Source organism: Odontesthes bonariensis, chromosome 24 (assembly GCF_027942865.1).
Source record: "Odontesthes bonariensis isolate fOdoBon6 chromosome 24, fOdoBon6.hap1, whole genome shotgun sequence".
NCBI lineage: Eukaryota > Metazoa > Chordata > Actinopteri > Atheriniformes > Atherinopsidae > Odontesthes > Odontesthes bonariensis.
The window spans coordinates 25,829,616-25,971,393 of record NC_134529.1 but is presented as its reverse complement, the minus strand read 5'-3'; the positions used below and the strand labels follow the sequence as shown (position 1 = coordinate 25,971,393).

Below are 141,778 nucleotides of genomic sequence, written 5' to 3'. Positions count from 1 at the left end.
ACGTCAGCCCACCCTTTGCAGCTATAACAGCTTCAACTCTGCAAGCTTTCCACAAGGTTTAGGAGTGTGTTTATGGGAATTTTTGACCATTCTTTCAGAAGCGCATTTGTGAAGTCAGACACTGATGTTGGATGAGAAGGCCTGCAGTCTCCGCTCTAATTCATCCCAAAAGTGTTCTATCGGGTTGAGATTAGGACTCTGTGCAGGCCAGTCAAGTTCTTCCACACCAAACTCGCTCATCCATGTCTTTATGGACCTTGCTTTGTGCACTGGTGCGCCGTCATGTTGGAACAGGAAGGGGCCATCCCCAAACTGCTTCCACAAAGTTGGGAGCATGAAATGGTTCAAAATCTCTCTGAAGCATTCAGAGTTCATTTCACTGAAACTAAGGGGCCAAGCCCAGCTCCTGAAAAACTATCCCACACCATAATACCCTCTCCACCAAACTCTACACTTGGATCAATCATACAAGTACCGTTCTCCTGGCAACCGCCAAACCCAGACTCATCCATTTAATTGCCAGATGGAGAAGCGTGATTCGTCACTCCAGAGAACATGTCTCCACTGCTCTAGACTACGTGCCCACGACAACGCTCTGAAGTATAAACGCAGATGTCCGTTTTTTTCCTCCACAATTTATCTGCGTTCTCACGAGCGTCTTGGGGTGGATATCTGTCTACCCATGGGAACAGGGAAAACGTATAAAACTCGCAGTTTGCCGATGTAGTATGCACGCCCCGGAAGTAGGTGGCAGTAGCAACAATACCTTTGGTATTGTTATATGAGTTACATATATTAATAAATATGAGAAATGCCTGTTTTGTGGCTACTTCCTCCGCGTCAGTTGGAAGAAAATGGCGAAGCCCGGCGGCAACAACAGTACGCCTTCAAACTTTGTTTGGACAGATGATGAGGTCCAGTTGCTCCTGAACACGACACTGAACTACAAAGCCAGGAAGGCAGTGGATAATGTGGATTGGGAGAGTTTCCAAAATAAATATAGTGAGATATGTGAGTCGTTAATGGAGAACTACCCACTTAACGCGTGGAAAAAACGCACTTCTGCGTTTTGAACTGTTCCTACGGCGACGAGAGGTTGGATCGTTTTCAAGATCTCCACTCTGGAGGGCACTTGGTGATGTATGGCTTGGATGCAGCTGCTCAGCCATGGAAACCCTATCATGGTACCACACTGGAATTCATTGAACTCCTGAGAGCGACACATTCTTTCACAAATGTTTGTAGAAGCTGTCTGCATGCCTAGGTGCTTTATTTTATACACCTTTGGCCATGGAAGTGATTGGAACACCTGAATCATTTGGATGGGTGTGTGTATACTTTTGGCAATATAGTGTATGCACTAAATTCTTTGGTGCCATTAATTATTATGACTTTGTCAGTTTGAAGCCTTTGTAGTTGATATAATAACTAATATGAAATATTTCCTAGAGATATGAATAACATGAAAGAAAATAAGGTAAAGTCATGCTAGCGTGAGGTGCTGAGTAAAAGCCAGACTATTATGACTTTTTATTCAGTAATTTGTTGTTTGTATCCTTTGTAATTTTTTACCTAATAAGTGGCAAAAAGAGGTATGATATGCCCCTGTCTTTTTCCAAATTTATAACATTAAAAGTTCCTCTGTGCAAAAGGCCAGTAAGATAATGAAATAGTTAATCCAACACAGGGAGGGGAAGATTTTTTAGGCAGCAGAAAGCAGCTGTGAGGACAGGGATGGCAGCTAAGACTTTTTTCTAAACTCCCTCTCACCCTCTTCTACTGCCTGCATTTCTCTAGAAATGAAATATTCATGGAGGCCTGGACTGTATCAGCTTCTTATCATCTCACCAGCCTCCTGCCCTGCTACTATTGCTGGAATGCCTATGACAGCAACTGAAAGAGAGGCCTGCAATAACGAGATCAACCCCCACCTGCAATTTATTTATTTATTCAACAAGGGTGGGGGGCACTAGCAAATGCACCATTTTATATCTGTTAGTATGAAATCACTCTTCTTTCCACAGAGAGCAATCTGGAAAAATACTTTGCACTTAGAGGATACAAGTGTATCCTTAATTTTCAGAGTGTATTAATTGAATTCTATGATTTGCTACCATTCATGCTTAGTAAGATGGGGCTTTTTCCTCTGAGCCTGAGTTGCTTTTGAACATCAAGGGAAGAGCAATTGCTCCCTCTGGTGGATCCTCCTCATACTACCGTAAAATTGTTTGATCAGATTTATACAACGGATATAAGGAGTGGCAAAACAAAAATCAGGAAAAAGCAATTGTAGACTGTTGCAGAAACACTTTCTGATTATGAAGTACAAGTGATTCTGAAAGACGCACACATGTACACACCCAACATAATAAAAGCAAGTTTGAATGAGCAAAGACTTTTTTTTCCGTCACTTTTTAAGAAGCTGGGTACCTGAAAACAACCTTGTTTTTAGGATTTTTACTTATGATAGTTCTGGATTGCATGCTTATGAACTTCAATTGGCTTTGTGTAGATTGGCCACAAGAGGGCTGCATCAGTCTGTGATAGAGAGATTCTCCAAGCAGGCACAATCTTCATACATTCAAAGTCATAATATTGTGGCTTGTTGTTGGTGTTTAGGAGTTTTGAATATTGTATTTTCTATGTTAGTATTCAGGTTTCATATTCTGGAGTGGGGTGTGCGGTACATTGTTGTCAATAATGACAACAGCATCTCAGCATCTTTTTAAGGTTATCGGTAACCAACTATTACTATTATAATAGTTTTATTTCAGAGGTATTCTTAAATATTTTCTAGAAAAATAAATATTTGCTAGGTCTTTATCCGTCATCAAATGAAGTCCTTGGATTTACATTGCAAAGAGCTGCTTGGTTGTGGGACAAATTATCATTAGCACATCTTTGATCAAATATTAAATATAGAATTTATATGTTTTGTCTTCCATTGTTTCGGGATAATATTAATATCTCAGTAAAATTGCAAACATTTGTCTTGAAAACAACATATTCAATTAGGGACGTTTGAGCATTTTTTTTTTTTTTTTGTAAGCTCACTGGACCAGAGAAAATATGGAAGCTGAAGTTAGAAGGCATCAGAATAATTGACTATCTGACTGAACACACAAACATACAGAGTTTGCTTTTTACTTTCAGTCACACCACTCACTAAAACATGTTTGACAACCAAGCACACCCCCCATGCAGCTCTCCCTGATGACAGCTTCTTACCACAGAACAGCAATGCACCCCATCACACTGCAAAATATACTGACAAACAGCTTGAAGAAGACAATAATCCAAAAAGGTGATGACCAAGAGTCTAAACTACCCAGATTACAGTCAAGATGACCATCTGCAAGAGATTAGACCCAACACCAGAACCCATATGGTCCAACATCCTGATGCAAGAAATTATGAAACCATTCATGTGTTATATAGAGAACAAAATCCAGAACACAATTGGTCATGTGCACCCAGAAGACAAGCTGTTTTGGTTGCAGAAGGCATGTTTACGCAATAAAAGGTAGATTACAAAGTAGATTACATCACTCCTTATGTTTCCTTTGGCCTGAGAGCCATCCAACCTGGTAGAACAATGAGGCCAGCTTCACTTTGTAATGTTCTGTTGTCAGCTGTATTAAGGAGTATGCATTGTACCACCAGCCTCAGAAAATATAAGAGCCTGTTGGATAAATTATATTTGAGAGTATGTTCAAGCAAAAGTTAGCAAAAAATTGTGTATGTGCAGCAACCACTTTTCACCGTACTGTTTTAACAACTTTGGCCAGTTCAACATTGGAGTTGAGAAGAAAATGTGCCACAAAGAAGGCTCCAACTTCTGGTTAGCTGGCTGCAGTTCAGGAGGCGTTTCGATACTGGCTTCCCTTGATCACATGTCAAAGTGTGCATGATTAAGACAATGAACCCCACATTGCCTACAGAATGTGTCCAGATGCGTCCATCACAAGAACAGTGTCGCTTGTAAAAATTAATATGTATTATATATGTATGTGGAGACATGGCATGAAATTTTCACTTTTTAAGGTTGTTTAACTTTAATATGAACTCCTCTAGCCTGCCTGCGGTCCCCCAGTGGCTAAAAATGACGATAGACCTAAACCATGCAATGGAAATTATTCTCCGCCTTTGGAAATGTGACCATGCAGATGGCCTGATCGGGAAAGCCGTCGCTTATGATGTGGGCGCCGCTTATGACGTGGAGGTTGTTTCCTCCCAGAGCCCGTATATGGCTATGCCAAAACTGCCTTTCCCCGCCCACAGCTCTTTGGCCAGCTCATTGCGCGGTACATGGATGTAAAAAATCTGTTTAGACCTCCTGCATCAGAACCTCTAAAGAGCCAGTGGACAGATTTAGTTTTTTTCTGGGAAAGTGACGACAGAACCAAAGAGATTTGTGTGTGTGCCAAATATTTCACAGGCAAATGTTTCCAGAACTTGGGCCAATACCGAGCCCAATAAGGGAGATCCCAGACACCCTGTGGAGGAAACTCATTTGGCCGCTTGTATTCGCGATCTCATTCTCTCGGTCACTACTCACAGCTCGTGACCATAGGTGAGGGTAGGAACATAGATTGACCGGTAAATCGAGAGCTTTTCCTTCTGGCTCAGCTCCTTCTTCACCACGACGGGCCGGTGCAGAGCCCGCATCACTGCAGACGCCGCACCGATCCGCCTGTCAATCTCCTGCCTCATTCGTCTCTCACTTGGGGAAGGATCTCATTCCAGAGAGTAAGTAATTTAATGCTCTATAATTGTGTTGCTTTCCTGTATGTACAGTATAGTTACATAGCTTGTTACCACAAGAAAATGTTTGTATCGTTAGCTATGCAGCTAATAGCATCTGCAAGCTCTTATCTCTGCTAACTGGGCTGTTGGAGGTGTTTGCATGCCCATGAGATGGTTAGCTCGCTCATTTTAGACCAAAACCCCCTACTTCAAGCTTCCTGAAGAACAATGAATCTGCAAATTCAGTGCATTTCATCAGGATAATGATTCATTCATGGTTCCAGCGCTAGCGCTACGTGCATCTTTGCAAACCAGAGCAATCAGATGAGAAAGTCAAAATCCTCACTCCTGCTTTCCCCTTCACGCACGCCTTTTTTGCTGTGTCTTGTGTAGCACTTGCTTGATGTTTGACTGTGTTAGGAGAGTTGTTCAGTAACTAGTTCGTCATATTGTCAAAGTAAGCTCATTTCAACAGGTTTCGCTAGTTTTACGGCATAGGGCTGCCGTGCCATCTACGTGCCATAGCGATTCACAACTCATTCTGAGGATCCTAAGGAAAGCTAATTTTTGGGACTGGCTGTAATTCTGCACCAAGGCAGAATTTTTTTGGGAAAAAAACTCAGATACAGTATTAGGGGACCACTAAAGCCTATAAGAATATATAAAAGTCTCCATTTATTTTCATGCCATAGGACCTTTAATGGGTGAATGTGGTTTATATAGTGTAAAAGCCCTTTGAGCGGTCAACTGGATTAGAAAAGTGCTATAAGTACAGTCCATTTACCATTTAACTCTGTACCTGACGTCAGATGAGGGAAATGTAAGCATTTGAGAAATAATTCAACAGGTGTGGTTATTTTTATTTTTCGTGTAGCAGTGGGTAATAAACTTGGGTAATAAGGATGAGACACAACAACTTCTTGCTGTTACTTTAGGAAAGATTAACTTGGTCTTTACACCATTACTTTGTCAGTTAAATGCTTTCTATTTGAACTTCTATGTTCTGTAATTCAGACAGCTGACAGCTGTGTGGATAAGGTGTGTTTTCATCACACCAGTCCTTTCCTCACACTCGTTGCTACACTGAACGCCATGCACTGTTCTTGGAATGTTAACATTGCATTATTAGAATATTTTTGAAAAAGATGTAGCTTTCCAAGTAAAAATATTCAGGTGCCAATATATTCAAAATCTTTAAACACAGTATCTCATGGTACACATACATTACTACAAGTTACACTGTGTACATCACGGGTTTGGTGCATTTCTGTGTCAACAAAGCATTGTTTGCTGGCATTTGTTGCTAACTTACAGTGCAATTTCCCTCTTTCTTTAGAACTAGAATGCTTTTGGAGGAACTGCTTCATTATATTTATTACAGTTATTTACTGCATTAAATTGCTCACTGGATGCCTCGGTTTTGAGGACAGATAATATACTTAAACACACCGTATGATATGAACTTGTGTCAGTGACAACCAGCACAACAGTGTGTCTTTAGCCAATGCAGAAACATACATGAAAAGGCTTGATGCTTTCTGGAAGCTCCTTTTTATTTAGGGTTTGACGAGTTGAAACTGCTCGTTTTCTCGGTTCTGTCAGACTGTCTGTTCGCAGACTTTCTTCCTCCCTTCGCTACTCACTCATATGTTAACATGGTACAAAGAAGCCATCGTTTTTTCAAGATTAACCCCTACAAAAGATTGGTGGGGATTGAGCAGTACAGGTACAAGAATGGCCACTGTGCTTAAACCAAAACCTGTCTTAATTAGACCTCATGAAAGTGTCAACTTGTTAAAAAAAAAGCATATGTCCCTGTCACGGTTTGGAGGTGGAGGCGAAGAAGGAGGACCCAGATGCAGATAAGGGACAGGAGCCAGGAGGAAACTTAAAGTCTAAAAAATAAAAATCACAGCAACGCTGGAGTAGCAAAAAGCTAAACTAGAACAGACCAAAAGCACCAAAAACGAAACAAAATCATACAGAACATGACGAGTTGCGGGAACAAGACAGACGGGGAAAACCATGGGTATATTGACGGAGGATCTGACAAAGAATGAAGAGAACTGGGAGACTAAATACTGAGGGGAGAAGGTACAGCTAAGAATAATGAACTCAGGTGAAGGGAGTGGAGCTGACGACTGGCAGGAGGGAAATGAGGAACTGTGAGGAAATGGCAAGGCTAAACTAAGAGACTAAACGGAGACTAACCAGAAAAAACACACAAAAATGACATGGATAGTGACAGTCACCCTAAAAAGCTCTTAGACTGTCTCCGTGGAGTGCATGCAGTGTGCTTTTTGGCTATTGACCATTTGTCCTGAGATACCTAGTCTAATTATCTTTGCAGCAAATAGTAAATCACTATGCATTTCAGAATTCCTAAAACGGTTTCTGTCACATCAATAATTAACACTACTGACCTAGTGCAAGTAAAGCAATCCACACCTATGCTATCAAACTGCCTCACTGCTTCAGATCATTTTCAAAATTTCACCATGTGTTTTTTTTATCACATTAACTATGTTACAGCTCGACCCTAGTTTAGCCTGCTTTATCATAACTGGTCTGGCTTTATAAGATTTCCATTCCTTTCTATTTTTGAGGCTCATCAATGGTTTGCACCTGTGATAAACTCTACATTTTTCCTCGTGTTATAACTATTGCTGGGCAACGATTAAAATTTTTTATCTAATTAATAACATGATTTCCCTGATTAATCACAATTATTCGCATTTGTACACAAAATCCAAAAATTAATTCAAAAGTAGTGTATAGCTTTTAGCATTTAGTTTTATTTTAAATGTGCTGCCATATAAATGAAAGTGCCATAACATTTGTTGTGCAAACACACTTTTAACTCATTGGCTGCCAGCCATTTTCAGTTCAGAGCCACCCATACTGCCAAGTGTTTTTCAGTATTTTGACTGATTTTCCAAGACCCACAGAAAAGTGTGTCTTATAATAATAATAATAATAATAATGACTTGGTTTTATATAGCGCCTTTCAAGTAACCCAAGGTCACTTAAGACTATGTACACACCGAAATTACCAAAAGAAAGAGTAGACTCTCTTCTTTGATCAGGAAAAAATAGTTTGTTTCTACCATTTTCAGTCTTTTAGTAATAGACAGTAGAACATAGGTTGGTTTCACCAAAAACAGCTGTTTGACCCAAAAAATTGAGAAAACGAGCTCTTTTTTTTTTTGTGCATAGCGGCACTGCTGCCACCTAGCGGGTAATTTTGCCAGTATATTCTCTGTTTAGTGTTTACAAGCCTAAGATTTAGTGACGAACTCCGCTAGATTGTCCCCCAGCCCGCTCCGTTAAACTACGGGCTATGTAAACTGTGCGGACCGAAGTGCAGACCGAGCAGTCCCCTGCTTCCGAGCAGTAAACATCGTAACAGGTGCAGCTATCGCTAGGTGGCTGAACGCATTGATATGAAGGGAGGCAAAAATAGCACCAAGCGATTGTGAGGTCTGACCTTTTCTGAATGAACGATTTTGTGATGTGAATGTATTACTCTTTTGAACGCATATTGTTTTGAGAAGCAAAACGCTTTATTTTCGGGACCCTAGCCAACTAGCCGGACTACCTTCGTCAACGCCAAAACGAGGCTGGAACTCGGCTCACAGGACTCAGCGGGGGGTAAGTCAATGTTCATAAATGATATTGCTAATATGGGATGTCATACAGCTTCATGTCAAAAGAAGCAAACTATCCCTTTAAATAATTAACGAGTTAACACGATAATAAAGACGTAAACTTGCCCAGCCCTAGTTATAACACAAGGGAATTTATATATTTAATCTGTTGTGTTTTGTTGTCACTCACTTTTTCTGAGTGGTAGACTTGGATATCTTTTCATGCTACCAAACTCACCAATGCACTCTTATTTTCCTAGAATCTAGTAAACGGTTGATCTACAAACTCCTAATGTTTCTCCTATCGTAGTGGTGGATGTATTTTGTTTTTGAAACCTACAGATGGACCGTTTTCCTGGTTTTAAGAGCTCATTTGACCACATGTTGCTCACAGCAACAGCTTCCAAATTAAAGTGACACTATGAAAATAAACTTTAAAGCAATGATTAAAACATACTGAAGGATTAGCCCATGCCTGTCCATGAAACAGGTTTTGTGCCAATTGTGCAATTATATTTAATCTGCCATAGAAGATTCTGCATTGTTGTCATTTCTAAATATTTCATCTAATTTTGATTTGAGTACCCTCAAATTAAACCAAAGCGTCTCAGTTTTATATGATTTTCTCTAGGTCCCTAATACACACCACCATCCCTTTCCCCTCTGATAGGTGTGCTTCCATGTTGTAGAGTTGGTGAACATAAATGTTCTGAAAAATACATGATGTGTTGATTTTTTTTTTAACCCTCCATCTCTGAAAGAAACATGGAATCAATTGTCTTTGCTCTCAGAAGTAAGACACAGTTAGATATTGATTTAGTTGAAGACAACAAAGAAGTAGATGTCTCACAAAAAAGGTAAGCAAGGTATGTGTGCTGCTGTACCTCATTTTGTTTCAAAATGCAGTCACTAGTTGATAAGGCATTCAATTCTATAAGGGTTTGTCCTGATGTGACTGCAAAACATAAATTTTATACTGCGTTTGAGGAAAAGCAGAAATATTCTTATCATTGCTAATGCACTTGCCATGGTATGCAAGGCTATTTGCTCTCAGATTATGTTTCAACTAACTACATATTCTAAAAAATTGTTGCTTATTGGGTGTAATTAATATATTTGTCTCTGAATATCTGCAGTATTTTAAGGCAAAAGAGTGCTGGGTTTTTAACTGTACTCAGCTAAATATGGTTACTGCTTTGTTCAAAGAAATATCCCCAGTGCGGCTTAAACGTTGAACATGCAACCCACCTATAGGTTGCCATCCAGGCAAAAGATTTCCAAATAGGTTCTTTTTTTTTTTGTACTGATTTTTTTATTTGACATATACATAGATACATACATACAAACACAAACTTAACTAACACAGAGTATATTGTATGCAGTCATACTTGCTTAAAATTCTTTAAAAGTCATTTCTTACTTTTTTTATTTATTCTGTAATAATAAAAAAAATTAATTAACATTAACATTTGGAACTGGACTGAAAAATGCAAAATGATGGAAAAAACAAAAATATTTTAAAAAAATCAAAGTAGGCCTAATTGTCTTCTTCAGGGTGATGGTGAGCCATCAGGGAGTGAGAGGGCTCATATGAATACTTTTTAGGGTGTCAGGAAAACGCGTGCTTACTTTACAAAGCATGCTCACATTTAAATCACAAGCTTACGGTCCTGTAGCCCACTAAAGCGGACATAGCCCTACGCTCTATGCTCAGCTGTGCCCCCGTTACAAACAGCATGAACAGCCTATTTGAAGAAGAGTAATTTATTATTTGTCCGAGTAGAAGACATGTTTCAGTATGCCACCCAATCACAAAAACATGCAGTTTTTGAAAAGCCGATTTAACATTTCGCTGACACAGTTTTAAAGACGAGAGTCGAGACGACTTCATTCACTAGAACTAACTGCGGAGCAAGCGCGGGCAGGAGATGGAAATTAACGGAACGCAAGCTCCAGAAAGGCACCAACAGAAAGACCAAAATATATGGGATATTTGCAGACGTTTTGAAAACTGATTACCATAGGCTACTGGATGGCTTTCCCATTAGTAAAATTTAGTACCATTATTTCCAAATATTTTTTGTTGGGGTCTGAATAGGGGTGGATTTGAAAGCGTCAGTCGATGCAATTGGAAGCTGGCGCATCCTTTGACTATTTTAAGCAAGCCAAGCTGTTATCTTCATTGGAGCTGGTCAAAAATGACATATTGTGGGTAGCCTAGATATGTTTTGTTCTTAAAAGGCGAGCGTTACTGCATTTTTTTGTATTTTTTTTATTTATTTATTTATTTTTTTAATTCAGCATAATAAACCCTTATCAAATCTTACCGGTGCGCCGCACCGCCTCGAAATTTTTTACAGGAACGCAGCACCGCCTCGCACCGGCTTACTTTCAAGGCTGGTTTGTAGTACCTCATTAAAGATTGATTAATTTACCCATGAAATAATAATTTGCCCTCTCCGGGTGAGGAATGAGATCCTTCCCAAAGTGGAGGATTCAAGTATCTCGGTCTTCACGAGTGAGGGACAAATGCAGCGGGAGGTTGACAGGCGAATCGGTGCGCCATCAGCTGAGCCAGAAGGAGAAGCTCTCGATTTACCGGTCAATCTATGTTCCTACCCTCACCTATGGTCACGAGCTGTGGGTAGTGACCGAAAGAATGAGATCGCCAATACAAGCGGCCGAAATGAGTTTCCTCCGCAGGGTGTCTGGGCTGAGTTATACCTCTTTTAACTGCCCTTGCGCTTGCGTCTTGCGCTTGTGTTAATGGCTCGAGACGTTTATGCTTCATTTTGCTTTGCCGGCGGTTGCGTGTGCTGCGTGGCGATTCACCGCCAGGAAAGTAGGTGGATAGGGTGAGAAGCTCGGTCATCCGGGAGGGGCTGAGAGTAGAACCGCTGCTCCTCCGTATCCAGAGGAGTCAGATGAGGTGGCTCGGGCATCTGGTTAGGATGCCTCCTGGACGCCTCCCTGGTGAGACACGTCCCACTGGGAGGAGACCCCGGGGAAGACCCCGGACATGTTGGATCTCTGGCAGGGGAACGCATCGGGGTCCCCCCAGAAGAGCTGGAGGAAGTGGCCGGGGACAGGGACGTCTGGGTTTCTCTGCTTGAGCTGCTGCCCCCGTGACCCGACCCCCGGAGAAGTGGAAGATGATGGATGGAATAATAATTTAAAAACAATGTGAACATTTTTGGTTTGTCATTCATGTTTTCTTTGGGAGTGTGCTTGGTGTAATAAAGAGGGTGCTTGTGTTACTTCAGGTGCTTTAAAGTAGTTTTTGCTCAGTAGAAGGGCTCAAACGGTTTCTTTTTATTTTTTGAGTCAATTTCTCCAGCTTTGGAAAATACTCTGTCACAGGGAACAGAGGAGGCTGGTGTGACAAGGAACTGTTTGGGTTGAAATATTCCCACACTTTAGAACGCTTCCTCGATGGTTGTTCCATGACAGAATAATCCAAAACTCCGAATATCAAAAAACGAGAGCTGTTCGTAACGTATAATACGTGTAGAACGGGGACATGAACCGGGGCTTCAGCCATCTTGAATACACTGAATCGCGGCAAATGTTCAAAGCTCCGCACATCAACTCGAAGCAGTCAGCTGACTTGGTCTGAATGAAGCAGTGAAGTGGTTCAAACGTCATCAGTGACGTCACATGAAGCAAGCTCCGGCCCACTGCTTCACTATAACTACCCTGTCGAGTTTGAAGCGTGCTTCGAAGCTTGTGTTGGAGGTAACATCACTAATTCCATGCCAAGTCTTTTTGTTTGTTTTTCCACAGTTAAGTTTTTGATATCCGGCTCAGTCGCGCTTTTCGTTTGTACTTTGCTTTTTGACCCCTTGAATCCTGTGAATAAAACCAAGTTTTGCTTTTGAAGTCCGCATCTGTGTCCTCCCTCTTCACCACAACCTGACAGAAAGCACCGACCAACCATGGACCCGGTGGACGAGGAAGCATTCTGGGAGCTGGTCGGGGACCAGTTTTGCTTTTGAAGTCCGCATCCGTGTCCTCCATCCTCACCCACACTTGACACATTATGCTTGGAGGCTGTGGTTTCAACCAGGAAGCTGTTATAGTCTTCTTTGCTATCAGCAGCAGGATTCTCAGTAAATATTTAGAGCTCTTCTCTGTCATACTGTCAGGACTTATACCCAAAATGTAAAGTGGTGGTTCCAGATGGAGGTTAATGCCCATAATCTGTTTAATATCCTTTTGAATATTCTTCCAAAAATCCTCTATTTTTGGGCAATCCTAGAATATATGAGTAGAGTCACCCACTGCTCCACACTCCCTCCAACATAAATCAGTTGTATTGTTGTATTTTGATGTAATGAAAGGAGTGTAAAAGTAACGCATTTTCACTTTCCAATCGAATTCCCTCCATGTTGGACTATTAGTTCCCTCTTTAAATGTTTCCTCCCACTCTTCTTCTGATATTATGATATCCAGTTCCCATTTTTCTTTGATATCCAAGTTGTTATAATTGCATTCGTGTTGTAGTGCTTTATAGATTTTTTTATATGTAGCACCCAACCACTCTATAACCTGTCTGCCCAACTTATAAAGACCGATGGGGTGGTTTGGGTTCTTCTGGTAACAGGTAGATATAATAATATTTACCTTTACAACCAAACTATATTCAAAATAAATGACTCCAGACAACTGCTTTGAAAATAATAAGAATACTTAGTTTTAATAAACAAAAAGTTAACCCTTTCCAGTAAGAACAAAATCCCTTTTTACCTTAAACACTTTAAGTGTCAACACCAATAAAACACTTCTTTCTGCCAAAATTAATAAAGAAAAGAAACCTTATATACACTTACTATATGAACTTTTACCATGTACAGTATATCAACATCAGTACGTTATTCATGGGCCCCACTCACACACGCATTCACTCACTCACTCAGAGTTACCACGTGGCTGAAAGCGTTGCAGGCCTGTTCGTTCTCCGCAGTGCGTTGCAACAAATCCCGGTTGCTCCAAACCGAAACAATTCACTGCGCTTCAACTGAATACTTCCCGGCTGGTTATTCCTCGTTGGCTAACAGGAACACAGCTGTGCAGAAGGTCTTTAGGCGTCGTCCTCACCCACATGTAGAAGATGGCCAGGCAGCTACAGTTGCTAACCGTCTCGTTGAAGCACCTTCTGTCTTTCACTGACGTCTGCAAACTCCGGCTCACCTTCATGCGCTGAATGGTGTGACTGACTTAACTTCACAGATTACTTTACTTGGTTATTTCAGTGGTCTTCAACCTCTCGTTGCTGACTCAACCAATTCTCTTTGCTTCTCCGTCTCCTTCCCCTCGTGGTCCTTCTCTCTCTTCCCTTCTCTCCCTCTCATGTCCAACCAATTAGTACAGGTGATACTCGATGACCAAACTTTGAACCAATTAAAAACGAGTTAACAGAGAATGGAGTTTAAGGGTGTACTGTGCATTTCTCACACAGCTACTAGGAATGATCCACAAGATTGTACTTTCAGTTCACTCCATGGGTACACACAAAGCTCACATACATACATATTTCTTACACAAGATCACAACTAAACTTACTTAACCATGTTATAAGTCTGTCTTAATAAACAGACTTTTCATTCCCCCTTAATTTCCATCTCTTCTTTGCAAAAAATGAGATAATTCAACTAATTACCTTGTTACCAGGGTTACATATATAAACCCTTTTTTTTTACTTGTCCTCTGAGAACAACCATAACACTTCCTCTAATTTGGATGGTGCCTTATGTTCTCCCATTCCTGATGTTTCTGTAGGTAATCTCTTAACTGTAAGAATTTGTAAAAGTCATGAGCGGGTAAGTTAAATTCTTTTTGAAGTTGTGTGAATGATTTCATTGTTTGTCCCTGAAACATTTGGTCGATATGTATTAGTCCCTTATCAGCCCATCTGTTAAATCCTGAGTCCATGGTAGATGGTACAAAGTCTGGGTTATTTGCTATTCTAGTAGCCCTGCTTACAGAATTTGACAGTTTCAGTTTCTTTCGCACTGCTGACCAGATTTTCATTGTTCCTTTAATCCATTCGTTACCCATCCCGAGTTTCCTCCAAGCCTTTTCGTTTAAAAATGGGTGATTCTAAAGGTGTATTTTGACATGTGTTTTGCTCCATCTCCACCCACACTGAATCTTTCTCTTTAGTGATCCACATAATTAAGGCTCTGAGTTGTGCTGCCCAATAATAATTTCTTAAATTAGGTAAATTCAACCCTCCCTTTTCTTTTTTGCTGAGAAGCGTCTTGTATTTAATTCTTGCTTTTTTATTTTGCCATAAGAATTTCGATATAATTTTATCTAATTTTCTTAGAAAAGCTCCAGAAATCACAATAGGTAATGATTGGAACAAGAACAACAATCTTGGGAGAATATTCATTCTTACTGCTTCTACTGCCAACCAGAGTCAATGGTAAAATCTCCCATCTAGCCAAATCTTCCTTTATCTCAGTTATCAGTTTCCCATAGTTAGCTTCAAATAGCTGTGTTGTATCAGGAGTGATAACTATACCCAGGAATCTAAATCCTTTTTCTGTCCATTTAAAGTGAACCTTTTCTTTAAGTTCCACTGGATAGTCTCCTGAGAGCATCATAAGCCGCTTTCGGACTGTAGGAACCTTTGGCAGTTCTAATAACCTTTTAATCCGCGGGGCCGTTTTCTCCCGTGTTCGGACATACAGGAACTCGGGGCCATCGCCCTCAGTTCCTATAACCATTTCAGCTCCTTCTCCGAGGTCGGGTCTTTTCATGGTTCTATAGAACGCATCTGAAGTAGGTGTGTGGTGGTCGGTAGCTACGCCCCATGTCATGCTATCACGGCTGAAATGTTTCTTAATACCACACAGACAGAACCGGCGGGTGTTTAATAAGTTAAACTTACACTGGTCTCATTTGTCTGCAGCGCTCTGCTCTCCTTTCTTCCTTCATGAAATGAAAAGTATCGTCTCCTGACTCTCTCTGAGAGCTCTTCCAGCCTCGATGTTAGACGCCTGATGTGATCGTCCATGATTAATATCACCATCATGCAGACCATAAACACGGTGGCCTCCCCGCTCTCCATATTAGCTTCTTTGTGGTGTTTTTTCTTCTCTCCTTACTTGTTTTGTTTGGTTTTGTTTTGTTGTTGAATGTGGCGCTAAACGGCTAACGTAACACGTCACTGACGCAGGCGGCTGCACGCGGCGCATCAGTCCCGACCTGGTCCCGACTCATGTGCGAATGCAGACTGAAACAGTTCCGCTGGGGAAGGACAGTTATCAGAACGAAATTCGAGTAGGACAGTTCTGATAACTGCGTTCTTATAACTACTCTGTCCGAAAGCGGCTATAGCTATTCACTTGGCTTCATTTGTCAAATACCCTGATATTTCACCATATTCTTTCAAGTTATCTAGTAGAGCTGGTATAGACGTGGAGGGCTCCGTTACATATGTTAATAAATCATCCGCAAACAACGATGTTTTGTGTTCTATGCCCCCTTGATCTTTTATTCCTTTTCTGTTCTTATTTTGTCTTATTGACTCTGCCAACGGTTCAATACTTACAGCAAACAGCAACGGACTCAGGCAGTCTCCTTGCCTGACTCCTCTTTTGAGGTAGAAAAAGTCTGAGCAGCAGCCATTGACTCTGATCCTTGATTTGGGATTTTTATAAATAATTTTTACCCAGTTTATAAACGTTGAATGAAACCCAAAAACCTCCAATGTTCCATTTCACACGGTCAAACGCCTTTTGTGCATCTAGGCTAAGCAGCATGATAGGTTGGAGGTTGTCTTTAGCACATGATATAAGATTTAATGTTCTCCTAATATTGTTAGCCCCCTGTCTCCCCGGGATAAACCCTGTTTGATCTGGTTTGATTAATTTACTTACATGTTGTTGCATTGTGTGTGCTAGTATGCTTGTTAATAGTTTTAAATCATTACAAAGCAAGCTGACAGGTCTATATCCTTCACATGAGGTCGGATCTTTGCCCTCCATAAGTAGCACGGAAATTACGGCTTCTGACCAAGTATCTGGACGGTTTCCTGTTGACAGAGCATAGTTAAAAACCTTACATAGTACTGGTGTTATCTCTTCTACAAAATATTCATAAAATTCTCCTGAGAAGCCATCTGTACCTGGGGATTTGTTACTTTTAAGGGTTTTTATAGTGTCGGCTATTACTTGTGATGAAATTGTTTTTATCATTTCAGATACTTCTTCTGCCTTTAATGCTGGTAAACGTAGTTTTTTGAAGAATTCTTGTGTTTTGGTCTCAGTGAGATTAGACTCTGATTCACTGTATAAGTTTTTATAATATTCCGCAAAGGCCTCTGCTATCTCTTTTGGCTTAGCCATGATTAAATTTGAACTGGGGTGTCTTATTTTTGTGACTATTCTATTTGTTTGAGCTTTTCGCAGTTGGAATGCCAGTAACCGTCTTGCTCTGTTGCCCATCTCATAGTATCTTTGATTTATAAAACGAAGAGCTCCTTCTGCTTTATGCGCTAAAAGTTCATCTAACTCACGTCTGACTTTTTTTAGTTCGAGGAGAATTGAGTTGTTAGATGTTCTTTTATGTTCTAACTCCAACTCCCTGATTTTGTTTTCTAGCTTTTCTTGCTGTTCCCATCGAGCTTTTTTTCAACCTGGAAGTTATTTCTATTATTTTCCCTCTTATGACTGCTTTTCCTCCTTCACCATAAAATCGATGGTGAGACCTCACCGTTGTCATTTATTTGAAAGTATTCCTTTAAATTTTGCTTTAGTTCTTTGACAACTTTTTCATCTGTTAAGATTGACACATTGATTACTTCAAGATTGGACTACTGTAATTCTTTATTATTGGGCTGTCCCACATATTCTCTGAAAAGCCTCCAGCTGATCCAAAATGCTGCAGCCAGAGTTCTGATGAGAACTAACAGGAGAGATCATATTTCTCCAGTTTTAGCTTCTCTTCATTGGCTCCCTGTTAAATTCAGAATAGAATTTAAGATTCTTCTCCTTACATATAAAGCTCTTAATGACCGAGCTCCATCATATCTTAAAGATCTCATTATAAGATATTTTCCTAACAGAGCACTTCGTTCCCAAACTGCAGGTTTACTTGAGGTTCCCATAGTTTCTAAAAGTAGAATGGGAGGCAGAGCCTTCAGTTATCAGGCCCCTCTCTGTGGAATAAGCTGCCAGTAAATGTCCGGGAAGCAGACACCCTTTCCACTTTTAAGACCAGGCTTAAAACTTTCCTTTTTGATAAAGCTTATAGTTAGGGATGGCTCAGGTGATCCTGAAACATCCCATAGTTAAGCTGCTATAGCCCCAGACTGATGGGGGAGCTCATCTGTCACACCTTTCCTCACTTTACTCTCTTTATGTATATGTGACATTATTGTGGTCATTAACTCGTGTTTCCCTGTTCCAAGAGATATCCTTTGAATGGTGTTACAGTGCCGCTGCGGCCCTCCCCCCCTTTTCTGTCTTCTCAAACCCCAGCTGGTCGAGGCGGATGGCCACCCTTCCTGAGTCTGGTTCTGCCAGAGGTTTCTTCCTGTTAAAAGGGAGTCGTTCCTTTCCACAGTCGCCTCAGACACGCTCAGGCCGGGAGATTGGACCGAAAAAGAAAAAGTTTTCAGTGCAATCTGTTGGTTTCCTTAGCTAGGAAATTGTTTTTTAATTGGCTCTATATGAATGAATTGGATTATTTTATGAATAATTATGAATACAATTAATTGAATTCCAATTGGCTTGAATTGGACTTTATTATCTAAGTGCCTTGAGATGACATTTGTTGTATTTGGTGCTATATAAATAAAAATGAATTGAATTGAATTGAGTCTCCAGTATTTAAAGAAGGATTCCCTGTAGTATGACAGGAGCGTGGTCACTTATAGTTATGGACTCTATTCTGCAGTCCCTGACTTTATGTATCTCTTGTTTTGACACGCAAAAAAAAGTCTATTCTCGAATAACTACCATGTGGGTTAGAATAGAAGGTAAAGTCTTTTCTTTTAGGATTATTATGTCTCCATGGATAAACAAGGCCTAGTTCTTTTATAACATTATTTAATACTCTGGATTTTTTTGTGTATGGTCCCCTCTCTGATGGCAACCTGTCTAATTTACCATTCTGTATGGTATTGAAATCCCCCCCCAAAAAAAATTATCATCCCTCGTCCGTTACTGGTGAGTATATTCGCTATATTTTTAAAGAATGTTTCATTTTCTTCATTTGGGGCATAGATATCGAAATAGTCATATTTACACCATGATATATCTTCTCATATCATCTTTAATCACTTTCTCTGCAGAAAATGGTAGGGATTTATTAATTAGTATGGCCACCCCCCTTTTCTTGCCATATGAAGCATGAAATACTTGGTTTGGTCCAAATAGGTTCTTATTTTAGAGAGCTTCAGTCTGCAGAGAGGTACCAGACAGGGTTGCCCACTTTCACCCTCACTTTTTGCAATCTTCATCGAACCTTTAGCAGCTGCTATCAGACAAGATGGAAATATTAAAGGCATCCATCCCAAAAATATTGAACATAAAATAAGTCTTTATGCTGATGATGTATTACTTTTCCTTCAGAACTCAGAGACATCTCTCACTCACACGATCACACTCATAAACAAATTCTCATCACTTTCTGACTACTCTATCAACTGGTCTAAGACCACCGTTCTGCCCATCAACTGTAGTTTCAAGAATATACCTGCTATCACTTTACAGTCAGGAAATATTAGATACTTAGGCATAAACATTTCCTCCAGGCTGTCAGAGCTAACAAAGCTAAATTATGTTAAACTCTTAAAGACAGTAGAGGATGATCTCACTCGTTGGAAGTCATTACCCATATCACTTATGGGGAGAGTCGCTACCATTAAAATGATGGTATTACCAAAAGTTAACTATTTGTTTTCAATGATCCCCATAAAACCATCCCCTACTTGGTTTAAAGCAATACTATGTAACATTTCTACCTTAAAATAACAGCTTGAAAAAATGTGTGCGGCTAGAATGAGTTTTAATATTACGATTGGCCTGTCTCCTATGCCCTTCGGGGGTCAGAGTTGAAAAAACTGCGCTATGTAACTTTGCTGGAGCGGCCCGGGAGCTGAGCGGAAGTACTTCGACTTGCTTTCTGGCACACCTACCGCAAAAACAAATAGACCCCTCTCACGCTCCCAGGTACATTTGATTACTCTTACCTTCTCGGTCGACATAGCTTGCACCTTCTGACTCCACGCCGGTTCGTCAACAAATGTGAAAAGTGAAAGTGAAAGGGTGTTGTATTTACTACAGTATAACCGTACATTACCTCCAAGCCTGTAGGGGGAGCTCCAGAGTGGGCTTTTTGAGAAGTTACATTGTATCGCTTTAAGTCATTAGATTCATGCATCTCCAAATTTTTGTGGAAAAACAAACCACCACGTATTAGTTTAAAAACTCTACAGAAGACCAAGGACAGTGGTGGATTAGATTTACCTAATTTTCAGCACTATTTCTTAGCCAATAGGTTACAATATATATCAAAATGGTTTAAATCTAGCCCACTAGATGAACAATGGATAAATATAGAACAAGCTTTATGTGATAATATGGAAATCTTGGACCTGCCACTTATTAGTCCAAATGTAAAACATCACAAATGCTTCAAAAGCATTAACATCAGCACCTCTCTGACAGCCTGGTGGGAATTTCTTAAAATTACAAAGTCGTCACTTCTCCCGTGTAAACTTACATCCATCTGGAACAATCCTGACATCCTGCAAAACAAAAAAAATGCTAAACTTTATTCTATGGAAGAACAAAGGAATAAAACATCTGGAACATGTTGTCCAAAATAGAAATTTTATTTCATTCGATGCGCTCATATCACAACATGGGTTAGGAAGCAATAAATTTCTAGAATACCAACAACTTAAATCTATAATAACTAAGAAATATATCCTCCAACAACCAGACTTACAGTCCCCTCCAAAAGTATTGGAACAGCAAGGCAAATTCCCTTGTTTTTGTTGTTCACTGAAGACATTTGGGTTTAAGATCAAAAGGTGAGTAAGAGACAAGAGTTCAGAATGTCAGCTTTTATTTCCTGGTATTTACATCTAGATGTGTTAAACAGCTCAGGACATACCACCCTTTGTTTGAACCCACTCATTTTTCAAGTGAGCAAAACTATTGTTACCATGGAGACGGCGCCGCGGATGGCTGCCTCGGTACTTCGCTCTCTCGTGTTTTTTACGTTTTTGTGCATTTGTCGTGTTTTCTGTGCTCCTTCTCTGGTCACTTACTCCAGAGAAGAACTCCTAAACATTGGTATAACCACCAGCAAAGTTTTTTCTTCGGTTCTCATCGATCCGGAAAACTTAACAGAACTACTCATTGGAGGAGCAGCAGCTCTCTGTGGTCTCCGCTGGAGACGCCGGACACATCGGGGGAAGCGAGCCGGCGCACTTGTCAGATTGCGGCAGCGGGGGTTTCGCACTGCGCTCCCGTCTATTCACCTGGCCAACGTCCGCTCTCTGGCGAACAAGGTGGACGAACTGCAGCTCCTCAATACAACCAACACGGACTTCAACAGATCTGCTGCCTTGTGCTTCACCGAAACCTGGCTCGATGAGCACATCCCGGACACTGCTCTCTACCTGCCTGGATTTCACCTGCACCGAGCGGACCGGATAACGGAGCTTACGGGGAAAACGAGGGGAGGCGGAGTCTGCTTTTACATTAAATAAGGTTGGTGTACTGATGTCACGGTCCTAAACAAATCATGCAGTCCTCAACTAGAAACACTCTTCATCAACTGTAAACCGTTCTATTCGCCGCGGGAGTTTTCCTCGTTTGTTCTGGTCGGAGTCTACATCCCTCCTCAGGCCTGTGTTACTGAGGCGTTACAACAGCTGGCCGACCAGATTAATAACGTGGAGAAAAAACACCCGGACTCTCTGCTCATTGTTTTGGGGGACTTTAACAGAGCAAACCTCAGCCACGAACTGCCACCAGGGACACAAACACTCTGGACCACTGTTACACTGTTTTTAAGAACTCATATAACTCTGTCCCCTGTGCAGCCCTGGGACTCTCTGACCACTGCATGGTTCATCTTATCCCAACCTACAGGCAGAAGCTGAAATCTGCTAAGCCTGTGGTCAAGACGGTGAGGAGATGGACCAACAACGCCAAAGTGGAATAACAAGCCTGCTTTGACTGCACTGATTGGAGTGTTTTTGAGACTGCAGCCTCAGACCTGCATGAACTGACTGATACCGTGACATCTTACATCAGCTTTTGTGAGGACATGTGTGTGCCCACCAAAACCTTCCGCACATACAGCAACAACAAACCCTGGTTCACTGCAAAACTCAGGCAACTTCGTCAGGCCAAGCAGGAGGCCTACAGAAGTGGGGACAGAGTCCTGTACAACCAGGCCAGAAACACGCTGACAATGGAGGTGAAAGCAGCCAAGAGGAGCTACGCTGAAAAGATTAAAAACAGCCTTTCAGCCAACGATCCAGCGTCAGTGTGGAGAGGCCTGCAGTCCATCACCAACTACAGGAGACCATCCCCAAACACTGCAGCGAATCATCAACTGGCTGACGAGCTGAATGTGTTCTACTGCAGGTTTGACACATTCACACCTCTCCACCTCCCCCCCCCCATTGACATCACCTGCCACTCTGCCACCTCTCCCCTCTGACCCTCCACCAGCACTCACGATCTGTGAAGAGGATGTTCTGTCAGTCTTTCACAGACAAAAGATCAGGAAGGCACCCGGCCCAGACGGTGTGTCACCTTCCTGCCTGAAGGTCTGCGCTGACCAACTGGCCCCCATCTTCACCCGGATCTTCAACAGATCCCTGGAGCTGTGCGAAGTCCCCTCATGCTTCAAACTCTCCACAATAATCCCGGTCCCCAAGAAACCCACCATCACAGGACTGAACGACTACAGGCCTGTTGCCCTCACATCTATAGTCATGAAGTCCTTCGAGAGACTGGTGTTGGGGTACCTGAAGGACATTACAGACCCCCTGCTGGACCCCCTGCAGTTCGCCTACCGAGCGAACAGGTCAGCGGATGATGCCGTTAACATGGGACTGCACTACATCCTGCAACACCTCGACTCTGCAGGGACGTACGCTAGGATCCTGTTTGTCGACTTCAGTTCGGCGTTCAACACCATCGTCCCAGCCATCCTCCGCAACAAACTCACCCAGCTCAATGTGCCCTCCTCCACCTGTTAGTGGATTACAAACTTCCTGACTGACAGGAAGCAGCAGGTGAGGCTGAGGAGCATCACATCCAGCACCCGGACCATCAGCACAGGTGCCCCCCAGGGGTGTGTACTCTCCCCACTGCTCTTCTCCCTTTACACCAACGACTGCACCTCAAGAGACCCGTCTGTTAAACTCCTGAAGTTTGCAGATGACACAACAGTCATCGGCCTCATCCGGGACGGTGATGAGTCTGCATACAGACGGGAGGTTGAACGGCTGGTCTGCTGGTGTGGTCAGAACAATCTGGAGCTGAACACGCTAAAAACAGTGGAGATGACAGTGGACTTTAGGAGAAGCCCCCCCACTCTGCCACCCATCACCAACAACGCAGTGTCTGCTGTGGAATCCTTCAGGTTTCTGGGCCCCACAATCTCTCAGGACCTGAAGTGGGAGACCAACACAGTCACTACCATCAAAAAGGCACAGCAGAGGTTGTACTTCCTGCGGCAGCTCAGGAAGCTCAACCTACCTAAGGAGCTGCTGATCCAGTTTTACACCGCCATTGTTCAGTCTGTTCTCTGTTCATCCATCACCGTTTGGTTCGGATCAACCACCAAACAGGAAAAAAACAGACTGCAACGGACAATAAGGTCTGCAGAGAAGATTATTGGTGTCAGCCTGCCCTCCATCCAGGATCTGTACCTGTCCAGAGTCAGGAAACGGGCAGGTTACATCTCTGCAGACCCATCACACCCTGGACACAAACTGTTTAAACTCCTCCCTTCTGCAAGGCGCTACAGAACTCTGTACGCCAAAACAACAAGACACAGGAACAGTTTCTTCCCTCAGGCTGTCTCTGTGTTAAACAGCTAAAACCGGACTTCAGTGTTTCATCCTTGCACCATGCACCAATTTGCACTTCTGATTTAATCTTGTTCTATGTCTATTTTTTTATCTATTTTTTTGTAATTGTTGCACTAAAGAGAGTGAGGTGTAACCGGAGTCAAATTCCTCGTGTGTGTCCACATACCTGGCAATAAAAAGCGATTCTGATTCTGATTCTGATTCTATTGGAACATGTGACTGACAGGTGTTTCTTGTTGACCTGGTGTTGCCTTTAAGGTTGATTATTCAAACCATAAATAGCTCTGCATGTTTAAACCTATAAAGACTGAATTTTGCCCTGCTTAGCCTGTCTGTGTCTGTGTCTTTTGAGCATCTTTTTTACATATCAGACGAAGCCAAATAACATGGATTTGGTCAGCTGGGGTCTTAATGCTATTGATCAAATTTTTTCAACCGCGAGGATGACGAAAGGACAAGCGTCTTGCCCTGACGGGACTTTCTTCGCTGGATACACGGAGGATGCATGGGGGACGTGGCGCACCGTGTGTTTGGCGATGCTGGCTGTCGAGGACGCGGAAGACGTCTACATATTTGGATTTATGATACTCGGGTTCCTGCTGTTTGGAGTTGGAGGATACCTGGTATTTGGTGAAATTAAGAGATCGTGGAAAGCGTTTGATGGGGTCACAAGGGCAATCAACGCTCAGACTGAAATGCTACGGGAGCAGAATCGGAAACTAGATGCAACCCTGGCGCAGGTTCGCAGGCTGGCGGAGATTCCTGGACTCAGAAGAGAAGTGGATTGACCTGGGAGAATGGTTGATTGATCGCTTGGACCGGGTGGAAAGGGTCCACATCCCACAATTCGGCTAAATTCGGGACTTCGCCATGAGATTCCAGCAATGGACAGAAAGACAGAGAGCGCAATCAGTTGTCTGTCTGACCTAAATTAATTGTTATTTCAATCTGGTGCCCCATACTGGCCTTGTAGCCAGCTGCATAATCACTTGTCCACGTTTGTTATGATAACATGATGCTCACTCCCATGTGCTCCCCCTCCCTTCCTGCACTCCTGTGAGATTTGTTGTGGAACTGGCTGACATTTTCCAACTTGTCAAGGACAATTGCCTGATCCAACTTTCTGTGCAGACTTATTGAACAAACACACACGCATACACATACATGCTCACTTATAACACATGCAACTCCTCACCTCTTCACTGTCCCATTGCTTATGGTGTTGTCTTGTGTATATGTTGCTTTTTATGTGCTGAGGTTTTTTTTGAGATCTCAGACCGTATCCTGATGAGGGTACAGTGTGAAGTATGATTTTTTTTCCCTCCCCTCACCCAATGTTGTCCCCCTTCCTTCTTATCTGGCGGCGCCTGCGTGGCCGTGAGCCCGCGGGCTGCGATGCCTGGTCACACTCTCTCTCCCATGTCTGTTTTTCTGTTTTGTCTGTCCTGACCGAAATTGGAATTTCCCCTCGGGGATTAATAAAGTATAATTGATTGATTGATTGATTGATTGTTAAAGAGGAAAAACCAACATGAAGACCAGAGAGCTGTCTATGGGAGAAAAGCAAGCCATTTTGAAGCTGAGAAAATAAGGAAAATCAATCAGAGCCATTGGACAAACAGTGGGCATAGCAAGCACAACAATTTGGAATGTCCTGAAAAAGAAAGAAACTACTGGTGTACTGAGCAACAGACGTCGAACAGGTTGGCCAAGGAAACAACAGTAGTTGATGACAGAAATATTGTGAGAGCTGTAAAGAAAAACCCCAAAACATCAGTAAGTGACATCACCAACGACCTCCACAGTGCAGGGGTGAAGGTATCACAATCCACTGTTCGAAGAAGACTCCGAGAGCAGAAATATAGAGGCCATACCACAAGATGCAAACCACTCATCAGCAGTAAGAAGTCGGAAGGCCAGATTGAAATTTGCAAAGAAGTACAGAGATGAGCAGCAAAAGTTCTGGAACACAATCTTATGGACTGATGAGACCAAGATTAATCTCTACAAAAGTGATGGAAAGGCCAAAGTGTGGAGAAAGAAAGGAACTGCTTATGATCCTGAAGCATGGTGGAGGTAATGTCATGGCTTGGGCATGCATGGCTGGTTCTGGAACAAGCTCATTAATATTTATTGATGATGTAACTGATGATGGTAGCAGCAGAATGAATTCCGAAGTGTATAGAAACATTTTGTCTGCCAATTTATGGAGAAATGCATCCAAACTAATCGGGAGGAATTTTATCATGCAGTAGGACAATGACCCAAAGCACACTGCCAATAAAACAAAGAACTTTATCAGGGGGAAAAACTGGAAGGTTTTAGACTGGCCAAGTCAATCACCTGACCGTAACCCGATAGAGCATGCATTTCACCTCCTGAAGAGGAGACTGAAGGGGGAAACCCCCCGAAACAAACAAGAACTGAAAGAAGCTGTGGTAAAAGCCTGGAATAGCATCACAAAGGAAGAATGTAACAGTTTGATGATGTCGATGGGTCGCAGGCTTGAGTCAGTTATTGCAATCAAGGGTTATGCCACCAAATATTAAATGTTATTTACTTTAAGATTATTTGTTCCTTTACTTTTGCTCACCTAAAAATGCTGTGGTGTAATACAAATGGTGATATATCCTAAGTTGTTTAACGCATCTAGATGTAAATACCAGGAAATAAAAGCTGACATTCTGAACTCTTGTCTCATACTCATCATTTGATCTTAAACCCAAATGTCTTCAGTGAACAACAAAAACAAGGGAATTTGCCTTGCTGTTCCAATACTTTTGGAGGGGACTGTACAACTCCCCATTAGGGTAGCAGAATTTTTAAGCTTCTGCACACCAAAACTGCTATCAAAAATATATAAATTACTGTCTAAGATGGATGATACAATTTCTTTACCATCCTCAAAATGGGAGGCAGATCTATCCCTCAGTTCTAATTCTAACCATAACTTCTGGCCACAAATGTTTGAACACCTTCAGAATGACTCGAAATCCTAATTTGCAGCTCATACAATACAAAATCCTTCACAGAACACATTATACAGGACAAAGGATGTTCAGGATGGGTCTAACACACTCAAATATCTGCTCACATTGCACAGATAACACACCTGATAATTATGCACACGCTTTATGGTTTTGTGCGCCTGTCCAGAAGTTCTGGCTTGAGGTCTGTGAGGACCTATCAACATGGCTAAAGTGTAGTATTCCTGCTGCCCCACACTGTGCATACTGGGTGACTTGGACAACATCAACATGGAAATTAACTCCGCACACATGGTCCTCACAGTGCTATGTATCGCAAAGAAAACTATTCTCATGAACTGGAAAGCAAAGAGGAATCTGTGTATTAACCAGTTTAGAAATTTTCTTTTAGATTATATTAGCATGGAAACAATGTCTGCCTCCTCAAAAGATCAACTGGCTGAATTTCATTCTCTCTGGTCCCCGCTGATATACTTTATCACATAGGGGGGGTGGTGGGTTGCTGTCCCGCCGCTCTGGGCGGTCGGTTGTGTGCTGGGGGGGGCTGTGTGGCTTCAGGTTTCTGGTGGTCTCTCGGGTCGTGGGGGCCGGGTTGATCATTGCTGGGGGGGACTGTGTGTCTGGCCTGGTTGACAGTTTGTTGTACTTGGGTACTTGTGGGTGGAGCTGTCTTGCGGTGTTGGGCGTGGTCTCTTGGTGGGCATGGGGGGTGGTCGCTGGCTCTGGGTCGGGTGGTCACGCCGCTCTGGCGTGGGGTGTAGTGCTGGGCCTGGGCCCTGGTGTCTGGCCGCTGCCTTGCGCCCCGGGGAGTGCCCTGCCTGTGCCCGGGGGGTCTGGTTGCCCTGGGCACGCCGCCGTGAAGGTGGGTCGGTGCGGGTCCTGGTGTCGGGCTGGTTGCTCTGGGGTCTCTGATGTGCCTGCAGGCTGTTCTTTGTTAGGGTGGCGTGCGGTGGCGTGCGGTGGCGTGCGGTGGCGTGCGGTGGCGTGCGGTGGCGTGCGGTGGCGTGCGGTGGGGTGTGGCGGTGCTTCTCCCCTGTTGGGGGCGGCTTGGGTGGGCCTGGGTGATGGTGGGTCTCAGGCCCGGGCTGTTATGACTGGAGTGATTGTGTGGTTTGTTTGTTGTTTATTTGTTTTTGTTTGTTGTGTTGTGTTTTGTTCTTTTCTTTATTTGTAGGGGCCGTCTGGGGTGGGGCGGGTGGGTGCCTTCGGGTTGCCAAGTGGCTCCCCGAATACGCTGCGGGCCCCGGACCTGGTGAACATCGAGCCCTCTCCAGGGGAGCCTCTCTCCCCCGGTCTTCTAGATCCCCATACCCCTCTCCCTTCTGGCTCCTGTACACAGCACACATTCACACACGTAGGGTTTGAGGGCGGGTGTGTTCTGTGGGGGGCAGCGGATGGGTCCACGTAGGTGGTCCCCTTTGCTGCACTCTGCAGCCCCCCGCCCTTGTTTTAATTACACCTTAGACATTACTAATCATGAGACACACACAAACACACACACATTAGGTCTTGGGGGGCGATAGCACTGAGTGGTATCTGGTGGGCAGGGCTCTTTGGGTATGTAGGCTGCCCGGAGGGCCACGCTCCCAGTTCCACAAGGTTGCTTGCCCCTCAATTTTAAATGCTCACTATTAGAAAATATCAAAGAGCCAGAGGGGAGAGGGGAGGGGTCTTCCCGCACCCCTGTTGCCTGGTTGCTGCCTGGGACGGGGGGGCCAGGAGGAGGAGTTGTCCTGCTGGTTCAGGGTCTGTGGCTGGGGGGCTGCTGGCCCCCAGATGTGCCCGCTACGCCACACTCCAGCGGAGGTGGGGGATGTATGCATGGGCTGTGCGAGTGTTTGTGGATGTGTGTTTGTTTTTTGTTTTTTTTTTCTTTATGTATGTATTTATTTATTTATTATTATTATTATTATTATTATTATTATTATTATTATTATTAATTTTTTTTCTCTTATATGATTTATGGGGTGTCTGGGTCTGGGTCCTGCTGTCCTCTGGCCTGCTTATGCTGTTCCTGATGGGGGGGGGGGGGGGGGGGGGGGGCATTGCTTCTCCCCGCTGCTCGCGGCCTCACCCACCTGTGGGCACGTCTTGACTCCCGGGGAGCTTGCCCAGGGGCACTGGGGCAGGCGCTGGTCCACTGCGGCTGGCTGTCTGGGGCGCCTGGCCCTCTCGGGTGTTGGGCGGGGCCCCTGCCGGGGGGTTTTGGTGGCGCGGGAGCCGGTTTTGGTGGCGCGGGAGCCGGTTCCGGCGCGCGGCCCATTTCTGGGTTGCGGGGACCTGGCGGGGCTAGTAGGCTGCCGCCTCTGGTCCCCGGGGGGGCTCTGCCCGATGCTTGTGGGGGCTCTGTCTGGGAGCTTCCTCTGCTGTTTTCTGGGGGGATGCGTGGTTGTCCCTATGGTGGGCTTCCCGGGTTCTGTGCTCCTTGGGGGCTGTTGGTGGCCTGGGTCTGGGGGCCCTCTCGGCCTGCTTCTGATTGCTGGGGGGGGGATTGTGACACATACACTGATATTTAAGCATGGTTATTATGTGGGACCATCTATGTGTATTGCATGTTCATGCACACACACACACTCACACTCACACACATTCATTAGCCCAGTAGCATGCTCACTAAGCAGTTGTTGTACTGTCCTGTGGTTTAAGGTCACCTGTGTATTATATGAGATTGCTGCTGCTTGTGTTTTTTTGTTTTTTTTGTTTGTGTGTTTGTTCTCTGCTTGTCTGCTTACAGGTGCTCCTGGTGCTTCTAAGGTTGGATTCCCCACAAAAGCCGTGAATCGTCTTCAGTTTTGTTTTTACAGGTGTAGCAGCTGGTTGTCGGATTTTTCCTTGTTTTTTATGTTTGTCTCTTCATGTTTCTGTTCTTTTTTTTCTCTTCTTCGCTTTCCCTCTCTCTCTGTCCCCCAGTCCGGTTCGGCACTATTATCCTATCATGTTAAATATTGTAACAAAAATAAATAAATAAAAATGAGGACTTGATGGGCGTCAAGGGGAGCTTTACATTCATAAAGCTTCCCTTGGCATAGCAAATGTGTTTAGCATAAACGGTATTCAGATTACAATTCTGCTGCCATAATGCTGGACAGGACAAGGGAAAAAAAAAAAAAAAAAAAAAAAGAATTAGAAGGTATACTTAGAAATGCATAAGACAATACAGCCTCATTCCTTCCTTTTTAGGAAAGCAAAATTCAAAGCATGCCAGGAGTGTTGCTTCAACACACTCAGCAGAGCACAAGGCTGCAGCCCATTAGTTTCACATTCAAGAACAGTGAATCTTTTTTATGTGCAGGAAATATGGGATAAATCAAACAATAGTATAGTTCTTACTATCTGCAGGTTCTATTAGCAGGTAGCAGGCCTTTTTTAAGTTGAAATGTGCTATACTGTTTCACTACAGTCAAAACAGTGTGCCAGTTTCTACAGCTTTATTTATTAGTGTCATTGTCAGCGGATATTGAGGATTTCTTTTTCAGCACACTTTAGCACAGATGCCTCTAAATTTCCCTGAGCAGGTGAGTTATTGATTAAACAGCTTTCAAATATAATTTAGCTTTCCATAATACTGTTGCAGTGCAGCACAGTTAATTTATTCATGTGAAACGAAAGAATAAAAGGGATTAAATTGGGCTCTCATATTCTGGTTTTTCTTCATTTGAATCTGCAATGTAAACATCTGAAGCCTCTGAACCTTTCATGTAGAATACACATATGCACCCTTTGAAACTCGGCTCCTCCCTCTTCTGCTCCTGTACAATTAGCACCGGCTGTCCTCAGGGTTGTGTGGTGAGCCCCCTCCTCTACTCACTCTACACACACGGCTGTACACACGACTGTACACACACGCTAGCTGCACTGAAACAGGAAGAGGCTGCAGAGCGTGGTCAACACTGCACAGAGGACCATCGGCCGCCCTCTCCCCTCCCTGGACTCCATCTACAACTCCCGCTGCTCAAACAGAGCTAGAAACAGAACTCAGGACAGTTTGCACCCAGGCCATCATCTGCTCAACTTACTACTGGGAGGCACTACAGGTGCATCAAGACCAGGACAAATAGACTAAAAAACAGCTTTTATCCCAGAGCCATTACCCTGCTGAACGTAAACATGCACTAACTGCCAAAAGACATATTAATGTATTTATCTTGCTGTGCATTCGCACTTTACATTCTCAGCTCAGGCAATAACCGTTGAATGCTGAATGATGGCATAGATTTTTAGTTGTTTATTGTTTAATGTCTGTTTGTTAAATGATCTGCACTTTAAAGGCTTTTAATTTTGTTGTGCTCCTGTACAATGACGATAAAAATTCTCAATCTGTGTGCATGTTAAACTGTAGTAAGTTCGATTCACACGTACTGTTTAAACTAGTATGCTTCCTGTCCTCTCAGCAGCTAGCCCTCATGATTGACTTCAGTTTCATCATCTTTCTCAGCAGAGAACTGGATTATTTGCAGTTCAACGGACCACAGAGGAGCATTTAATAACAAAATTACTGCACATGCAGCTCAGGCTTGATATTTTTCGAAATTCTTTAATATTTTCTCCTCAAAAGACATGTAAAGAACCTTCGGTATCAGGTGATTTAGTATTTGTCTTGGCAACACGCTGATAATTGACTTTCCACAGTAATTCCCATCATCAGCTATTTCCTAACTGGAAGTAACCATTACTGTGCTCATTTGTTCTCTTGGTAAATATTTGTTTGTTCCACAAATTATACTGCTTCATATGGGAGCCAAGAGCAGTCATGCTTGACTTTTTTTTCTTTCTATAATCATCTAAAGATCACAAACTAATTACCTGATTAAATCAAGAATAACAGGGCTAATTTTATTTTAGCAATAAGGGCTTCTTTTTCATTTAATAAAGGGGTTAAAATATTTGCTAGTTGAGGCAGCCACTCAACCGTTATCTATGTCCCCAGATGCCACTGGCTGTGTTCAAGAGCAAGTTGTCACCGAACTAAGTGCAGTAAAACAGAATTAAACATGCATTCCTAAACACCTTGTGATTTTGAGAAAACAAAAGGCTTGTTTCTCGAGAGAACGAGATAAACTAACTTGTTATCATGCAAAATTAAGCTTTGTTTGTCCTGACATAACAGAATAAAAAACAAACTGCAGCCAAGGCGGTTATTTGCTCCAGTAGCCACTGTGTGAGCTTTTCAAACCTCCATATTCTCACTTTAATAATGTTATTAATTGCTGTATCATGGATGAGAATAAGGAAGACAAATTCACTGTCGGTGTCCTGCTTCAACCACTTTTAAAACGAGAAGCGAGAAGAGAGAAGGCAAGAGTTGTAGGAAGTAAACCTTGTACACATTGAGCAGTAAGTGATATAATGATGGTTATAGTAGCCTTCATTTATGTAATCTGTTTTTTTGTGGTTGTTTGTTTTTTTCCTAGAACACTATATAAGTGGGAATGCTGTGGGAGCTCTCAATTAGCTTTATTGGCTATTACATAGCAGCTGATCTAGACAGATCCAAAGGGGAAATGTAATTGAACATTAAAAAAATGTCTGCCTTGTATATTCAACACATAGATCTGCTATGACCAAACAACTTTTCATCAGATCCTTCTGCACTTGAACTAACCCATACAAGCTTAACTAAACCGTTTTCCTCAGTGCTGGATTATACTGATCTAATTGCTACTACATGCTATACATTATGTACAAACATTGTTATTGGATTGTTATAAATTGGACTGAAATTGGATTTAATGTGACTTTATCATAAAATTATCTCTTTAAAGTGTGTTGAATGACATGTTGTGAATTTGCACAATATAAATAGACTGAATTTAACTGATTTGAATTAAAAGGAAAACAGCAACTTTGTAACTCCTGATTCAGTTACTTATTTTTTAACTTCATCTTCTGCCTTTTTGTCATTCCCTAAAAATAAATAAATAGTAAACATAGTAATCTTTTGTTTCTTCATTAAAAGGACAAATGTATCACTAAATTTTACACATTTGTCTTTTTAATGAAGAAACAAAAGATTACTATGTTTACAAATTTCATATCACAAGATGGAGTAACTTATGGAAGATTGAAAATACACCTATCAGTATTTTCATGTGATTCTACACTAATGACAACATAGCTTCAGTTATTCTATTTCATAATTGCCAGTAGATCCACCAAAATGTTACACACTGAAACTTCAAGTGAAGTACATCATTTGATGTTCATATAGAAGCAATACAGCAAACCTGGATATAGCTGGTATTCAGCTAACAGTATATTTAATTGCATAGTGCTTGTACATTATCATTCTAAATTGGCAATAGGAGTAAGTGCATGGTTGTTTGTCTTGTTTGTCTTGTTTGTCTTTTTGTGGCCCTGTGATAGACTGGCGACCCATCCAGTTGTCCATTATCATTCACTCCTCCTTCAGCTGCACTTATAACACAAGCATAGTAAAACACACAAATCATTCCTAAAGAATCAATGAGCAGCCCACTTGCACCAGAAATCATGTTGTATAAATGTTTGTCAACATATAAAAACAACGTATAGTTTTAACAATGCAGTGTTATCAATTGTAAGATGACAACATTTTGGTTACATGTATTTTGCAACATGTAAACCTAATCATGGACATAATTTCTAACCCTAATAATGTACTATTAATCTCTGACCCTAATTATTTATGGATGGGAGCAAAGTAGAAATGTAAATAATGCCCAAGTAGAAAAGGGAAAGAACTTTTTAAAATGTAGTACACAGGATTTGAATGTGCAACCTTTCCCTTTAGAGTCAGGGGTTTAACACTATCTGCCAAGCCCCACAATCTGTCATGAGATGATTTTGGAGCTAGCCAAAGCTGCAGCTATTGATGGTGGTCATAAATCATAGAGGCCTATCAGGTGGAGTTACACCGAGCTGCTCTCATGTACAAGGCAGCACCGCCATGGAAGAGGAGAGAAAATAGTGGTAACGTTAAAAACATGAAAAGGGGCCACACTCAGTGTAAAGGAATGAAAGACAAAGATGTATTTATAGCCATTACAAGAGGCATCCGTGTGTTTAAAAAGTTGTGCAGTTACTGTACCACAGCAGCACCACAGAGTGATGTGGATGCACAAATGCAACCATTACGCAGCAGTTCAGCACAGCACACACAAAGCCCACGCTGCATTCTCGATGTAAAGCCGGTCTTAGGTAGTGGTCAGCTTTACACTCTCAACCGAACAGAGTTACATGGCAGAGCAGAAGCAGTGTTTTAACACACTACTGTGACCACAGGGCAGGTCAATTATTGAAATAGTTGTGAATTTGTTCAAATTAAGATATCATCACAATCACACAAATTAGATTAGAGAGGAGGAGGAAACTTGTAAATCCAACATCCAGACATTGATCAAAGAAGCAGTAGGACAACATAGCAATCCTCTTTCAGAGCAGCCTTGAGACATAAATCAACAAGCCTTGTGTGTCCCTGAAATGAAAAAAACGTCATCCAAACTCTCAAAGCCTGTGACTACCAGCTCTTTTTTTAGTATTGATGTTTCAGTAAACAAAAAATTCAATTTGCCCCCCATTTAGTATTATTACCATGTTTCAATACATAAAAGCCTGTGGTGTGTTAAGCATTTGCACTTCTGAAAAAATAACTCAACTTATTTCTTTTCCAGATGGGGTAACTTGTAAGCATGAGGACCCAAAAGGAAAGTATTATGAAATGCCGTATTGCCCCTTATAATCTGATGCCTTGTTCAATAGATAGAGGAATGAGGAATTCATTCTCACATTCAAGAAAAGGAAACTTACCTAGTTGATCTCTTTCATGGAGCTGGTCCAGGTGTCAGAGAAACAAATGATGAGCATAAGTCGCACAAAGTTCCACAGCAGACTTTTTTCTTGCAAGAAAGTGGCAAGGAAACATGAGACTGAAGAAGGCCCATCCTCAGTATAAATACAAATTCACTAAGAATACAAGCAGCCTTTTAGTTACTCATTAAACACAATGTGCATTTGACTATTGTGCTGAAAGGTAAAGTAAGTCAGCATTTGTGATTTTAATAAAATTACAAAAGAAGAAAAAAAAGAAATGAATGTAATTTGCTAAGTAGTTATTTGAAAATATATCATTCTGGAGCTGCTTGCAAGCATTTTTCTGCTCCAAAATCAACACCAACACAGCATCAACATGAGTAGTGTTGCTGTTGCTTTTTGCTCCATTGTTGAGTTTCACGGTCAGATCCCGCTGAAAATTGGAAAAAAGCTAATCCAAGTACACTGTGTATGCAGAGCTTGTCATTGTGAATAACTTTTCTTGCCTATCACATTCACTGTTCAACCCTCTGCCACCAGGTAACAGATTCAGAAACATTTTGCTAAATGTTCTTTTCTTAAACTGTCAGAGCTCTGAATAACCTGCTGCTTGTTAACACATTACGATCATAACAACCAACTCTCAAAACACACATCAAACAAATAATTGACAATTGCCTCTCCAAACAGAAACAGACAACAACAAAAGCACATCTCAAACTAACATCTATCAGTCTGAGCACTGTCTCTTTATAGGAGACCGTGGACATTCAATACACAAATTGCGCAGTGTACTGACACTTTTCCTGTGCTCTCCACCTCATCACAACGGCTCCCAGTATGTTGTTGTTTTATTGCACAATTTTGATTTTTTTTTTCTATTTCAAATTTAGCACATTCATATATAATGTATATTTATTGTTACTATGTTCATGTGAAATGTCCATAGAAATTAGATTTTGTTTCTATGTATGGCATGTATGGAGAAAATATGAGACTAAAAGTGAGATGAACTGAGTTTTCTGCAATATGTTAACAATGATGAGGGAAAAACAAGTTTCAGATACAGTTTTTCAGGATGTGATACCTCATTCTATCAGTATATGTGAAACCTGTGGGAGTGCTTTGCAAAACAACATTACGATGGAAACCTCTAGTAACTATCAGTGTGTATCTGAGTGGATGATATTCACCAACCAAATGATCTAAAGTGCTTCCTGCTCCAAGTGAATGTTGCAATATTAAATTCAGTCTGTTAAGAATCAATGGTCTCATTGACATGGAAACTCCAAACTGCCAAAACAAGGCCCCATTGGCCCAAATGAGAAAAAAAATAATAATAGTGCTCTGTATAAACTTGCGTGACCTCCACATGCATTGGAAATTAAACAAATGGAACTTTGTGGGAAGACTGCATGGAAATTTTTCACTGTATGATGTGACCAATATGTTGAGAAACACTGAGCACTGCCTAAAAGGTTACTTGGTTCTCAACACATATGAATAAGTAGTATTTTAATGAAATTGCTTTCTATCAAATAAATAGCCATGCACTCTGTAACCCAGACCTCACATGGTCACAGTGTGCCTCCTCTTCAACTTAACCAAGGAAACAGTCATGTGAGAAAAAAAAAAAAAAATGGTTTCATGGATTGGGACATAAGAAATGCTGAAAGAATATTTCTATTATGTCCTGATATGTAAAACCTTATAATCGAAAGATGGTGTTTCTTTTTCACATGATTGTAGACAAATGAGCCACATTAACTGCTACATAAAAACAGAAAGCAATGACTTGCAGTTTGATACCGATGGTTGCCCTTCCTGAGACTGGTTCAGCTTATCAGATGATGAGATGTAGATACATTGAATCAAACAATTTTGAAGTGCCTTGAGATTACTTGTTGTGAATTGGCAGTTAAGTTGTCACAAACAGTGATTCCAGCCAAAAATCTATTGCATTAAGATCACTGTCTATGATTGACATACACCTATTTTTGTTCTGCAAATAACCCTCAGAATTGGGATAATATAATATAACACAATACAATACAATTTAATATAATACGTCCCTTACCTCCTACCAGCAAGAGGAATCAAGGATACGTCTTGACAACGTAGCAGAAACTGCCAAATAAGAAATTTTTGGATCCTATTTGACACGACCCGCATCAAAAAGGAGGAAGCACACAGTTTAAAGGCTTACAAAATAAGTATTTAATTTATTAAAGTAATCCAAAAACTAAACTGAATAGCAACAAAAGAATAAATGTGAGGAGTGACAGTAGTGCAGTGACGTTGTAAGTGGAAAATGTGCTGCAAGTGTGTTGAATGGTGCGAAACTTAAGAACCAAAAGGTAATGTCAACAGAACCCAAAATACGCTGCTGTCCTCAAGGAGCAAGAAGGACCAAAGGAAAAGAGACAGAGTTCTAATCACCACCTCACAGAACATTGGCCAGGTACCGAGTTGCACTTATCAGAGCCCATTGCTCCAGTCAGCTCAGGATCAACAGGGCCCTGAAAAACACCTAAAGGGCTGTCACATTTGCATCTTTCTAAAGTTCAAAATGTTTAATTCATACATCTAATAACTCTATGGGCCTCCTTTCTCTCCACATTTCTTCCTGGGTCGCATGAAGACAAAACATGCAAAGGAAGCATAATAAGTCAGCATAGTGAAAAGTGTCAACACACACACACACACACACCTTTAACAGCTGTTTGACATAGACAGAGAAATTAAGTAGAGATGAGACAGCTGTGTAACCTAATTGCAAAGTTTTGATAGACTTCAGCTCCCACATACCCACAAGGTGTCCTGCACCCAAAACTATCCTACACACATCAAAGCAACAATTGAGAAAAATAAGCCTAGAAATATAGTCCCACATAAGACATCCAATCTGCTCATGAGACAGGATTTTAATGGCTTATTTTTATGAGTCAATATAGTTCTTTATGTCTTCAAGTAATGCAAACATAAATCGCAGAAATAAGGAATTTTCAAGACAGAAAATTAGAGATCTTTGACAAGTAAACACCACTTACCCCTATTCCAGAGTCCTACATTTGATTTAAGATTAAATAAAGAGATAACTGTCATTATCCTTCTGTTATCAAACAGCAGACATGAAATAAGAGATAGGACCTCATGAACAGCAGATTTTACATAAGCAGTGACACTTAATATAGTATGTTAAATAGCACTTCCTGCCATTTAATAATCTTGAGGTGGAGGTTGCCATGGCTTTGGTATTACATGACCCACTTATTTTCGGGAAACAATACGAGTTCAAATTCAAAACAAAAAAGCTGACTATAGCAACTAAAAGCAGTGAGAATAGTTACACATGTGGTCTTTAAGCTTTTATTACTTTAGTTAATATTAATTTTACCTCGTGTGACTTCATAAACGTAGTGCTTAATTGAATTTACAACATAACAGCCTGGGGGTGAGGGAGTGCCACAAAATGGTCAGAATATGATCCAAATGTAGTGATTGAGACTGCTTTTTTGTAATTAGTTTTTGGGGTTTTTATGCATTTAATGGGTAGGACAGTGGGACTCAAACCAGGGCCTATAGAGGACTAGAGCCACTGGGCACCTGCTGTACCCACTACGCCACCGTACAGGTAATCCACAGGTAAGCACACGAATTGGCACTGACTAGAGAGCGGGCTTGAAAGCAGGAGGCAGTCAGTCCCGACACAGGTGAGTCAGGTGATTTATCAGTCACGCTGTAGGAGAAGAGGTGATGAAAAAATAAAAGAGAGAAAGAAAGAAAAACCTACAGATCCTAAGACTTTACTTTTTCAAACAGAAAAAAATAATATTCCATTTTTTATGGTTTAGTTTGTTTTTTTTCTTGTCCAAACGGGATCCTTTCATTCCTCTTTTATTTCAAATTGTGGTAAACAAAAGGCTTGGAACTCGCTCCTAACTGTCCTCTGTGCATTTTAACTGCAGTGTGTGATTAAGGTTTTTGGAATCTGGATCCAGGGGGTGGGTGGTTTGTGTTTGGGACAGTAATTTTTATTCCTTCATTTGTTTATTTTATTTTAATTTTTTTCTTTGATCTTATATTCCAATATTCTTATATTTATTCCTATATATACAATTCATTGCATACAAATAGTTCTAAACCCAAGCCATAACTACAATAACCCCAACATCACAGGACTACCACTGTATCTATAAATACCAAACATTTTAATTTTTTTTTTCATATCTAATAGTCTACAGACATGATGAAGTAGTCTGATTTTTGTGGCAATGCACCAATACACTTAAATTACAGTGCCCTCTTTAGACTTGGTCCTGGTTTTATTAACTCTTCTGCAAAACCTAATCATTGCTGAGCATATTATCAGTCAGCCACTAGGTGCTGCATCAGGACAAGATTGAGATTGACTAGAATCTCTCCCAGCCAAATTGACCTCAATGTCATTTAATTCTGTGCAACGTGAGGAAACCCCAGAACTCACTGTCCCAAGTGATTCAAACTGGTTTGGCCTGGTTTGTTTTCTTTATTTTGATAGTAGTTTTCATTCAGGGTTACAACAGGACACTTTAAAATGTGTATCAAATGCCTTAACTACATTTTGGAGTCCTAATGATATTTTCATATGTTATATGGTGCTGATTAGGATGGTGGTAAAGACTTCCCTTTACTATGTGGTCAACGTTTGATCTAGTATTGCCTGATCAATTACCTCACCAGTAAGCCTGGTTTTAGGTTGATTAATCACTAACTCCCAGATTTGATTGTGTTTACAGAGAACACTCATTGTTCTCTTTGATGTCCCAGGAGGATGAAATTTGTTATGAATTCTGTTTTAAGCTAAGGCAGTCCTTAAAGTCAAGTGCACACACTTTTTCTCAAATTCAAAATAGTGTAAAATTGCATGCATTGCAACACCTGGGCATTACAAATGACTGAAGCACATCTCATCTGAATTGTATAGCCTTTTATGTAAGGTTTAAAAAGCCACCATTATTATGGTTTACAGGGATTTACTTACAAGAGCATTTCTGAGATTGGCTACAAGGTTCTACCCACTGTTCCATTTCATCGTTGAAGTGTTGGATGGTGTTGTTGTCGAACCTTACTATTATTTCATGCCAGAGTAGGAAAACAATTTGTTATGGAGCTGCCTTTGTGCATGAAGGCTGCAAGGAATACATAATAGACTCTCAAATGAAAGCCACTCTTATCTGTAAATTGTAGAAATGATAGTGTTCACATTTTCCTTTAAAAAAGTGAAGAATCTTTAACAGACTAAGGAAAAATTTCCTTTTATCAAATATACACACTTGAAAGCAGCAGTGTGAAATACTTACATATATGTATTCAATTACTGTCACTCCTCAGGACAGAAAATTTTGGCAAATACATATAGTTATGGTCTTTCAATCTCATTTGTTTTGAAATACACATATGCAGGTAGGACTGTACAGCTTATTTGCATGTGTTCTGAGAAACCAAATAAATGAAAAGGTAACAAGCTAAGAGGAGAAGTTGGTGTTTTGTTCTAGTCCAAAGATAGCAGACCTAACTCATACTCTTTATGACTGTGGAATGATAGCATGAAATTGGGTTCCTTAAGCCAGAACACAGGAGTGATTTACATTTATTTGGAGATAATGTAGTGTCTCTCTAAAATACCAGAAAGGAAAGACAGACTTGTGTCTGCAACCTTTATTTTAAGTTTTTTAATCTATTTATCTTTATCAGCTATGCTAATTGAAAAGCTGCTGTGAGTCCTTTACAGAGTGAGAGTTAGCAGTCTTGATCATTGTTTTCTTGCTATATGGTCTAGATATCAGTGTAGCACAGACAGTTTTCAGAGGGAAATGTGGGCAAGTCTCCACTAACATATCCATTGATCTCTATTCAGTGATTGAGGAAAACTTGCAGATTCATAGGGCAAACAATATTAAGCTATGAGGATTTTTTTTGTTGCAAAAAATTCAAAATGTACAACTACAAAAACACAGATGAGTTTTTAAGGCATAGTAACTTCCGTGGCACTTTAATAATGGTCTGCCAGCAAAATGTTGGTCGTACAACAGAGATTGTTTGAGTTATATATTTTCTATTTGTGTTACGATTTTATAACAACTGAGAGGTTATGGCCAATATAAAGGAATGTTTATTGATGTTTTTGAATATGGCCTGGTCAACAGGTCAGGTTTTTTTTTATCATATTACGATTTGATGAGGATTTGAGGATAAGAGAAAAGACGTGACCAAGGCCGACATAACCGGAGGACCGAGTTGGAGTGAGCAACACCGCTGCTTCTTGAGGATCACCCGTGGAAAAGATAATTTCCAATTTATCGGATGGCGAGCCAGGTTGAGAGAGGCAGAGAACATACCTTTCTTACCTGTGGAGTGGTAGGATACATGGATACTCACACAAAATAAAGGGCCCATAAATAAATACATACTCACCACAAAGTTTTTTATGTGGACAGTTTATTATTTTTCCTTTGTTATTTTTTCATGTATTGTTCTGCATTGAATACTTATAGCCATATTTATAATTTGGAAGAAAATATAAAAAAACATGTTATTTGCAAATTAAACCACGTGTGTGTCTCAACATTGGCATTCACTCCCGAAATCCTAGATATCCTAAAGGGGGGGTGTTGTAATGTAACCCCCCCATGCAAAAAATCCTGTATGTAACTGATAATAATTTGAGTTCATGAGCTGCCTCGCCTTGCCTTGTGTCTTTGCCCTCAGTGATTGTACATATTCCAGATCTTTTGGGCCTATCTGAACACGTTCAGCTGATACCAGGTGACCCAACATTTCACAACATTTCGTCCTTATTCCTTTGGAATGCTGTGGGTGTGTTGGAAAGACCAAATTATATTCTTACCCACTCATACAACCCCCAAGGAGTTACAAAGGCAGTGAGAAGTCTTGAGCCTTCTACCATAAACCCTTGGTGTACATGTTACCTTAATCAAGGACGCTGAGCCAGGAATGAACCCCAAGGTGTCAATTAAATCCTGTATCTGAGGCAGCGGGTGTCTATCAGGGATGGTTTTCCAGTTCAGCAGCCTATAATCAATACAAAGACATCACAAGCCATGCTTTTTACAGACACATATAACAGGGGTTACATAAGGAGAGTTTGATTTGACGATCAACCCTTTTGCCAGATGATTTTGGATGCAGTCTTTTATCAAATCAAACCAAATTTATTTGTATAGCACATTTCATGTACAAAACAATTGAAAGTGCTTCACATAAAATAAAAGCATTGCAGCAGGGAGTGTAAGAAGCATTAAAAATGCATAAAAAAATAAAGAAAAACAAATGAAATAATTTAATATAATTTTACTTCTGCGAATAAAGGTTTTAGATCGTAGGAGCAGGCTTTCTGCACAGGAATGTCAACCAATATCATTAGCACCTCTTTCAAAAAGCTAATGACTTTTCAGACAGTATTTTTCCACACAATGTCTTGTTGTCCCTCAGTAAGCTGACTTAAGTCCACTGATTGGTGCCAATGTGACAGTAAATATTCAGAGACAGCTGGGGAAGTGGTGGCAGTCTGAATCCTCACATCTCTGTTTACAAGCAAATCTGTTCCTATTATTCTTTTTATTGTGTATGTGTGAGTTTCTCACTTCACTTCACTTCACTTTTTATTTTCTCACGACCACATACGTGGTATGGAGCACAAACACATATCAAACAGCATTAACAAGCAAACGCAGCAAGCTCAACAGGATGTCATGTTTTGTTTGCTTTCCTATAGACACAATGACCTGGGATGTTTTAAAAAAAAATTTTCTTCAAAAAGTCCCCCACCCATATCCAACTGCTGTAGCTGTACACTACTTCCTTCTCAGGATTATTGAGAATCACTACTTCAACCACATTAAATCTTGTCAGTGTCATCTCAAAATTCAATGGTCTCACATTGAAAGCTCTGGGTCCTGATTACCTGGTTAATTGGCCGTAATGCGCCAGCAATGGTTGGGGTCAACACAGCACCACAAACAGGCATAGTGCACAAGTTGATGGAGAAAATTCGAAGCAGTCAATGCAAAGAAAGAGACCATGCAAATTAAAACTAAAAAAGATACATTACAGAAAGATTTGATAAACTCGCAAAGATACTCACTTGCACAGACAGCAGAAGACAAAAAATATTACTGCACAGTTGCCAAACCCCAAGAAACCAAAATAAAACATCTGTATGGTTATCCAAAGTGTGGAAACGTATGCAGTTAACGTGTGATGGCTGGGTTTAACACAGGGCTAATCAGTGGAAATCAGCTTCTGTGATAGCTCAGTCTGAAGGACTTTGCATGATGTCAATCTCTATGGAAAATGTCAAGAAAAACATCGACTGCTCTGGCACAAAACTAAAAAATTGCACTTTTGCAAAGAAACATGTCAATGTTAAAAATAGAGAGCATGTACTTTGGGGTCAATCATATTTAGTGTGAAACTTTCCAAGACAGTCAGACTAATTCTCATTGTAGACTGAAAATGATGATGGATAGAGCTGTTGTGTCACCACTTATTGGTTTGTAAAAAACTGACCAATTTTGGTCAAGAAGGTGGAGCTACAGACTGATATTTGAAAGCCGGATGGACAAGAGTTTATATGTTTGAGTATAAATATTTACAGAAGGTCCAGGTCAAGATCAAGTTTATTTACATAGGACATTTACAATAACTACACTTGACCAAAGTACAGTACATTCTGAAAAAAAAAATTACAAAAATACAATACAAAAATTAATAAAAACCTCAACTGTCTTTAAAAGCCAGTGAAAAGAAATTAGTTTTAAGAGGGGACATAAAACCTGACAGTGTGTGCAGACTGTTCACTATATTAGGATCAGCTTGAGAAACAACTCAAATTTTTGAGCGTGCGATATGGAACGTCTAGCAGGAATATGACCTCAATGTTCTAACTGGAGTATTTTTGTGTAGCAGCTCGGACAAACACAATTGAGCCATGCCATATACAGTTTTAAAAACAATTAATAACATTTTAAATAAACTAGATCGTGAAACCAAAAGGAAGCCGGTGAAGGGAAGCAGGAACAAGTGCTCTCCGTCCAGTCCACATGTGAGCAGCTGCATTTACTTACCAAAGTAAAAGCAATGTACAGAGATTGCTGTAGTCTAACCTTAGCTAGACCAATAACAGAAACCCCATTTGAACCACAGAGCTGATCTGCTGATCAAGTCTGAAAGACATTTCAATAATCACTCCATGATTTGCATAAGGCCAGCTCTTAGATATTACCAAACCAAGGAACGCTATCAACACCATTCAGTAGACCAGGTTTGCCAAACAAAATAATATGAATTGTCTTTTCACTGAGATTCTGTAGACATGAAAAACATCAACAAAGACATTATCTTTAAAAGGACCCTGAGCACAGTGGTTAGATGGGACAAATCTAGCTAATAAAAAATAAAAAAAAGATTTTATCCTTTCCTGAGAAAAGTTAGCACTTTTTGATCAGCGTATTTGGAGCCAGTGATGTTTTGAAGCCATTGTCTGGTGGTAATCAGTTATGCTGCACAATCACTACCCTTTCATGTCTGATAGCAGACATCTTTGTCTATTGTTGTTTTTAGGGTTTTTTTGCCTCACTTTCACTGTCTCTGGCTTAAAGTAAATCCCAGTGATCAAATTGTGGTGATGAGGTGTTGGGGAGATGCCATTTAGAGACTGCACCAGAAACTCTCCAGGAATAATTGCAGAGCATCTTTTTAAAATTCTGTTATACAGGTATCCTCCTATAGCAGTATTCAAAACAATGCAACATAGCCTTACAATATCCCACCTGCCACGATATCTCTCAGTATTGTTGTCAAGGAACACCAACAACAGCAAAAAGATTATATTGATTTCCTTTCTTGATCAATTACTTTCGAAAAACAAGGCAGAAGACAGAATATCAACATTTATATATTTTTTTTTTAATAAATAATGTGGCAGAACTTGCCTAACTATATATCTGTATATACAGCATTTACCATACACTTGGCATTTACCATACACTTGGCTTCAGGTTTATTTAAATTTCTATGACTCTGATTAAAGTAAAGGTGTAAAAATGTCATAATGTGATGTAATGATTTATTTAGGTTAAGGGCTGTTTCATCGAGACCGTGGACGTGTGATGTGATTAAAGTTTGAAAGACTAATTGGCTGAAAAGTATGTGATAGTAACTCGTTCTAAATGAAACCTGTCACTTTAAATTCCTTAGAGAAGACAAGATAAAAAAAAAAACTAAATCAGAAATAAAACAAAACTTTTGAATATTTTGTGATATCCACAAACCAAGAGTAAAACAATCGATTTTCTCAAAAGTAGAGAATTGTTTCAGTAATGAAGTGGAGATAATTTATTCATATTTTTTATTTTTATTTATTTTTTTATTTTTTTACTCAAGGTGGGAAGCTGGAAGATTTGCAGCAAAGAAAAAGCGTCATAATTTCATGGACACAAGTGTGCTTTGTTGCACCTTTATTTGCATATTCATTTGAAATTACAGAGCATAACATATTTGAATGCAGTGTTGTACTGTATGCTTTAGGTGACAACAAAATAGAAAGAGTGTACTTAATCTTCAAAAATACAACAGAAAGTCACTGTAATGGTACAGACCAGTCAACACATATTTTGTTGCACAGTTTCATGTTTGAAACTTTTGGAGAAAATAAATAGTAACTTATGGAAGTTAGAATTTTTATGTGATTTTTCTATTCCTTGAGTTGGAAATTTTGTGACATGTAGTTTAAAAACTAAAAACATTCTAACGCTTGAGAGTGGAATTGTGTTTATGCATCCCTTGAACCTCAACCCACCCAACTCTTGACAACTGCTGAGGTTTATAATCTAATGACTACCGAGCAAGAAGTATACATCCTTTATGAAATAAAAGACAGAGACAATGCTTTTAATACATTTAGTTGCTCGTTCTTTCAATTTCACCTATAAAATGAAGACTTAAGAATTGACACAACAGCTCAAAATTGTCAAGATAAAAAAAAGGTATAGTTTATGTATAGTTTACACAAGGCTTGACATACTATTTATGTCAGGACAGCAAAATTAGAATTTTTGTGATCACTGAACTAGAGTCTGTGCTAATGATGAGAAATGGACTTTTCTCACTGAGCATTAATGTGTGTTACTCAAATGAACACGTGATGAATCACCACACTGAAGGAAATCATGAAGAAACATTGGATTATTCTGTGTTTGAGTAGGCTGAATTCTGTCAAAGAGATGTTTCTGCTTTAGAAGTACACCAAACCATGTGTTATAATTCTAAATTGTCCACACGTTACACTCATTGAACTTACTCAACAAGATCTTAAGTCGTGCAAAACACAGAAAAATATGATATATTATACTAACAAAATGTTACTGGCATTGAGATTGGCATAGATGAAACTAAAAGCTGTGAAAAAGCAGAGACAGGTGACAAACTCAATATGTCTCTGGTGGAGGCGGATGGCCACCCTTCCTGAGTCTGGTTCTGCCAGAGGTTTCTTCCTTAGCTAGGAAATTGTTTTTGATTTGGCTCTAAATTGGATTATTTTGAAATTAATTATGATTACAATTAATTGAACTCCAATTGGCTTGAATTGGACTATATTATTTAAGTGCCTTGAGATGACATTTGTTGTAATTTTGCATTATATAAATTAACTGAATTGAATATATAGTGTGTCATTTGTAATAAAAAAATACCTTGATAAATGTATACTGTTTTATGATTGCTGTTTTTCATCCTTTTATTAGTTTATTCTTTATCCTCTTGCATCATTTTTGTGGCTTTGCTTATGACATCTCTTCCAAATTTAAAACCGTATCCCAACAGAACCACAGTATTCCATCTTCCTGCAGTCTATATTGTAACTGAGAGAATGCTATACACAAGCGACAAGGTGATGTGACAAATAGTGTTTTTTCTATCATTCTTTAGTTTATTTCAACTTAAGCAACTGCCATTAAAATATCAAATACCCTGATCTTTTTTAATCCCTTCGCGGATGACATAAAATTACAAATAAGAATAAAAACTTGAGTAAATCCTGTCTTTGTTTGGGATTCTTTTCAGCATATATAGATATTTAAATATATTGAGCCTATTGTTCAATTATGAAGTTTGGGAGAGCAAACAGGTCTTGTCAGTGTGTAAGTGTTTAATAGTAAAGTCATAAGCACACTGTGTCCATCGTAAAAAAAATAATAAAGACTGCTGTTTTTATGTTGCCTTCATGATAATGTATGTATAACTAAATACAGAGGTCATAGAATTCAGATCAAACAGAAGTAATATACAAAGTGATAAATGTTAAGATCAATTCATTTGCAAACAAAGATGAAAAACATATATTTACATAATTAACTCCAAAAACTGTGTTTATGTGCAAGACATTTTTGAGACAAACATGAGCCTATACATCTTCACAGGACAAGAAAGAAATTGAAACAACTAACATCCAATACCTGAGAATCAGTTTGATGCCAAACAAGACATCTTTGCAGTTGCCGTTAGCAGCGTCACAGCGGGCCAGGCTCCCACTTTAGTAGTTAGCATATCCAAGATTAATTTACTAATATCTGTCATTTCTTATGTTAGAATACTTTTCTGTGTGCATAAATTTGACTTATATTTGTCCTGAATTCATTATGTGCTTTCTGGAAAACTTAACAAATTAGTTTCAAATTGACCTCATGCAGACATAACAGAAATCACACATCATTTGGCCAAAATGAGAGACAACGAGCAACAAGCTTTTCTATGAAATATAAATAAATCTATGTAAATACAGTTATTCATTTATGAGCTAAACAGCACATTGATAATTATTAACAAAACATTTTGACAGAAGCAGGGAATTACAAGGGTTTCAGCAGAAAAAAATGCAGGACAATGCAGAGAAAGGAACAATGTAGTCTAATACAACAATCCTGCAATAGAGACACTACCTTTCTATCTTTTTAAGATAATTTTGTAACAATACGAATAATAAAGTGCAGCTGATCTAGGATTATGAAAAATACAAAAATACATAACAATAAAAAAATATTATGCAGTCCTCAACATCATTTGTACAAAAATTACCATTTGAACTGTGGTACTCTTTCCCATTGGATTATATCAGATTGCAAAAATGGATGTCATCAGGCACCTAAGAGACCCCTAATGTTTCCATGATTATTTAGTTACTGTGTTGTGATGTTTAAATTGGGAAATTACTTAAAAAGAAACAAACATTTACATCCCAAGTATTGATGTGTGTCTTGAATATTTTTTTAAATAATTGGGCTTTGATCGATCGGTCTTTGTACAGAGTCATGGTTAAACTAAATTTAGATTCTACAAAGACCTGAAAAAAAAACAGTTACATGTTAATGTCAGTAACAACAAAATAACCAGTCACTTTTGAAGCAAAATCAAAATAACTTCTCCAATGCTTGGACAAAAGCTCAAACTACATGGCAGGATTTGCACAATTTGTAAAACTGCTATAAATTTAACAAAATGGAAACGTGAAATTAGATTAATACATTGGAGAACTTCTTAAAGTACCATAATTCAGCAAAGGTGACCAACATGTAAGCTATGGAAATAACTGCATGTGGAGAAAACTTTGATCATAAACAGAACATTGGTGTATAACAGTTACTCCATAATATTTCTGACCACAAATTATAGAAGTATTCATCAATGCGATGTCAACAAACTTTCACTAAATTATAAAAGTTGACTACATTTTCTGAGATGAGGAAATTTAAATTTGATCTGTTCAAGAAGTATGGAGAAACTAAGAAGGAAGTACATCTGTTTGTAACAGTGAAAGTTGCACAACACAAGCAATCATTGCTAAAAGTCATGGTGTAAATTTGGTATATGAGTTATGACTGTAACAATAAGTGGCAGAAAAATGGTTACAAGGGGATACACAAGGAATCTTGCTGACATGGGTTGCCAACATAATCTAGGTAAATCAGATAGTCCATGCATTCAGACATGTTAAAACCCCTCTGAGCTTAGAGCTTCAGCACTGGACTTCCTGCTAACGAGGAGGAAAACAAAATAGGCTCAATTTGGCATGTATCCAAAAAATTAAGCACAACAAAGGCATTCAGTGTTCATAGTTGAGTCTTGATAAAAGGCTTATCTGCATTATGAATCTGAAAACTGCATTTAGGCACAACCTGTGATAAATTGTGATTGAAATTACGTTTTGCCATTCACTGCTATGACTTTGACCTAATGCAATGACATTGTTTCATAACTTGTTCAAAGTAGGTTAAAATGCACTGATGAAAATTAAGTTAATTCTCTTTTTTGGTAATATATTTCACTACAACAGGCATCTTTTCACGCCGTCTCTGCTAATATCTCTTTATATTAGTGTCTGATGCACGATATCCCAGTTCTGGAAACATCTGTCTCCAAGATATATGCCAGAATCAACATCAAAATAGCCAAATGGATATGTTGGTATTTGTCCACTAAAGATTCCTGCATGGGCCTCTTGTGAAGCATGTGAATGTGCATCTGATTGATAACAGATATTCTGTGCATTCAGTTTTTGAATGAAGATAATGAAGATTTTTAAAAACACAAAAAAGCCCCAAAGCTATCATACAATATTTGATTGTTGAACTCTGCAAACAATATTTAGCTTCACATAAAACTAAAGAACATTATTCAGTTCTGCCCAGGTTGACAAAAAGAAGCTGGAGAGCCTCCCGAGCCAAAATCGTGTCCTTTCTGATTCTGATTATTTAGTATATTTCTATTTAATACAAATTATTATCTGACAAATGTTTAAATGTAATACCCTCAACATCAAGGTTATATCCTTCCTTCTGTTCAATTCAATCCATGTTTTCTGCAAATAAATTCTGCTGTCTCATGCAGTTAAGCTCTCTTGCTCGTGCATTGGCAACATTTTCCGGGAGAGATACAGCACAAGATCTTAGCACAAAAATGTCTATGGCTGACAGATTTGTACAGCATGTGACATATGACCCAGTCCCTTCACTATTTGACATGTTGCAAGTTAAAATTAAAATACATTTAAAAAAAGAAAGAAGGAAAGAAAGAAAGAAAGAAAAATAAAAGAGAAAGAAAAAGAATTATTGAGCAGATGTCATTTAACTGACATATTATTGATTGATGCCACCTTGTTATTTTGTCCAATATCAATATCAAATACCTTTGCACAAGTGTGCAAATACATTTTTTCCAAGTGTTCATTCTAACGCTTGAGAGTGGAATTGTGTTTATGCATCCCTTGAACCTCAACCCACCCAACTCTTGACAACTGCTGAGGTTTATAATCTAATGACTACCGAGCAAGAAGTATACATGCTTTATGAAGCAAGATGAATCATAAAGACATCGATTCTCATACTATGATTTTTTTTGCCACTGATTGAAGATTACCAAACAACTAAAATTTGTTCAAACTATTATCAATATATTTACTAAGCCTTCACAAAGCAGTTTTGGTTAAGTTTGGTTTATTTGCTGCAACGGATAATATCCCTAAACTTGTTCACTTCACAAGTATTGCAAATGGTTGCAGCCAATTTAAGTTAAGCTTAGGTTTTTCACAGGCATGCATTTGTTAAATGTCATTTAGGGAAACATGTAAGGGTTTTTCCACATATGTCCAATAGTTAAATAGGTAACAAAAAAATGTGATGTCCTTTCTGGGCTATGAATGAGTTCAGAGATGCATTTTGGATTTAGTGATGTTCTGATCTGAGGGTTTGATGAGTTTTGCACAATCAGGCTGCAAGTACAGAAACTTATATCGAGTACTTCATGTGGACATAATCCCAGCCCTTCACTTTACACATGAAATTTACATACTTGACTATTTTCAGATATAATTGTTACAACTAACAATTGTGTTCACTCTTTGTAAACACAATTAACAATATTATAATTCAGAACTTTGAATGATGTCATTTATCAAGGCCTTCATCCCTGTTTGCCTCATTGTGTGATTAGGCATCTTTTTGTCTGAATCTACTCATCCCATCTACTTAGCTCTGCATAACCCTGTATTTCAACCATTTGCCCTTCTCTTTGTGCCAGCAGGGATTCAGTCCATTGATGCGACCAATGTCCTTTCTTCCAGCTACCTGATAATGGTGAAAAGCTTGATAGATTAGTTCAAAATCAGTGTGGAGTGAAAGTGCGCGGACAGATATGCACACAGATACGTGAAGCATATATTTGAATATTGGGTATTTTCATTCCAGAAATGTGCATACATGAACATTAAACAAGAATTACAGAACATTTTCAAAAAATTAGAAACCAGGTATATGGAGAAAGAAATATACTCAACCAAGTAAATGTTGACCTCTTTTTGAAACATGTTTGTCTACTTGCCAAGAGTAAGGTTTATTCAGGCACGAAAAGGACCTTAGCCAATGTTAGTGTCATTCATTACACCCAGCTTTCCATGTGATAAAAAGTGAAAAAACAGCTGTGTGAAAGGTTGATCTAAATGCCATATCTTTTCTAATCGAGACACGATTGGAAATACATTATTTTCTGTATAAGATAGTCAAGGTTACAGCATCAAACCTTTGATGAAATCACAGTTTTTAATGTTTTGTTACATCTCAGTTTGTATATACATGAAATAGTAACCTCCAGGGCTGTAAACCTAAGCTGGTGCAGATGTGCCAAAAACTGCTGTACCTTGAACATGTTTTCAGCAAGCCTGGTACAAAATACAGTTTTGGTTTTCTAACTTATGACCTCATTAATGACCATCTCACAGGGGAATGAAGACTGATATTACTCGTTTAACTAGAAAAAAATCTTAACGTGTACATTTGTGTTAATGTGGCCCCTTTGGTTATACACCAACCAGCTGTAACATCATGACCAGCAAAATGGAGTAGGTCCTACTCGTGCCCACAAATAAGCTATGATCAGTCAGAGCATTGAGGGAGAACATCTGAGGATATCATAGAGTGTGGGGTGGGGTCTTCGCAGATTTGACTTGCTTCTCAATGATGCCATCAGTTCTTATCAGATTAGTATCTGTAGAACTTGGAGGTCAAGTGACCCCAAGGTGAGCCCTTTCTAAGGATTTTGGTTGATTGCTCTGCACGAATGTTAAGTAAAGTGGCAAGTGTCAAAGTAACATCTATCTAAATGTAAGGATGCAGTTTTTCCCAGCAGAAAATTCTGTTGTAACAAGATGAGCAGTGTTTAGTTGTGACTTGGGTTATTTAGATATCCCTTTGGCATCATTTGTGTGTCCATAAATCGAAAGAAGTGGATAATCAAAAGACAGTTTTAGGGTATCAAACTAATGGGTCATAATGGTGTTAATGTCCATTTATCATATGTAGTATATGGAACTCTTGCTAATCATGGCACATTCTGTAATATTGATTAAACCCTCAAGATTTAAACTGTGATCTTAAAAACTTGTGCTATGTCTATAATTCACGGCTAGCTTACTGATTCCCTGTGCTTTATTTGCCTTGTGTCTTTGTACTAAGCTAAGCAATAAATCTTTCTGCTTTAACATCATTTTTCAACTTTTTCATATACCAGCATTTGTTTCATTAAAATTATGTTGATGTTTTTTGTTCAGTTCTTTTCTAACTCTCGCCAAAAAGAAAAACTAAATCAAAATGATAGCAAACAATAAATATATTTAAAAACAGTCCCTGAAGTTACCATAGTTATTCCTGTGCCCATTTCAAGCTGTCATCAGTGCATGATTTTGAAAGATTCTGAAAGTTTTTAAAGTAAAGTGCACTCGTTCTGTCTGTTTGTTTTCTTGTAAAGTGCTAATTATTGAACTGTTTTGCGCCACCGTCTTTTAATAAATTTAGCTAAAAGACAATTTCCTGAAAGGTCGTAGCCTGGTTTTCACTGACTGAACTAGTGTAATTGCACCCTTTCCGCCATTTATCAGCTGATGAGAAGATAAGCTAATGTGATCCAGTGCCTTTAGATATTGATACATTTTACTCTATACAAGCTACAGGTGAAAGAGTATAAAAGACAATACACTATACAAACAGCAAAAATACAACTTTCAGTTTGACATTTACTTCCAAACCTGAAGTGACTGGTTCTTGTGTGTGTCTGTTTTTCTTTTTTTAAGCTCAGCTAAAGAAACATTTGAAAATATATTTGCCCTTACATTTGACCTTTTTTTAGTATTTTTACATTTTTTCAAAAATTATATTAAAAAAAATAGCTCAAAATGTAACTTGACTTTGGTTGCAAACCTCCTCAGTTTTCAAATCAAAGTGATGCCATCATCCATAGATGACGTGTGCTTCTTCCTCCAGTCAGCTTTTCTTTAACAGAGTCTCACACTTTTTTATGCTCACACCACATATCACATGCATGTTGTAACCAATGTATGTACCAATGTACGGACAGTGCAGCTCCACAGATCAAGGAAAACCTCAGGGGTAAAATAAGTGTCCATCAATAAAGAGATAGGAAGCTGCAGGAAACACATGGACATCCAGTGTGAGGGTAACACCAAGCTGCAAGACTCGGGAACTGGTGACAAGGGTGAGCAGTTGATGATGTTACAGGAAGCAGTTTATGATTGGTTAAGTGTAGGGTACAGAGGGCAGGGGGCAAGGCAAATTGTCCAAAGTAGAAGAGGTAAGTCACACAGTCTCAAATGTCTCACATCTCAGCGTGAGCTTCTTTGGCTGGTGCTGTATCCTTTATTGAGCCAGAGATGGTGTAGAACCTACAGGAACATGGACGGAATAGGAAACAACGTCAAAAAAGGATCTTTCACACATTGAACCATAAAAAATAAAATGAAATATTGTAACTGTAATTGTAAAATTTTAAGTATAGCTCACAAAGACTTAAATAGGTGGAACACTCATGACATCATCTATGTTTCATATCGCTCCCTTGTTTGCTCAGTGACCATCATTCATTGCATAATAGACTTTCAACAATCTAATCAACAGTCATCAGTGTAATCAGTAAGTGTAGTGTCTAACAACTCCAATTTATATCTCTATCACATCTGCTGTAAAAGAAAATTAGCTTAAAATGTTTTTTTTGTACAGAATTGAAATTCACAATTCAAACAGCAATGCAGTAGATATGTTCCCTGTCTAATATGCTATAGTGCTTCCTGCTTTACACCTACGAACCTTTGATCGACGTGCTTAACCAACGCTACTTTATTTCCATCCCCTATGAAGAATGCAAAAAGAGGAGGTGCTCAAGGAACTACCTGGTGCCTGATCCCCCATGGCCTGTTTGATGGTCACGTCTGGCCCATGTATTTGAAACAAAATCTGTGAGTGTATCCAGTGGTAAAATTGGTAAAATCCCTTGAGCCATATCTGTTGAGTTGAATTGACTATGGATCATGCTTGCTCCCATAACATCCTGGTTTATGGTTGGCTCCAGGGAGCATGCCACAAACCTAGCTGTTCCAGAGATACTACAGTCCCATTGTGTGACCAGATTTACCCGGTATTTGACAGACAGATCATATTTCCTCAACCTTGACATTCATCATTCTTACAACATTAACAACTTCATTAGTTTCACTAATAAGTGTATTGTGACAAGATCATATTGTGCTAATTTTTTATGAAATACCATGATTTCAGTGAATGTGTTATCTCCTACCACCACTGTAATGGCCCTGTAATGAGACCAGTGTCCTTGTTCTAAAAACACCTGGCCCCATTGGTTTAATATCTGTTGGACTTTTCGATAATGCTTTAAATAAAGTATTTTCATGTCGGGTCAGTTTGGCACACAGGAACAGGTGTGCCTTCCAAGGCTGTGAAAGCGGACTACGATCGTTACATATTCTTCCCCCGGAAAGCAATGTTCGCGATCAATGGCTTTTATTTATTTTTAACAGAAGCTGATCGGCTGCAGCCTCCCATCTATCCATGACCTGCACGTCTCCAGGACTATGGGGCGAGCAGGTCGGATCACAGCTGACCCTTCTCTATTCGCACCACTCCCCTTGGGCAGGAGGCTTCGGTCCATTCGGACCAGAACCTCCCGTCACAAAAACATTTTTTTCCCCCTTGCAGTTGGACTTACGAACACTTCATAATCACCTCATAACCTGCCCCAGTCACTTTACCATCATTAAAATTGCACTAATGAAGCTGCACTGTTGTTGCTCTGTATATTGGATACTGTGTATTGTTGTACACACCTTGTACATTTTATATTCATATATTTTTATTCTTTATTTTTTATTATTATATCCTATGTTACAAGTTTGCACCTTACGCCGCAGCAAATTCCTAGTTAGTGAACACTGTTCACTAACAATGGCAATAAAACGAATTCTGATTCTGAACAAAATCAACCCCAGCAATCAGTACAGCCTGTAAGTATCACATTTTATTTTGTTTTAAATGTGTGTTGTGCCATATTCCTGTTGTAAGAATTGCACGTTAGCTTGTTCATCTAAAGGGAATGAGCTTTCTTTTCAGTCAGTGTATTACTCTATAGCTCTGTTTTCAGTGAGAGCAAGGGCAGCCAATCAAGCAACGGCAACCGAATAGCGTCAACACCTACCTGCATTTCATAATGAGGTTGCCAGATAAGCTCTGAAACGACGCCAATAAGGGCAAACGACGCATTCTAAACCCAGCATAGTAACATAGCTGTTTCAGAGAGCCTTTTAGGGAGGTTCTGAGCCATTACAGACCCAACCAATTTTTTTTGGTCTACATGTCACATCACAGAACAAGGATTAATGCCCCATTCAACCGTTCTCTATCACCTTTAAGTCTGGTACGAGGAACGGAAAGTAGGTCCTTGTCTGAGGAGTGCAGAAGCCGCGACTCGGAGTAGGGGTGGAGGAGATCAGAGATGTACTTAGGTGCAAGTGAGTGGAGAGATTTGTAGGTCAAGAGAAGGATTTTATAGGCGATGCGTGCTTTGACTGGGAGCCAGTGAAGTTGCTTTAGGATGGGGGTGATGTGCTGCCAGGACTTGGTGTGAGTTAGCACCCAGGCAGCTGAGTTTTGGACATACTGAAACCTGTCAAGGGACTTACTGGGTAGCCCAGACAGGGCACCATTGCAGTAGTCCATACGGGAGGAGATAAATGAGTGGATGAGGGTCTCTGTTACTGAGTCGGATAATGAGGGCCGGAGTCTTGAAATGTTTCTGAGGTGAAAAAATGCAGATTTAGTGATACTCTTGATGTGAGACCAAAATGAGAGAGTGGAGTCCAGGATGACACCCAGGTTCCGTACCTCTGGTGATGGAGAGATGGAACAGCCATCTATGACCAGGGCCAGATCACCAACCTTCTTCAGCAGGGGTGCCGGGGCCACCACCATGAGCTCCGTTTTGCTGCTGTTGAGTTTGAGAAGGTTAGAGGTCAACCAAGCTTTTATTTGCTGCAGGCAGTTGTTGAGTTGCGTGGGTGGGAGCTGAGAGGAGGGGTTTGTGCTGATGTACATCTGAGTGTCATCAGCATAGCAGTGAAAACTGAGTCCATGGTTTCGGATAATTTGTCCTAGGGGGAGCATGTAAATAGTGAAACGAAGGGGACCCAGGACAGACCCCTGGGGGATGCCATGGCTAACTGATGCAGTGATGGAGTTGGAGCCTTTCAGAGTGATGCATTGTTTCCTGCTTGAGAGGTAAGACTGGAACCAAGAGAGTGCTGTGCCAGTGAGGCCAATTAGTTTAGAGAGACGGGTGAGGAGGATGGTGTGGGAGACAGTATCAAAGGCTGCGGACAGGTCTAGGAGGATGAGGATGGTGATAAGACCATTATCTGCAGCAACCAGGAGGTCATTGGTGATTTTGATGAGGGCGGTTTCAGTACTGTGGTGGATTCTGAAACCGGACTGGAGAGGTTCGAAGAGCTCATGGTGGGACATGTGGTGTTGGAGCTGGGCAGCCACTGCTCTTTCCAAGATCTTACTCAGGAAGGGAAGTTTGGAGATCGGGCGATAGTTGTTAGGGTCATCTGGGTCCAGTCCAGGCTTTTTGAGGGTTGGAATCACAGCTGCCATTTTGAAGCTGAGTGGTACCACGCCAGAGCTGAGTGATGCATTAATGATGGTCACCACTAAGGGGCAGAGGGTGGAGAGACAGGCCTTCACCAGGGTCACACACAGACATCAGGAGCTGCTGATCCACTTTTTCTTGGAAAAAATCCAGGAATCTGGAGCAGAGGTCAGCAGCATCAGAAGGTTGGGGGGCATCGGGAGGGTCAAGAAGACGGTTAATGGTAGAGAAAAGCATTTTGGGATTGTTTTGTTGATGAGTGTGGAGTAGTATTGTGTTTTTGTCCGGGAGAGAGCCTCTTTATAGCTCTGAACATGGTCCCTGTAGGCTTCAAGATGGACAGTGAGACCAGATCTTTTAAAGAGCCTCTCGAGCCGGCGCCCAGTAGCCTTGGCTACTTGGCTACTCAAGCCATCTAGCGATAGCCACACCTGTTACGGTGTTTGCTGCTCAGAAGCAGAGGAGTGCTTGGTCTGCACTTCGGTCTGCACAGTTTACATTGGACGCATTGATATCAAGGGAGGCAAAAATAGCGCCAAGCGATGTGAGGTCTGACTTTTTCATCGAGAACGATTTTGTGATGCAAATGTATTACTCTTTTGAATGCATATTGTTTTGAGAAGCAAGACGCTTTATTTTTCTAGCCCCAGCCAACTAGCCAGACTACCTTTGTGGACGCCAAAACTCGCCTGGAACTCGGCTCACAGTTATCCCGAATAGCTTAGTACAAGCGCTAATGGAACCTGGCAGTATCTCCAAAATTACCACACTAAAATCACATGCCATGACACCAAACTTCTACAGTAGTACAAATTAGTGCTGGGCGGTATGACCAAAAATACATAACACGGTATTTTTTCATGGTATCACGGTTTCACGGTATATCACGGTATTTTTTTTTCATGCACAATTAGGTGTTCACAGCATTTTTTACAGATTGAGAACAGAATTAAAAATTAAAATAAAAATTCTTCAAAATAATTCCTTCGTTAATAATTGGTCACACAGAACTTTATTGTATTAATATTCACATCTTTATTGTAAACAAATTAATAACATAGCTAATTACACTGATACCTCCGGTTCAGGCTGGTCCTCATCCTCAACACGTCTCTTTTTCAATCGTGGAAAATATTTTTCTGGATTGAAGCAGCAAACATTCAGTGTAAGAGTTTAAAAAAACTACTTTATTTGATTCACAGCTGCTAGTGTTTAGACCTCGACAACCCAACTACCTTTTTTTTTTTTTTTTACGGCAAACTTGTGACTAGTTAACTTTATAAAGAAGGCGTAATCGCTTGTTTGCTATGGGTCGGGACAGGACAACATTGTATTAAAAATATAAAATATTTTTATAGGACTTTTTAATGGGAGCTAATCTAACGCGGCGCTGAAGCTAGCAAGCTTCCATGCTTCCCAGGCATGATCTCGCTGCTAAACCTGCGTTGACGTCACTTCCTTGATCTGGGAGCTTCAAAGTAAGATGAGGGTTGATCTACTACTGTAGACAACAAAGCAAGGCTGCTCAATTTCTCCATTGATGAAATAAATTCACAACTCTACAACATAAAATTCATAAAAAATCATGTAGAATATTGCATATACTTTGTTGTCTACAATCTGCCATCTCAGGACCATCTGCAGGACCTGTACGCCTCCAGGACGCTGAGGCGTGCAGATTGTGATTGTGGCCGACCCCTCCCACCCCGGACACAAACTTTTTGAGGCACTCCCCTCTGGCAGGAGGCTGTGGTCCATCAGGACCAAAATCTTCCGCCACAAGAACAGCTTCGTCCCCTCTGCAGTTGGCCTCACCAACAAGGCCCACTGAACCCCACTGACATGACCCCTTATTCCCACTGACACTTATATATTAACGTTATATTAACGTTCTGTCTCGCTGTCAGTACAGAGTGCGTTACATTAACGCACTCTTCTTACAAATACTTTGCACATATTTTTAAATTTTTTTACATTTATTATTACTTTATTCTATTATTATTATATTTTTTGTCTTGTTCTTATGGCACCAAACAGACCAGGCCAAATTCCTCGTGATGTACAAATTACTTGGCAATAAAACCTTTTCTGATTCTGATTCTGATAGCTGGCACCGTATGACTGCAACATTAGAATTTGAACATTGCCTGCACATTGATCACCCTGTATACATGGATTAACACAACACTACTAAAGAATTATTTTACCTTGACTTTCGAAAATGCTTTCGTTTCTTGATTACTTTCCGGCAACAGGATGAGCATGAGTTTTTTAGGTCCACAAGCTGATAGATGATGGGGTTGTACATTGCTGAGGACTTGGCCAGCAAAGTAGGAATGACAGACACAGGGATGGGGACCGAGTCCGGCTCGCCGAACGCTGACCACACCGAGACCACTGCATAAGGAATCCAGGCTATCAAGAATCCTGCACAGATTAGCATTGCAACCTGGAAGGTAATACAAAACATTATTCAGGTCACAGATTCTGCCGTGGTTTCTGAATGAGCAGTGCTAAATCTAGCTTCTTAGCGTTCGTTATTTCTTTAGTAATTTCACTTCACCCTGCTTTTTTTAATGTTTAACTCACCTTTGTAAGTTTGATCTCAAGATTGTGGTTGTTTTTGATGCGGGCATCAAAGTTTGAAATCTCCTTAGAAGAGGACTTGACCTTGAAGATGATCATTACGTAGGAGAAGAAAATTATGCCAGCAGGAAGGACAAGACAGAAGAATAGGATGGCCATGACAAAGCTCTGGCCTGACACTGAGGCTTGTGCAAGCCACCAGTCCAGAGTGCAGGAGGTCCCAAAAGGCTCTGGAGCATAGCTCCCCCAGCCGACCAGGGGCATCGTAGCCCAGAAGGCGGCATACACCCATACAAAGGCCAGGCATACGAAGGTGTGGTGGCGTTTCAGCCATGGGCCTATAATTGAGGAAAAGTAACATCATGTATGAAGGACTAATGGTTAGAGAGATAATAAAAAACACATTTCAAAACTTTAACTCTATCCAAACTCTCAAACTCCAATTTTTTTAGGCGTTCATCTTGACTTCAGTATATTTCTCATCCAAATCTTGACAGCAAACCAATTAATATCTAAAAAGAAGCTGTTGCTTTTGGCATTTGTATACTGAGTAGGAGTGTTTTCCACTTATAACAACATGCCTGCCTTAAACAGATGCAATTTGTTTTCTTCAATTCAAGCAGTGTCACTAAAAGAAAAAAAAAAGACAAACACAAAGGCAATTAACCTTAGAAAGATGTTTGTGTACCTTCTTTTTGCTGCATTCTAGCTAATTGCTGTAGTTAGAGTTAAGGGGAGCCAATATTGTGATTCTTAGGTCAAACTAAAATTGAACTGCTATTCCACACAAAATAGTAAGAGGAAAAAGTAAGAAATTGGCATTTATGTTGCAATAACGCTCCTAATACAAGTGTTTTCTTTCATATTCTTTGTTAGCTGTTGCCAAATTTTATTTCTCACTTGAACATTACAAAAAAAGAAAAAGAAAAAACATTCAACAAAGACAATAAGTACTGAGGTTCTGACATGACTGAGTTCTGTCAGACTTTGCAATCAACACAACTAAAACTAGGAGGAAAGACTGCTATTGCTAACTACAGCTGTACTAACTTCTTTTTTATGTTGCTCGATGACGAATATGTTTTGCAGGAGCTTTATATTGGCCTGCTGTACATTCCCTTGGGTTCAATGCAAAGGTTAGCAAGCTAAGCGTACTAGCCTCACTTTCACTTTTATATAAAGTCATAGCTTTGGATCCTCGTAGTATACAGGTCTGTATTCTTTTTTATAAGAAGCCCTCATACAGCACACGTTACATCAGGCTTAAGACAGTAATTCAATACAGGTACAGCTGCACATCAGAGGTTACATGCTAAATTCTTCCATAATGCTCAAACAGTGTGTGTGGTAATATGTATCTGTGAAAGTGTATGTGGAATTTAAATGTATAGGAAAGTTTGTGCGGGGAGTTTCTGACGTACCATATTGGAGATGACAGATCTTGAGATACCGATCCAGGCTCACCACTGTCATTGTGGTGAGGCTACCGCAGCCAAAGAAGAAGCCTGCCCAGCCGTAGAATCGACAGCCCTCCCAGCCAAACAACCAGCGGTGGGAGAAACTAGATACAACAAAAAATGGCTTCCCTGTCACTGGAAAGAGTGACACAGAAATGAGAAATGAAAGATGAGGAGGACAAAACAGAAGGCATGACATGGAAAGAGAGATGAGGAAAACAAAGATTGGAAAAAGGAAAAAAAAAAGTAAAGAGTTAAAAGTGTTAGAGAGATGAAGGGGTATCTTATTATCCATATCTCAAAATATTTCAAAAGGTTTGTAGGGCTCTTTCATGGAAAATTGATTAAATTTAATTATCTACAAATCTGTCTTATCTTAATCTTAAATTACTCCACTCAAAACAAAAGTAATTCCAGCCAACCTATACATATAGAATATTGCTGTGCTTAAGCGTTATGTAATATACAATTCCAGCCTATAGTTGAAGTCAGAATCATAATGCAAATATTATGCTGTACTTGAAATTTTTCTCATAGAATATTAATTAATTAACGATATATTACAAATCTTTCAATTCTGAGTTTGCATCAATTAAAGAAAACTGCATTCTTTTTTTTAACAATATGTTTATTAATATTTGAAAATATTTGGAATCTCCCCCCCCCCCTCCCCCCCCAACATACAATCGGTATAAACAACAAGAAATAAAAGGATAAGTTATGCAGTAGCCTGTACATAATGAAATACTTTAAGTGGCTAGGTCTAAACATGGCCATCACAATTAAGAGAAGTGCTATTTTGCAAAAAGGTCACAAAGTTTCCCCAGCATTTATCAAAAAGCAGGATCTCAATTGTTCAAAGGATTTCAAATTATTGTGCTCATACAGATGTCCAAATGTACATATGTACGTAGAAATCTGTTTATCCAAGTTTTTAAAGAAGGTTTTGGGGATTGGTGTTGGCAATCATTTTTATACAATTTATTCTGCCAATTAGGGAGAGAGGTAGAGACTTCCACCTGTCCAAGCCTGCTTCCACTTTATTAAACCTGGGGCCATAGTTGAGGGAGAAAATGTGGTCTAGTTGGTTGGGTACTTGCAGACCAAGATAACAAACCTTGAGGTTCCCAACGAAAGGGGATATTTTCCTTTGACAATTCCTGGGCAGTTGAATTGAGAGGCATTATCACACTCTTACTTGTGTTTATTTTGTATCCAGAGATGCAACTATATTCATCTAGTAGGGTGCAAAGAGCGGGGAGCGATGACGCTATGTTGGTCAAGTATAACATTATATCATCAGCATATAACGAAATTACATGTTTTTCCTTTTCAGCCATAACTCCTTCTATAACAGGATGCGCTCTTATAGCAAGTGCAAGAGGCTCAATTGCCAGTGATAAGAGAAGCGGGGACAGGGGACAACCCTGACGTGTACCACGTGACAAGGGGAAACGAGAGGAGATGTTAGCATTTAGCATATAGTATCTGTATTATCCGTATCAGATTCGGACCAAAATTAATTTTTTGTAGAACTGCAAAAAGAATGGGCCATTCTACACGATCAAACGCCTTTTCGGCGTCTAGTGAAAGGGCAACTACAGGGGTATTGATTTTTTTTTTTCGGCACAATGAATTATGTTGAGACACCTGTTGAGGGAAAGCAATTTTGATCCTTAATCTGATCCTTAATTATAAGGCTATGTATCACATTCTGCAGTCTAGTGGCTATAACCTTGGTAAAGATCTTATATTCTGATGAGAGGAGGGCAATAGGCCAATAAGATCCACAGAGTCCTGGGTCTTTGCCTGGCTTTAACAGAACTGTAATCAGGGCTTGTTCTAAAGTTTTAGGTAACTGATCAATTTCAATTGCATGCTTATACACATCCACATATCCACACATTACCCCCACACTGAAACACCTTCACTGGCTCCCAGTGAAGTCACGCATCACCTACAAAATCCTACTCCTCACATACAAATCCCTCCACACTCTTGCTCCCCAGTACCTCTCCGATCTCATCCAGCAACACTCCCAACCAAGGTCCCTGAGGTCCTCTGGCGAGAACCAGCTCGTCACTCCCCGCTCCAGACTACGGACTTTTGGAGACCGAGCCTTCTGTGTTGCTGCCCCCACCCTTTGGAACAGTCTAACTTTCCATATCCGCCAAGCTCCCACACTGGAAACGTTCAAAAAGCACATCAAATCCCACTTATTCACTGAGGCCTATGGTCCTTCATCACCTTGGCCCCATCCCCATTTCTACTCCCTCCCCTCTTCTTTCCTCTATTCCCTAGCCCCATCTCCTTTATGTAAAGCGACCTTGGGTTACTTGAAAGGCGCTATATAAAACCAAGTCATTATTATTATTATTATTATTATTATTATTATTAGCGGTGTAATCAGACTAGATGTAAAAGCTTTATAGAAGTCCATAGGGAACTCTTCCGGCCCTGGTGATTTTCCACCTGAAAGCTTTCCTATTGCTTCTAAGACTTCCCTGTTTGGTGATGTCAGAATCTAGATTATCCCCTGTCTCCGCAGTCAGTCCCGGTACGGCCTGTCCCTTCAAAAAGTCATTAATTTTACTAGTATCTACATCCTGAGAGGAATATAAGTCCAGATAAAAGTCCTTGAAGGTCTCATTAATAAGTTTAGGATCATGGACTACAGTGGTACCATCTTTAATCTTAACTGCTGGGATACATTTTGAGCTATCTTCTTTTTGGATCTGCCAGGCTCATAGTTTACCGCTTTTATCCCCATGTTCATACAAAACTGCATTCTTAACCAGTTTAAGTGTGTAATAATTGTCAACAAGCAGTGTCAATTAAGCTTTTTGGTGTTGCCATCTTGAAAATCAGCTGTGTGGTGTGAATGCGAGACCTGAACCAAACCAAGAGCTTGAATTTCAGAACAGATGAAATAGATCCTAAATGGCAACAAAACTTTCATAGTAATCCAATGATCAGACACAGATAAAGTAAGTGCTGCACATGTAAATAGCGAATTAAAGTACGATGGGTTTTCCACATTGTCACATTGGGAGTGGTGAAGGAGGACCCACGGATATACCGAAAAAAACAAACAAACAAACAAACAAAAAAACTTTAAATCCAGACAAACAAATGGTGCAGCTGAGCCACTATACAAAAACCGAACTAAAACTTTTAAATATAAATAATTTAAATAAAATTGTTTTAAAACACGACTAGGACTGTTAAAACCTGAAAAAGATGGACAAACCTGATAACATGAGCGACGATGGCATGGATGAGGATCTGGCAATGAACATGAAAAAAAAAAAACTGGAGACTAAATACTAGATAGCCCCAAATAACAACAACACAGCAAATCTCGCTTAACGGTTAAGCATTAAGCGAGACAGTGGCAGCACCAAGTTCCTGGGTGTGCACATCTCTGAAGATCTAGCATGGAGCACCAACACTGCATCACTGGCCAGGAAAGCCCAACATCGCCTGTGCCTCCTCTGGAAACTAAGGCTACCTTTACACGGAAACGATCTGAAACCAAAACGCAAAAGTGGCGTTTCGTTTTCACTTTTAAATCTGCATTTAGACGAGCGTTTTAGGGTGAAAATCTGCGTGCATACGGAAACGCAAAAGTGTGTGACGTTTCATATTTATTGATGCAGTAAACATGCCAGATGGCTAGGTCGCCTGCTCTCTCTATGAACTTCAAGAATTTCGAGGACGTAGTTCATATTTTTGGTCTGTTCTTTACTACTCTCGCTCATCATTGCTGTTATCTGATGAAATGACTCTTGAGCGTCAATTACCACGCCTAAGGCGAGTTGAAAGTCCGCAGGGACGGACATGTTGATAGCCTACTGATGTGTTTCCCATGGTTTTCTGGCGCTTTATTATGCTTGTCACGTCATTTCTATGTGACGAGAAACTCAGTTTTGCGTTTTCATCCTTTACACGGTGGCGCGAAAGTGGAGCGTTTTTAAGAATTCCACTCTGGAGGGCGGTTTCACTTTTTTGCGTTTTCATGCCCCCAAAACTCAGTTTCCATCTAAACAATATAGTGCATTCGCAAAAAGGTTTTGCGTTTTTAACCCGTTTTCGTTTCCGTGTAAAGTGCCCCTAAGAAGAGCAAAAGCCCTGGCCCCCATCATGACGGTCGGCAAACTTCACACAGAGTTTGCTACTGCTAGTTTGGTGCAACATGGCAGGATATTTATCAGATTTTGACAAAACTGGATGACAACTTTGAGTACGATGGACCGGAGTAAGTGAATCGTGCTGCAGAAGCGTGCGTTGATGACATCATCCCACTAGACGCGTGTGTAGAAAGCCCCCGATAGCCCCCAATAACAACAACACGGCAGCTCTGAACTAACAGTGCAATAGTACGCGTTCGTTCATTCATTCATTCGTCTTAAGTCTGGAACAAGTAAGTAACTCAGAGTAATGCAGAAAAACTAGTCCATGCATTTGTTACTTCAAGATTGGACTACTGTAATTCTTTATTATTGGGCTGTCTCACATATTCTCTGAAAAGCCTTCAGTTGATCCAATATGCTGCAGCCAGAGTTCTGATGAGATCTAACAGGAGAGATCATATTTCTCTAGTTTTAGCTTCTCTTCATTGGCTCCCTGTTAAATTCAGAATAGAATTTAAGATTCTTCTGAATACACATAAAAAGGTCTTAATGACCGAGCTCCATCATATCTTAAAGATCTCATTGTAAGATATTTTCCTAACAGAGCACTTTGCTCCCAAACTACAGGTTTACTTGAGGTTCCCAGAGTTTCTAAAAGTAGAATGGGAGGCAGAGCCTTCAGTTATCAGGCCCCTCTATTGTGGAATAAGCTGCCAGTAAATGTTGGGGAAAGCAGACACCCTTTCCACTTTTAAGACTAGGCTTAAAACTTTCTTTTTTGATAAAGCTTATAGTTAGGGATGGCTCAGGTGATCCTGAAACATCCCATAGTTAAGCTGCTATAGGCCTAGACTGCTGGGGGGCCTCATCTGTCACACCTTTCCTCACTTTACTCTCTTTTTCCCCTGTTTAATTTCTCAAATGATATTATGTACAGGTGACATTATTGTTGTCATTATCTCGTGTTTCCCTCTTCCAACAGGTATCCTTTTAATGGTGTTGATGTTTGTTGTCCCCTCTTTTCTGTCTTCTCAAACCCCAGCTGGTCGAGGCGGATGGCCACCCTTCCTGAGTCTGGTTCTGCCAGAGGTTTCTTCCTGTTAAAAGGGAGTGGTTCCTTTCCACAGTCGCCTCAGGCACGCTCAGGACGGTTTCAGTGCAATCTGTTGGTTTCCTTAGCTTGGAAATTGTTTTTGAACTAGCTCTATAAGAATTAATTGGATTATTTTGAAATCAAGATTACAATTAATTGAACTCCAATTGGCTTGAATTGGACTATATTATTTTAAGTGCCTTGAGATGACATTTGTTGTAATTTGGCGCTACATAAATAAACTGAATTGAATTTAATTGAATTAAATGTTATAACTGTTTGTTGATGGGTTAAAGGTCTTTTATATTGGGAATACCCTTCACATGCAACTACGCTTAAAGAATTCAGGACCAAGCTCAAGTTTATTTCTCACAACTTAGTACCCCCAAAACTGTGGTGTTGTGTATCGGATGTGGGCTCTATTCCTGGAGAGTTGGACAGGGCAAGAGCCATGTGGTGTGCCAAACCATCTCTCGGGTGAGACCAGAGAGATGATGAGCCAAAGGTTTTCTTGGAATCACTGAAAACCCAGCGGGTAATTTGTAGACACACACACACACACACACACATGATCGCTCACATGTTCAGAGGCTTAACAGCGTTTACAGTACATACACTTGTTTGCAGCGATGCCCTCCAGCTGTACAAACAAGGGCAGTGTTTTGTTTACCCTATGGCTTGTGTTGTCTGTTACTGTTAGTGTTAAAAGCTTCCCAACTCTTGTGGAAAGTATTAAGAATATATATATATATATAGAAAATTAAATATACAGAGAGTTATCAGCCAGGTTGTGGCTATGTCACTCCAAATAATAGCTGGTGGCAAAACAATGAGCCGTTTGGTGGCTGGTCCAACTTTTCATTGAGGAAAAGTATACTGGCTACACAACAACAACAAAAAAATGCTTTACATACATCCACAACAAATTTCTCTGAAATGAAACCATCAGCTGACCAACAGACTTGGTCTCATGACGGTCTAACCCCAGCTCACGTACCCTATTAGTGGGTGAATAGTCCAACACTTGGTGAATTCTGCTTCAATAATAAGATAAGCCAACATTAAAAAGATAAAAAAAAGTACAGTCAGTCAGTTCTTCTTGTAAAAATTTTTAACAGTAATTACTCCAGTGGCTTTCTAAACAACTTACTGTGGACCGATGTATAACCTCATAATATTTGGTATTAATGTGCTAAATCTCATTTCATAATGCAGAATATTCATAATGTTAATGTATCAGGTTTCTCATCATCCAGAGAGTCTGTTCCGGCTTTTCCACACAAAATAAGCAGTAGATGACTACTACTTTTAGCTATGATTTGTTTAGTTTTTTTCAGTATATTCACAAAGCCCACAAAAGGGCTTAATGGATGAAGAGGTCAGCTGAGGAGGATTAGTAAGGATTAAATAAATGAGTGTAGTGGTTAGTATTATGAAGGAGATAAAATATGTAACTACCTTTCACTTTTTTAAATATCAGCAAATGGATGACTGAAAATGTATTTCTTAACTTCTTATATGCATATCTGTCAAAAAAGAAAGTACACCCTTTTTTAATTTCAAGATTTTGTCTGTCAAGACATAAAAAAATAATCTGGTGCATAAATATTAGATGTCATTAGATGAACACAACCTCAGGGGAGGTCAAAATTCAGATTCAGAATGTGAAACTCCACCCTTCATGCTTTTCATAAAAATTAAGAGAGTAAGTAGCCGTAGTGCTTCTAATCAAATACACTTGCATTAATAAAAGTGTGAGTAGTTAACTCATCTGGTGTTAGGAGGGAAGACATCAGCAATGATCTGAGAAAGAAAATTGTTGTTGCCCCATCGATCAAGAAAAGGGTTATCCAAACAATTTAAAGTCCATAATTCTACGGTGAGAAAGATTCTTTACACGTGGAAAACAAATTAGTATGCATGTAAACCCAAAGCTCACACAGTGGAATGCTCAGGGAAATAAAAACACACACACACACACACAAAAAAAAAAAAAAACAAGAGCTACACTTCAGATTTTACAGGCTGCTGTTAAAGTTTATAATAGTAGGAAAATACTGACTTATTGGATGGGTCATTTAGTCAGCCATGAATTCATCAGTGTACCAAAGTATTCAGAAGTCAAATGAGAGGCCATCTGTTGGCCCCTGCTGGGTGATGACTTAGGAAAATGATTCCAAGAACACTGACAAATCTCCAACAGAATTGCTGAAAGTTCAGACCTAAACCAGATTAAAAAGCTTTGTGGTGACTTGAACAGATCTGTACCGAAATGAATTCCCATATTTAAACCTCAATGAACTGAAGCAACGGCATACAGAAAAGCAGGCCAAAATTCCTCAAAATTAATGTGAGAGACTGATGATTACTTCATTACTTCAAGTTATCTCTAAAGATGGTTGTACTAGTTGCTGAATCATTGAGTGTACAAACTTTCTCATGACACACAACTGCATTTTGGCTTAGCTTTTGTTAAATAAATAACGACTGTGTGTAATGTGTTGCTTTTCATTTGAAGTGGAAAGGATTTTTTTTCTGTCCCTGTGACTTGAATTGAAAGAAGTGTTTCCTTTTTTGTTATTGTATTCGATTTTGTCGACTCTCAGTGGACATCTTTGTATGGAGCCTTAAATGTATGTGTTCAAATAAGTATCTAAAGTCTAAGTGGCTTTATGTTGTTCAAAAGTGTGCTGTGGCCTTGTATAGTACATGCCAAGTTCATGACACAGAATGTTTTATTTTGTTTTACCAAAAGCCAGTGTATTCCAACCCTAGATATCTGAAGTAATTCTGACTATAACAGAGTTATAAATCTGCCCAGTTAGAGGGCCTGTGAAGGAATGTCAACTGTATCTATATTCTACAGTAAGGAGCTAGGTTTAATTATGTTTGGAATAGAAGTCTACATACTTAAGGTGATTTAACCTTTTTCATTGTGTTAATGATGAGTTGAGTAGACATGAAAAGTATATGTTTAAGCGAGGTAACTATCTAGGCTTATAGCACTCTCAAGTTCAATCAGATATCTTACAACCACCTCACCCTGCATTCAACAAGGGCAGCTGTGTAGTTAATGTTCTTTTCTGGTAGGAAATGCTCAAACATCCAGTCATGTGACTTGAATGGCTTGGGTACACAAAACTGCAGTAAACAAACTTCAATTAATTGAAGCAATGTTGTAAAAATGAGTGAGCCAAAATTCCTACCCAAACAACGTGACAGCATGATAACTTTATGCAGAAAATGATAACTTCAAGTCATTGCAGCAAAAGAATATTCTACAATCTATTTAGGGTGTAGGGGAGCGTGTGTGTAAGATGAGCCATTTCTTATTGATGTAGTCTATAAGACAAGGACAAATAATACAGAAGAACAATAATAGCATTTAACACATTTCTGGATGTTTAACTATCATTGTAAATGATCAGAATTCATCTATGAAAAAAGGTTCTAAAAATAAGGCTTCTTAAAAAAAATTGAAAGAAAGAATTTAATTCCACGGATCAATTTGAACCAGGTTTTGTGATAAGCACCATCTGGGCTAAACTGAACATCTGATTAAATCTGAATAATTTCTTAAACAAATTGTTGAAGTTGTAACTGTCCTAAAAGTTTTCTCTCCCTTCGTATCACTCCGTGATTGCCACCTGCCGATAGCCGCACCTGTTACGGAGTTTACTGCTCGGAAGCAGGGGACTGCTCGGTCTGCACTTCGGTCTGCACGGTCTACATAGCCTGTAGTGATACAAATGTAGAGAAAATAGCGCCAAGCGATGGTGAGGTCTGACTTTTTCCTGGAGAACGATTTTGTGATGCAAATGTATTACTCTTTGAACGCATATTGTTTTGAGAAGCAAAACGCTTTATTTTTGTGGCCCCAGCCAACTAGCTGGATGTACCTTCATCAACGCCAAAACGAGGCCGGAACTCGGCTCACAGGACGCAGCAGGGGGTAAGAAAATGTTCATAAATGATATTGTTAATATGGGATGTCATGAAAGCAGTTCATTTAAGTAAAAAGTTTTTTTTAATAATTAAAAAAAAAATAGCTTAATATTTTCAACAGCTAAACAAGCACTGTAACTACTCACATTTTCTAAAAAAAAAATATTTTTATGAGTATTTAGAAGTTAGCTCTGACATAACTAAGTGTTCTTGCGGGATGGCCATGGTACAGAGGTGGTACCAGTGGTCGTATTGGAATCAGATGGTGAGTAGTTTGATCCCCAGCCTCTCCAAACTCAAAGTTTCCTTGGGCACAACATCATCACATCGTCCCCTTGTATGCTCGTTGGTGTATAATTGTAGACAAACAAATATTGATAAAAAAGATAATGGTAAGATGGACTAGCGGCCCGTCCTTGGTGTACCCTGCCTCTCGCCCATTGACTGCTGGGATAAGCTCCAGCCCCCTCGCGACCTGACCGACAGATTCAGCGGGTATAGACAATGGATGGATGGATGGAGGGAAGACAGCTTCATGTCAAAAGAGACAAACTATCCCTTTGATGTGGCTTTACAGAAAACTTCAGGTATTCAATTATTAAAATTTGTACTAAATTATTGTTAAGGAATTGAAAGTCTCGGTATACTTTCTATAAAACTACTGTTCTACTAACAAAGATATCTTTCCACAACTGCAGTCTCTTTACCATTACATGCTTCTTATTTTCAGGTGTGCCTAGAGTGGAAATTGCTATTCAGTGGTGCAACAGCCTTTAAATTGTCTCTCCACCTCTTTTGAATTATTCCGCAAATAAATTGACAGAGAATCTTTGGATACAGCTGAATAATCTTTTCTGCTGAGGAAGGTGAAATGACCTGGAAGAGGCAGCTATGAAAAGAGCTGATCAAACTCTCACACTGCTGGGTAAAGTGAATGTCAATCTTCCTTTAAAGTCAGTTAGCAAAGGAAAAACTGGATCAATTTTTGTCAATCTCCCGCAAAACAAATCATAGGGGAAAGTTGAAAATTTAAAATATGTACGGAAGTATCATCACCCAGTCAAGTTGTATAATCAAGTCTTTACATCCCCTGTAATTCATTACAGTATGATTTTGTCTACCCTGGTTAATATCAAGACATTCATTTTTGAATAGAACTATGCAGTTGCAATGTTGCAATGTCATTGTTAACATCACAAGGCATGAAAAGACAGCATACTGGTTTCAAAACATTTATTGTGAGTCAGGAATGGTAGCTGCAGGGGAAACACATGGGCTGATTACCCAGCTTTGCTCACTTTTAGGACACACACGTTCTTTGTTGACTTAACTTTGACTGTGTCTGCATCTAATGGGGCATACACAGGTCAGTATCCCTTACTGCTGTACCCAAACTTCAGCTTCCATACTGACCAGGCAGATAAAGTTTTAAAAAAATCATTTAATAATGACAGTGTGTGGTATTTTACCAATAAAAATGATCTCAAGGTGAAAATGTAGATGTATAACCACCTCTCAGCTGTTCTGGGGATTGCTGTTTCTCAAACTTCAAACTCCCGAGAGAATATTTTGGTTTATTTTTGCATTTAATAAAATTTGCAGACAAAAATTATTTTCATGTGGAGAATTATTTAACCTTACCCTTTCTGGTTTATGCAGCTGCATTCATATTGGGTTTAATTAATGTGGTGACTTAACACTTCAGCTACTAACTCAGCTATATTAACTTTTTTGACTGGCGAAATCCAGAGGGTAACTGGGCAAAAAAAAAAAACACACACTGATCACGAGTACACTAAAACAAATTTTAGCACAGGGGATTTCTATGATAACATCTCTAATTACTTTTACTTTTACAGTGTCTGCAAGTGGAGTTTTTACATTTAAAAAAACATCCTAACACAACAATGTATAGCTCTGTAAAGTATGTTAGTAATCAGGTTCCAGTAGTATTTCTAGCCGAGTATGGGGGGTTATGATTAAATGAAAATCCTTATGAGCTTCATCTTACAAGAGAAAGTTTTTATACGAATAGTGAACTTACGTATTTTGTTTGTGTAACCCATTAAGACCTGGGGCAGCCTCTAAATATGGGCACATACAAACATATATGTTAAATCTGTCATTCATGAGTAAATCACCACTTTTTTAGAGAAAATCTATAAAACATCTGACTGCTTAAAAAATCTCAACAACCTAAAAAAAGATCAGGTGATGTTATCAATGACAATTTTACTCATCAATCTCAAACCACATTAAAATGATTTCTAAAAGTAGTAGGTGTTTTCATTCTTTTTAAGCATATGAAATTGTTTACCTAGAGTCTACCTTTCAATGAAAGCTACATATTCTGATGATCAGGAATGATATTCCAAAAAGTTAGAGATAGGATAAGCCCTGTGATGGACTGGGGACCTGTCCAAGATGTACCCTGCCTCTTGCCCCTATGACAGCTGGGATAGGCTCCAGCCGCCCAACAACCCTGTGTTGGATTAAGCGGGTATAGAAAATGGATGGTTGGGATGGATAGTGATAGGATAAGAAATAAATTTGCTTATAATCAAGAAATTTGGAGCATTTATGTTCGGGAAACAGCATTCATGTAAACAGATTTGATTGATTGATTGATTGATTGATTGATTGATTGACAGATTCTGTCAATAAACTAATTGATTCAGCCCAAATATCTACACATGTGGCTATATGTTGTACATTTAGTGGGCTTTATATCAACTGATTTGCATAAAGGGATGCTAAATGCTGGACCATCTTGATATGTGTTGTACATGTCTGGAAAGTTATTGAGTGGGAGGCAGGATGTTCAGCAGCTGAAGAGGGAAGAGTATTTGAAAATATCTGTAAAAGTCGACTTCATGATTAACCTGGGGGTTTCTGATTTTCTATCAATTTAAACCACTTTATTGAGAAAGAAATTAAAATGTCACGTAACGTTTTTTAACTGAAATTATCTAATCAAATTGGCCAAATCTATTGAAAAACAACCAAGGCTTCGATGTGGTGAAAAAAGGAATTCCAGATTAAAATTTACACAGAACATAATTATGTGCATCCTTTATATGGCTGTATGATGTTTGTGACCAATAATTGTGCAGAAATCCATGCCTGTCCACTCACGATTACCACTAGCATTAATCAAAGTCCCAAAATGCAATATTTTAAAATTTGTACAGCAGCAGACAAACTATTCACAATGTAAAGATACAGCAGTATATTGATGTTTTTTCCATAGCACACAGCCCTCTCTCCCTCTTGTGGCTTGTATTTCCAGCTAGGTGTTTAGTTCTCACAAGATGAACCAGAAGGCATACATGAACACAGACTTGCTTATTTTAACTAGTAATATGTAAGTGAATATAACTAGCATCCGACTATAACAACTGCCTTTTGATCCTAAAAGACACAGAAAGAGATTTTATTTTTTCATTTATTTTCTTGCATACCTTCAGAGTGAGCAAAGCAGTAGTAGGTATATATATATATATATATATATATATATATATATATATATATATATATATATATATATATATATATATGTACTATAGGTATACTATAACTATAGGTTTTCCTTCACTGACTAAAACACTTTCTTTGGTTAAAAAGATTCCAACAAAGGGGAGGGATACGATCTGACACAATATTTTGGGATGAGACTATGTAAGGGGTAAGTAATCTACTGCTCATTGTGGCATTTTTAACTGTTAAAAAACGTATGTCTTGAAATTTGCATTTGACATGACTGTGACAGCTGTCGTAAGGAGGAGGTGCTGCTGGGCACAGAGACCATGTAATGCAGTGAAGTGAATATTTTCACAAATGGGAATGTGCTTTCATTTTCTGGAATAGCAGCCTTTTTCAGAAAGAGTGTCTAAACTATTGGTTCAAAAATATGAATATTAAAGCTTCACAATTTAGGAAAAAGATAAATTGCGATTTATAAGGTTAATATTGTGATATGATACATGGCATATAATGTAGATTATTTGGGTATCAAGAAAGAGTCAAAGTAATGAGTGTTGCTGAAATGTGTAATTCAAAATTGAAGTTTACACAATACCATAAACAACTGAAATGCACAGGGCTATGAAAATAAAATTACAAAACAATCACAAAATTAAATAACTGCCAATACAAATCTTTACACCACTGGGCATTTGTTAATAAATAGAAAAATAAAGAAAATAAACTTTTTGAAATAATCATGTCTTTTGCAAAACACTGTGTTATTGACTCAGTGATTTCTTTATGTATTTGAGAAGACGGGTCATACACGTGACATTTATAAAAGCACCAGTAACTGTATTCTGCTTTCTTCGTCTAACAGGTTGTGTTCATTGGGTTCATCCCTCGCATATATCTCTGCAGCGCACTGGGAAGTCATTTCACCAAATAGACCACAGGCACTACTGAATTAAGTGAAACTGACCGGACGATTGCACCACAGACTGACAAAATCTTTTTTTTTTTTCAATTAAATGGGAGATTGAATGAATTGTCACTTTGGTACTTACACTTATTTAACAATACTGCATTTTTAACTTCATGTAATCGAGCAGACTGACATCGCAATTGCAATTTGATTAATTGTGCAGCTCTAATTAATATAACATATTAGGTTTTAATGACTTTCACCAAGTTTTAGTGTATTTTGGATGAATATTGAAGCCTTATGACATTTTCATGAAAGCAGTTCATTTAAGTAAAAAGTTTTTTTTTTTAAATAATTTTTAAAAAACTAGCTTAATATTTTCAACAGCTAAACAAGTGGTAAGCACTGTAACTACTCACATTTTCTAAAAAAAAAAAAATGTTTTTATGAGTATTTAGAAGTTAGCTCTGACATAACTAAGTGTTCTTGCGGGATGGCCATGGTACAGAGGTGGTACCAGTGGTTGTATTGGAATCAGATGGTGAGTAGTTTGACCCCCAGCCTCTCCAAACTCAAACTTTTCTTGAGCACAACATCATCACATCGCCCCCTTGTATGCTTGTTGGTGTATAATTGTAGACAAACAAATATTGATAAAAAAGATAATGGTAAGATGGACTCGCGGCCCGTCCAGGGTGTACCGCGCCTCTCGTCCATTGACTGCTGGGATAAGCTCCAGCCCCCCCCACGCGACCCGACCGACAGATTCAGCGGGTATAGAAAATGGATGGATGGATGGAAGATAATGGTAAACTCAAGTTGATTATAGGTTATAAAACTGCAGAATTTTCTTAATCCTGTATGACATCAATGTGCAATTTGATCATTAGAGAATGAAGTTTTGAGCTACTAGTCAAAACAACCTCTGAAAACTCAATAGTAATCAGGTCATCTTTAAGCTAAAGGGAAAGTTTCAGCAAACGTTTGCAGAAATTCCCTTTAGGCGTTCTGAGATTCTGCACTCACAAGAACAGAATGAGCCAAAAAACATAATGCCCGTGGCCACAACTCTTGCTGGTGCAGATGCATCGTAAAATAATTTGGTAATGCACTGCAACAGACCTTTTTGGGTTAAGTACTTTTGTAAATCCTCTTTGGATTTATATTTCTTTTTCAATCTGACTTTGTCCGTCTTTCGTGTGATTAAAAAAACTAACTTTAGACCAGCTTCCCCCAGTCATTACATACAGTTTCATCTTCTGCAGCTGTCAGTCTTCAGTTAATACTGTAAATCATAGTTCGATCTATTGATATTTTGCATGTCTGAACATTAACACAGTGGATGAAAACAACCACATAATTGTAAACTAATTAAAAGTTAATGTATCCAAGTAGCACGGAAGTTTATTGAACTCACATTTTTGTCATGGGCTCTCTCTATCTGCCTGGTAACAACCTCTGTTGATTACCTCCACCTGTCCCTGCTCTGCTCCACTCTTGTTAACCTGCCAGCTGCACTTCATTCCAGCTCATCATGCTCTGTATTTAAAGCCCTGTTTTTCAGCCACATCTTGTCAGATCGTCTGCAAAGCTCACACCCGGAACCAGTTGCTTGTGACTCTCTCTGACTCCTGTTCTGTCATCTCGGACCCGCCTGCTTCCTGACAACTCTCCTGCCCCGGAAAACCAGACCTGCCTTCTGCCTTGACAACTGCTGACTACTCTTCTGCCCCGGTAATTCTGACCAGCCATCTGCCTTTGCACTACGATTTCGGATTCTCCTTGAACTTCACTTCTGCCTTTTCATCTGCCCTGTTGTCTGTGTGTCCCCCCCCCCCCCCAGGACTTCCGGACCATCCACCACCAGCTCCATAGGACGCATCACTGCCACTGGGGGGAACACACATACGGCACCTTGGACGGATCACCATAACCCCGGTACCCCTGTAACCCTCGGAGCCCCTGAGACTTTCTCCTCAACTCACTCCCAACTTCCCTTTCCCCTGAAGTTTAATAAACCTTCTTGTGTGACGCAATTGTGGTCCTCTGGTCGTCTGTCTGAGCCGTGACACATTTTAAACCCTTAAATTGGGCTGCTAATAGGTTTGGACTTCAACTCTAATAATTAATGCAAATCTGTGAAATTAATGGAATTTTTAAATTTTTTACTCAGCTTTGCACCTTGCACAACAGTCAAATTCTACTGCTGACATATGCTGCTCAAATTCCTCTTTTCTAAACTTAAGAAAGAGATGGACAAGGAGCAAAGACCATTTCAGGATAAGGAGGCCTTTACCTGTCTCAGCCGTATTGAGAAAACCCTGTTAAGCCACATCTTGCAGTAGGCATGAGAGGGAAGATAGAACAGTATGAGTTGTAATGACTAGGTGAGCTATTGACCCCAGGACAGTTTACAAGCGACTGAATGTATCAACCTGGCCAAGGAAAGCAGCTTAATTAAATGTCAGCATGTCTGCAAACACAGTAGGGGAGTGAAATACTTTTACCTAATATATGACATGCGTGATGAGCCCTCAACAAATACCGAGTACTTGCGCCTATCCTGCTGACTTGATGAAAGCATTGATATGATTCAGTGTTTACTGCTATTTTCCAAAGAGGCTTCAAAAATCAATTTAAAGTAATTAAGGGACCTGTCAATATTTAAATACAATGCAAAATTATGCGCAAATGATGTATTTCAGTGTCTTTGTGACACTGTGAAGTTTGTCATTTAGGAAAGTAGATGGAATAATAACAGACTGTATGTGATTTTGAATGTTAAGAGTCCTGTTGTTACCGTGTACTGTATTCTTTGCTTGCAGACACTACATAGTAAGTATATGAAAGTTATATCAGTGGTTGAGAAACAAAAATTACATCATATCCAGGGTCTTTCAGTGACAGGAAATGAAGTGGTGTATGGGGATGTCCTGGAGTTCAGAGTGAGCTGAGCAGGGGCAGTGAGATCCTTTGACTTGAGAGAGAAAATAAAATCTTTCACGCAGAAGCAAAGACTATGCATTAATGAGCTTGATGGTTCAAAATGTGTAAAAATTCTAACTTTTATTCAACATCACAAAGAGGCCAATCATATTTAGTTTTAAGCTGAAAGGCCTCAGCCACTGGCAGGGGCGTCGAGAGACCTGGTCATCCGGGGCTTCAGCCCCGAATCTCTCTGGACTGACATAAATAAAATATGTATAATAATAAGAAGAAAAAGAAGAGCTCCGTGGCAGGGGCGGATCTACCGGGGTGGCATAGGGTGGCAAATGCCACCCTAAACGATAGCCTTGCTACCCCTAATGCCACCCCAGTTGGGAGCAACAAATTAAAAGAAAAGTTATGGCCGATTTGATATTTACGAGCGCGAATCTCCAATGTCCGACTGTCGTGAATGCAGCACGTGATGACGCCAGTGCGGCAAGAGACTGCTTCTGCTTTGTTTGGAAAACTGAGTGGCGCGAAGCGAGAGAACACAGGGAGTCGCGAGGAAAGGAGACACGGAAGGAAAGAGGTACTGATTATTAATTATCTAACTATCTATCTATCAAGAAGTTAAATTATAATGAAAGCACAGTGCTAGTATAGTTGCGATTCTGATTTTGAGATGATAAAAATCCGGTGAAGGACGTTATTTCGCTAACTATACATGTAATATTAGCTAGCTGACCTAGCCTAGGTCTGAGCCTAGCCTAGGTAAAGTACAACAGCTAATATTCATTCAACATCTGTCAAGGGAAACATTGTAAATTTACATCTTACAGAAATGAAGAGGAAAGGGAGCATATGCAGTTTTTTCTCACCAAAGAAAAAGGCGAGAGAAGTAGAAAATGAACAACTTGGAGGTGATGAGGTAGAAGGAGAGCGAGAAAACGAAGAAGAGGTAGAAGGAGAGAGAGAAAATGAAGAAGAGGTGGAAGGAGAGGGAGAAGGGCAACAGAAACGTGACAGAGATAGAATACAAGGCCAAGGCGACCAGAGACAGGAGGAGGTGGGAGAACATCACAGCAGTGAAGATATGGAGGAGGGAGAGCATCACCAAGATGAGGGAGAAAGCAAGGGACAATATAACGTGCAGGGTTCAGACTGTGAAAGGGAAAGGAGAGTGCCTGAGCCATCACCAACCATCTCCACTCGAGCTGGTCCACATGGTATGGAAATTGTTGCTGCATTGTATACTAAGTTACATATGACTAAGACAACAAATAACAAAAACGGATATTTTGCTATAAGGTATATTGAAGAGACAATGCTTAGACTTCTTCAGATAAATATGAACATTCATGTTTGCTTAAATATGAATAATTGGGGAAACTTAAAAACTTGATGAGATGGGGACAGAACTAGTGGCCAAAGCTGAACTCTTAATTGTGTAGCAGCAGTTACATTAACACAGAAACCCTTTTTACATAAGTCAAAAACAAACATAAACACTGTCACCTGTTAACATCTAGCTTTTAAGTGAGACTTGGAAAGTGTTTTATCTACATTCCATCCTGTGTCAGGTCTTTGCGTTTTTTCACCCATGTCTTTAGGACATTACTTTCAGATACTTTTCTCCTGCTCAGGATAGTTTTTAGGGCTGACACTTCTCCTGTCCTCCTCTAATCCCGTTTCCCTTAAAGCTGCAGTCTGCAACTCTTTTTCAAGCATAATGCCTGGAACTGTCCGGGGATTCTGAAAGTAGTACATTAAATACCCCAATGCAAAAAAAAAAAAAAAAAAAAGAGTTCTCTAGGTCCCCTTATTGTCCCGCTAGGTCCCTCCAAAGCCAGCAGGTTTGTTTACAAAATTGCAGACCGGACCGGTAAAAGGTAACCAATCAGGTTACGAGCTGGGCTCTGCTGCCTGTCAATCACCGATTGTGCACGCGCGATACAAGGTAGGTTCGTCCCCACGCTTATTTATCTAGACTATTGAACTTCATTACGGGCTAGTCTACTTACTGTGTCTTCCATGATCGCAAATGACAGGTGAGTTGATGAATGAGGAGTCGTGTAAGCGCATCTGGCGTGCACGTCTACGTGGACGAGTTTTCATGTGTTTTGATGGGGCGGGACAGGAAGTTGAATAACTTTTTATTTTTCGGTTAAAAAATAAGCATTTCTTGCATTTTGCGACTACGGAGGTCACCGTTTTCAACTTCAAGCGTTCTGATAGATCATGTAAACTCTTAAAATGCCAAAAAGTAGGACTTTATGTATGACAACAACAAATCCTGCAGACTGCAGCTTTAATTTCTTTATGGACACACTGCACACCCTACTAATACACACACACACACACACACATACATACTGTATGTATATGTATATATTCATATGTATAAATATGTCAATTTTTTGGCAAATAGCTCTTGGGGTATCACCTTCTCGTCTGTGTTATCTTTGCCATTTTGCCGCACATAACTAAAAAAATGGGAACAAGTTATGCATCTTTGTAACATACTGCCACTGCCCAAAGATACAGTTTTAAAAAGATTCTTTACTAAATTGTCTGTTATGTTTGAATACAAAAAAAAAAGCAGAGACCCGATTCTGAGGTCGCCAAAACGGACCCCCTCAACGCCCTGGCTGCGCCTAGAAATTCTGTCCATAAAAATTATGAACAGAATCGGTGACAAAGGGCAGCCCTGACGGAGTCCAACCCTCACAGGAAACATGTCCGACTTACTGCCGGCAATGCGGACCAAACTCTGACACCGGTCATACAGAGACCGAACAGCCCATTTCAAGGAGTACGGCACTCCATACTCCCAGAGCACCCCCCACAAGAGTCCCAGAGGGACACGGTCGAACGCCTTCTCCAAGTCCACAAAACGCATGTAGACCGGTTGGGCGAACTCCCATGCACCCTCCAGGATCCTGCGGAGGGTATAGAGCTGGTCCACTGTTCCACGGCCAGGACGAAAACCACACTGCACCTCCTGAATCCGAGATTCGACTATCCGGCGGATCCTCCTCTCCAGTACCCCCGAATAGACCTTACCGGGGAGGCTGAGAAGTGTGATTCCCCCTATAGTTGGAACACACCCTCCGGTTCTGTTGGCGTCGTCGGGCTCACTGCATGAAAAGAGGGATTTGTGGATGTATGTGGCCCCTTACATGTCCGCATACGTTAAGCCCCTGCATTTGCGGTGGTAAAAGTGAAAACTTGGCCCAAGTTGTCGCAAATTGACCTGGCAACTGCTCCCCCATGCCCCCCTCCCCTCCCCTACTTAGGAGAGCCTTTAATATGTAAATGCCAGTGATCAGGTCAGGAGCTGCCACAGTCATTTTCAAGTGGGTTGGGGTGAGGTGAGGTGGGGGTTGGGCATGCCTGTTTCTACACGTTCCTGACCATCACCTCCAACTCCAGCCAAGTTTGTTGCTGTGTTGTCTTGAAAAAGAAGAGGTGCACGCTGTCTGCTGGTGACAGGTGATGCATATCTGTTTTTTTTTTCTCCCAAACACCTCTTTTGTAATACCGCATTTTGTGGGCAAAATTCAAGGATTCAAGGATTCAAAGGTTTATTGTCATGTGTGCAGTTAGAAACGTGTTTCCTTGAACAATGAAATTATTTTCTTTGTTGCCCGCACTGGATGTCCAAATGTATAATAATAAAGATAAGATAAAGATAAAATAAGCATGGAACAGCAATATTCTAAAAGGTTTCTTAAATAAAATAGAAATATAGAAATAAAAATATAGAAATCTGGCCAGTATAATGTGCAGTAGTGCGCTCAGTGTTTTATTGTGTATGGCTTAATTTGGTGTCACAATGGTCACAATATCGCCGAGGTCTTTTCTTTGTCCTTGCAGAGTCCATTTTTGTGTCAAAACAGTGCAAATTGCCAGCTGTGGTCAGACAGCATTAAATAGCAAAAGGACGGGAGATTGTCTCGCGAGTATTCCGTGTAATGACGTATACGCATATGATTGGTGGAGCTTAACGGCTCGCATAAGCTCTCGTTCAATCACGTATGAGAAACATTGTGTCGTGCAGTGTAAACAAAAAGTTTAAAGAGCAGATCTGGCGGTAGAAAGGCAGACAGAAATCGCTGAGGTCCCGTGCTGGGAAAACTGCCCTGGTTTGCGGAATACAATGGCTGGAAGACGACTTGCTTTCAACTCCCCAGCAACTCTCTGCGGGTCTACAGGTTTGTGTGTTTTTTTTCTACTTGCACATGACCATTTGATTGTTTAATTTTAGTCTTGTTGACACTGTACAGCACTTGGGACAGTTCTCGCTGATTTTAAATGTGCTGTATATTAAACTTACTCACTCACTTGCTTACAGGCAGATAAAATGAAAGTCCTGTTGAATGCTATGACCAGAATGTCTCGTATGGTGGCCAGCACTGTGGATACGGTCGTGGAGAGGGTTCTGGAGGGAATGGACCAGAGATTCGCTAGGTTGGAGGCAAGATGGCCGTCGAGAACGGACTGGAGTTACATTCCAGAGAAGTTGAAGAGCGCAAGAGAAGGCGGATACAGAATCCGAAAATCGCGGTAAGAGTAGGTTATTGACTGTGGCTTTAGGCTAAACTCAACTTAATTGTGTCCATCACGTGAAAACCAGTGTGAGTTGCTTTATTTAAAAAAATGAATTTCATGTTTTCAATTTATAGGAAGCAGTTCGCTGCCTGCATAACTCACCGTGGCATTATAATCCAGGTCAAGGGTAAGAATAAGTGAATGTTCTCCCAATATCTAGTTGAGTTGGACCCGATGTTACGTTACGTCAATGCAGTTTTTTTTTATTAACCATAGGCCTATTGTTTTTACAGGCTACTGTCACCTCACAATATGGATGTAACGAGTCGCTTGAAGGAGGCGGTGTCAAACAGTCCGAACTTCAGAGAGGTAGACGGCGACACTATCGAGGGTGAGCGGCGCTGACTTTTACCACGGCTGGCACTGATACTTTTAAGCACTGGTCATTTTATTCATTCCTCTTGTTTGTTTTTTTTTAGCTGCGTGACGGACCTGTGTGCTGTGCTACAGGCGCGTCTTGAAGCCAACCCGAAATACTCACAGTCTCACCACAGAAGAGTGAAGGAGAGTAAGAACATATACGCTGTCAATATGACTTTTGTTACTTTATAGACAAGTTGTCAATATGCTGTGCATGGATAGACTATGTTTTGATTATTTATTGGTTATTCCAACAGCTCCCAGAAGCCAGCTTCTGATCCAGGATGAGGACGTCTGACAACTCCCGCAGACCCTGCAGGGACCGGAGTAATGCGAAGAATGCGGATTCCAAATTGTAGGCTACAGCAGTGTGTGTATATAGTTTTCAATTCTTTATTATCAACATGGTTCTTATTACAATGTTAGCTATGTGCATTGTGTGGTGTGGCAATAAAAGCGCTTTAAAAAAAAAAAAGTTTCCTTTTTAATTTCCTCAATAGATTCACGTCATTCATGCCTGCATTAGCCTATTCATAGTGCAGCTTATAAGAATGACGTGAATATATGAAGTACACAAACATCCCAGGAATATTAGTAATCATAATCAAAATTATTAATCATAATTGCTGAATGATATGCCCATATAAAGTATGTATATATTAACCTTATTGGCCAATGGGCGGTCAGCTTTAAAGGAGCTTTTTTATGTAATCACGTGCCTTTTTCGTCCAATACCAGCGAGGCCAGTGAGAGGTCCAGGCACTCTCACAGCGGGGTGCTAATCGCTGGGCCATTAGCACCCCGCTGTGAGAGCCCGCCGCGAGTCGGATTCGTTTCCGACGATTTTCTCGCTCAACAAACTTAAAGTTTGTCTGCCTGCAAGCGCCCAGGTGCGTCCGAAAACTAGGCAAATTCGCGGATGTTCACTGCCGTCCACAGTGACACAAATCCCTCTTTTCGTGCAGTGGCTGTGACCTTCAGCTCTCACTGGAGCGGTTCGCAGCCGAGTGTGAAGCGGCTGGGATGAGAATCAGCACCTCCAAATCCCCAGGACAAGCGGCAGAATGGATGGATGGATGTTTGAATACAACACTGGTTCATCCCTTGAGTTAGGTGCCCTTTTATGCTTGAATGAATCATAGATCAGGGTCAAGTGGTTTGGCAAATACAAAACACATTACTCTGAAAATGGTACAAAGACTGAACAGAAAATGAATAAAAAAAGCAGGCAGCGTCCAAAGAAAAACATTGGAAGATCAATATGATACCCAAAGCTATCATATTATCTATTAAAGTCAGATTGCTATAAGTATTGGTTGGCCAAATGGAGTGTGCTGTCCTCATCCTGCCAAAAGAGCTCTGACCAGTCATGGTATGGTCAAAGAGTCATCTGAAGGTGTCCTAGAGTGTCTTGTACCAGGACCTTAGCAAAGGATCCTTTGGGCCCTGTGGGTCGTGTATTGGGCTTGCTACCTACATATTTTATCAAATCCCATCAGAATTGTTTCTGGAGAGTTTAGAGGTCAGGGGAACACATCAAGCTTTTTGACATGCTTTTTAGCCCTTCCTATGCTGTTTTTGCATGACTCAGTGCTGTCCCTCTGCAGAAAAGGTCCTCATTAGGACTGATAAAGGTCTGTTTAGTCTCTCAAATATGGATTTATTTTCTTCTTTAGAACATGATAAATAAAAAGATGGTGAAGGTAATTAGGAGATGGCCAATCCCAGCTGCCACTGGGCGAGAGGCAGAGTACACCCTGGATGGGTTGCCGTTCCATCACAGGGCCACACTGAGACAAACAACCCTGTATTCTCACACTCACTCCTAGGGTAAATTTAGAATCACTCATTTTAATTTTTGGAAAATTTACCCTTTAAAAACTTTAATGTTAACAATCCAATAACAATTGGGCTCTATTATCCTTATTATTTGTTTCGTTTTAGTGTTGTTATTCATTAACATATATGTATAAATAATCCTAATTGTGCTTATAAAATGTATCACATTACCTGATATGCCAAAATCAAAGATGGCTAGATTAACAGTCATGAGCTCAGGAGGCTTCAACTTGGTCTTGCGTTTGATGGTCATATAAATGACGTAGCCATTCCCTGTTGCAGACATGATTCCTGTCAAAGAGAGAGAGAAAAAACATTGAATGACAGTGACAATGATACAGATAGGTTACAGTCACATGCGTCTTGTGTGATGAGACATCAGGTGTCTCATCACAAAAAAAACCAACCTGCTTGTCAATTCTGATAGCAAATCTAATACATATTTTTTGAAAGGCACACTGTGATATTCAGTGAAAATCAGCAGGGAAACCAGTAAAGTTAAAGCATTTCCTTAAAACAAAAATCCTGAACAAATAAAGGGAGAGAGGGAACAGGTAAAAAAAGAAATGTGAAAGATGAATTTCTTTGACACAGTTACATAAGTATGAATGTAGATATCTCAGACAATGCAAAAGTTGTCTTGAAACGAGTGAATAATGCAAAATAACACCAAAAGGGAATTTTGCCACTTTCTAATTATACTAATAAGAGCACCTTCCAGCAACTCTCATTCCTAGAAGCTACAACCAAGATGCTCAAACCAGTAAAAAAAAAATAAAATAAAATAAATCAGACAGCGTTGAGTATACTCGCTGAATAATTTTTCAATTCTAATAAGTGAAGAATTAAAGTAAGGAAGTGCTGAGGTCAGAGACACAGAATCACAGAAGGCACCTCCCACAGAGTGCTCTTTTGTTGTAAAGGGCTTTTCTCCTGTAGATGTACTAAAGCAGACATTACTGATACTGATGAGTACAAAACCCTTTAATCACACTGCAATAATTCCTAAAGTGCAGCAGCTGTTTGATTGTTTCTAAAGTCTAACGCATTGTGAGATTAAGCTGTTGTCACACTATTAAAATAAGTAACAAGCTTTTTTCCCCCTTTTTTTGTTCCAAGTATACAGGAAGCAACTTTCCAATATCCTTCCATTATTGTTTTCAGTAGAGTTGAAGTGATTCTATTCGGCATCAAAGCAAAATAGTTTAAATAAACAAGTTTCTGCATGGCTACTGGGTATACTCTTGCTATTTCTGTCTCCTTTTTTCACATAAAAGGCCGTGGCTCACAAATGTGTGATAGTAAAATGAAAGAGGGCAATTTAAAACAAACAAATAACTATACCATGGCACAAAAAAGAAATGGCCCCTTTTAGGAATGTCAGACATGTTGGAGATACCATGCTATGATTAAATCCAAATAGATGCCTACCATCCACTTTATTTCTTATTAGAAACACATGTGCATCTGCTGTGAAGCAACCCAATAAAACAGCCATATGTTCAAAAAAAAAAAGGGGGTCAAAGGTGCACACAATATATAGGTATTATAGTGTTTATATAATGAACTGCACTACCATTTGGAATGTTCCTAATATTTTGCTCCTTTGGCTTATGTTCAATTTAATTAGATTAAATTCAGTTTAATTCAAGTACTTTATTAATCATTGTTCAATCACGACTCAGACTTAATGAAGTATTATATCTGAGAACTTTAAAAAAAAAAAAAAAAAAAAACACGAGCTGGAAAGCTGCAGTAACCTGAGCAATAATTGACTGGGGAATATCATTCCCCAAAAAACAAAATAAACAACACTTTTCATGTTATACTGCAGGCACTCGATTTATTAATAGAATAAGAATCGTGAAACTAAGTTATCTTTGATTTTTTTTTTCTCAATACAGTTTGGTACTATATCAATGTAGTAGTAGCCTGCCTAGCACTATTAATAACTATACACAGTTCAAGGGGTAATTTGGCTGAGCAACATAAAGGACAGAATGTTGTATTTATTTAATTTCTGACTCAGACATGTCATTACATGCTTACGGACTAAAGTTGTACAAAATATTTTTCAACTAATACACAGTATTACTAATAACAGTATTTTCTTCAATTTTTACAGAAAACATAAAACATGTGATGTTTGAACTAAATACTGTTATTTGCTTGACAAATTTGTGTCGTATTAGCCAAATATACTTCCAGAAACATAACCACATTAACACAACCTGTAACATCCCCAAACTTCTATTGCTGACTGTAAATGTGAAAACTGAAGACCCCTGCTGATTTCCCTGATTCATAACCTTCCATTTCAGCTAATTGCTGACTAAACTCCTTGGCTGGAGGTCAAATCTCATCATGGAACACTGTGTGGACAGTTATAAGCCAAATTGTACTCCTAAAATGAAGGCTAGCCGCAAATTCAACATGGCAGACTCACCAGGTGTTGGCAATCGCTCATCAACCATTCAGATCCACATATAAGGCGCTCCTGCATGGGGCTTTACCGGTTCATCGGCAAGCTGCATGATCGGCAAGCTGCATGCATTAGCTCTCGCTTGTTGGTCAACCCCACAGGATTATCATGTCTGACTCGGATTCTGACGCCGCTCAGAGGCCTCCGAGCAGTCTTTCTGGCATTTCCAAACCTGCTTTACCCGCTCCCTTTCGTCGGAGCGCCCGGCTCGCTCCTCTCTCTGCTGCCGGCTCTTCAGCATCTGTTCTCCGGTCCAAGAGCATCCGCCCAGCCGATGGCCTCGGCTCCGATCAGCTCGCTTCTTTGGCAGAGCTTCTCCAAACCGGCGATTCATCCACTCCTTCCCCACCCACAGCTGGTAAGGTCCAAGAAGCGATCCCCGCCTCCGGCTAAGCGAAGCCGAGGCCGAGAACCGCCCTGCGGTTCCTCCGCTCCAGCTGCTGGGCCCACCTCAGCCGCGAGCCGCTCGGATTATTCCGCCCCGGTTGGTTCTCCGCTGGCTTCGACTTCGGCCCCCCCCTGCTTCCCGATCTGTCTTCAGCTCTGCCTCCCCTGGACGCCCAGCAGCTCACGGCAGCTCTCATCTCCTCCATGGAAATATTGCAACAATCCATCGCAGCTCTCTCCACACACCTCCTGCCCGCCGCAGCAGCTATCCGCACAGCCCCCTCCGACTTCTTCGGTGCAGCCGAATCAACAGGCTTCTCAACTTCTCCAGGCTGCGTTTTCCCTCGCCGAAGCTCGCCCCGGCTCATCACAGGGTAAGATGCGGGACTCTGTCTCCGTTGTTTTAACATGCCTCACCTGGTCTCCCTGTTTGCTTCCTCATACTAGGCCGTCGCCTAGCAGTAGCGCCCTCTGTCCCTCCATTCCGTTAAGCCGGCCCCCTCCGCTCCCCCAGCTGATCACCGTACAGGTAACAGCCCGGCTAGCTCAGTCGGTAGAGCACGAGACTGGTAATCTCAGGGTCGTGGTTTCGAGCCCTACGTTGAGCGTAGCAGTATAATCAACAGATGTTTGCACTAAAGTCAAAGTTCAGCTCTGTTACCACCATCACAGCATCCGCAGTGGTGCCTCTTTGAATGATCACAAAAAATGATGTCTTGCTAACAAGGACCATTTATTTCTTAGTCTAACGAAATGATGTTGCAGCCAAAGCCAGCAAGAAATGACCAAACTGTTGGGTAAGGCGTTAACACATGATCAGCATGTAAAGATGTTGGTGACGCCATGTTTCATAAGTGTTGCAGCTCAACTATGATAGATATTAACTTGTAATGATATTGACTAAATCAGACCAGGAAGAGAGAAGATGACCGGAATATCGATAACGATGGAACTGACTATGATGTTGACTCTGATGTGAAACAGTTGTGTGCGTATTAAGTGAGAAATACAGGCGTATTTTCTCTTGCTGTCTGGAAGGCAGAACTTTACAATTGGAGGAAATGTTCTTATTACCTCAAACGGTCTTCACATTGCATTTCCCACAAGGGAAGTCAGGGCTGTGCGTGACACAATACGTTTGGTATGCGGATATGTTGCAGACCACATAAAGAGTCCTTCAGCGTGGCAACATGTACACAGCTACACCACTGCATTCAAATGTATAGAGGAGCTCCTCGAACAGCTAGCTGCGATTGTGAGTGCAGCCTCGAGATGAAATGGCTGTCACTGGGGCCGCTGTTGGCGCTGTTAGGATTATGGCGGCAGCACATTTGTTTTAGTGTTCATGACATGCAACAGCTCGATGCAAAGCGACGGCTGCTGCAATGCAGCATTACAGCTGCCGTGTTCTGGAGCAGCATAAACTGTTACAGCTGGACATAACCACAGCAGTAGTCATCACAGCGAGAGACTGCGCTCACATACCTGCCCTCCTCTGCTGTACCCTGCTCTGCTGTGCTCTGCTCTGGTCTCCAGTGCTCTGCTCTGCTGTGCTCTGCTGTGCCCTGCTCGGCTGTGCTCTGCTGTGCCGGTTCTGCGCTGTGTGCTCTGCTGAGCCCTGCTCTGCCCTGCTGTGCTCTGCTGTACCCTGCTCTGTCCGGCTCTGCTCTGCTGTGCCCGGCTCTGGTCTGTTCTCCCGTGCTCTGCTGTGCTCGGTTCTGCGCTGTGTGCCCAGCTCTGCTCTGCAGTGCCCTGCGGTGCCCTGCTCTGCAGTGCCCTGCTGTAGCCGGCTCTGCTCTGTTCTCCCGTGCCCTGCTCTGCGTGCCCGGTTCTGCGCTGTGCTGTGCCCGGTTCTGCGCTGTGTGTGCTCTGCTCTGCAGTGCCCTGCTCTGCAGTGCCCTGCTGTAGCCGGCTCTGCTCTGTTCTCCCGTGCCCTGCTCTGCTGTGCCCGGTTCTGCGCTGTGTGCTCTGCAGTGCTCTGCTCAGCTATGCTCCTTGGCACTGCCTCACGCCCTGCTGCTGCCCCGTTAGACAGGGCTTTAAACTTTACTGCTGGCAGCTGCTCGAATGTTGTGACGCTTCTGCCTCTTGCACAAGGCCACACTGATCTGCGGGACATTTGCAGACAATCGTGCCGCATGATAGATTTTGTTATTAGTTGTTTTTAATCCGACGCCACCGTATTCTCAATCAGCCGCTCCCAAGGCAGTGTGACAGCAGTCATCTCTCATTGTGTCTGGGCGCACCTCACACAGCTACTTTCGTCCCGGATCAATGAAATATTGTTTTTAAAAGATTTTAGCCACTCGGAGCTACTCCGGACATTAGTTTCGGATTGGGGCAGCTACCTCCGCAGCCGTCCAGGGTGTGCCTGAGGCATCTCTCCAACAGCTCGGTCGCTGGTCTTCGGCAGCCTACTCCTCCTGCATCCGTCCAGACCTTCAATCCGTGCTCGCTGCTCAGCGCTCGCTCAGCTTATAGGTAAGCTCTCGCAACTACTGGTGGTGGAGTCCTTCAGCTCTAATTGTCGCTTCTCTCTGGCAGCACTATCTCTTTGGAAGAAAAAGGGGGCTTTCGATCTCTATGGCAAATCAAGTGAGCTCACTCTCCCCGTTCTCGCACTTCCCCTGCAGCCCAGGCGGGCTCAGTGTTCCTGCCGCAGCCCAGGCGGGCTCAGTGTTCCTGCCGCAGCCCAGGCGGGCTCAGTGTTCCTGCCGCAGCCCAGGCGGGCTCAGTGTTCCTGCCGCAGCCCAGGCGGGCTCAGTGTTCCTGCCGCAGCCCAGGCGGGCTCAGTGTTCCTGCCGCAGCCCAGGCGGGCTCAGTGTTCCTGCCGCAGCCCAGGCGGGCTCAGTGTTCCTGCCGCAGCCCAGGCGGGCTCACTGTTCCTGCCGCAGCCCAGGAGGGCTCACTGTTCCTGCCGCAGCCCAGGAGGGCTCACTGTTCCTGCCGCAGCCCAGGAGGGCTCACTGTTCCTGCCGCAGCCCAGGAGGGCTCACTCTCTCTTTCTCTCTGTCCACAGGCAGCCCAGGTGGGTTCTATCCACGGCAGCCAGGCGGGCTCACTCTCACGTTCTCTCTCCTCAGGCAGCCCAGGCGGGCTCAATCTGCTGCAGCCCAGGCGGGCTCAATCTGCTGCAGCCCAGGCGGGCTCAATCTGCTGCAGCCCAGGCGGGCTCAATCTGCTGCAGCCCAGGCGGGCTCAATCTGCTGCAGCCCCATCGGGCTCAATCTGCTGCAGCCAGGCAGGCTCACTCTTACATTCTCTCTCCGCAGGCAGCCCAGGCGGGCTCAATCTACTGCAGCCCAGGCGGGCTCAATCTACTGCAGCCCAGGCGGGCTCAATCTACTGCAGCCAGGCGGGCTAACTCTTACGTTCGCTCTCTCCGCAGGCAGCCCAGGTGGGCTCAATCCACGGCAGCCAGGCGGGCTCACTCCTACGTTCTCCCTCTCCTCAGGCAGCCCAGGCGGGCTCAGTCTGCTGCAGCCCAGGCGGGCTCACTCTCACGTTCGCTCTCTCCGCAGGCAGCCCAGGTGGGCTCAATCCACGGCAGCCAGGCGGGCTCACTCCTACGTTCTCCCTCTCCTCAGGCAGCCCAGGCGGGCTCAGTCTGCTGCAGCCCAGGCGGGTTTAATCTCCCTTTCTCTTTCTCCTCAGGCGGGCTCAAATCTACTGCAGCCCTGGCGGGCTCAATCTACTGCAGCCAGGCGGGCTCACTCTTACATTCTCTCTCTCCGCAGGCAGCCCAGGCGGGCTCAATCTGCTGCAGCCCAGGCGGGCTCAATCTGCTGCAGCCCAGGCGGGCTCAATCTGCTGCAGCCCAGGCGGGCTCAATCTGCTGCAGCCCAGGCGGGCTCACTCTCACGTTCGCTCTCTCCGCAGGCAGCCCAGGTGGGCTCAATCCACGGCAGCCAGGCGGGCTCACTCTTACGTTCTCTCTCTCTCTCCTCAGGCAGCCCAGGTGGGTTTAATCTCCCTTTCTCTTTCTCCTCAGGCGGGCTCAATCTACTGCAGCCCTGGCGGGCTCAATCTACTGCAGCCAGGCGGGCTCACTCTTACATTCTCTCTCTCCGCAGGCAGCCCAGGCGGGCTCAATCTGCTGCAGCCCAGGCGGGCTCAATCGGCTGCAGCCAGGCGGGCTCACTCTCACGTTCTCTCTCCTCAGGCAGCCCAGGCGGGCTCAATCTCACATTCTCTCTCTCCTCAGGCAGCCCAGACGGGCTCAGTCTGCTGCAGCCCAGGCGGGTTTAATCTCCCTTTCTCTTTCTCCTCAGGCAGCCCAGGCGGGCTCAATCTGCTGCAGCCCAGGCGGGCTCAATCTCACGTTCTCGCTCCTCAGGCAGCCCAGGCGGGCTCAATCTCACGTTCTCTCTCCGCAGGCAGCCCTGGCGGGCTCACTCTTACATTCTCTCTCTCTCCGCAGGCAGCCCAGGCGGGCTCAATCTGCTGCAGCCCAGGCGGGCTCACTCTCACGTTCTCTCTCTCTCCTCAGGCAGCCCAGGCGGGCTCAATCTGCTGCAGCCCAGGCGGGCTCACTCTTACGTTCTCTCTCCTCAGGCAGCCCAGGCGGGCTCAGAATACCGCAGCCCAGACGGGCTCAGAATACCGCAGCCAGGCGGGCTCACTCTCTCGTTCTTTCTCTCCTCAGGCAGCCCAGGCAGTCTCAGTCTACCGCAGCCTAGGCGGGATCACTCTCCCGTTCTCTCTCCTCAGGCAGCCCAGGCGGGCTCTCTTCTTTTTTGGAGGGAGGGCAACTCTTCTCACAGGCTCCTTCCTCACCTTGCAGCCAGTCCCTCACCAGCTCGGCCCCGGCTCAGTTTTTGGGGGGAAGATATTCAGCATCTATCTCCCTATGCCGGACTTGCAAGCTCACAGCGGTTCAGCTTGCATGTCCTCCGCCGGGGCCCGAGCGCCAAAGAAATATTGACAATAAACCTTGCAATTGTCTCCTATCTCTCCGTCTGAGTCTCTCCAGGTTGAAATGAAGGCTAGCCGCAAATTCAACATGGCAGACTCACCAGGTGTTGGCAATCGCTCATCAACCATTCAGATCCACATATAAGGCGCTCCTGCATGGGGCTTTACCGGTTCATCGGCAAGCTGCATCCCACCACCTCCCCATCTCCACCCGCTGTCTCGAGATCTCCTTCCTTTGTATGACTCCGCCACCAGGTTCGGGTCCCAAGGGGGAAGATATTCAGCATCTATCTCCCTATGCCGGACTTGCAAGCTCACAGCGGTTCAGCTTGCATGTCCTCCGCCGGGGCCCGAGCGCCAAAGAAATATTGACAATAAACCTTGCAATTGTCTCCTATCTCTCCGTCTGAGTCTCTCCAGGTTGAAATTTAATTTAATTCATACCATGCTTCACTTAATCCATATCGTAACTGCATCTAAAACGTGAATATTTAAAGAAAGGAAAGGGAGTTTCATCTTTCACTATGACATAAGGAGTGTGCAAAACATCAAACAGCTAAATAAGTACACATCCAGTTAATTAGTTTCTTTCAATATCTACACAATTTTCTGGTTGTTGATTATATACATGTTTTGTGCTACCAGTGAAATTACCCCTGTGCAACTGACTGCACCACAAAAGCATGATCGATCTCCACTGTGCTTAACAGTTGATGAGGTGCTCCACTCTTGAAATTCTGCCCCCGTCTTAGATGTGGGCTGAAAACATACTTCTGCTTTTTGTTGTGAAAGACCTGAACTTCATCAGTCCATAATGAGTCAAGTTTGTTGTAAATTTGCAAACTTTTGATGATGGAGTTTGTAAGGAAACAGGCAAGGTTTTCTTTTAATGAAGGCAATATTTGAGGTGTTACTGCACAGTAGAATAGTGTATACATCTCCAGAGTCTGCTTTCAGGGTTTTTTATTTTCCTTTATAGCTATTCTGCAAGAAGTACTCTTGGAAAGTTTTTTTTTTTTTAGACAATAAGTTGACCTCCACAATGCACACTGGTGCACCCTGATAAACAAGCTGAAACTGGAAACTTGAAACAAGAGAGAAAAAACAAAGGATTTTACTATTAGGACTTTACTATACTTAAAAACTATAAAAATGATGAGCTTTCATTGTATCAGACTTGAAAGGTAAAAGCACACATATATGAATCAGGGGAAAAACCTGCTGTCAAATGGAACCCCTGTCAATTAATGCAGACGCTGAATGGTTGGAAATTTTAGAAACACTTCATTTTTAGTGACACTTCAAGACTGATTGACAGACGGCAAGAAAACAAAATCCAAAGAGGAAAGACAACTAAACATCAGAGTGGACGAACACCATCTACAGAAAAAATAAAAACAAAGAGAGATTAGGTAGTATCATGAAAATCTATATTTATACTATCAGCTGGACAGGGGATATCAACAGCCCTAAGCCTGAGTGCATCATCTGTTGGGAGAAGCTGTCTAATGCTAACATGGTGCAAGGCAAGCGGACACACAGCAGCTTCTGACAGGAAAAGAAGTATTTCATGAGCAATCATGACTCTAAAACAAATTATTATGAAATGGTTTCCTGTACTTTTATGGAAAAGAGAAAACACTCCTCCACTCATTATCGGTTTTGTGACAGCTTAAATCAACTGTGTTAGCATGCAGGGCCTTTTGATGTAGTCGTATTGTTTTAACTTTTTTATTTCCAGCTAATTCTGTTGAATAATAAAATATGTATGATTTTTCTTCAATATTTTTGGTACTGGATGTTCATCATTAGCTACAATGTCTGGGTGAAGTTCTAGATAATAGTATGAAAAAAAATCGTCATTTTTAAAAGTCAAACAATTGAAGAAATAGAACACTTTTCTTGATCAGTGACTTGACTGGCTGTGAATGCAGTATGACAACTGAAAGCTTCAGGCCATCACCACCCAATGGCAGCAGCATTATTAGGTTATTAAATTGTCACTGATGTCACCATCTAAAGGCCTGGCACTCAACAAAACTGAATGAATTTCCGTCGCCTGCTGTGTATATTCCTTGAAATTGAAAAAAACAGACCATTTTACAGTGAGTTACAAAATAAATTGCAGCAGTCTAAAGTTGTTGACTTAATTTATTTTAAATTTTCTCTTATATTTAGTACGTCGAATACATTCTATCAAATATGGAATGTAAAATTAAATAGTTAACTATACTCTTGATTTAATTGTAGAAGAACAAACAGCAGTAGAATAAGCAAGCTGCTACTGAATAAAGAAGCTCCAATGTCTTCTTCAATGAATCATTTGAATAAATATAGCTTTTTCTTTACACAATTAGAATAAGAGGCCTGAGACCTGCAGAGGCAGAATGGAATTTGGCAGTTTGTCTTTTACCCGTGCTCTCATACATAAATACTGTCTTAAGTTGCCTGACACAATAGCACTTCTCTTTTATTACAAGATATTGACATACATTTTTTACTAAAGAGTAAAACTAAACATACACATTGCTACTGTATTACATTAAACATTGAAACCTGTCTCACATCCACTGTTAATGTCAATAATGATTAAAAGGAGAGATCATATTTCTCAAGTTTTAGCTTCTCTTCATTGTCTCCCTGTTACATTCAGAATAGAATTTAAAATTCTTCTTGTCACATATATTAATGACCGAGTTCCATCATATCTGAACAATCTCATTGTTAGGTATTTTCCTCACAAAGCACTTCACTCTCACACTGCAGGTTTACTTGTGTTTCCCAGAGTTTCTAAAAGTAGAATGGGAGGCAGAGCCTTCAGTTATCAGGCCCCTCTCTTTTAGAACCAGCTGCCGGTATACGTCCGGGAAGCATTCACCCTCTCTTACTGTAAGATTAGGCCTAAAACTTTCCTTTTTGATAAAGCTTAAAGTTAGGGATGGCTCAAGTGATCCTGAAACATCCCATAGTTAAGCTGCTATAGGCCTAGACTGCTGGGGAGCTCATTTGTCACACCTTTCCTCACTTTACTCTCTTTTTCCCCTGTTTAATTTCTCAAACAATATCATGCACATGTGACATTATTGTGGTCATTAACTCGTGTTTCCCTGTTCCAACAGATATCCTTTGAATGGTGTTACAGTGTCCCGCCCCCCCCCCCCCCCCCCTTTTCTGTCTTCTCAAACCCCAGCTGGTCGAGGCAGATGGCCACCCTTCCTGAGTCTGGTTCTGCCAGAGGTTTCTTCCTGTTAAAAGGGAGTCGTTCCTTTCCACAGTCGCCGCAGGCACGCTCAGGACGGGAGATTGAACTGAAGACAAGTTTCGGTGCAATCTGTTGGTTTCCTTAGCTAGGAAATTGTTTTTGAATTGGTTCTATATGAATTAATTGGATCATTTTATAAATAATTATGATTACAATGAATTGAATTCCAATTGGCTTGAATTTGACTTTATTATTTATCCATCCATCCATCCATCATCTTCCGCTTCTCCGGGGATCGGGTTGCAGGGGCAGCAGCTTGAGCAGAGAAACCCAGACGTCCCTGTCCCCGGCCACTTCCTCCAGCTCTTCTGGGGGGACCCCGAGGCGTTCCCAGGCCAGCCGAGAAACATAGTCTCTCCAACGTGTCCTGGGTCTTCCCCGGGGCCTCTTCCCAGTGGGACGGGCCCGGAACACCTCACCATGTCAGGGTCTGTTTTATCTGTTCATGGTTTATTCTGATAGTCTTGTCTGCTTCCTGTTATTTTTTCCCTCACTTCCTGTTGTGCGTCATTTTAGGTTTCTTGACTCCCGTTGTGTGTGATTGCCCATTGTTTTCACCTGTGTTCTGTTTATTTATACCTTTGCTCCCCAGTGTGTCTTTGTCAGATTGTCTGCGCATTTTTGGTAGCTTTCCGGCGATTTATTCCTTGTGATTGATTACACTCCTGGTTATTTCGACTCCTTGCTTCTTTTCTGGATCCTGCCGAGGGTATAGAGCTGGTCCTCTGTTCTACGGCCAGGACGAAAACCACACTGCACCTCCTGAATCCAAGATTCGACTATCCGGCGGATCCTCCTCTCCAGTACCCCCGAATAGACCTTACCAGGGAGGCTGAGGAGTGTGATCCCCCTATAGTTGAAACACACCCTCCGGTCCCCCTTTTTAAAGAGGGGGACCACCCCCCCCGATCTGCCAGTCCAGAGGCACTGCCCCCGATGTCCATGCGATGCGGCAGAGGCGTGTCAAGACAGCCCCACAACATCCAGAGCCTTGAGGAACTCAGGACGGACCTCATCCACACCCTCGAAGTATTCCCCCCACCGACTCACGACATCCCTAGTTGAGGTCAGCAGAGCCCCGCCCTCATCATAAACGGTGTTGACGGTGCACCGCTTCCCCCCCCTGAGCCGCCCGATGGTGGACCAGAAACTCCTCGAGGCCGTCCGGAAATCATTCTCCATGGCCTCCCCGAACTCCTCCCAAGCCCGAGATTTTGCCTCAGCAACCGCCGAGGCCACGTTCCGCTTGGCCTGTCGGTACCCATCAGCTGCTTCCAGAGTCCCACTGGCCAAATAGGCCCGATAGGACTCCTTCTTCAGCTTGACGGCTTCCCTCACTACTGGTGTCCACCAGCGGGTTCGGGGGTTGCCGCCACGACAGGCACCGACCACCTTACGGCCACAGCTCCGGTCGGCCGCCTCAACAATGGAGGCACGGAACATGGCCCATTCGGGCTCAATGTCCCCCACCTCCCCCGGGACATGGTTGAAGTTCTGCCGGAGGTGGGAGTTGAAACTCCTCCTTACAGGGGATTCTGCCAGCCGTTCCCAACAGACCCTCACAACACGTTTGGGCCTGCCAGGTCTGACCGGCTTCCTATCCACCAGCGGAGCCAACTCACCACCAGGTGGTGATCAGTTGACAGCTCCGCCCCTCTCTTCACCCGAGTGTCCAGGACATACGGCCGCAAGTCCGACGATATGACCACAAAGTCGATCATCGAGCTGTGGCCTAGGGTGTCCTGGTGCCAAGTACACATATGGACACCCTTATGCCTGAACATGGTGTTCGTTATGGACAGTCCGTGATGAGCACAGAAGTCCAATAACAAAACACCACTCTGATTCAGATCAGGGGGGCCGTTCCTCCCAATCACGCCCCTCCAGGTCTCACTGTCATTGCCCACGTGAGCATTGAAGTCCCCCAGCAGGACGAGGGAGTCTCCCGGAGGAGCACTCTCCAGTGCCTCCTCCAGGGACTCCAAAAAGGGTGGGTACTCTGAACTGCTGTTCGGTGCATAAGCACAAACAACAGTCAGGACCCGTCCCCCCACCCTAAGGCGGAGGGAGGCTACCCTCTCATCTACCGGGGTGAACCCCAATGTACAGGCGCACAGCCGGGGAGCAATAAGTATGCCCACACCTGCTCTACGCCTCTCACCGCGGGCAACTCCAAAGTGGAAGAGAGTCCAACCCCTCTCGAGGAGGCTGGTTCCGGAGCCCAAGCCATGCGTCGAGGTGAGTCCGACTATATCTAGCCGGAACCGCTCAGCCTCACGCACCAGCTCAGGCTCCTTCCCCAGCAGAGAGTTGACGTTCCACGTCCCAAGAGCCAGCTTCAGTAGCCGAGGATCAGACCGCCAAGGTCTCTGCCTTCGGCTGCCGCCCAGCTCACATTGCACCCGACCCCCTTGGTCCCGCCCACGGGTGGTGAGCCTGTCAGAAGGGGGACCCATGTAGTTTCTTCGGGCTGTGCCCGACCGAGCCCCACGGGCACAGACCCCGCCACCAGGCGCTCGCCGGCGGGCCCCACCCCTGGGCCTGGCTCCAGGGGGAGGCCCCTGTAACCCACGTCCGGGCGAAGGTACACGTTCTCCAAAAATATTATTCATCATAGGGGTTTTATGAGCTGTTCTTTGTCTGGTCCCTCATCTAGGATCTGTTTGCCATGGGGGACCCTACCAGGGGCTTAAAGCCCCAGACAACATAGCTCCCAGACTCATTGGGGCACGCAAACCCCCCCACCACGGTAAGGTGACAGCTCATGGGGGAGCTTTATTTATTGTCATTTCAACGCACTTTATTATCTAAGTGCCTTGAAATGACATTTGTTGTATTTGGCGCTATATGAATAAAAATGAATTGAATTGAATTAAATTGACACTCCATCAGTTAAAAGGAGGTTTGGTGATGATGAGGTCGTTTGCAGCTATGTGGATTACCATGCTAACGGTGACATCGAGAAGAGAAAATCTGATAGAACTTATGTGAAAGGTGAGGTTCAAAATGGTCTCTGTTGTTATCAGAACATCACAGACTGTGAAGATTTCAGGGGCAACATCTGTCTCCATTCAGGAGAAAACAGTCCTAGGAAACCTTTAGGCCAGAGGAATCAAGCATAAGTAAGACGTCCAACATGCTCATGGAAAGTGAAAGTATTCTTCTCATTATTATTATCATTATCATTATTATGAATTCATTAAACTCTGACAAAACGTTTTAATCATAACAGGGAAAACTTAAGAATGTTAAAAAAAAAGGTATAGTATTGGTATGTATGGGCTCACTTGTGTAGAATTTAACTCTCCCATTTCACTTTCGTCCATTCTTTTGTCAGAGATTAATTGGTACTTAACAATCTACAAACTAGCCACTACTTCAGCCAACTTCTATTTGTGTGAAAGTGTGTTTGGTTGTTGTCAACTTAATAACTTAAGTTGTCTGAGAGCATGTAATTACTAATCAATTATTTACCCGCCAACAAACTGCCTGCCAGACCCAGATAATGCGCAACATGTAAAGTGGATTTACAACCACAGGAATACTGAACACTCAACACACTGCTCAAAGCTAGTGAAAAAAGAACCGTATGGCACACTGTGTCCCTGACAAAAAAAAAAGACACATCAAATCAAATCAAATCAAATCAAATCAAATTTATTTGTATAGCACATTTCATGTACAAACAGTTCGAAGTGCTTTTCATAAAATAAAAGCATTGCAGCAGGGAGTGCAAGAAGCATTAAAAATACATAAAATAATATAAAGAGAAACAAATAAAATCATTTAAATGAATTTAAAATCAGGCAACAGTCTAGATAAGTTAAAAGATATTTCATGCATAGACACATGAGAAAAGAAATGTTTTTAACCTGGATTTAAAAATGTCTACATTTGGTGAAAGTTTAATCTCCACTGGCAGTTTGTTCCACTTATTTGCAGCATAACAGCTAAATGCTGCTTCTCCATGTTTAGTTTGGACTCTGGACTGGACCAGCTGACCTGAGTCCTTGGATCTAAGAGCTCTGCTGGGTTTATATTCTCTGAACATATCACAGATGTATTTTGGGCCTAAACCATTCTGGGATTTGTAAACCATCAGCAGGCTTTTAAAATCTATTCTGTGACTGACTGGAAGCCAGTGTAAAGATTTTAAAACTGGTGTGATGTGTTCAGATCTCTTAGTCCGGGTTAAAACTCTAGCAGCAGCGTTCTGGATGAGCTGCAGATGTTTAATGCTCTTTTTGGGAAGTCCAGTTAAAAGAGCATTACAGTAATGGAGTCTACTGGAGATGAATGCATGGATGAGTTTCTCCTTGTCTTTTTGGGAGAGGAAACCTTTAATTCTGTTGATGTTTCTGAGATGGTAAAAAGCTGCCTTGGTGACAGCTTTGATGTGGCTGCTGAAAGTCAGATCTGAGTCTATCAACACTCCGAGGTTACAAACTTGGTCAGTGATTATAAGGTCCCGAGTCTCAAGATATGTACCAACGCTGACCCTCTTCTCTTTGCTACCAAACAGAATGATCTCAGTTTTGTCTTCATTTAATTATAGAAAATTCTCTCTCATCCAGGTGTTTAGTTCCTCCAGACACTGACGCAGTACGTCTGCTGGGCTGCAGTCGTCCGGTGACAGAGACACATAAAGTTGTGTATCGTCTGCATAACTGTGATAATTGATGTTAAAATTCTGCAATATCTGACCCAAAGGGAGCATATACAAGTTAAACAGAAGAGGTCCAAGAATTGACCCCTGGGGGACTCCACAAGTCATGGCCACTCGCTCAGATTCATAGCTGCCAATAGTAACAAAATAACTCCGGCCTTCAAAGTAGATGCTGACTCTTTCAGCATCTACTCTGCTGTTTTTCTGTTTTTACTTAAGGCAGACAGTGACAAGCTGGCAGTCAGACAATGACAATGTTCCTGACAGGTCTAATTACTCTAGTTTCAGACAGACAAAAATGGAAGAAAAGATCGAGTTGACAACAAATACACACCAAAATGAAAAAACACAATCAAATACAGAGAAAAGTTGCCAGATTATAGTCGTAACACAAGCTGCACAGATCACAAATAAAATTGATGATGACGTATGATGCAATCACAGCATTTTTACAGAAAGCATTTTTTTTACCATCTTTACAGAAAGTTTTACATTTAGGGATGTTTTCTGCACATGCAAAATCTTTAAATCTTTTTTTTGTTTTGTTTTTTCTTTGGAGTTCCTTTGTGTTTCTGCAGTGGATTCCTGCACTTGGTTACATTGTGTGATTACAGCATTTCCTCTTCTAAAAGCTCTGCTTGCGTAGTGAGATTGGTTAAGGCCTCCAGGTCCCATGAGACATTTAACAGATGTTATCAGAACACATTTTATTTGTCCGTTTTTTTTTTGTTTGTTTGTTTTTTAGGAGTATCGAGCCTTCCAAGTGGAACAAGTTTGTGTTGTTCTGTTTCCAAACTACTGTTTTAGCAGCTGTTGTCTTCATCACCCTAAACATTTAAAGAAATCTTCTGCAAAGTCTGTCTATTTTTTACCATCATTAACCATAATTCATACCTGTTTTAAAAGCACAACAAGTGTACATACACAGCACACAGAATTTCTGCGCTTTGTGTAGATCTAATGCCAAAATTTACAAGGAAAAATTTGAGGAACTCAGTGTGAAATGACAATTAAGCTAAAATTCTCCTAAAATATTCCTGTCATAACTCCATGAGCATTGTAACACTTGTTTTTGCGCTAACTGTCTTAGATGTGGGCTGTTGTTTAATTTGACTTCACAGTCAAATGACCCTCTTGGATTTAAATTAGATGAATGACTAACACCAGTTTTTTTTCAAGCTTCAAGCTGTTATTGTGCAGTAAAACATTTCACAAAGACACCTAAATTAATGTTAAAACTATTTAAAAAAAAACATGTTGTCATTAGCAAATCATTGTTAATTCACATTACATTATTTTCTAACTCGTGGTTGGTTGGACACAGAAAAGCTCTGACTTCACCTTCAAATGCAGCAGCAGCTCTCAACAGATGAAACTTGTATTCCTTTTCTTCACCAAGTGTTCTCCTGAATGCATTTCATGTGGAAAACTCTCATGCTGCTCTCATCAGATTTGCTCTTGTACATTTCAGGCCAGACAAAACTTTTCTATCGAGTTATGATGAACAGAGTTGGGCAGGCACATTGAACAATATTTTGCAGTGTTTTGTACCCGCTCAGTTACAACGGAGATTGCAAATTAGAAGCTTTATGAAGGGAGGATTTATTGCAGGACTGCTGAATCCCTTTTATGTTGTTGTTGTACTAAATTAATTGCCAGCTGACTACATTTAGATTTCTAACATGTTATGATAGGAAAGCTGTATATTATACTTTATGTTTGTAATTTGATAACACAATTTAGTTTTTTTCAGACAGACTGGAACAAAGATCTTCATTAAATAGAGGAAATAGAGTCGATAACAGCCCTTTTATACCCTGGGAAAGGAAGATACACTTAAGCATATGATTGTCCAAATTCATCGCATTCACATTCCAGTGCCAATAAGAGCATGTCAGCAGACCTTCTTTGAGGCCACTGACAGATAAAATAATTTAGATGCATCTGGTTTGTGCAGAATCTGTGTTTACACAGACCAGTACACTCGTTAAAATGTTCCTTTTATGCCTTTGATTCAAAGAGAGCTCCTCAGGATAATCCCTTTGCTTCAAGGTGCTTGATGTGTGATCTGTGTTTGAGCATGTGACGGTGGGGCAGAGGAAAATCGTGCTTAAAATAATACCCGTTACACTCAGGCACAACAGCAGCACTGACTGAAGCTGCTCCAGTGAGAGTGACCTGCAATTCTGGGGAAAAGACTTGAGTTAACAGTGACAATCTATTAATAAAACTACTAATTCCACTCTATTCTTTTTTAGAAACTTAAAATGGATAATCCTTGAAGAATGCCTAAAATATACTACAGTATATTATAACTGCATTGTGTCCAATTTCTTTATCAGAGATGGGGGGCTATGAATGTTATGTGGATCCAACTAATTAGAGGATGAGTGATTCAGTCCCCAGCTTCTCTGCTCCATGTGTTTAAGGGAAGAAACTGGGGTTTTAAGTATCTAAGTGTGTTTATGAAAGGGTGTTCACTTGAATAAAAAAGCACTGTATTGGTTTGGTAGAATTTGGCGTGTACTGTAGAGCATCGTAAGAGGTCGAAAAGGGAAGAAAAGCACTATGTTCTGTTCTGTGACTGTGATAATAAAGTCAATTTATTGTATGTTGTTATTCAAACTATCTTCTTAACAGATGTCTCACTCTGTGTCATACTGTGTATCACAATGTGTCTCTCCTGTGTAATAAGAAAGGGCAACTGAAGCCTACAGTTTAACTTAGACCTGGTTGTTGGTGACAGAAGCTGTCATACCTACAGTGGCGTCCCATTTATAAATTGGTGCATGGACAATGCAATGTAGGGTTTTTTACACACTTTTAATAGACCGAGCAGCCTAGCCCCACAGAGATTTAATATTTGAGTTGAAAGAAAAGGGGTTCAAAGATATCACTATGTCAAACAAAGTTTGCCATTGGTCATAGTCATATAAATTATAGGGTAGACAAAGATATTTAGTTATAAAGTAGTGTGCCATTCAGGTTCTTTCTCAAGCCATTCAAAGTTATTTTTTTCAGGAATAACCAGGATGTAAAGAGAATGTGTGACATGTTTTATTAGGTTGAGTAAACCCATTGTTTTTTTTTTACTTATGAAAAGGATTCTGTTTCAATTTACCATGAAATGGCGTGACAAATCCCTGAATGAAGAGCTTCTGCAGTCTGTTGATGTGTTTGATGCCTTAACTCAGTGAAATTAGAACGCATAGTGATGGTACAGATATTCTTAGATTCACCATGACATGATGGACTCAGGGGGGGAAAGCGGTGCACCGTCAACACCGTGTATGGTGAGGGCGGGGCTCTGCTGACTTCAACTAGGGACGTCGTGAGTCGGTGGGGGGAATACTTCGAGGGCCTTCTCAATCCTACCGACACGCCTTCCGATGAGGAAGCAGAGTTGGGGAGCTTGGATGTGGGGCCTCCAATTTCTGGGGCTGAGGTTGCCGAGGTGGTCAAGAAACTCCTCGGTGGCAAGGCCGCGGGGTGGATGAGGTCCGTCCTGAGTTCCTCAAGGCTCTGGATGTTGTGGGGCTGTCTTGGTTGACACGCCTCTGCAGCATCGCGTGGACATCGGGGGCAGTGCCTCTGGACTGGCAGATCGGGGTGGTGGTCCCCTTCTTTAAAAAGGGGGACCAGAGGGTGTGTTCCAACTATAGGGGGATCACACTCCTCAGCCTCCCTGGTAAGGTCTATTCAGGGGTACTGGAGAGGAGGATCCGCCGGATAGTCGAATCTTGGATTCAGGAGGTGCAGTGTGGTTTTCGTCCTGGCCGTGGAACAGTGGACCAGCTCTATACCCTCGGCAGGATCCTGGAGGGAGCATGGGAGTTCGCCCAACCGGTCTACATGCGTTTTGTGGACTTGGAGAAGGTGTTGGACCGTGTCCCTCGGGGACTCTTGTGGGGGGTGCTCCGGGAGTATGGAGTGCCGGACTGCTTGATATGGGCTGTTCGGTCTCTGTATGACCGGTGTCAGAGTTTGGTCCGCATTGCCGGCAGTAAGTCGGACATGTTTCCTGTGAGGGTTGGACTCCGTCAGGGCTGCCCTTTGTCACCGATTCTGTTCATAATTTATATGGACAGAATTTCTAGGCGCAGCCAGGGCGTTGAGGGGGTCCGGTTTGGCGACCTCAGAATCGGGTCTCTGCTTTTTGCGGACGATGTGGTTCTGTTAGCGTCGTCGGGCCGGTTCGCAGCCGAGTGTGAAGTGGATGGGATGAGAATCAGCACCTCCAAATCCGAGACCATGGTCTTCGGCCGGAAAAGGGTGGAATGCGATCCTTCCCCATATATATATATATATATGTATATATATATACATATATATATCTGTGATAGGTCTGTTAGCGCATTAGGTCCAACCCCCCTATGGGTGGTGTTGAAGGGTGGGAACTAGCGCTTGTAGTCTCAACAGAAATCCACCCCTCTTACACTTCCTCCTACAATGACGCAAAATGACGATTTTTGCGTCATTGTAGGAGGAAGTGTAAAGAGGTGAATACGGATTTCTCCCATCTCAGGGGGAAATGAGAGAGTGTTGCATGACCATTCAAAAGTATGACTGGGTTTCTAACAATGCAAAGCCTAATGCAAATGGGTGGAGTGTCCCTTTAACCATTCTAACCTTGATAGGAGCAATGATATCCAAAACATTTAAGAGACTTGTGCAAGAGACATGTGTAAGAGTTCAACAGATCATCAACATTAGAACATGGGGTGTTCTCAAACCTAATCATTTGCATAAACTGTGTCCCTGTTCTGTCATTTATGAGTCTTCCCTGAACAACTGCAGACCCAGCTGTTGGTTTGGGTTTAACTGTAACTTAGTTACACTAATTCTTAGTTTGTATTTATTTTTATTTCATGTCACTTCACTAACTCTCCTGTCATTTCAGATCATGCCATGCAATTTACTCATTTCCCTCAACTAGGTTTCCTGCTCATCTCCTCCTCACCTGCAGTCTATTTGCTCATTACAGTTTTTCTCTATTGCCAAAACACAAAACCCAGTACTCTAAACCAAATTACCAGTTGCTTAAACACATTTAGTAAAACTACCCCCCATTTGCCACAACCACAAACACAATTCACCTGTAGACACTGTTCACAAAACCCATCCCCTTTTTCTCAAAACTCTAAACACATTTTGCCTTGCTAAAACACATTTTGCATATATCTCTGCTCCAATATGCATTGTGAAGCTCATGTGATGCAAAATACCACCCACAGTCAGGAAAACTTGAACACAATGAACATACCTGGTGTCATTCAGTAAACTAAACGACTCATAATTGAAAACACTTATTGCAAATGATGTGACCACACCTATGTAAGTCAGTTTGCTGAAGGTTCCAAACAAAAATGGATGATCAAGGTAGAAGAAGAGGAGTTTGTGTCAGAGGAGGGAGAGGAGCAGGTCAAGGAGGGAGAGGAGTTTGTGCCAGAGGAGGGAGAGGAGCAGGTCAAGGAGGGAGAGGAGCGGGCCGAGGAGTGGGCCAAAGAGGGCGAGAAGCAGTCCAAAGAGGAGCAGGCCAAGGAGGGAGAGGAGAAGGAGGGCGAGCAAGACGACGCATTTTCATTACAGATGAAATGAGAGCAACAGTCATTGACCACGTCATTGACCACGTCATTGACCACGTCATTGTCCACGGCATGACAATGACCGAAGCGGGACAACGAGTCCAACCAAACCTCAGCAGATTCTCAGTGGCCACCATTATTTGGGCCTTTAGAGAACACAACAGGTACTGTATGTACTAGGTTTTTAGTCACTACACTAGATGTTTACAGTATACAGTAGTATAGTGGAGTGCACCTACATACAGACAAGTGCAATCATGGTTATAGTAAAAGTGTGTACTGCAAGGACCATTTCTGACCAAATGACTGTATGTTTGTTTCTCCAGAGTTGAAAGATTGCCATTTGCAGGTGGGAGGGCTTCCATATTCACACCAGCCCAAGAGGTCCTCATTGTGGATATGGTTCGGGAGAACAATGTGATGAGACTACGGGAGATACGGGAGAGGATCATTGGTGACAATTTGAACTTTCTGAACACTGACAATGTCAGCCTGACAACCATAGACAGAGTCCTCAAGCGCCAGAGAGTACGCATGAAGCAGGCTTATAGGGTACCCTTTGAGCGCAACTCTGACAGAATAAAACACCTCCGTCACCAGTATGTGCAAGTAAGTACAGTACAATCCATGTACACGGTGGCCTACAGTACTTTACATGCAATACTATACTATCGTACAGTAATGTGCTGTGTTGACTGTCTTTCTGAACACCTGAAAACGCTATTTGTTTCCACAGAGCATCTTCAAGTTGGAGTCCATGGCCAGACCCCATGAATTTGTATTTGTGGATGAGGCTGGCTTCAACCTCACAAAAAGGAGGAGGAGAGGCCGTAACATCATAGGACGGAGAGCTATCGTTGATGTGCCTGGCCAACGTGGAGGAAACATCACTCTCTGTGCTGCCATGAGTTATAGAGGGCTTCTCCATCGAACTTGGTGCCTACAACACTGAGCGTCTCCTCACCATCCTAGGAGAGCTCAGAGATGTTTTGCATGACAATGACCACCCGAATGCTGGGCCAGCTGATCACCACGACCAGCAGAATCCTGGGCCGGCTGCTCTTCCCATATATGTCATCCTCTGGGACAATGTTAGTTTCCATCGCAGCATCCAGGTCAGAGAGTGGTTTAACATCAACCAGCAATTTATTACAGTTTTTTTCAATCGCTAACAAGCCCTTACCCATGCTTCAGATACTTTTTCTAAACTCTTAACACAATTAGCACAGCATCGGTATTTTGTGGTCGTACCATTCACACATTTCATGTCGTTTCACACAATATGCAGTCAAACACATTTTCTTAACAGACAAGCAATACCCCCCAACAAAATTATGGATTGTTTTTGTATTATTTACGAATGTTAACACACAACATCCCACAATAGCAAAAACAATATTCAAAACCTTAGATACAGTATAAAAACCTCTGCTTCTGCAGTGATATCAGTTCAAAAACAATATATCTCAGCTGATAATTAACAAACAATTGAATAATTGACACACAGCTGATTTACGTTAATTTATGTTTATAAATTGGGCCAACCACAGCTGACTCCAGTCTGGCTTAGGCTCAGTGGCTTTGAAGAGTGATATTTTTGGAAACAGAAACAGAAAAAGACAAACACTGTAATGTCTGGACGGGGAAGAGTAAGAGCAAGGGGCCCAGGGAGAAGAGCAGGCCCAGTGAGAGGTGCAGTGAGAGGTGCAGGAGCAGTGCAGGAGCAGTGAGAGGAGCAGTGAGAGGAGCAGGGCCAGGGAGAAGAGCAGGCCCAGTGAGAGGTGCAGTGAGAGGAGCAGGGCCAGGGAGAAGAGCAGGCCCAGTGAGAGGTGCAGTGAGAGGAGCAGGTGCAGTGAGAGGAGCAGGGCCAGGGAGAAGAGCAGGCCCAAGGAGAGGGCAAGGTAGAGGTGTAAGAATGCGTGGTGGTGGCATCCCAAGGGCTGCAAGAACAGTAGTCAGTGATGAAATTTGTGCCACTATCATTGACCATGTAATCAACCACGGTGTAGCGTTATTGGTTATCAAATATAAGGATTTATCTTAAACCTCGAATTAAGGGCACCACCTACCGGTATCTTAACTTTAGTTACAGTCAGGTAGGAAAACTGTTACAATCTTACGATCCTGGTATGTTAAATTAATAATCAGTTAATAATCAATTAATAATCAGTCTCATATCTCGCTACTTTCGTGAAGTTCTCGTTTGGTTGGACAGACATTGCGTAAAGAAAGCATACGACACAATCTGTGATTATAATATATATATAGATATATGAACTATTTATTAAAATGATATGACCAAAACATGAACCTTTAAAACAAACAGGAGATGCATTGAATATATAATATATATAATATAATATTATATAAAACACTTAGTGAATGGAAAATAAAATATGGGGAATGGGGAGATACTGGATGTATTCAAATAGTTTGGGTTGGCTGACTATTTGACGCTAAATACTGACATTTCGGATTAATGTATCATTCTGTGAAAGCCTCGAGACATCCATCAAACCCACTTTAAGGTGAAAACGGGTCGGTCTTACTGTGCTGAAGTTCTGCTTAGTCGGTTCGGAACACGGCAGCGGCCACGCGGGGTCCGAGGGGGTTTCTCTTCCGCTCTCTGGGCCTTCCTGGTTTTGGTGGCTGACTTTAGCGGACTTCTCAGTTGCTTCTTTTCACCGGGAAACGGGAACGATGGTGCCGAGGGCTGTGGTTAGATGATCAAATCTTCTGAGTGTCAGTTGGTCCGTTGCTTCTCTGATGAAGTGAACTTAAGTTCACAGAAGATTAATAAAAGGTTGCTTGGAGTTGGCTTTCTGGGTAGGAAAACTTCATTCTGTTCTTATCTTTGTTCGGGTCTTTCTTTCTCGTCTCCGGGGTCTCACTGGGTTCTGGAGGGCTTCCTCCGGTCGTCCTCTGTATCGCTCATCCTCTGTCTTTCCGCTCTCTCCTGAGATTATGGGAAAACTCCCAAACTCTGGTGAGCTCTTCTCTTCTGCTCAAACCATCTCCAAATCTCTCTGAGCAACTGTTCTCTGCTCAAATCTCCTTCTGAAACTCTGGGTTGGAACTCTTCTGGAACAAAAACTAGAAGCAAGAAGCAAGAGAACGAGAGGCTGTGTTTTTCGCGGGCTCCGGGTTTTGACTCGGGGCGTGACGTAAGCTTACACTACTCTTTCAGCCAATGATATGCCTGAACTGTGTAAGATGATCTGTTTTGCGGGGGGATTTCTGGATGAGACAAAGAAACTCTTATTTCTCCATTACTCTGTCTCATAGAACATTTGTCTCGGTGATTCTGAAAACACCAGATCTTGTTAAGATATGCAGATTAAAGATATAACATAGACTTGCAATATAAAAACATCAAAATAACACACAACGTAATTGATGATTTTGACTTTCAAAATTCAGATGAATATCTATGAAATCGTGACATATGAATAGTGAACCACACAATGTTAATTTTCTGTGTTAACAATGGGGATACCAAACAAATACCAAATAGATACCGAAGGGACATCGTTAGAAGTTAATAGTTGCATATATCTTGTCCATTTTACTGAGTCCTCTGGGATTTAAATGTTCAACTAATCAACACTGCAGACCACTAGGGGGCAATGTGGTTCCATCAGGCAGGTTGGGCATTTTCAACCAAGATCAGTTCTTTGTCAATATTTAAGCCAGAATCGTAAAAATTGTCTCTATATGCGTCTTGTGATCAAGCTGGAAACCTGAAAGAAATTGTATACGGTTATCAAACACATTTAATATAGTTTTAAGATTCGACTAAAAGTGAGTCTTAGTGAAGTCTTCTCAGTTCGTATGTAGCCATCTGGTCTCTTTCTCTGGTGGGAGAGGGTGTTAAAATGTCAATTCGATTCATGGTGAAGATAAGATAGTAAGTCTCCCACATTTCCAACAGAGAGATCCTTTGTTCATTCGAGTTTATCCCAATTTATGGAGAGCGTCTGTTGCGAGTTCGACTCCCCAAAAACTCTCAAAAGGGTAGAAGGTTAACGTAAATTAGGCAGTTTCTGTCTCTTTTTCCTTTGTGGAAAGAAAATGAAGATCTGGTTTATATCCACATACGTAAACATCCCCCACAGGAATGTTGGTTTTGTCAAAGTTTGAAAAACTCTTAATCCACACGGCACTGTGACTGCTACAACGGTCTTTCACTAAGAGAGACTGGTGAAAGAGTGCAGCCCAATTTGAGGCGGTCAACGGTTGCCTACATTATATACATCTTTCAACAAACCAACGGATAAGTATTGCATTTTACATGGATTGTTTCTATTCCCACTTGACATGTCAATAAGGGCATACAGTAATGCATATGTTGATTTTTTTTTTTTTTTTGTCCCTCTAAAGAATACAACGTCTTCCTGCCTCTGGGGGAAGAGGAAAGCTCCTCAATAATGATCAAGAGCTTTCCATTGTAGAAATGGTTGTTACAAATAATGCAATAAAGCTACGTGAAATTCAAACCAGAATTGTGGAGGACCATGAGATATTTGACAATATCGACAGCATCAGCCTCACAACCATTACACGGACATTGTCCAAACACAGGGTGCGGATGAAGCAGCTCTACACTGTTCCCTTTGAGAGGAACAGTGAGAGAGTCAAGGCACTACGACGACAATATATCCAGGTATAGTACTGTATATTCAATTCAATGTCCAGTTCTATAAGCTTTGCACATTGCAAGTAGGTAACCTACACAGTAATAGTTTACAGTACAGTATGGTATACAGTAATGAGATTTACATAAACTTTGTTTCAGAGAGTTATGGAATTGGAGGCCAACCAGGCCCCTCATGAATTCATATACAGAGATGAGGCAGGATTCAATCTGGCCAAAAGGCGTCGACGTGGACAAAATATAATAGGAAAAAGGGCCACAGTTGATGTGTCAGGTCAGAGAGGGGCAAACATTACCATGTGTGCAGCAATTGCAAATGCAGGATTACTCCTTCACAGATGTCAGGTTGGACCCTACAATACCGAGCGCCTCCTTGCCTTTCTCGATGATCTCCACCAGCGCCTGGTTCCAGAGCAGGATCAGCAGGGTGAAAACATGAGGACCTTTGTGATCACCTGGGACAATGTGGCTTTCCACCATTCACAAGCCATAACTACATGGTTTGAAGTCCACCCAAGATTGGTACGTCTCTTCCTTCCACCCTATTCACATTTCCTCAACCCCATAGAGGAGTTCTTTTCTGCATGGAGGTGGAAGGTTTATGACCATCAGCCACATGACCAGATGTCCCTCCTTGAAGCCATGGATGCTGGCTGCAGGGACATCACAGTTGATGATTGCCAAGGGTGGATCCGACATACCAAGCGGTTTTATCCCAGGTGCCTCGCCTTGGATAATATCAGATGCGATGTTGATGAGAACATGTGGCCTAATCCTGAAGATCGCAGAGATCAGTAATCAGTAATTTTGTGCTTTTTTTTTTAGTTCCCCCCCTTTTTATCTGGGCTTTTTGCTGTTGTTTTTTTGTTCAGAATGCTCTTGTGTATTTCATGGATTTTTTGTTCACTGTAAGTGAACTGTTTTCTGTTCGATCATATTGTAAACAGTATTTCTACTGTACCTCCTGTAGTAAACAGTAAAAGAAAATAAAAACGTATTTGCTTTTTACTGGAATGCCTTTGAATGTGAACATTACATGTGGACATACAGTTCCCAACCAAGAAATTTAGTGAAAAAACGGTGGATTTCATGGTTTGCATGCAAATACCTGTAAAACTGAAACATAAAAGTCTATGCAGTTTTTTTAATGTCAACAATAGCCAGTATTTTGAAACCTGGTGTACTCCTTTTGACTGCATGTACCTTGTGAAGTGTACACAAGTGTTATTCTTTGACAGAATAATTTCATTTTGAGTCAGATTTCCAGTGTTTTGGTAAAAAATGTGTGCAGAGAAAGATGTGTTCTATTTTGAAATGAAGAGTTACAGTTTTTTACGATTGAATAAACACTCAAATCAAAAGTATTATACAATTATCAAAAGCTTACACTCAACGAGCAAAACTCGGCCCAGATTTAAACCACTGTAAGCACAAAGTCAGTTCACACTTTTTGCAAAACAATACACACAGTGATTTGCAAAACACTAAACACACTTGTATGCATTCGACACAGAAGTATATCAAGATGTCACTTCCTTGCAATTCTAAAGCACTGACTGTCAAAATGACCACACCTATGTGCCAATTGGTTAAACACAGCCATCAGGTGTGCAAACACAAGATTGCTTAATTGTAGACACACCAATCAGGTTTAAGCACTATAAATATGCAGCAAGTGAGTTCACCTATCTTTTACCAAAATGGAAGGAAGAGGAAGAGTGAGGGTGAGAGGAGGAATTGCAGGAGGAGAAGGAGGCAGAGGCCGTGCCAGAGGCCGCGCCAGAGGTACAGGTAGAGGTAGAGGCGGAGGTGGAGGTGAAGTGGAAAGAAGAAGAGGACCAAATTTAACCAATGAAATTCGGGCAACTCTTGAGGACCATGTTGTGAACCATGGTTTGATGATGAGGGAGGCTGGACTGAGAGTCCAGCCAAATCTCAGTAGATACACCGTGGCATCTGTCATAAGGGCTTTCAGACAAGAAAACAGGTAAGAAATAACCGGTTTACAGCAGTTATTGTATGCACCATATCACTACTTTTGATATGTTTGGTGTGACATTTTACAGTAGGTTACATGTATTTTGCTCTACATAGGATTGAGGGGCAAGTGCAACAAGGAGGAAGGGCTCCCATTTTTACACGACTGCAGGAGAGAGTGAGATTGTGAGCATGGTTTTGGCAAATAATGCCATCAGGCTTCGTGAAATCCAGGCCAACATTCTTGGAGACCAAACCATCTTTCAGAACGTGAATCAGGTCTCTCTGTCCACTATAGCACGCATCCTTAAAGGATAAGACCGGTTTTTTGACATTGGGCCCTTGATTTCACATTATAACATGATGTTCTACTCACCCCTGCGTGTTGTTGAACATTTGGAGCTGTTCCGAAGATATTCGCGAGGCGTCTGGCTGCTCTCTTGAGATATTCGGCCATGAAACGGTTTCCTATGGGCAAGCTTATACAGGTACAAACTATGCTGTTTATAATTTATTAATTACTGTACACTAGCACTGATAACGTGGAGGTGCGTCGCTTACTTAAAAAAATCCGGGTTACTAATTTTGAATTTTAGCCGAATGAATAAACAGGCAGCAGGTCTGTGGGCTGTCTGTGGCAGTAGCACGACGATGACGTCAGTAACACCCACTTTACGACAAAAAAATCAAAATTACAATAACCCGGATTTTTTTAAGTAAGCGACGCACCTCCACGTTATCAGTTCTAGTGTAGAGTAATTAATAAATTATAAACAGCATAGTTTGTGCCTGTATGAGCTTGCCCATAGGAAACCGTTTCATGGCCGAATATCTCAAGAGAGCAGGCAGACGCCTCGCGAATATCTTCGGAACAGCTCCAAATGACAAACAACAAGCAGGGGTGAGTAGAACATCATGCTATAATGTGAAATCAAGGGCCCAATGTCAAAAAACCGGTCTTATCCTTTAAGACCCATCAGGTTCAAATGAAGCAGATCTATCGAGTGCCTTTTGAAAGGAACTCGGAGAGGGTTAAACAGCTTCGGCATGAGTATGTGGAGGTATGTATTGTTCACTTTAGCACTCTGATGTTACATACTGCACACATAACCTTTTTACATGTAAATGTACCGTACACTAAATCTATGCTGAACTACACAATCTTGTCTTTCACTGTATTTTAGAGAGTTTTACAAATGGATGCTCAGTCAATTCCACATGAGTTCATCTATATTGATGAGGCAGGGTTCAACCTCTCAAAGGTGAGGAGGAGAGGAAGAAATATAATTGGCCAGAGGGCAATTATCAGTGTGCCGGGGCAACATCACCCTGTGCGCTGCAATTACCCAGAATGGGGTCCTCCACCGTCATACCAACATGGGTCCCTACAAAACACCCCACATCCTCAAATTTCTGGACAGATTACACAACCTCATAGCCGCACAACCGCAACCGATGCAATGCATTGTCACCTGGGACAATGTTTCATTCCGCCGCTCTGCTCTGGTTCAGAACTGGTTTCAGCAACATCAACAGTTCACAGTCCTATTCCTGCCACCGTATTCTCCTTTTTTGAACCCAATTGAGGAGTTTTTCTCGGCATGGCGGTGGAGGGTTTATGATCTGCACCCCCAGCCTCGCATACCCCTCATTCAGGCCATGGACGAGGCCTGTGACCTGATTGACGCCACAGCCATACAGGGATGGATTCTGCATTCAAGACGATTCTTTCCACGCTGTCTTGGAAATGATAATGTTGCATGCGACTTTGATGAAATTCTCTGGCCGGATCCAGCGAAGAGATGACCAGTAGTGATTTCTGTACTGTGTTTTCTTTTTTTTTTTTTTTTTTTTTTTTTTTTTTGTACAGGATACAATTTTATGTTTGTCAGAAGCATGGAAAATGGGGCATGTTTTTTTTGTTTGTTTTTTATGTCTCTGTTGACTAAATTCAGTATATGGAGAAATAAATTACATTTTCATCAGTCTGCAGCATTGGTCTTGTGTCGTGTCTAATGCACACAAGTGTGTTTAGTGTTCACTGTGTGTATTGTTTTGCAAAAATTGTGAGCTGACATTGTGTTTATAGTTGTGCAAATCTGGGCGAGGTTTTGCAAATTCACTGTGTACTTCACCTATACTACTCTATTCACTCAGAAGCAGAATTAGCCAAAAGTGTTTAAGGTTTTCAACAGCAGTGTGTAACTTTTGCAAACAGAGTTAAGTCATATGCAACGTGTGTGTTTCATATGGTAACAAAATATGGTTTTGATAAATGAGCGTATAGTTTTTACAAGAGTGTTTCATTTTGCAAAGGATCCAAGGTGTTTTGCTGATTGGGTTTGTGGTTGTGATAATTGTGTGTAGGTTTTGCAAAACAAAACACAACGCTCGAAATTGTGTTAAAGCAATCGAGAAAAACTGTATTATATATAACTATCCATTTGGCCAATTGTGTTTTGTAGGTATGAGTCTGTGTTAAGAGTTTAGAAAAGTATCTGAAGTATGGGTAATTGATTGTTAGCGATTGAAAAAAAAAACTGTAATGTGTGTCTCCCACCCTACCCATTCCTAAACCCAATAGAAGATTTCTTCTCCTCATGGCGGTGGAAGGTCTATGACCAGCAACCTTTCACCAGAGAGAACCTTCTCAGGGCTATGGACCTGGCCTGTGATGATGTGGCTGTGGAGGCGTTCCAAGGCTGGGTGCGGCATGCCTGGGCATTCTTCTCACGTTGTTTGGCTATGGACAATATTGCCTGTGACGTTGATGAGGTCCTGTGGCCCGACCCAGCCCGACGACGTGATGCCGCCCAATGATTTCAGTGTCAACATACCGTGTCAATTTACATGTACAACGTACTGTAATAAAATAAATCACACCCTGAACATTGTGTTTTCAATTGTTACTGTACTCTATCTATTGTGTGTAATGGATCCTCCATGGAGTTTACAGTACTCATTTCTGCATTGAGTTGTGATATTACTGCATTTTCTGCATTATTCATTATTCCTATGAAATGCACAAATCTATAGTAAATGCCCAATACATATTTGAGAATAAATAAGGGTTGCTCAAATGCATCCTGGCAGTTGTGAAACTGTAAAAAGAACAGTCTCACACTCTGAAAATTGCGTTTTCAATATTTTTGGTAATGTGGTTAATGATGCTCAGTAGTGTTTACATTTTTGCAGGCCTTGAGCAGTATTGTGATGTCAAAGTTTGCTTTTGAGCATATGAGCAACTGTTTTGGTGTGATGGGTTGGTTTTGAGCATATGATTAACTGTTTTGGTGTGATGGGTTGGTTTTGAGCATATGAGCAACTGTTTTGGTGTGATGGGTTGGTTTTGAGCATATGATTAACTGTTTTGGTGTGATGGGTTGGTTTTGAGCATATGAGCAACTGTTTTGGTGTGATGGGTTGGTTTTGAGCATATGATTAACTGTTTTGGTGTGATGGGTTGGTTTTGAAAAGAGACTGTGAGGTTGTGTGTACGTACCTTTAGAAAAGTGTTTTGTGTTTAGAGTTTTGTGAAAAGTGAGGGCAGTATCGTGAAATGTGTTTAAGCAATAGAGAAAAACTGTAGTTCCTCAGTGTATATATAAATATATATATTAGGCACTTTCACTTGTTTCCTGCCAGATTGTCTTGTGTTTGTACTTTGTCAAGCTCTCCAGCATTTCCAGTCCTGCCTTCCTGTTCTGACTCTGTTTTGCCTCTTGGATTCCGGATACCTGCCTGCCCCTTGTCGGATTTGTTTGCCTTTTTCTGATCGCCTGGTTTTGACCATGACTGTTTTTTGGACTAAGTAAACTGATCTTCCCTTGCTAATCGCCTGCCTCATTGTCGTGCTTCTGGGTTCGCCTTTGCCAGCATCAGTGATCGTGACGGTAACAGACAGGTCAAAGAAAACACAAAAAATAATCAGTAAAAGCAACATCGACAACATCCACATTTGAAATAACAACACCTTAGCACATCTAGAAAATGCCCTCTGCTGTGGGTGGGCTCAGTCACATGCTGAGTTAGACCAAACATTTCAAGGACAGCAGTGAGCTCTTTAGCTTGCTTGTTATGGGCTACATCCACGTGCACATTCAAGTCCCCTGTTATGACTAAACAGTCAAAAGCAGTGCACACAATTGAAAGTAGTTCAGTAAAATCATCAATAAAACAATTCTGTGGTGGTTTGTAAATTTTTATTTAGCAGTCTGTCCACTGCTAAATCTAAAAGTACAAGTCAGGTACAGTGGAATAATCTATGATATTATTTACTGGATAAAAGTGTTTTAAGAGTGGTCAGTTACCAAGTCATCAACTGTTTAAAAATGTAGAAATATAATAATAAATAATAAATAATAATAAAGCCCCTAATCTTCACATGTCACTCAATGATGGAGCTCAACTTGTTTGTATCAATTCTCAAATTTGGATAAGTTGATTATTTACCGCAACACTGCTCCTTTATGAACTAAAATGCTCACTTCTGCTAGATTGCAGATACTTTTCAGAGTGTAGGTTAGTTCTGTGCTCACACAGTCACGACAATGACCTCTCTTTGTATTTCTGTCTGCCTGAAGCATCTCTAAAAGGACTTTATGACTAGGAAAGGTCACTCATTTCATTTGGCTGCTGAATGTTAAATAATTGCAGTCAGTTATCCTCACAGTAAGGATGATTGTTCTTTGGGAAGACACTGATTTAAAGCCCAATAGGCATTACAGGCAAATATGATACAATTCACTTTAATCTGTAAATGTTACCATGACAAAGGAAGATCCTCCGAAGAGTTTAATGGGGTGCTGACTAAAAACATTAAAACATTAGGTATTTTCCATACATGTGCATCAGTTTGTCATATCACACTCTATTTTTTCAAAATCATTCCTTAGAGCAATATTGAAGCTTTAGTGTAAGCACTAAGTGCTATTTATCTCCTTAAAGGACAGAGCAAAGTCATAAAAGTAAGAGCTAGGCTTGTTTGTGTGTTAGAGGTGTTAAAAGAAGAAGTGTTCTTGGAAGAGATGAGTGTTCATTAGATTCTTAAAGGCATAGAGACACCCCTGCTCTGAAAACATCTGACAGCTCGTTCCATCTTCCTGGAACCACAAATGAGAACAGTCGAGATTGACACTGCCTTGTCCGTATAGTAGGGATGGCAGTGTGAGACTATGGGCCTCATGCAAGAACATTTTCGGATTCTTATTCTAAATTTCTCTCACTTTTTTCATAAGAAGGTCTCGTACGAACACGCCACATTAGATACAAGAAACGCTCTAAACTTCGAAAAAAGTGTGTAAACGACCTGCGTAAATGATGGATGCCACCTGCGCGTATTTAAGTGCACGTACACAAGGATAGTAAATTTGCACACTCCACGCCCAAGATAATACCATATAAGGCTACGCTTCCTGTCTCCTGTTCCAGGAAGTGTTGAGTGTTGAGTGTTGCATTAAGGCGCAAAAATAACAACTTTACGGGCTCTGAGATTGAAGTTCTGCTTTCAGAGATCCAAAAGGGAAAATCTGTCATTTTTAGCAGTGTCAGCTGTGGAATTACGGCACCTGCTAAAGCGAAGAAATAGGAAGCAATTAGGATTACTGTTAATTCCATTTCACCTATAGTTCGTAATGTCACCGAAATAAAGAAGAAGTGGTTTAACATGAAAATGGCTTAAAAATAAATAAATAAATAAATGTCTCGCCATGGCCAGGCGCTCGATGACTGCAACTAAATCCGTGCAATCATTTGTTGCCTCATCATGATAGCACTTTGATGGGGCGGTTAATGGGGGGGGGGGGGGGGGGGGGGGGGGGGGGGTCTTCTGGCACTACACCTTCTGGTCTTCCTGCGCTGGTTCAGGTAGTGCGAGACCCTTGTTAATGGCAATATTGTGCAAAACGCAGCATGCCAAAATAATCTGGCATGGCTTCTCTGGGCTATAGAGCAGCCCCAGCTGTATCGCGACACACCCACCTGGCCCTCAGCTCACTAGTACACTTTGATGCGTATATGTGTACAGTCTATGCTATGTTTGGCAGTCCAGCCATGAAATGAAAGTGCCTCTTAATTTGTACTTGTTCGACAGCGATGTATGGGAATTTGATGTACCATGGGTGATAAACTGATGAGAGTTTTGATGACCAAGGGGAGCACATGATTCACGGAGGACTGGGACACACCCGATCTGTCTCCAATCTCCATCTGAAATGTTCCCTTGGCCAAAAATCCAAGGCTGGTGAGGACCTGGACGTGTGGTGGAATTGGGTTGGATTTCTTTCTGGAGTTGTGGCTCTAACTGCATATTTGTAGCAGCACAGTCATGGCAATCTAAATCACGATGTCAGCCAATCGTCCGTCTCCGCAAGGATATCTACATGGTCTCGGAGCACACGCTCTGTTCCAAGAACCTGACACGCTAAGGCATCCAAAAGTAGCAAGTCAGCCGCTGGTTACACTTCCCATTGACCTTGTTATATACAGAGTCAAATTAACCTTCAATTAGTGCATAATTTAAGTCAAACAGAATAATGTCAGCATCATTATGGGGTATATGTATATATTTATTTATGTTTGCTTCAAAGTAATTAAGTATATAATCCATTAGTCAAGCAAACTTGATTAGAATAACAGCGGACTATTTTACGAAACTCCTAAGACAGGTCTGGATCACTCGTAATTTCTGTTCGTATCTGAAAGAAAACTTAAAATACGAAAAAATTGGTGAATGCGCAAATTCTCTTAAATCACTCGTACACACAACTTAAGAACAAATCTGTTCGTACAAACGGTTGTTGCATGAGGCCCATTGTTCCCATGAGGAATGAGTGGTCGAGAAGGGACATAAATCCATATGACTTGGATAGCTGGTGGCTGAACCTGAGGTTCCTCAAGAATTTGATTTGTGCAACCAGTGGAATCCAATAAGTCACTCTGGAGTCTTTGATCAGGTCTGGATAGTATAGCTTCTTCTCGCCTGTCATTAGCCGCTTTCGGACTATAGGAACCTTTGGCAGTTCTAATAACCTTTTAATCCGCGGGGCCGTTTTCTCCCGTGTTCGGACATACAGGAACTCGGGGCTTTCTCCCTTAGTTCCTATAACTATTTAGCTCCTTCTCCGAGGTCGGGTCTTTCCATGGTTCTATAGAACGATCTGACGGAGGTGTTTGGTGGTCGGTAGCTACGCCCCATGTCATGCTATCACGGCTGAAATGTTTACTCATACACGGACACAACCGGCGGGTGTTTAATAAGTTAAACTTACACTGGTTTCATTTGTCTGCAGCGCTGCTCTCCTTTCTTCCTTCATGAAATGAAAAAGTATCTCCTGACTCTCTCTGTGAGCTTTTCCAGCCTCGATATTAGACGCCTGATGTGATTGTCCATGATTAATATCAGACCATTTATGCAGACCATAAACACAGTGGCCTCCCCACTCTCCATATTAGCTTCTTGGTGGTGTTTTTTCTACTCTCATTACTTTTACCGTTTTGTTTTGTGTTTGAATGTAGCGCTAAACGGCTAACGGCTAACACGTCACTGAAGCAGACGGCTGCGCGCGGCGCATCAGTCCCTATCAGGTCCCGACTCATGTGCGAATGCAGACTGAAACAGTTCCGCTGGGGAAGGATAGTTATCAGAACGAAATTTGAGGAGGGTAGTTCTGATAACTACTTTCTTAGAACGGTCTGTCCGAAAGCGGCTATTGATACAGGGCTTTGTCTTGTTTGGTTACTTGTGAGGCACTTTAAAGAAAACAACTATGCAAATACATTACCTGATCAAGCTCGTGAATCACTTTGTCTTTTCCATTGCATTACATTTTTGCAGAATTTGAATCAAATGAGCTCATTTATACACATTTATACACGTTGTAAGCTTGCTAAATTGCATGTACACTTTCCAATTGTTTGTTGTGAAAGTAATGTGTACAGTTTTGAGTTTGAAAAGACAACTATGTTCTGCAACATTCTTGAGCCACCCATCATAGATATTGCAAGGAAATGTGGGTCTTTTCATAGTTATCTTTTAGATCTAGATACACAATTGGTTCACTGCTTGAGTTAAGAGGTCTTTCTATGTTTGAATGAGTTGTGGGGCAGTGTCAGATGGCTTAACAAACAAAAACATAATCCTCTGTAAATGATCAGATACTATGACTGGAGTGAAAATTAGTTTTAAAAAAAATGCCACTGTATGAACAACAACTTTCAGGAAATCTAGATAATTACTCTTGCACAAAAACAAGGGGCTGTTCAACACTTTTGGCACAGTAATGTATGAGGATACACTTCCAGAATGGTGGGCCCATGTGTTGCTACTGATAAACACAAAAAGCACGAGCTGAGGAAGCAGAGCAGAGCTAATGGCTGACTAAGCGTCTGCTAAAAAAAGTTAATTACTGTCCCCATATTTTATTGCGTTGTTTCTCCCAAGTTGAAAATGTACTTGTGGTTGTTTGTATACTGGAGTACTGTAAGTGCGTACAAAACTCAAATATGCACCAATACATGTACCTAAATATACTTAATAACAAGACTGTAGTTTGACTTTGTGAGCATGACTTAACTCTCTTATAGAGAAATCCATGTCAAGAGGATGCCATCTCATATTTGTTAAAATTTAGTAACAAAGGGCAAAAGCCTAAACATTTGGCTCACTGGAAATGTTTCTTTTTTTTAATCAATGAACATCTTGAAGGTCCAACATAACACCTTATATAATTACCATGTGATGCACAATTATTCATTTAATTATTCATAAAATATTTTATGAATATTTTATGAATAATTATGATTACAGTTAATTTAATTACAATTGGCTTGAATTGGACTTTATTATCTAAGTGCCTTGAGATGACATTTGTTGTATTTGGCACTATATAAATAAAAATGAATTGAATTGAAGAGCAGCAGAAGCATTCGAGCTGCTCATAAAACTAAAAAAAAATAGCAGAGATTAGTTCTTCAGTGGAGTAATACTTGCTCCTTACTGCACCATATGGACTTAATGCACCTGCTGCCACAGCATAGAGCAAATGAGCTAGGATTATTAGACAAGCACAGGGACTGCACTTTCAAGTAGGAACATCATTACACCACAATATCCTCACATAGGAAAGCAAAGAGTAATTAGCTACTGTGTCAAGGTTTGAAATTTTGTGCACAAAACCTTTAATATAAACATGCACCACAACATTGAAACATGACAAAAAAATACGGAAAAACATATTGTAGCCCTCCAAATAAAAACTCAGCTGTAGCTTGTTCATTCTTGTGCAGCTTTGTGGTGCTTTATCATTTTTTTTTTGGGCTAAATCTACAACAGAGCATATTATGTTTAATCACATGCACAACAATGACTGTGTTCAAAGGTGTTTTGATATTTCTCATATGCCTAAGAACCACTGCACGCTTCCTTTACTGTCAGCCAAAGTAAACCCAAACCTTAAAGACTTCTTCCTGTGCTCTGTACTCTAGCATCTGGAAAGTTGAACTGATCTTCCTCTTAAGAGTCAGAGCAAACTGTGCAACTTTTCTGATTTTAAAAAAACATGTTGAAGCAGCCCAAAGCAAAAAAAACAATGTTTTATATTGCAGAACATTGGCATTAAGTGTGATTGCAACACAACATGCATGTATTCAGAAAAAGGAAAGGGTCCTTCTTAATAAGACTGACCTATGATGCATATGTAAAAGGCTGCAACGATGTCCGCCTCTTTGGAAAGTTTTGAAGCAAAGGGGTCACCATGAAGAAGATAATGGGGGACGTACGAGGGATGTGGCCAAGTTGTGTTCTCCATCACTGCCAACAGAGGGCTATATCCTGTGAAATGAAGGAAAAAGGCTGAAACAATGGAGCTGCTTCCTCAAATTGAAAACAGTTCACAAACACATTTGAAGGCATAAGGTAAACAGGACACAATAGCGACATGCTGTGTAAGCAATACATAAAATAAGTAAGTCCACAGCCTGCTGCATGCTTTACATCTTCTCAAGCCAACTTTTAGAAAAACAGTTGTCACAGGTAGAGAAGGATAATTTGTCTCAAGCTAAGTGTAAGCTTATTTACTAGAATGACACAGAGCCTAGAATGGAGCCTATGTAAGTGACCCACACTAGTGCAGTGTACAGCTGATGGTAGAACAGGAAATAGATCTAACACAGTTGTTGCAGTCTGTTAGATTTAATTACATTTCTCGGCAGGTGCATTTCAGACTACGAAGAATCCACGGAGTAGGCTTTGATTAATGGTGCATAGCTATGGTAAAAACTGAGTGGACTGATGTATAGCATTAATTGGGCTGCCTTTAAGTTGTGGAAGCTCAACTAATAAATTAGTCTTTAAGAGATTATTTATACAATTTACAATGCTGATCAAATTTCAAATTTGTCCCAAATTAAGTCAGTTTCAATTCTATTATCTTTATAAATGAAAATATTTCTCAATGAAATTTGTAAAAACTCATGCCAGCATTAACATCTCCATCCATCCATCCATTTTCTAGACCCACTTAATCCATTTTAGGGTCACAGGGGGGCTGGAGACTATTCCAGCTGTCACTGGACAAGAGGCAGGGTTCACTCTGAACAGGTTGCCAGTCCATCACAGGGACACACAGAGTCAAAAAACCACGCATACACTCACTCCTAGGTACTATTTAGAGTCACCAATTCATCTAAAATGCATGTTTTTGGAAGGAGTATCTGGAAAGAACTCACACATACAGGGGGGAGAACATGAAAACTCCACACAAAAAGGCCCCCCACCAGGATTTGAACCTGAAACCCTCTTACCATGAGGCAACCATGCTAACCACCACACCACTCTGCAACTAGCTTAACATGTGCTTTTACCTTATCATTCAAACTCATCTTAATATTACAAGAATAACCTCAAAGCCTACCCTCTTTGGTCGCCAATATGAAAAACTGTGTGCAACATTATCAGGAAAACCACAATGAACTCTGTCAGTTTCTTGATCTCGGCAAGATAAATTTTTTCTGAAACAGCAGCTAGTCTCCCACCTGCAGTCAAAAGAGCTTTACTGTCCTCCCTCTCTGTAAATATCCCATTTGAGAAGGAGGCTTGGACACATGTGATGCACTGTCCTGAATAAATAACACAGATTTAGTTTAACTTTTTCTAATGCCACTATTTGCAGAACACATCTTCCAAAACGTGGCAGCAGGTTTGGGAGTTTACTTTTAGCCCACCTTCATCTTGAAAAGATCCAACTAGCTAAGCCTTCATAAAAGCAGCCCCTTGTCCACCCAATGTCAGGACCATCCATCTGCTCCAATGAGGAACCACTTTCGTAGCCTACTGTCTTTCAAATAAATTACATGGGTTATATAGTCTGCTTGACCCTATCTTGATACTTCAACTTGTGAATCTAATCCAAAGGTAGTGTTTAAGCCTTCTCAACCACAAGGTATTAAATGTTCTTCTCTGAACTGCTTTTAACTATGTAGGTTGAAGTTAATGAATGTGCTGACAATGGAGGCTTCACATTTATTTATGCAATACATCTTAACATTTCCTTCCCCTTGGAGAAACATTACAATAGCTTTGCATTGGAAAAGCCTTTAGCAGTTTTGGACTTGTCAGTGTTAGCTAAATCTCATATTGGCTCATTTGACCTGAGGAAATAAAATTGCCTATCGATTATGCGTACTTTGAATATATGTTAATCACTTTAGGCCACATCTTCAAAACCAAAAACATATTTTTAGGAAAATTAGGAAAAAATTTGCCTGGTAGTTAGTGAACTAAAAAATATCTGCCATGACGTGTAGCTTTTTTTCATATCAGCTCAAACAAGTCAGAGAGAAAAGACTCATTTTTCCCACCACTGACAACTAGCCTTTGCCTCCATGTTTGTCTTCTGTTATATCAGATCTGTTTTGCACTTTTCTTTTTTCTGCCTCCTGCATTTATCAAACGCTTGTTCATGAGACAGAAGAGATGGTGATTATTTCTTACAATTTAGCACATGAGCTATACAAACCACAGATCGGTGGACTTACATTCCCAGAGACACTGACTGGTCCTTAAAGAAATCTATTGGGAACAATTGATGTAATCCATTTGGATTGATTATGTGCCGCATGACCCAACTGTGCCCATAAGTACAGTACAATTAATGGTTAAGGATTTGGATACTGGTTTAAACATTATTTACTGTTTGGGAATTACTGCAAGAGGGAATCTTGTGTCTCCAATGTTGAAGTCACATGCACTCCACTCTCCTCCAACAACCTGACCTCCACCTCTCTCCTTGTTTATATTTCACTCCATGAAGGTCACACTTCTTTCTCTGTGGCCCTGAATGTTAACCCTTAAATTTTGTGCTACAGCACAAGACGTGTTTCAAGACACCAGCATTCTTGTGCTGTTAAGTTGCAAAATGTACCAAACCTGAACAGTTTACTCTGGATGAAATGTGTGTGTTAGACCAAAGATAGCTGAAATCAGAGGATGCAGATGGAATAAGCCCTTCCTTCCTATTTAATGTACAGGTTAGAATAGCATACACTGTACATCAGATGTGATATAATAGTGGAATTAGGAGTACTGATGGAACTAACTAAACTGTGAATAATGTGGACTTTGAAGTTACTCACCCTATCCGTCTTCGTTATACAAAGATGACTGAAGTTAAAGGTTAAGATATACACTTTATTTTTAGATAATCACAGTTGAAACAGCATAAAGGAAAATCAATAATCAGACTGTCTCAGACTAGTGAATTGATTGGTAGTACTGCAAACAAACCATTGTCTCAAAGGATCACAGTATTGATTGTTTTAAATGCTGTTTTTTCCCTAAATGTTTTAAGCCACAGTCCACTAATGCAGCTGCATTAGTGAGGGAATATATCATTCAATTCAATCCAGTAACACTTCATTAATCCCTGAAAGGATATTATAAGCTGCAGTATTAATTATTATTAAAGAGATGTTTTTTTCATAGATAGATAACAAAACAAAATATAAATCAGCTGACAAGCAGTCAACCAATTGCAGAAGTTTAAAATGTTTCACAGCTGGTGGACATAATAAAACAATAATCAGGTTAAGAACACAATGCTCTTAATGCTAATTTATAGCAATCAATAGCTGCGAGACAAGAGATTACTGGATTTAAATCCACCAGGTGCAGAGAGATATGATAAATTAATGCTCATGTTGTCCCATGCAAATAGAACACTAGGTAGTCAACTTTAAAGTCTGTGTATTTTACTGTCTATTTTCCCCAGTGCCTCTCATTGGAAACATTTTTTTAGTACTATACAACCACCAGTCTTATCTCATTTACAGTATGACCAGCACATAAAATGTAAGGAAATATAAACATTTCATACTGCAATGTTAAAAACAATGGTAAATGAACGCCATAACACCTTTCTGCTATAACAGACAAAATGTACAATTTGTGGATCAAACTGAAAAACCCTGCATTTAGCAGTTAGCACACACTACTCTTTAAGGAATGGAAATATTTGCCCTTTAGCTGAAATATTTTGCTTAATCTTTGCATTTAGCCACAGTGGGACAAGACCTTGTGAATTTGATTTGGGAATATATACATATACATCCATAGAACTAGAGCAGCTCAGAAATATACTTAGTATGTATACTTTCAGACTCTTTTCTCACATTTTTATGTTTTAGATGCATCTTAAAATACATTAAGTCTTTTTCTCATCAATCCACATAAGATTCTACATTTTAACTAAGCTTTAAATGTGTTTCGTTATTTCACTATAACAAAGAAGACTCAAACATTTAATTTACACGCATATTCATGCCCTTTGTCACGACTGGAGAGAAGCAGAACTGAATTTATCTGACACGATTATAAAGGTCCACATCTGTTAGTATTGGGTGTAAACATTGATTATGTATATCAAAGTGATAACCCTACATTTGAGAGAACTCTTCTTGGACTTCAGAGAAGGATTGAGTCAAATTACAGGAAAGACAAGTTCTGTAGCACTAATATAGCTCAATAGCACCGCAGCCTCCATCATTTCAAAATGGTAGAACTGCTGAAAGTCTTCCTGAATCTGGTTTCCCAGCGAAATTGACTAATCATGAACAAAGGGGTTATGTCTGACAGATAACCAACCAGTCAATGGTCACTATGAATAAGATCCAGTGTTCTTTTGTGGTCTGTGGCGTAGTGGGTTGAGCAGGTACCCCATGTACAAGAGGCTATAGTCCTTGCTGCAGCTGGCCCAGGTTCGAGTCCCGCATTGGATGGCCCTTTGCTACATGCCGTCCCCCTCTCTCTGCACCCTGCTTCCTGTCCCTCTTAACTGTCCTATCTATTAAAGGTGTAAAAAAAACCTCCAAAAATAAAATAGTTCTCCTTAAACCACATAACATCCCACTAAGAGTTTACCAAATGGCATTTGAATGACTCCTAAACCATGATATCCCTGATCAAATGAAACAAAGACTGAAAAGGTTAGCAGCAATATCAAAAAGTGTCCTAAAAACACAGTGAAGGCAACCTTTTTCATTTAAACTTAGCAGGGTTTGCAGGCTTTTAATATAAACAGAATGAGCCTTAATAGTTTAAAAACATAAACACTCTGACACTATTTTAACTCGTGTTTCCCTGTTCCAACAGATATCCTTTGAATGGTGTTACAGTGTTTTTTTACCCCTCTTTTCTGTCTTCTCAAACCCCAGCTGGTCGAGGCGGATGGCCACCCTTCCTGAGTGTGATTCTGCCAGAGGTTTCTGCCTGTTAAAAGGGAGTCGTTCCTTTCCACAGTCGCCTCAGGCACGCTCAGGACGGGAGATTGAACTGAAGACAAGTTTCGGTACAATCTGTTGGTTTCCTTAGCTAGGAAATTGTTTTTGAATTGGCTCTATATGAATGAATTGGATTATTTTGTAAATAATTATGATGACAATGAATTGAATTCCAATTGGCTTGAATTGAACTATATTATTTAAGTGCCTTGAGATGACATTTGTTGTATTTGGTGCTATATAAATAAAACTGAATTGAATTGAATTGGAGACATGTTACACTGTTTTGAAGCTCTAAATGCATTTTAAAAACGGATTAGTGTATTGACTCCAGCTGTGTTAACTCTGCTTAAGGGTATTGATTAATGCCAGCATCAGTTATTATTTTCAGCTATTGGGAAGCATGTCATACTGTATATCTCAAGCATTTAGGATGACAACAGCTGAACTACCCATCATCCTTCTGGACAGAATTAAATGCTTGTTGATCAAGGGTTATGTAGAATCTGTGAAATCCTGTGCATCTATGACTAAACTGGGAGATTAAGAAGACTAAGAAACATAATTATTTCAGGTAATTTAATCTGAGTGCTTGATGTAAGGACAGTAAAACCACTCATCAACACACTTTTGGACAATACCCATCTTCAGCCATCTGACCTCTTCCATTACGTTAATCCATGTTCTTTAGTCTTCCCTAAATCAAGTGATTTACACATTTGCTTTATGAATTAATGTTTGTTGAGCTATTTTGTCTTTCCTTTTGAGCAGATCTAAACCTATTTCTTTCCATTTTCACTTGATAACCTTCATAACCACATGGCACTCTTTAAAAATCTTTTCACATTATTAAACTCAACCATCTTTTTTATCAATGGTTAATTTGGGTACACTGTATGTTTAGTCTACTTCCTATCAGAAATCAGAATCAGAAACCCTTTTATTGCAAGGTAGATTTACACATACAGGAAATTTGCTGTGGTGTGCTGGTGCTTTGTTTTCCGGTTTAAAACACAAAAAAAAAAAGCGTACCGACACACCGAGGCTGCAATCCGTGACGCAATCTTAAAGGATAAGATCGGTTTTTTGACATTGGGCCCTTGATTTCACATTATAACATGATGTTCTACTCACCCCTGCTTGTTGTTGAACATTTGGAGCTGTTCCGAAGATATTCGCGAGGCGTCTGGCTGCTCTCTTGAGATATTCGGCCATGAAACGGTTTCCTATGGGCAAGCTTATACAGGCACAAACTATGCTGTTTATAATTTATTAATTACTGTACACTAGCACTGATAACGTGGAGGTGCGTCGCTTACTTAAAAAAAACCGGGTTACTGTAATTTTGATTTTTTTGTCGTAAAGTGGGTGTTACTGACGTCCTCGTCGTGCTACTGCCACAGACAGCCCACAGACCTGCTGCCTATTTATTCATTCGGCTAAAATTCAAAATTACAGTAACCCGGATTTTTTTAAGTAAGCGACGCACCTCCACGTTATCAGTGCTAGTGTAGAGTAATTAATAAATTATAAATAGCATAGTTTGTGCCTGTATAAGCTTGCCCATAGGAAACCGTTTCATGGCCGAATATCTCAAGAGAGCAGCCAGACGCCTCTCGAATATCTTCGGAACAGCTCCAAATGTTCAACAACAAGCAGGGGTGAGTAGAACATCATGTTATAATGTGAAATCAAGGGCCCAATGTCAAAAAAACGGTCTTATCCTTTAATGATCTCCATCTTGAAAGCAGTACCTAAGGTACATGTTTCTTTAGTTGCCCGTGCAGAGCAAAGAGTACCCCACTGTGCACTTGTGTTCAGCTCATTTTGTCTGAAATCCAGTAACAACAGCAGAATAATGAAATAGAGGAGTCTGCTCGGACCAAAGTGTGAACTGATTTTTTAATGTTGTTGTGAAAATAATTCTCAAAGTGTTGCTCAAACATAAAGATAAAGCTATGATGATGAAAAATGAGAGTTGATGCAGGATTTCTTCTTCAGTGTTACAATAATCTGAAGATTGCAAAATAGAAGAAAAAAAAGACAGGTGGAAGCACTTAAACGACTGACAGAACAAGGGAACTGTACGTTGTGAACTGAAAATAAGCTCTTGACCAATGGAGATAAGTTATCAAGCTTATCGCATTTATTTACTGGCTCATGTCGTCACTTACACTCTGTCTTAGTGTTATCTGACAGCCGTTATCAAGCTCCAGTTAAAAAGATAAATCTGGAGATATTCTATGTTTATTATCTATAAGAAGTCCCATGAGACTATCAAATCTATCAATTATGTGATTCAGCTTAACAATATCATAAATTCCCTTGTTACACAAAAGTGTTTAGAAAACACAATAGACTTGTTCCAAACAAAAGTACTTTAGTTTAAATATATAGGTTATAACTGTTTTAAAAATCTTTTACAAACAGAATAATACATTATGTACATGTGTAAATATTTCAAATTAGATTATCCACATGCATGCAAGTCAATTAAGTACAGCTTTTACAACCAAGATGGTCCTAATTCTGCCAGAATATGTTTATTTAATACACACGTCACTGTGCCTGCCAGAGACTCACAGTCGTTAGATTTTCTAAATACAAAACCATTACTACCTCACACAAAAACAGACATTTTAGCCTGCAAAAGAATACAAACCCTTCCCTCTGCCTACCACTTAAATTCAAATGACATTTTAAATGAGACTGGAGTTCACACAATCATTTGCATGAGACCAGCAACACGTTTTCAGCCTCTCTGAAGGACTTGCGACTTACAAAATATTTCAAAAGTTCAGACTCTCTAACTATTTAAAGTCAGAATTAGAACACAGGAAATCATCCTCAGGGGGGAAGAGCTGGGACTAAGTCAGGCCAGGGTCATTGCACAGTAGGGAGCACTAATAAAATATGTTTAGACAAGTAGTGTGCTTCAGTTACATTTTTGGGCCTTTTAGTTCACATGATTATATGAATTACAAATAAATATATACATTGCACTTTCTGTGGGTGGTGATAAATAGTTTAGTTTTGTAAACAAAATATCTTATCAATATATGAAAAAAACAATTGTTTTCTCAGTACACAATTATGCTTCCTATAGGGTAAAAATATCTAAGCACCATTTTCTATGCAAGCCTCCCTAATTCAAGTATTTCTGAAACAGTTTCACTTCTCATAAATTGTAGCGCAGCAAATTGCCTCACTCTTTTTTAATTATTCAGACTCTCTTTTTCTGAGGCCAGACACTGATTTCTAATGAAATGCTGTCTTATTCGTGCTCTTACTGGTCTGACAGATTTCTTCCCTTCTTCGAGGAAGGTAATGCGAGCAGGACATAATTATATGTGAAAATGCTTTCTATACTTTCTCTCTATTCTGTCTGTACTTCAAACTCAATGGACTTTTGGATGTAGTACTGTGACTTGTAACTGAGCATTTTTACGTTTTAGTATTGCAACTCGTACATGAGAGAAAAGTGTGCTTCCTGCACAAACATATCACACTTTTTTACAGTCAAACCTTTCACAAACCTTAAGGAGTATTTCATCAAGCATATTTCACGTGGAAACTTTAAACTGCAGACGGAGCTCCTACAAAAATGGTTTTGGAAATTTGCTTCTGCCAGCTCTAGTAGAGACCAGTTGCAGATCATGTAATGAATTTTCTACTTGCAACTGTTATGCACCACCTCTTCCAATTCCCAAAAGTGAATGTTAGTGGAGTTGTGTAACAGCATGTTTATAAAATACTTAATGTCAGAGAGGTCCACCTCTCTGGGGTCCAAATCTGACCTTAAACATAGTTAACAGTGACTGACTTTAATCTGTATATATGAAAAAAAAATAATAATAATCCATTCCAGCAATAAAAAAAATTACATAATCTTCCTATTTCATTATGATGCTCCATAGATGGCTCTGCATTTTACACTGTTAAGTTCTACAAAATCAGAAAAAAAGGCAGACTTTAAGGCAGACAGTGGAGGTAATAGCAAAAAATATTCACACCTCTGTCTAAACATCTGATTCCATTTGAAAACCTGCAAGAAATTGTTGACAGTACTATTCTCAAGTTTTGCACTTAGGCTATAGGTACCTGAAAGGGAAATCTGGGGGGGTAAATGTTATAGGCCGGTTTGAAAAGTCCAGCTCTCCAAATTTAATATGTGATTGATTCATGTAGGCTATTTGAGCTGTTCAGAATTGTTGTGATCAATCTAAATGCATAGTAGAAAGCACGGATAGGAGCAACACTTTGAAAATTGCGGAAAAATCGTATCCATATAACACTCAATGAACAGTTTTCAGACTGGAGATTTAATCTTTACATAACTATTTGTAAATGTATTATAGCGTGGATATCTTGTCTGCAGCTGGAACTAATGTCACCACTTTTGGTTGTAACTGTCTCGTTTCTTGTTAACAAAAAACAGGCCATAGTCATAAAAATAATTTTAAAAAAATTAGTGTTTCCAGTATGCCAAAAATCCTACTCTCGAAGTATGAGTTCCAAGAAAAAATGAATAAATAGACCTTAAATGAAGGTTTCCTTTGTCACTTACCTTTTGATCATCGCTCAACTGCCATTCCAAGGCAAGTTTAATTCCAACATGCAAGCGTTCCACTGTTAAACTGGGGAAAAAAAGCTGTCAGTTCAGGTGCTGAATGTGACAGAAAGATTCGCGTGAAGCGTCAGAAACAACTTCTCTGAGCCGCGGAGACGCATCGGTGCTCCACAAGTTATCAGCAGCAACGAGTCAGTGAGCCCGGGTTTAGTAATCTCATGCCCTGAACTGAAAAAAAAAATAAAAAATACCGCATGGTAACTTCCGGACAGAGATTTCAAAATAAAGTCCACCAAACTTGGATGGATTTCACCTATCTGAAACTCAGCGTGTCCCCAGTGGCTGAATCCATAGTATCTTTCGGTGGGTTCAGTTACATCATCGCTGCAGTTCTGAATTTTCCAAAGTTTATGCTGCATCTGGATCCTTGGCAACATTTCTTACTGCATTCATAGTGAAATGAACAGGAACAAACCTGACCGCAGATATAAATTGGAACAAGTTGCTGCTGATGCAACAATTTCAGCTAATCGCCTTGAGTCTTTTTTTTTTTTTTTTTTTTTGTGCAGGTAATGTGGGGTATGTAATCAACCTTATTTCTAAACCTCCTCTTATGTGCATTACATTAACTAGTGTGCTGCAACTCCATTTTCATTTTCAGAGGAAAGAAATGGACATGGCGTGCCTGTCTCCCTCTCACTGGCTAATTGCCTTCATTGAATGAGTTGGTTGGTTTTATGCATAATATATAAAGGCCACTAATCCCTGATGTCAAGCACTAAAAGATATATTTTAGGCTGACTAAATATGACAAAGTTATCTTTATATTTAACTGTTTAAACACTGGGTGTTTATCCATTGTTATATGGGTTGCTAACATAGATTGTTAAAAAATGAAGAGTATACTCTTTTCTCCAGGCACTGCTAGACTGAATACAAGGGAGGGAGTCTGGCAGTCCTGACCACATTCTTTCTTGGGTTTTTTAAGGGTTTTCATGAATAACCAGGGTCTCCGTTATGTGGCATTTTTAACATATCTATATGTGAGGTGCTCTGTGTATTAAGGGATCTACACAGAGCACTGTGGAAATTGTGTTCTCTAGACCATATGGTCTAGAGAACACAATTTCCACAATTGCTCAATCACTGCTCCGCTTAACAGCATACAGATCTACTGGCTGAATTAGATCCAGCTGTGCTTTTGATGCCATAAAGAACTGACAACTGCTTTCCTGATTTATTATCAGGGCTGGGCAACGATTCAAATTTTTAATCTAATTAATCACATGATTTCCCTAAATAATCACGATTAATCGCATTTGGACGCAAAACAAATCCCAAAATGAATTCAAAAGTAGTGTATAGCCTTTAGCATTTAGTTTTTATTTTAAATGTGCTGCCACATGAAAGTGCCATAACATTTGTGCAAACACACTTTTAACATCAGCATCTTTCTGTAGTTTTTATGTTGAAGCCTCGCTCCACTGTCTGTTTCCTTGAATGACTTGCTGCTATCAGTTGTGTGTTTTGCCTTTAAGTGATATTTTAGACTGGAACTACTACGCTGAGAAGACAATTCAACTTGGCAGTGTTTACAGATGACTTTGGTTCTGTCGACTCCGCCGTCTGGAAGAACTTTAACATGAAAATGGCCGCGTAAAAGTTCCGTACCCTTCTCCATGTTTGGTGGATCCGCCGATTACTTTCTTTTCCGGTTCCGCAGCAGACAGCAACAGACTTTTACAAAATAAAAGCCTGTGAGCAACAGACTTTTACAATAATAAAATAAATAATAAAACCTGCGTTAATGCACTATAAAATATTTATCGGCGTTAAATAATTAACGCGTTAATGCGATAATAATGAGTTAACTCGCCCGGCACTATTTATTATAAATGCCCATTACCATGTTGATCTTTGTTGTTTGCAGAAAAGCCTGTATTCATGTCTGCTTCCCTTTGTTATTGCTGTGATATAAGTTACTTACAATGAGACAGCGATATTTAGATCCACGTAGAAGTTCACTCCCGTTATATGGATACACGAGGATCTAAATAGCTGACTTTCTGTTATCGTTGAGTAGATGAACGTATTTTATGCCAGAAATAAGGTCCAGGTTTAAAAAAAACTATCGTCTCCTTCAAGGTTTCTACTATGTCTGACTCAGAGAACCCAAGATTTTGTGGCTGAATGGGGACAGAAGTTTGAACTGTCAATTGATGGAAGACTGTGAACATGAAAGTGAGTGAAAGGGCAAGATTACCCTGTTATTAGTTTTCAGTTATATGCACAGCTTAGAAATCATCTGATTTGTGTTGGGATACCCACAGGAAAGACATGGTCAAGTCATGAGAAGTTTGTGAACCTTAAAACTATATGCTTCAGACTGGTTTTGACCTGAAACTGTCCTGGAGCTGAGACACTGCTCACAACTTTAGTTTCCAGCACCACATCAGACATTTTGCTTTACATTTGACATTTGGTGACATCTTTCTGCCCTCAACAATTTCATGTGTATTGCTGTACACTTGCAGGGATCTGATTTTTGATTTCATGAGAGTTTAATAAATCAAGTGTTAAGTTTAGGTGTATGCTCTTTTTCATGGTTCTTATTTATTTTTATGATGATGAGTCATTCCAGGAGTCACAGTTTAAAATGGTGTTATTTCACACTGCTTTATCCTTTTTTTGTCAAACATACTTACCAGACTTCATGGGTGATTTATAAACATTCCATAAGATAGTTCTAATCTTACATTTATTTTGCTTTTGAATATATCATTAATAAAGATATAAGTCAAGTTAAGATAAAAAAATAAATCAATGAAAAAATCCACTAACTCAAATGTTTTCATTATTCTTGTTAGGGATACCGGAAAAACCGAGTAAAAATTGTTGCATTTTTACTGGGTTTTGACCACTTATTTGGATTACTGTGGTATTGTTTGGTAAAAAAAAAAAAAGATGAATCTTTACTTTATGACATGCAGCTCAATCAGTCCAGAAAATGTAAGACTTTTCAAATGTTTCTTCAAAAGTAATAACTAGCCATCAGAAACTGATTTCAGGCTCTCACGAGAGTCACCCCTGGAAAAGAATACCTTACTCAACTGCTGAGTTAAACGCTTCATAAATGAATGATTTACTGATTCTCAGATTAGTTCTTGTTAAGGAGCAGATACATCTTCACATTAACTTATGGAAGGAGACAGTGTGAATTACAACTTTGTGATGGAAACTGTACTAAGAAAGCTTAACTGACAGAAACCAAATATAAAAATAGGAACTGATTGTGCCAAAAAACAGAAGTGATCTACATTTAAATCAGTGGAGATCTGGACTTTGTGCAGATATTGCTTCTACCATGAAGCTGCCAGCCAACATGATCTCATGAAGGAAAAAAAAAATAACATACCATGCCATGTCGTATGCCGTTACTACAGATTTTGTTATTGGCATGTAATGTGAAGGGATGACACCCTCCCTTATAATTCTAAACTAACCTTAATCACTTAGTATTTTAAAAGTATAGATAGCATGCACAAAGCTTCAAGTTCCTATAAATGCTATATAAAATGTGCCAGATATTCTATGTTGTTTGAACACAATGCTTTGAAGAGCAGCTGGAGTATTTCCTGCCTGACCTGTGTCTCTGCATGTCTAACTTGACCGGTGGTCAGACTGAGTTGCTGTGGCTGCAGGAGCTTAACAGAGACTGAAATGAGTGAATGAAAATGCAGGGTTGGATGGCTCAATCGGGGTAAATGAAAATACCAAACCACTTACATGTTTCTGACCACCTCTTTAGCCATAATGACATTTTCCTTCATCCTCGTATATGGCAAAAACAACAAAGATAAAAAAAATATCTATACAGATAAGGTGAATTCAGTTTGCAGAAAACAATATTCAAATGAATAGATATCATGATATTTGCTGGTGTTGTCCTCCACCAAGGTTTTAGAGTTGGAACACAGGCAACTGAAGGGCCTACTAAATTTTGTGCAGCTTCTTTGTGAAATACATCACTTGACTCTGTGCACACATACGATGAGTGTGCCCGTAAAAAGCACATCCACACTTTCTGAGCATGTGGAATGATACGTGCCATTGCCATGAGTTTGGGTTGGCAACTCATTTAATTGTCACAAAACATATATATTTGTGGTCTTTGTGTACACACAAAGACACGCACATACAAATATAAATAAATAAATAAATGGGGGGGGGCAATTCATTTTCATTGAAAAAGTCCGTTAAAACATTAAGCGTTCATAAAGTATTTTCTTTGAACCTCATCAAGTTGTTTAGGTAACTAAACATAACATAAAATGAAGTAGTAGTAAACCTCTTCAGATATAGTGAAAACAAATATGTAGTGTAAATTGAACAAAGTTAAAAATAGTTGATGTTTATTGCTGTTTGGTGTCATTCCTTGCTTTATGATCATCACAAACCAGAGAAAGAGATTTTTCTGAGATGTTTAAGTATTCTCTTATACTTGTGAAGAATGGTCAAAGTAAAGCATAAGGAAAAATACCCTTTATTGTACAGAGGGCATGAAAACATGTTATAAAAGATACTGTAGAGTTTGGAAGTTAGCATGAGACTCTTTACACCACATATCACAGCCTAAACTAACATGAACCCACAAAACGTTTACTAAACTAGATTTTGACAAGTCACAATGCTTCTGGGAAAAGGCCTTTTAGACAGATAGAACTTAACAAGGGCTTATATACCAGCTCGATGTTCAAAGAAGTGAAAATGAATCTTTCAAAGATAAGAACAACCTCCCCACTGTGAAACACAGAGTTGTGTACCAAGGCTGTTGAGCTCAATCTGTGCACAGAACAATGAATTCAGAAGATTTTAGTGTCCAATGGAGCTCAGCATCAGTTTCAGGTCACGGCATCTTTCAGGACACATCCATTAGCTGTACATGCTTCATCCTGTTGTGTAGGGGGTCAAGAGGGTTATTGAGCTTTTTGTAGCTGACATCAAGAACACTTGGGACTTGGGAAGAGGGCAGTTTTAATGAGTAATGCACCAAAAAAAAAAAAAATATTCCAAATCAGACTGTCTCTATTCAAAGTTACTTTTAAAGCATATGAAGTGTTATTTACAGATTTTGTTTCCTTAAAGAAATCTTTAAAAATCCATGCCCATATTAGCTTTTGTATTTATAACTTCTGTTGTAGCTTTTGTACTGTAATTTAGTAAACATGATACAGTTCACTCAGGTTTAACTTAGTTTAACAACCAATTACTTCCGTTTCCCAGGAGGATGGTCAGTGGGTCAACTTAAATGGAATAGTAAAACCCTGCTTCTGCGATGCAAAAGAAAAGATGAAACAGTTATTGTCTTTGTCATCCTCATCTGACTTTGCCTGAATTCCCCTCTCATTTCCCTCCCCTTCCATGTTTGTGACTCAGCCCAAAAGAAAATCTCATTTGCTGCTCCAATAACAACTGGTTTCTAGTCGGATTTTCTCTGCTTCCTTTACTTGCTTTCATCTTTGAAAGACAGTTCTGGCGTGTGGACTCACGCAAGCAATTGATTATTTGCCCCAAAGCCCAAGGTTTGGCGGGGCATCTGATGTACCCTTTGCTTTTATGTCAATTTTTGCTTTTGTTATCAGGTGCAGTGTTCTGTCCTTTCGGAGCCTCTCCCAGCTGCCGCTGGTTGAGAGGCAGGTACACCCTGAACAGTTCATCAATCCATCACAGACAAAAATAGGACAAAGCACTCTCACAGTCACACTCCTTTGGTCGATTTAAAATCACCAACAAACTAACATGCATGCTGTAAAGTGAGAAGACTTTCGTTGTGAAATGGTAAAAGTCAAAAGCCCAGGCATCATCCAGCTCTGAAAGCCTCTTCACAATGCTACACTATTTTGCTGGTATTCTTTGCCTTAGTTCAGCTCCTGTTGTACATTTGATTTGTATCTGTTTACACTGTTTTATTCTGTGGAGCCTTATTTCTATTGTATTCTGTTCATATTCTTGGTTTCAGTCTGTTTCACAGTGATTTTTGTTCATGTCACAATCCCTAGATGTCCTCAGTTGCCCTTGTCTTGTCATGTGATCGCCATGTTACTACTTGTTCCCTGACTTCATTATCCACGTGCACCTACTCATCTAATCACCCCTCCAAATGTATACATTCCCTGGTTTTCATTGTGCTTTGCTAGACCCTTGTTGTAGCTCTCCTTTTTCTGTCAGTCTGTTTTTTGCAGATTTCCTTGGTTCCCTCTTTGCTTTGAGTTTAGTTATTGGATTTCCTGCCATGGCAGCATTTTTGCTTTGTTTTCAGATAGAGTTTTTAGTTGACAACATACTTGTTTAGTCCTCTTGTAATCATGGATTGTGACAGTGCATCCCTCAGTACTCTGTAACAAGAACTGACAATTGCTAATTCACCATATCTTTACAGGCTGTAGGCTAAAAATAATTAAAGAAATATGAAATAAAAATAGAGGAGCATTCATTTTACAATAGTCGTAATTAGTCTTTACCATATTTTACTAAGTCAGTTATTATTAGTGGTTTTCCACTAAGAGCAGCTTTGCAGCTAAGAACCTCAGCTAAGCTATCTCAAGAGATTGTCTCCTCATTGGTTGCACTGAATTCAGAAACATCTGCTACATTGGTCTCTGTTGTAAACGACTGCTATATCAAGAAAGACTAACAAATGAACTTGTGTCCTGTGATCTCAGATTGGTTCACGATGTCTTATATAAACAGAGGCACATTTTGTTTTGACATCCAGTGTAATCGGGGTCAAACCTTTCTCACTGAATGTTTGTTGTTCAAAATTCCCAGAATCGGATTTTGGAATATTTACAACTTGTGAGTTCCCAGATGAAAATCTGAATTGACCCATTCTTCTCTTATGTTGTCATAAAATAAGTGACCCATCTGTAATTAACATTACACAAGATTTCTTTAGGGAGAAAAAGTCAATTGGTGACTATCATTGGATTTATTAATCTTTCTATTAACAGTCATTGAGTCATTTCCCTTTCTGGTATTTGTCAAAATTATTCAAAAGCAAAAGGGACTTCCAATGCACAAACACGTATTACTAGTCAACCAGTGTCAACAAAGTAATTAGGTCTCCATCCATCCATCCATTATCTTCCGCTGGTCCGGGGATCGGGTCGCGGGGGCAGCAGCTTGAGCAAAGAGACCCAGACGTCCCTGTCCCCGGCCACTTCCTCCAGCTCTTCTGGGGGGACCCCGAGGCGTTCCCAGGCCAGCCGAGAGACATAGTCTCTCCAACGTGTCCTGGGTCTTCCCCGGGGCCTCCTCCCAGTGGGACGGGCCCGGAACACCTCACCGGGGAGGCGTCCAGGAGGCATTCTCACCAGATGCCCGAGCCACCTCATCTGACTCCTCTCGATGCGGAGGAGCAGCGGTTCTACTCCGAGCCCCTCCCGGATGACCGAGCTTCTCACCCTATCTCTAAGGGAGAGCCCACACACCCTGCGGAGGAAACTTATTTCGGCCGCTTGTATTCGAGATCTCGTTCTTTCGGTCACTACCCACAGCTCGTGACCATAGGTGAGGGTAGGAACATAGATTGACCGGTAAATCGAGAGCTTCGCCTTCTGGCTCAGCTCCTTCTTCACCACGACGGGCCGGTGCAGAGCCCGCATCACTGCAGACGCCGCACCAATCCGTCTGTCAATCTCCTGCTCCATTCGTCCCTCACTCGTGAACAAGACCCCAAGATACTTGAACTCCTCCACTTGGGGAAGGATCTCATTCCTGACCCGAAGAGAGCATTCCACCCTTTTCCGGCCGAAGACCATGGTCTCGGATTTGGAGGTGCTGATTCTCATCCCAGCCGCTTCACACTCGGCTGCGAACCGCTCCAGTGAGAGCTGAAGGTCACGGCCTGACGACACCAACAGAACCAAATCGTCCGCAAAAAGCAGAGACCCGATTCTGAGGTTGCCAAACCGGACCCCCTCGACGCCCTGGCTGCGCCTAGAAATTCTGTCCATAAAAATTATGAACAGAATCGGTGACAAAGGGCAGCCCTGACGGAGTCCAACCCTCACAGGAAACATGTCCGACTTACTGCCGGCAATGCGGACCAAACTCTGACACCGGTAGTGTAATTAGGTCTATAAAGACAATTACAAGATTAATAAATGAGATATGCTTTCTTGCGGACTTAGATGAGAAATTTAATATTGTCACATGCATGCAGAAACTACAAATTTACAGCTTGAAGCTAATCTAATTAACCTAAGATAAAGAGCAACAACATAGGACAATGACTTGGCTCAGTTCAGTGTAATAATATGTAAATCAAACCGAGTTAGTTAAATTAACAGATACGCTTTCAGCCAACCAGCTGCTGGTTCAAGTCTTGTATTTCATAATGGTTTTTTAATTTTTTTTATTTCTATTGTTAGTTCAATTCATATTCAATCATTGTGCTCTAACTAGCATCTAAATTGTGTTTAGCTTATGGAAAAGGTAATGGAATTACTTAAACTATTTAAATCCCTGTGTATCTTGAATATGAAATTTTGCCACTTGAGTGAAAAAAATGTTGTTTTTCCAAAGAAAAGACATTTAAACTACCTAGGTGAATCTTCAGTTCATTGACTGAAAAACTCCAAAGGACTTCCCAGCTTGTGGTAGACCTCCTCTTCTTTAATTAATGCCAAACGAAGGTAATCATATATTGGCTTTAATGTCTAAAAGATTATTACATATGAACAAAAGATAGCACATATGAGCTGTCTGTGAAAATCGGACCTAAGCCTCTCTTGTTGCATTGATTTCAAAGGCGTGCAATGTCAATAACAAAGCAAGCCATGGAAATCAACAAACACTTTCACAAGTGATGAAGGCAATATTTGCACCATATGACCACTTTTAATAAGAAGACATTATGACAACAGAGGCAGCTTCATTTGTAGGATAAATCCTTTTTATGTGGTTTATAAATTAAGTTGAACAAATCAAATGATGCAACCAGGCAGAGAATCCAATTCTGATATTGCGCCACAATAAAGCTCTTATTTTGCCTGTTTCTCTCCCAGCATGGGCTTTGATTTCTCCACATGCCGATATGGTCCTCGTGTAGGTTTGATAAGAGCAATGCTCTGCATCTGCAGAAGTTTGAGAGGTGATGCCTTTTAGTGGCAATTACTCATATCATTATTATTATATTCATACTATCAGCACAATTCACATTACACATGATTTCTTTAAGAAGAAAAAATGTAAACAGTCAGTCACAAGTGAAAGCTCTTGTTACTTTTGTAAAATAATATGAGGATAATCAGGACATGCACTAAAAATGTATTCCTGTTTAGATTCTCAGTCATAAGAGATACTTAATTAGATGACTAAAATTAAATAAATTGAAAGTATGATGGCATCATAATTACATTTTTAAGTCACAGAGGAATCACTACTGTTTTCTGTTCTTTACTGAAGCAACAGCATATGTTTCGATAGATTGCATACTTGTTGCTTTGCTTTGTGATTCATATGGGGCCAAATATGTATGGTTGAATAAATTTGATCTATTGTCTTTAATTAGAAATATCAGAATTTTATATAAACATTGTGGATAATTAAACAAAACGAATAACATAATATTTAGATCTATAAGCAGTCAAACGTAAAGCCAAGGCTGAACATCTGTCAAACAAAGAAAAATGTTTGTTTGTTTGTTTTTTGTGGTTTCTTCCCCATTGTCCTGTCCAGCATTATGGCAGCAGAATTGTAATCTGAACACCGTTTTATGCTAAACACATTTGCTTCGCCAAGGGAAGTTTTATGAATGTAATCCCAAGTCCTGCTTATTTATTTATTTTTGTTAGAATACTTTACATGTAATAGAGCTAAACCTGACAGGGTCAGGGGACAGGGAAAGAGGGAGAGTAAAGAAAAAGAAATAGAAAGAAATGATCGGAGACAACCATGATAAACCAGACAAGCAGCTGCAACACCTGCAGAAACCAAAAAGAAGACATCCCACCGCCTCTGTGGGGAATCCAGGTGGAGAACTACCAGGAGACCTGTTAGCAGACAAACAGAAAAAGAAAAAAAAACAACAACAACAAAAAAGCAACAAGCAGCAACAACACCAGCAGCAAGCACATACAACACAACCATGGATATGGATGGCCCGAAACCACAGGACGACACAGCAACTGCATAGCAAGCATGCGACTGGGCGAATGAATGAATGTGCCCCCCTTCTGAGAGAATCTTCTCCAAAACAGGGCAGATACTCACGGAGAGGCGAAATCGTATCAGCCCATCCAAGCTGAGGCATCTGATCTTCCTGAATGCCAACCTGCCAACCTGCAAACCTGCTGTTTGCTGGAGTTTGGTTCTGTTCTGTGGATTAGTTTGAAGTTTATTGTTAATTTGTGCAATAAAAAAGTTTAATTGAAATAAACAAATGTAAGCGTGGTTTTGTCACAGATTAAATGCACAGAATTAGGCAAGGTCTCTCATAAAAGCACTGAAAGTAAAAGGGTTTTCAACACATAAACCATGATTTTATGTTTGCAAATTTTAGGTAAAATATAGGCTACAAAAGATCCTAGATAAAGAGCCGTTCGGGAGTCTCTGCTTTGGGAGCTGAGTCAAAAGAGCCGAACTTCCCATCACTAGTTAGGACTTAACAAGGTGAGGCTGCATTTCAGTTTCATGATCCTAAAATCTGGAACAGTCTTCCAGAAGATGTGAGAGAGGCCTCAACTCTGACAATGTTTAAATCCACGCAGAAAACAGTTCTATTTAGCAGTGCATATGACAACTGAAAGTATTTTATCTGCACTCTTCGCTTTTGATTTAATTAATTAATGATTTTTTTATG

General features: G+C 40.8%; 2 protein-coding genes, 1 long non-coding RNA gene and 1 other non-coding gene across 5 annotated transcripts; 3 read left to right on the top strand and 1 right to left on the bottom strand.

The window, feature by feature from the left end:
- Positions 1-44,896: 44,896 nt before the first annotated feature.
- opn5 (opsin 5) lies at positions 44,897-131,064 on the bottom strand. Its single transcript, XM_075458770.1, has 7 exons — positions 130,912-131,064; positions 121,255-121,401; positions 83,817-83,936; positions 60,311-60,481; positions 58,893-59,227; positions 58,511-58,752; positions 44,897-53,028 (listed from the first exon to the last, which is right to left on the bottom strand). The coding sequence occupies exons 2-7, from the start codon at positions 121,376-121,378 to the stop codon at positions 52,962-52,964; spliced, it is 1,059 nt and encodes a 352-aa protein (XP_075314885.1). The 5' UTR covers positions 121,379-121,401; positions 130,912-131,064; the 3' UTR covers positions 44,897-52,961.
- Positions 81,249-81,777, top strand: LOC142375573 (uncharacterized). Its single transcript, XR_012768990.1, has 3 exons — positions 81,249-81,401; positions 81,521-81,573; positions 81,680-81,777. It is a non-coding gene; the product is annotated as an uncharacterized LOC142375573 (long non-coding RNA).
- trnat-ggu (transfer RNA threonine (anticodon GGU)) lies at positions 87,050-87,122 on the top strand. Its single transcript has one exon. It is a non-coding gene; the product is annotated as a tRNA-Thr (tRNA).
- Positions 94,628-110,749, top strand: LOC142374902 (uncharacterized). 2 transcript variants are annotated; one of them, XM_075458772.1, is made up of 5 exons: positions 94,628-95,118; positions 104,257-105,105; positions 105,268-105,550; positions 105,678-109,604; positions 109,934-110,749. In XM_075458772.1, the coding sequence occupies exons 2-4, from the start codon at positions 104,723-104,725 to the stop codon at positions 105,891-105,893; spliced, it is 882 nt and encodes a 293-aa protein (XP_075314887.1). In that variant the 5' UTR covers positions 94,628-95,118; positions 104,257-104,722; the 3' UTR covers positions 105,894-109,604; positions 109,934-110,749. The 2 variants fall into 2 exon arrangements, with proteins under 2 accessions (XP_075314887.1, XP_075314886.1); XM_075458771.1 differs by having other exon boundaries at positions 109,737-110,749.
- Positions 131,065-141,778: the final 10,714 nt, after the last annotated feature.

Excerpts from the sequence above, each read along its gene's own strand:
- LOC142374902 (XM_075458772.1), top strand. The coding sequence starts at position 104,723 with ATGGATGATCAAGGTAGAAGAAGAGGAGTTTGTGTCAGAGGAGGGAGA. Across the intron at positions 105,106-105,267 it reads GCCTTTAGAGAACACAACAG|AGTTGAAAGATTGCCATTTG; the intron begins GTACTGTATGTA and ends TTGTTTCTCCAG. Across the intron at positions 105,551-105,677 it reads TCCGTCACCAGTATGTGCAA|AGCATCTTCAAGTTGGAGTC; the intron begins GTAAGTACAGTA and ends TTGTTTCCACAG.
- opn5 (XM_075458770.1), bottom strand. The coding sequence starts at position 121,378 with ATGGAGAACACAACTTGGCCACATCCCTCGTACGTCCCCCATTATCTT. Across the intron at positions 59,228-60,310 it reads GATCTGTCATCTCCAATATG|GCCCATGGCTGAAACGCCAC; the intron begins GTACGTCAGAAA and ends CCTCAATTATAG. Across the intron at positions 53,029-58,510 it reads AAGCATTTTCGAAAGTCAAG|GTTCTACACCATCTCTGGCT; the intron begins GTAAAATAATTC and ends ATGTTCCTGTAG.